Source organism: Triturus cristatus, chromosome 12 (assembly GCF_964204655.1).
Source record: "Triturus cristatus chromosome 12, aTriCri1.1, whole genome shotgun sequence".
Taxonomy (NCBI): Eukaryota; Metazoa; Chordata; class Amphibia; order Caudata; family Salamandridae; genus Triturus; species Triturus cristatus.
The window spans coordinates 171,151,691-171,295,869 of record NC_140595.1 but is presented as its reverse complement, the minus strand read 5'-3'; the positions used below and the strand labels follow the sequence as shown (position 1 = coordinate 171,295,869).

General features: G+C 43.3%; 1 protein-coding gene across 7 annotated transcripts; it reads right to left on the bottom strand.

Moving 5' to 3' along the window:
• Nucleotides 1-47,475: 47,475 nt before the first annotated feature.
• On the bottom strand, nt 47,476-115,638 carry LOC146773004 (hemojuvelin-like). Of its 7 annotated transcripts, XM_085639208.1 has the most exons (6): nt 114,271-115,591; nt 84,036-84,140; nt 82,711-82,801; nt 67,839-68,034; nt 62,657-63,159; nt 47,476-54,682 (listed from the first exon to the last, which is right to left on the bottom strand). In XM_085639208.1, exons 4-6 carry the CDS (start codon nt 67,930-67,932, stop codon nt 54,023-54,025), a joined length of 1,257 nt encoding a protein of 418 aa, XP_085495334.1. In that variant the 5' UTR covers nt 67,933-68,034; nt 82,711-82,801; nt 84,036-84,140; nt 114,271-115,591; the 3' UTR covers nt 47,476-54,022. The 7 variants fall into 7 exon arrangements, with proteins under 7 accessions (XP_085495334.1, XP_085495330.1, XP_085495332.1 ...); XM_085639204.1 differs by lacking the exon at nt 82,711-82,801; XM_085639206.1 differs by lacking the exons at nt 82,711-82,801; nt 114,271-115,591 and adding an exon at nt 110,946-111,153.
• Between the last annotated feature and the right edge of the window lie 28,541 nt (nt 115,639-144,179).

Genomic DNA, 144,179 nt, shown 5'->3' with positions numbered 1-144,179 from the left:
TCTCTGAGCGGCTGCCCCTCTATCTGTGTCCACTCCTTACAAATGCCCCCAAGCTTGCAAGTCTTTTGTTCTCACAGCAGGCAGTCAACATACTTTCTGCCAGTCTCAAAGATTCCTCAAACAGCAGACCCACATCTCTTCCCGTGTTCTTCCGCCTAAGAGGCCAACATATGCAGTCTCAACCACTACAAACCAGAGAGGCAGTCAGCCACTGCACTGTCCAGGTCTCTACTAGGGCATGTTTGGAACACAGTGTTCCTCTGTAGGCACTGACCTACCAAGCCTCTCCAAAGGTGCAGCAACCGTGAGCCATTCACCAACACTCTATTGCTCACCTTTGACAATGCCTCATTGCCTGTCACAAAATGTATCTTTTTAAATTTCTAGTGTTAACCTACTCAATCTGAGTGCCAGTGCTGTTGAAAACAACTCTAGAAAGCCTCTCGAACTCCCCAGAACCCCGCCTGTCTCCTCCAATGCTCCTGTTTGTCATTCTTTCTCTTTCACTCCCTTCTGTGTCCGTACCATCATGGTCGCACGTATTTCACCAGTCACCCTTATACTCAAGGTTCGACCTGGGGTTTTCAATCCTTGGGCTCCCTGATCACCGTGGCCTCTTATCCACACAGTCTTGCTTTTCCATTGCACTTCATAACGACAGCGGTCTCTGGTTCCTTGCAGCAGCCTCAAGGACTCTCTTCGGCCAACATGTTAGCACTCTCCTCTCCCTGTCCGCACGCCGCTTACTAAAGTCATCCTTGTGCTGCCTTTCGGTCAACCGCTTGGGCACCACCATGCATCTTACCCGCGTGCATGAGGTAGCCATTCTGCATGTGAGCTCGGTCTACCCACAAGACGTCTTCCCATCACCTGCACTTCCTTACAGCTTTTCCACATGAGGCTGCCACTAGCCTTTCCTGTCTACCCTGCTCGTTGGAAGCCTTTCGGTCAACCGCTTGGGCACCACCATGCATCTTACCCGCGTGCATGAGGTAGCCATTCTGCATGTGAGCTCGGTCTACCCACAAGACGTCTTCCCATCACCTGCACTTCCTTACAGCTTTTCCACATGAGGCTGCCACTAGCCTTTCCTGTCTACCCTGCTCGTTGGAAGCCTTTTGGTCAACCGCTTGGGCACCACCATGCATCTTACCCGCGTGCATGAGGTAGCCATTCTGCATGTGAGCTCGGTCTACCCACAACCACAAGACGTCTCACCATCACATGCAGTTCCTTACAGCTTTTCCACATGCGGCTGCCACTAGCCTTTTCTGTCTACCCTGCTCGTTGGAAGCTGCTGGGCAGGGGCGTAGCTTCGGGGGTTTCCTCTCTGTTTTCAAAGACTTAAAAAATGTTTGTTATTTAAAAGAATATTGTATTTTCTCTCAGTTACTACCACATAAATCCGCATTCATATCTCTTCCTACTGCCCCTTTAACCCCTCTCATGTGCCCTGCTTGTCGTATAACCTATTTTAACATTATGTGCGTGATTGTTGGAAAATCTGAACCTCCACACACAAGTGCTCCCTCGGCTCGACTCCTCCACGGATGTATTTTTACATTCCGCCAACTTTTTCACCCTGTAATGACCAAATACGTAAGGAAGACGCAGCAGCAATGCATAGGTTATTTGAATGCAATAAACTCCGAGATTTTAATTCTACTACGTCATGCAGTGCTGAGGGGTGAATTCACGATTTAAAAATAAAGTGGAGTTAAACCATGCTCTCTGTAACAAGGGCAGGTCAGACAGAACAATCCTTACATCCTGCAGCCACCCTGCTTTGGCATCCGCACAATTCTGATGCGAATGTGATTCTGTGAACACTCATCTGAACTGTTTTTTAGTTCTCTCGTACTCTTGACAAAGTGTCGGTGTCAGGGAGAGCTTGTATAACGTCCGCTCAACTGCAGCATGCAGCACACTCTTCCATGAAGTGAGTAGGATCTGCTGTCTGTTACCAGCAGCAACTACTGCTGCTGACAGAACACGTCACAAGGACAAGATGTGCCTTCTCCATTTATGGCAGAGGGAAGCCTTCAGCGCCTACAGTGAGGCAGACATGGCCGGGCCCGAGACTGCTCAAGACGGAGAACGCCTCTTCACACAGGAGAGAGGAATTGTCATTTATTTGCACTGGCTTCCAGTTTGTGCAAATCTGAAACTATATTAAAAAAAACAAAAAAACTAGGCCATGCAATGAGGGCAGAAAATTGGCAGAAGTAAACTCAAGATTGTTGCACAAAGAAGGTGGATGAAGTAATATTTATTTATTTATTTTTCCATTTTGTATAGTGTGAACAAGACCCAAAATGACGACAGAGTGCTTTACCTGTTAACAAAGATTTGCTGCAAGGAATCTTTGTGAATGCAAAAAGTACGTTCAGGCAAAGATGTAAATCTCTGCCCGCTGTGTTTTTTCCCCTCTTAAATAGGTCGCTTCGCTAGGCATTAATCGCCCGGCACCTTGGAGCCTCCGACAGCCCTGACCAGGTTCATCTGTTGCTAATGTCAAGGTGAATGAGGTAATTCCTGCAGGGTTCAGTGGAGTCTTGTCCTCCTTTATAGCAGATCCAGGTTAACTCATTGACAACCAATATTTCTGTCTTTCAAGATGATGCCATATCTTACTTAAGCAGTAGGTGAAACAGGTGCCAGCTTGGAGCAGACTCATTTTAAGTTCCATGCTGCGCCGGCTGTGCGGCCAAACATTGCACACACTCATTTATCTTAATCATTTTCGCTCATTTCATCTTAAGTCGTCCTTCATAGCTTACAAGGTACCACTTCTAAGAAGTCTGCAGGTTTTTAAAAAAGATTTTCTTTAATTAGATTTTGTCAAATAAGAGATAAATATGTATTATGTGTGTCTCACTGGGATTAAATTGTGCAGTTGGTAGACATATGTTGGACCGAGGTGCCGGACCATGAACAACTTTTATAACAAAATCTACCAACACTTTTCCACAGAATCAAAACTAGGGCAGCAAAAACATCAAACTCTTTCCAAGTACTTCAGTTTGCCAAATTAATGTTCATTTAATGCTTAGTGATAATATTGCAAAGTCAGACATATTATAGTTCGTGCCCTTTAAGTCCTGAAAATAATAAAAAATATTAATAAATGCTCCTTCCTTATCCGCGATAGTGAAGGCGACTTACTGGACAACATGTTGCCAGCATCATCTGGCCCGGTCTGGGTACCCCTCAGAGTGTTGTGTTGGGACTGTTGTATTCTTATTTTACTCAAGGTTCAGGTGGTTGAAACTAACTAAAGGTATTCAAACAAATACAAAAGGGACTGGACATAATCTGTAAGTGGTACAACTGTAATGCCAAGTAGCCAGTGGCACAACGAAACTTGAGGGGCCCTCATGCGAGGTACATGGAGGGGCCCCAGCTCCGGATTAAATCAGGAGCCCTCATGCCAGAGAACTGTGCTGAAGGGGCCCCCTACAGCTCGGGGGCCGCCCGCACCATGGGAGCCTGTGTTATGCCATTGCAAATGGCATGAGCTTTTTCACAAAATTATACACTAATGTACAGGGTCGGACTGGCCATAGCGGGAATCAGGCATTTTCCTGGTGGGTCGGAAGGGCGGGGGGGGGGGGGGGGTATATGACCCCTGGGGGGCCGGTTTTGTTGCTGGGGGCCAGTTTTGCAGCTGTGCTGGAAAATCTGCCCTCTGTAACAAAAGCAACAGTGGTGCTTCTCAGTGGCACCCCCCAGAGGATGTTCCAGGGCTGGTTTCTGTTCCCCGTCCGGCCATGCATGTAGGACATCAGTTTTGCCATGAGATGGGAATTTTGGGCCATCGTTATTCACATCAAAATGTTTGCCGCATAAAGAGCGTGTCCATAAACATTTTCAACTTGAGTAAGAGCACTTATGTTAGACCCGGTCTCTGAACCTAGCAAAATTGTAAGCAACTAGGAGATCATTGTGACCAGATTTTGCTGCACCTAGAAACACAGAAACAATGTATTACCGCACACTCACTAGATTGCCAGGTTGATCCTCTTTAGACTTATAGGTTGATAGTGAGGTCGAAAAGTCTCAGCTTTTTCCTGAAAATTGATTGTGGTGGGAAACATTAATATCATTGATCACATGCATCTCTTGCTATAAATCAATGTGCGGGCACTAATGTCTGTTAAGTAAAAGAAATAAGACTTGGGGCTTATTTAGAGTCTTGTGGACAGAATACTTAGTCAGAAAGACGGTGGATGTCCTGTGTGTCTTATTACAAGTGCTATATAACCTATGGGATGGGATATCCTCTTCGCTTTCGACAGCGAATCTGCTATTTGGGAATTCCCTGCTGGAGGTTCAACTCTCCAGTTCAGAATGCTTCTACTGGATACAGTTGATACCATACGGATATGGATATGGAACAGTGGTCATATACCATGTCTGTGAAAGTGTGCTCTTTGACATTACATGTTAGTTTAAGGAACCACTTCAAGAGGAAGTGGCCTAATGGCTAGAGTAGTCGACCTTGAAGCTGTGGAACCGGGTTTGAGTCTTGGCAGGGACGCTCAACATCCTGTGATTCTGGACAAATCACTTAATTTCACTGCGCCTAACAAATTAATGAGTCTGTCTGTAATGCAACTGGTGCTCATGTAAAGTGCTCTGATACCTTTGGGTCGAGTCGGCACTATATAAAACTCAAAACAAAAAGCCCTTTTTCTATGCAGATCCAGGTAAACAGAAAGGATGTGTGCAGATACCCACAAGCCTATCTTAAAAGGGGTCTTTGAATTACCCAAGACACAGGTGCAATTGGTCTACCACCGCATGTGCAGTGGAATAGCTGTCCCTCTCATGGGGTTACATTGCCTTAGAGCATGTTCTGCATTCACATGCGCCTTATGGCTCCCTTGCTCTAAACACCAATATACGCTGCCTTAACATATAGGCCGGTGTTTCTGTCTTTTTGTTTGTTCAGGTCCACAATCTGCTATAAGCATTGTCTCCCTTGACAGTCAAAAATCTTGAGAAGTGTATACCAAGCTATAAGAACAGTACACATTTTAAAGGTACAGATAATCACAGTGCACGTCTGACAAACTGTGTATTTTTTTTAAAATAAAAAGATACTGTAACACAACTGCTTGTAAATTTAGTAAATCTTTAAAAATCCTGGAAAAATTATTTTAGACCCTTGTCTACTTCCTTCTTCAGCAAGCATTGGCAAAAACAATCTGTCTGGCATTGGCTACGAGCCTTTAGGTCCACCCTGCTTGTTTTATCGTGGCTTTTGTAAAACTTTATTGTTGGGGAGCTGCCAAGCCAACATCAATATTGACAAAAGCATTAACTAAAACAAAACTCCTTTTTTTGTCTGTAAAATAACTAATTTCCATAGCAGCCTCTGACACGGAGGGAACTACTCTGTGTGCAAGCTGAATGCCTTCACTCATAGTGAATTTAGCAAGTGGCTGAAGTGGGCTCTCAAAGTGTCACGTGCTGCATGGTGCAGTGTGTGTAAGAAACACGCATTGGAAAAGGCAATAGGACTTGGCAACCCGAGAGCTATAGACGTTAATATTAATGTCTTTTAGCTATGTGTTATGGAGTGGAGCAGATGTATGTAGTGTGGAGTGGAATTATTTGGGTTGAAATGCAATTGTTTGTTGTGGAATTGTGTGGTGTTGAGTGGTGTTATGTGTAGTGGAAATATGTGGCATGGTGAGTATTGGAATTATGTGGCTAGTAATTATGTGGTGAGGAGATTATCTAGTGGTTGTTGATGATGGAGCAGCAAGATGCAGTGTCCACCTCAGCCCCAGCTGCTCCAGTCAGGGAAGGTAGTGGTGGAGGGGTGGTGAAGAGGAGCAAAGAATGTGGAGAGAGACCCGCACAGGCTGCTTTCGAAAGGCAGGAAGGTTTACTTTCCCACTAACATGTAACTTGCTGTATAATTATGGTTACATTCCCCACTCCCATATGATGCTGCCATATTATAATGGGTACCCGAGTAGTTCTCTGTTCCACTGGCAGAATACTTCATACAGTGTCTGGGATGTAGTCCTTGCCGTGGAGCAAACCGGGGTTTAGAATTGTTTTAGCATCTTTACGCCTCTTTGCCAAACCAAGTCCAGCCCTGCCTTGTCGTGTAACCATGGACATCCTTTAGAGGTCGCCATGGGTCACACTTGAGACCCCTGGCTTGTCTCCATTGGCCACCGGAACTTTGTTTGTGAACCATGGGCTCAGAGATGGTAAGGGCAGTATCACAGGCAGAAGGTAAACAAGGCTCTAGTAAGCCTTGTTAACTTGCTGTACCTCTCCGCCACATCACATGCACAAGAAGACATGAAAACTCTCAGCAGCAAGTGGATCTAAGCAAAGTAACACACTTTCAAAACTAATATTTAGTTTGCAAGTGGATCAAACCCCTGTAAAATACATCTCTGTACCTCCTATCCCTCCTGAGCATGTGAAGGAAGAAAGAAATATAGAGGGGGGAAGGATGGGGGATGCAGAGAGGGAGAAAGAGAGAGCGAGAGAGAGGTTAGAGTGAAAAGACTATGAAGGGAAAAATAACGCAAAGACGAGAGGAAAAGGACGCTACAGAGAGACAGGTGAGAAACAGAGAAAAAGACACAGGTGTGTGTGAGAGAGGGATTAAAGGCATCAGAGAGAGGGGACCGGTGTGAAAGAGATAGAGGCAGATGTGAAAGAGTGTGGCACACTTGAGAGGAATAGGCGACATACACATAGGCATGTAACAATGGTGAATGCCACTAAACACTCTGTGCCAGGGCTCAGGTGGCTAGCACAAGCCATAGTGGGCAGTGGATAGCCAGTTCTGTTCTTTTTCTCGCATGTTCATGGTGCAGGACTTCTGTTCTACACCGACACACATAAAGCTGCGACATGTTGCCAGTGGCAGCGTGGTAGTGCTCTGGTGCACATGATTGAAGAAAGCAGGGTTTCCTTTCAGGAGGCATAAAGGACCTGCTGGGGCAAGGAAAGACTGCAGGCGGTAACAGGTTGTCCCTGTTAAGACAAGAACACGCATGGTCGAGCTGAGTGAAGCAAGAGGAAGTTGTCGGCCTGTTGGCACTTCAAGAAACTGCCTATGGGAGGATTACCTAATCTGTTCGGGGGGGGATGCTTCAGTGTGCACTCATCGAAGGGTTGCACTTTACACCTAAATCCTTCAGAGCCGAGCCTGTTTCTGCCACCGGAAACGTGGCCTCATGGGCTGCGGTGCCTCCTCTGCTGCTTTTGAAAGGAAACAAGAGGGTGCAGAAGGGAGCTGGCCACGGCTCTCAAGCCCTCTGAGCTCAGCTGGCCAGTGCAAGGGGCAGCTTAGCTCCTGCGACTATTAATTAGTCTAGAGCAGAATCGACAGGACTTTTTGCATGAAGTCTGAGCAGAGGGAGGGTCACCAATGCGTGTTACCAATTCTTATGCATCAGTAGGATGAAGGGAGTCGGCGGGTTAGAAACAGGCTTGCACTCTTTCTGGGAGGAAGTGCAGCTGTCAATAAACACTCATAAGCAGAAGAACGTGACTGCAGCTTCAGATCAAAGGTAACCTGTAGCCGATGCTGCATTAGGATGGGAGCTGTGTGGAAGGGGGTTCGCGCTTTCTGCGTTCTGGCTGGAGATTTTAAAAAAGTATTCCCGAAAAAATTCCTACAATGACCACTGCATATGTTCAACAGTGGTTGGGGTGGTCGCTTGGGCAGGGCTAAAAACCGGAAGAGGCATGACTTATGCATGCCTTGCCCAATGGTGAGACCGCAAAATGGTTGCAGCCAATGGCAGACCTATGGGCGGGCTGAAGCCACTGATGTAGATACACCATGTCTCGGTTCGAGACCTCGCATGCGCGCCGTCTTAGAGCAGAGACCTAAAAATATGTATGACACCACAACAGACCAGCTGATAAGGAGAGCTGACAGCGAGGCCTTACAGGTAAGTATATCACATATAGAATGTTACTAAAATCAAAAGGTCTTGGCTTGGCTGTGTTATTGCTGGATGCTTTTTTTAGGTCTCCCCTACGCAGCGTGCAAGCGCTGTTTTGGAGTGACCTCTTGGAATCACTCCGGGCTTTATTGGAAACTTGTGCATGTTCCGCACTGTTTCCAATGAGCTCTCGTGCATGTAAGGTGTTTACCTTGCGGGAGCGAGCAACGGCGCCATCTGTTTGCAATTATCGCGCCCTCCAATGCTCGCTCCCGTAAGGTAAACGCTGCACGTTGCTTTAACTCTCGTGGCCGAGCTTGTCTTTCAGCGCTTGTTTCTCGTTGGAAACGTTTAGCCCTACAGTTACGCGGCGGGCAGCCTCACAATCGTTAAATTAAATCCTTGCTCTTTTAACTGTTTTTAGTTCTAGTTTGCGTAAACTTGTTTTAAGGGTCCTTATTATTCACGTCCTCGCTCTCCCTTCTTACATTTCCATGTTACAAGCCTGCACCTATGCTCCAAGGTCACCGAAGACGTAGTCATATATTACAAATGTCCTAAATGCCTAAACAGGCGTATAAATGTAGTGTCTTACTACAGATTGTATATCGTAAGTGTTCAATGCGCTGCGCTGCCCTTAACTTATCTGGACCATGCAGGGACATTTTTCTTGTGATTTCTTCCTGTATTTCCTGAGCGTAAGCGTTTTCTCTAAAGCCCTCACTAAGCAACGAGTGAGACTTGGAAAACAGATTCCGGACGTAACACCCCCCTTCCTGGGACGGTTCTAAAACAAGCGGTTCAAGAAAAACGCATCCCCATTCAATCTATTGTGCATCTGCTTTAAATAGGATACTAATCACACGCACCATCCTTGTGACGCATGCGCACAAAGGAAGTGCAGAAAAGAACATCCTCGAGGCTCTGTTCTTTTGTGGAAACACTTGCCAGGGAAATTCAGGGTTGAAAGGTTTTTACGTTGCAGCTGAGTGATTGCTTTCCCCCAAAAAGAGTGGTAATCTCAGAATATTTCTTTGTGACAGAAAAATAGTAACTAAACTAACTAGAAAAACAGATGGGAAGAACATGGTATATTGGCAACTGATAAAATGTATGTTTCTGGTTAGTGAAATAAGGATTATTTATCAAATCTCGGTTGGTTTCTGCAGGACATGTACCTTTAGGTGCCATATTGTTAGTTTCTTAAGCTTTATGAACGTCCTTTTCTTAGAATACTATTTCATGAGACTGAATTGAAACGGCGCCATTCCCACATGTTTATGTTTATGAGATATATAGAGCGCTCAAATACCCGTAGGTGTCTCGGCGCTAAGGACGGCAGCATGAAACCTATACCAGAAGACTTATTGGACATGGATACTACTTTGAATACACAGAGTGGAACAAATGAAGTTCAGTCTACTATTACTCCTGTTTCCAACCTACTTGCAGGAATATTCAATAGATTATTCTTATTACACTGTTGTTTCTCCGTCTTAGAAATTTACAGACAATGAGTTAGTACTAAAATGCCGTAATACTCATTGAACTGCGACTCCCTGCGCCGATGAGCCGCGTTCTTCTGTGAGAATGCTGCTCAGTCATTCGTCGACAGATTTCCGGTTCCTGTCCTGCACAGTGTTAACTCTGATAGAAGCTTCAGGTACCTGTTTTCCGAATGAAACGGATAGATGTGGTACACGTCTTACGAATATTCAATACTTTGGTACATCTACCAGAGAATTAAAACAGCAAAAATAAATTATTTCAGAACATAATTTTGTTAAATCACATAATTTTATAAGATTGAAAGAGCACCTCCGAACAAGCAGATTGTGTCTCATGTAGACTACCATCTTTCAGTGCAGCCTGAGCAATTTGCTTAGCCCTCATGAAGATTAACCCTCCTTGGACAAGGAACCTAACAAGCATTTACAATGCAATAGGGTCTTGCATTTGCGAGAGTTTATGCTATTGGCATTGTAAATGACAATGACTTTTATTTATTTGTTTATAAAACCAACACATCAATAAAAGGCATTGTAATCTGCAATGGCAATAGCTCAAACTCTAGTAAATGCGAGACCTATTGCATTGCAAATGCTTGTCTCGTTTCTAAACGCAATATAATGATAAAGCAGTTGTGCTTTGTTAACAGAAGGGGTATATATATATATATATATATATATATATATATATATATATATATATATATATATATATATATATATTGAATTTGGAATCCGGAGCATGACCCACTTGACGCTGCATACTTAACCAGGGAATGCTAATATAGCGAAGTTGCAGCGAAAAAGGAAGGGATTGAGAATGAGGAACTCCCCGTTCTGATCGTGTCGGAGCAAGGCATTGTCACAGGCTACTGGAAACACCAAGCATCTACGAAGGTAACAACGATCACTTGACTGAGAACCAAAAGCCATTTCAACTTTGCCTTCACTTTTGAAACGAACTTTGTATTTCTTTTTTTATAATTATATTTTTATTAGCAATTCCAATAAATACAGATGAGCAAGTCGATCGTACAATAAATATAGCAGCAATGTAAACACATTAATACACACTCTATGATGACAATAAAAATACATAGCGGAAGAATAAAAAGCAGTATGGAGGGAACAGTTCGAGCTGGGAAAAATTCATAGACTACTTAATATTGCCGAACTCCATTCGCCCAAGCTGTAATCGGTGCCCAGATTTTTTCCCCCAAAATTCTAGACCGCAATGCTCTAGTAGCAAATATGGCTTTCTCTTGATTATACACCCCCAAAAATCTGGCTAACCACATCTGAAAGCTGGGCGGATGCGGATCTTTCCATTGTGCTGCTAGTATGATTCTAAAAACAGCCGTCCCTATAAAAAGACATGCTTCTTCTTCACGACTAAAACCTAGGGTATTATCATATCCGAGAATATAAAGTGTGCTAGAAAACACCATCTTATGACCAAATACCTCCTCCCAGAATCTTAACACCATATTTTTAATTGGTATTAGTGCAAGGCAGTCCGAAAACATGTGAGGGAGAGTAGCCGGTCCTAATCCGCATCTTGGGCAGGAGTCGTCTGTTCTTTTTCCCCATAAAAACAGCTTGGCAGGGGTAAAATACAGATTAAAAATTGTCTTGTATAATTGTGCCTTCAGATTTGAGGATAAGAATAGTTGAGATATTAAAACCAGGCTCATGTCAATATCGATATCGGGGTTATGTAGTTTTTCGACCCATGAGGCTTCAACACTATCTAGATCGCTTGGAAGCTTCTCCTGGAGAGTATTATATATAGTTCCTATCCGAATAGAATCTCTAACAATGACATCCATAAATGGTACAGTTTCAAGCGAAATCGTATTGGACCCTAAAATAGAGTTAATTTGAATAAACTTAAAGTAATCATTATTCGAAATTCCAAAAGTGCTTTGTAAATTTAAAAATCTATGGCCTGTCCCAGCCCCCAAGAAGTCACCAACTGTATGTATCCCTGCTCTATCCCATTTTTTTGCAGTTACATCATTAACATGTGATGGTAGTATCGAGGATTGCCACAGAGGTGTGTATCTATTAAGTTTCGGGATTTCCATCAGCTTAGCGGCCTGCCTCCAAATCTTCCATGCACTAATAATAATCCTCAGCTTGTTTTTTTTATAATATCTTACTTCGGTTTGTCTTAAAAGAAGTCCCTGAGCTTCTTTCCCCAATGCTATTTCATAGATAGAGGGAATCACAGTATCTTGATTATCTACATTCATCACAAGGAGGGGTGCCATTTGTTGAAGAAGGGCTGCCCAATGGTATAGCCTCAGATTCGGAGCAGCCAGCCCTCCTCTATTTTGAGGAAGAGATAAATATTTCATTGACCTCCTGATTTTCCCATACTGCCATATAAAACTAGACATTTGGGACTCCAGCACTTTCATGATTTTTTCCTCTAAAAACAGGGGAATAGCCCGAAATAAATACAGTATTTTAGGGAGAGTATTCATTTTTAAATAGTTACATCTACCAATAATGGATAGATGTAAGTTATTTACCCTTAGAAGATCTTTAGTAATACTCTTAATTAGAGGATCATAATTCAGGTTGTTAATGTTTTCTATTTTTGCAGTGATGCACACTCCTAGATAGGTCGCATTTATTGCAGTCCGGGGGTCAGTAAATATAATATTTTCCGTACAGAGAATAACCGTCTTGTCTCTATTTAGAGAATATCCAGAATATTGTCCAAATTGACGTGTAATTCTTTCAATTTCGACTATAGCCTCAGCGGGGTCTGATGTTAAAACTGCCACATCATCGGCGTATGCAAGAATTTTAGTCTCGTGTTCCCCAACGATAACTGGCTTTATTTTCTGGCTGTATAATAGTCTAATGATCAGGGGGTTTATATATAGCGCAAACAATATCGGGGAGCAAGGACACCCCTGTCGGGTACCTCTTGAGATATTAATAGGTCTCGATTCACATCCCATCATTTGTAACTTGGCCCTGGGTTGTTGATACATGGCCTTAATGGAATTAATAAGTCCCGGCCCAAGATTACGTTTTTCTAAAACTCCCCACAGAAATCTCCAAGACACCCGATCAAACGCCTTTTCAGCATCGAGGAGGATCATTGACATCGGGTCCCCCGTTTTTGACATAACATCAAACAAGGTAATAGCCCTGCGGGTATGATCTGTTGTGCCTTTGCCCCAGAGGCGTAGCTAGAGCTTGTGGCGCCCGGGGCTATCCCTCAGGATGCCGCCCCTAGGGGAGGAGGGGTGCTGGGGAAAAATGCAGGCGAGCACTTGAAAGAGGTCCGAGAGATACGTAGTATCGCCGCTAATACTTACCTTGATCATGCAAGTTACATGCACATACATGACACGGTCCAAGGCTACACAGTTGAATATACCGGTGACCAGCAGTACAAAGGAGAACACACAGACTGCATGATCTATCTGGGACTCAGAAAAACCGCATGTGACATCCATCAGAGAGCTGTGTGAACGATTACCTGGTAATTCCATCAGCACAATGCAAACATGCACATACATGACACTGTTTGGGGATCCATCATCTACAGCTGACATTAAATGACCAAACATCATGGTTCCCCCATTAAAGCAGTGGGGACATGCACAAACGCGATGTGCTCTGACTTGAGGTACAATAATGCAATGACGAACTCGGAACAGCATGAACTACTGAGGGGAGGTGGGGGCGAGGTGGTACACATAAAGCCTGGCCTTAGAACAGAGTCACACCAGTCTCAACAGTCAGACCCACGCCATTGCAGCCAGAGAGTTTCTGCCAAACTCCTAGTGCCTACTGTTTGGTGCCAATCTAAGTTGGAGTGTGTGCAACAGCTAAGTTCAATTCAAGTCAAGGGAGATTTCTAAGATCTCACTGTCTTGTCACCAACCTAGCACCAGCCTGCATTAATTGAGAGTCGCACTGGTGGCCCACCACAGCAGCAAGCCACTATAGCAACAACAAGGTACGACCCTGCATCACCATCCACCAAAGCATCCATGCCTATCAACAGTGCCAGCTTCTTAACTGATGTCTTCTCATTCCTTGGGAATCCCAGGCCCCGCCAACTTGCCTTACCAGCACTGCCTCATTGCTACATGACCTCAGCAGTATGGCCTTACCACAGAAGGGCCTTATCAGTGTTGAGGTACGCATGATCTTCCTCCACTAATGCCTTATCAGTGCTTTCAGATTCCAGGTATTATTAGCTTTCTCCAACAATGCATTATCAATGCCACAATAAATGCTTTGCTACTAAAATCTCCACACTGTTGCTTCCCCAAAATTTTCAGATTTTACACTCATAACAGTGACATGTCTTATAAATAAAAGGATGTTTGTGGGATTACCGATTCATATCATGGTAAATCTCGAAAATGCTTTAATGGTAAAGAAAACTAGAAAATAGCATACTGGGACCCATGTTAATGGATGCTTGTATCCTTTCAGGCGCCAACCTTCACTTGTGGTATTGAGGGGCAAAACTGCCATTTGCATAATTTTCAACACGCTTGCCGCGTGAGCATACCTGTCTGCTCCTCTCCTTTCTTTCCTGTCTTCAGACGTTCCAAACAAACAACTGTGGAGATACCTGTGATGCACTGTAGAAGTTCCTCTTGGGTTGGCTCTGGTCCTCCACTTGCCCCTGGGAGGTACCCATAAGCAACCACAACAAACACGGTACGTCGGGGCGGCAACAATCAGAGAACAATTCAAAGCGTACTGTAGCAATACATACCCTTGCACGCCTACATCAGTGTTGCCAGATTTTTTCACAACTTTCAAGCCCAAAAGCAACAAAAAAGTAGCCTAAAATAGCCCAATGTTGCCACTCCATTAACTTACGTGTAGCCTGTCTACAACATTTAAAAAATATACTTCTATTTCAAGGATATGTTTAGTACCCACATTAATCAGATTACCTATATTTTGTACACTAAAATCAAAGTTGGTCTGTCAGGAAAACTGTCACTCACTTGATATCGCATGGTGTGGAGAAAGCTGCCCAAAAATGTTCTTGGTCCAACTTTGAGAACTGCAACTGCGGAAACGTTCTTCTTGGGAAAGGTGCTCTTCAGCATGAAGCTCCTTTTGCATACTCAAGTCAGGCCCCTCAGAGTAATGGCAATATAGGCCAATGCTCCATGTTTTTTCACACTTGTTTGAATGCTCCAAGAGCAATGCTGAACATCTCTTTATATAGGCAAATTACATATGTTACGTACTTTTTGGTACTCATCTGAAGAGAGCAGTCCATGGCATGGGGTGCAGAGCTTGCTGCTTGATGTTCCCATGAGCTAATACCCGATAAAGTGCAAGTGCATTCTGAAGACTCAGAAGAATCTCCATCTCCTGTTCTTTGCAAGGTATCAGTATGGTGGATCCTTGTTCAGCCAGTGGAAAGGTAAATGTTTACTGCCTTAAAGACGTATACTATCATTAATGCAGTAGGTGCAGTGCCAACGGGGTCCGTGGGTGTGAGAGGCCTACTTCCCTCCAATTAGGGGTGAGAAGCCTTTCCTCCATTAGTGCGCCCATCTCAACGGCCACAGTGGTTGCAAGAACCTACCTACCGTATGACCCTTCTACTTACAGGAAAGGGTGTTTTAACCCACAAACTCACCACAATGTGAAAGGAACACGATTTTTAAAGTGTGCCAAGCTTAATACAAAACATAAACCTCAAATGAAGGTCTGCGTGCATTACAAACCTGCCAAATAAGCTAGGAACTACAAAGACACCAACAATGAAGTATGGACGAATTACACTTGGACATTCACATTGCCAATAGCACCAGCTCCAACAAATATGAGAACAATTGAATTCCAATGCTTATTTCACACAGCTAGCACGTTTCTGTGTGCGAGGCAACATGAAGTATTGTGGCCTGATCAAAGAAAAATGGTAGGAAGGCAAAGAAAAATGGTACGAAGGTGCCTGCAGGCGATTCATAGCTGCCAAGGTTTCAGATTGCTTCAGTGTGACATTTTCACATTTTTTGTGTAATTATGAGTGACATTCAACGACTACGAGTGACATTTTCTCAGGAACAAAAATCAAGTAAAGAAGATGAGGGAAACATATAAACATCAGAAATTACAGCTATTCCAGCAACAAGAAACTCTATGAATTTCTTAAAACTATTTCAAAGCACCAGAAATAGAAGGACACTATCCGATATGGAAAATAAACTGCATAGTTGCCACGTTTTAAGAGTGCTTAGGTGAGCCATTTTCAAAGTTTCAGAGTACTTATGAATGACATTCAACTACTAATGGTATGACACTAAGAGTGACAAGGCAAAATCAAGAAATTAAGTACATGGAAACAGATAAAACAAAAGAAATTACACTGATTTGAGCAAGGCCAAACTATAAAAAGAACTGCTGCAGAGCACCTGATCCTACTGTAAAATGATCGTATGCCCACAATCTACTCACATTGTACATGATTTTACTCTTGTGATCACTACTACTGCTTGCGAAACCACAGACAAATTGCACGAACACTGTGACAGGAAGCTAGTCGAGTATTTCATATGATTTTGCCTTGACCCTGCCAGCGTAGCAGCAATGTGTTTATGGGGGGCCAGCAGGATTTGTTTAAAAGAAAAACCTGATCTGTCTGGTGCTAGTCACACGCTGACCAGTGACAGAACCAGGCAGGCTGCTGAGGCATGAGTGCATTAAAAGGAGCCTGCCCTGCCAATAAACGAGTATTTCATACCGTGTGGGGTGCCTAAGTCTGCTTTTTATAATCATCAATGTTATTGTTAAGTGTGACTGATGTGCACACATCTGTCACCCCAGCATCCTTCTGTACTTATACCCTCCTTGCCCTGTATTTTAATCACAACTTCCTGTGTTCCACTCTGTGTGCTCAGCTGCCCCCTCACCCCTCTAGTCATCGCTCTTTTTGCACTGTGTTTTCATCATCCTTTCCTGCCCCAGTGTTGCACTGTGTGCTCATCTGCCACTCCTCGCCCCGCCTATTACCCTCTGTCCTCATCCTTTTCCTTGTCTGGTGTTATCTCGCCCTTTTTTGCCCCCTGTGCTCCACTTCCCAGTGCACAAATCTGACACCCTCTGTTCTCACCCCCTCCTTGACCGGTGTTTTCATCACCCCTTCCTGTCCCCGGTTTTCCACTCTGCGCTCATCTGCCACTCCTCGCTGCCCCCTGCACCCCTCTGCTCTCATCTCTCTCCTTGTTCAGTGTTTTCATCACCACTTCCCGACTCTTGTTTTCCACTCAGCGCTCATCTGCCACTCCGCACTGCCCTCTGCACCCCTCTGTTCTCACCGCTCTCCTTGCCCTGTGTTTTCATCACCCCTTCCTGTCCCGGTTTTCCACTCTGCGCTCATCTGCCACTCCTCACTGCCCCCTGCACCCCTCTGCTCTCATCTCTCTCCTTGCCCTGTGTTTTCATCACCCCTTCCTGTCCCCGGTTTTCCACTCTGCGCTCATCTGCCACTCCTCGCTGCCCCCTGCACCCCTCTGCTCTCATCGCTCTCCTTGCCCTGTGTTTTCATCACCCCTTCCTGTCCCGGTTTTCCACTCTGCGCTCATCTGCCACTCCTCACTGCCCCCTGCACCCCTCTGCTCTCATCTCTCTCCTTGCCCTGTGTTTTCATCACCCCTTCCTGTCCCCGGTTTTCCACTCTGCGCTCATCTGCCACTCCTCGCTGCCCCCTGCACCCCTCTGCTCTCATCTCTCTCCTTGCCCTGTGTTTTCATCACCCCTTCCTGTCCCGGTTTTCCACTCTGCGCTCATCTGCCACTCCTCACTGCCCCCTGCACCCCTCTGCTCTCATCTCTCTCCTTGCCCTGTGTTTTCATCACCCCTTCCTGTCCCCGGTTTTCCACTCTGCGCTCATCTGCCACTCCTCGCTGCCCCCTGCACCCCTCTGCTCTCATCTCTCTCCTTGCTCTATGTTTTCATCACCCCTTCCTGTCCCCGGTTTCCCACTCTGCGCTCATCTGCCACTCCTCGCTGCCCCCTGCACCCCTCTGCTCTCATCTCTCTCCTTGCCCTGTGTTTTCATCACCCCTTCCTGTCCCCGGTTTCCCACTCTGCGCTCATCTGCCACTCCTCGCTGCCCTCTGCACCCCGTTCTCACCGCTCTCCTTGCCATGTATTGTCATCACCCCTTCCTGCCCCCTGTTCCACTCCCTTTGCTCTTCTGACGCCCCAGTCATTCCTCTTATTGCCCAGTGTGTTCATCACCCCTCTGCCCTCTTTCCCAACTACACTAAGCCCTACAGCTGGAACCTCCGACGTCACCATACCTGCTGCTGCTGCATGCGAATTGAGGCGGGCCGTAATGTGCCTGACACGCCGATCATTGAACTGATCTGACCCTGGATTAGGTCAAACAACTCCAAGGCCGGTCGGAACATTACTGGGGGCAGGTCAAAGGTCACTGCAGATCTTGCAGGACCCTAAATGGAAAGAAACTTCCCGCCCGCATAGATTTATTGCCCTGGCGGTGTTACTTGTGGGTAGGGGCCGCATGGCATAGAGCCACAGACGCACCTAATTTAGGAAAGAGGTGTGGGATGCAAGGCATCCATGTGCTGCAGCGCGGCGGCGCCATAGGCGCCGCACAAAGCTTTGAATCCGCCGCAGCCCAAATTCCAGTAGCCCGCCCAACACGATTTTTCCTCGCACAATCGGGCAAAATAACGCCCAATTGTGCATGCGAGAAGTAGCCCAATCTCTCTGCCAGCCCTGGCCTCTGTTCGATTGCCTGCACACTACGAAGGGGAGGGCTCGTCAGCTGGATCTCTGAGCTGAGACAGCTCATTGGCTGATTGGAGTCTTTCCCCTCTGACCTCGGTTCGGTCGCGCACCACACCACCACGCTAGGTGGTGATGTGTGCGCTGCAGGAAGCAATTGCACTTGCAGTTGCAATCAGGGGCACTTGTGCTTCAAACGGAGCCGCATGCGCTGCACTGCTGGTCCTTTGCGGCAGCCTTTATAATTTACTTGGGAACTCTGACACTACTGTAATGACTGACAGTAGTGTCAGTAAGTGTCACCAAATAAATTATAAAGGCCTCCGCAATGGGCCACTAGTGCCGCGCGGCCGCCGCCCCGAAAATGGTGCCGCCTGGGGCGGACCGCCCCCACCGCCCCCCCCTAGCTACGCCAGTGCTTTGCCCGGGACAAATCCATGTTGCCACGGGGATACCAGATGTTCAATAACCCTCCCGAGTCGATTAGCCATCATTTTTGCATATAATTTAGAGTCCGAATTAATGAGGGAGATCGGCCTGTACGATGTAGGTAAATCTGCTGGCTTGCCTTTCTTTGGGAAGACGATTATGTTAGTATCTCTCCAGGATTCAGGGGGGTTCCCGCTTGATTGTATACCGATAAACAGGTCAACTAAATATGGTAAAATTTGAGTACCTAAAACTTTATAAAGTTCGAGGGGGATCTTGTCGGGACCAGCTGCTTTCCCTGAAGCTAAGCCTGATAGAGCTAATTGAAGCTCTGCAATGTCAATTTCTCTATCCAGATCCTCCCTAGTGTCATTATCAATTATTTTGAATCCTTCCGTATTTCTCATAAATTCCCTAATAAAAGTTTCTATTTCATCTGAGTTGTCAGATTTATCCAAAACATCTGAACCCTCTGGGATATCGTTTTGATATAGCTTTTGGTAATACTGTTGGAAAATGTCAACGATATCCTCAGAGTTCGTATATTCCTGGCTGTTAGCTTTAATTGTAGTTATAGTGTTGTATGTGGATTTCTGTCTAGTACGCATCGCCAATTGCTTCCCCACTCTATCTCCATTTTCATATAGCTTAGCTCGATGTGCTTGAAACGTCTCTGCCGCTTTCTGATTCAGCCAGCTGTTAAGTTCTGTTTTGAGAACAAGTATACGACACATACTGGGCCCCGCCTCCCCACCATTTGATATTAACGACGTATGTTTCTCTTCAGCTGTTATAAGTTCCTGCATCAGTACTTGCTGTTCACTATTTTGTTTTTTCCGATGCCTTGCCACATAACTAATCGTTTCGCCTCTGAGGGCAGCTTTAAAACAGTCCCATACCGTTCCCCTCGGTGCGCTATAGCGATTCATATCAAAAAATTGTTGTGTCCAGTTTTTAATATATATAATGTAGTCCTGATTAGATAATAATTTCCTATTGAATGTCCAGGTAGTGCGAGGTCTAGTGAAATTATCTAATTGAAGCGACAGAATCAAGGGATTGTGGTCGGATAGTAGTTTCGGAAGTTTAGTGATCTCAGCATGATCAGCCAGGTCCGTTGTTGTTAGTATATAATCTATTCGTACGTATTTGCTGTGGGGGTGCGAGAAATAGGTATACCCAGGATCTGAATGTTTTTTTTTTTTACCCATATGTCCACTAAGCAATGGATATCCATAAGTTGACAAATTGCTTTATATACTTTCGGTTTTCTTCCCACATACCCTAAACAGTTTAAACTTTTATCTGGTAATCTCATAGATATATTAAAATCTCCACAAAAAACCATCGATTTAGGCCAGAACACAAGTTCTGATTCAAGATCTTTAAATATTTGAGGGTCATCTAGGTTCGAGCCATAAACTGAACAGATAGTTACGCCGGAGGTTAGTTCTATAATTGCCCATCTCCCAAGGGCATCAGCTTTTTTGCGCGATGTTATTTGAATAGATGATTTTACTAGTATAGTTACACCCAGAGTGTTAGATGTTTGTGTTGTACTAACAGCTATATCATATCCTCCAAATTTAAGCAGATCTTTTTTTTCCCAGGGTAGATGCGTCTCCTGTAAACAAACTATGTCGAAAGATTCTTGCTTAATTATTTGTCCTAGTCGATTTCTTTTATTTCTGTCGTTCAGCCCCGCCACATTCCAAGAACAAATTGTTAGTCTACCCATTTTGAGATATTAATTAATCTCCCAGAGATTATCATCTTGGATATACCAAATGAGTAAAAGAGCCTATATGTAAGTCTTACATTACTCATCAAAAAATGAACCAAAACCATCCTCATAGTTATTTGTTTTGCCACTGTTTTCGAATTATTTATTGGAATTGCTTTTTTCCCCATTTTTCCACCCACACCCTCCCACACACCCTTCCTGTACATGACAGGCCCCCCCTCCCACCCAACACCCAGAGTGAGGCATACAGACACCAAGGTCTGTTGTGATGGTCGTGCTCGGTACAACCAGAGCATGTGCCGATTAAGTTTCACATTCACTGTGCAAAGTTCAATTAATCCCTTGTATTATTAAAGCAATAACATCAGCGGAAGAGTAAACCGTCTCATCAAAAGAAAAAGAGCAAAACAAAAAACCAGAAAACAAACGCAAGTGCAAGCTACTCTCTAACGGTTGGATCCTAGTTTTATAATTATGATTATATTTCCCTCCATGTCCTTTCCCTTTCTTTTCCCTTTTTTTCCCTTTCTTTTCCTCTTTTTTTTTTTCTTCCCCCCCTTCCCCTCTCCCCTTCTCTTTCCCCTCCCTTCCCTCCTTTCCTTCTCCTTCCCTCTCTCCTTCACTCCTTCCCTCTTTCCACTCCCCTTCCCTGCTCTCCCTTTTTTTTTCTTTTTCTTTCCTCTCCCCTTTTTAAATAAAGAATTCCGTTTTCTATTCCATTCTATTCCTTTGGTTCTTTTATTCTTTTTTTTTTTCCTACCTCCCTTTCCCTATTGTATCTACTTCAACTCTTCTAAATACTCCTTTGCTTTTATTTCTGAGGTAAAGAACTTAACTTCTCCTCCCCAGATCACCTTTAGCCGTGCAGGATTATTTAGGTAGGCTTGAGCTTTTTTATCCTGAAAAGGTTTAATTAGCTGGCGCAGCCTCCAGCGCCTTTCAACAGTCGAGTGGCAAAAATCTGGGCGAACGAAGAACGAAATTTCATTCCTCGTTCGCCTAGACTCCGGCCTGGCCTTTTCAAAAACAGCCTGACGAAGCAGGAAATTGCCAAAAAAGATAAGGATTGCACGAGGGTAAGTCCCAGTTTTCTGCGGTTGTCTCAAGGTAAATGGCATACGGTGAGCCCGTTGAATTTCTTTGGCCCAATCCCAGCTAGCAAGCTCGGGCATAGTATCACGAAACAGATCTATTACAAAAGAGCACCTCCGAACAAGCAGATTGTGTCTCATGTAGACTACCATCTTTCAGTGCAGCCTGAGCAATTTGCTTAGCCCTCATGAAGATTAACCCTCCTTGGACAAGGAACCTAACAAGCATTTACAATGCAATAGGGTCTTGCATTTGCGAGAGTTTATGCTATTGGCATTGTAAATGACAATGCCTTTTATTTATTTGTTTATAAAACCAACACATCAATAAAAGGCATTGTAATCTGCAATGGCAATAGCTCAAACTCTAGTAAATGCGAGACCTATTGCATTGCAACTGCTTGTCTCGTTTCTAAACGCAATATAATGATAAAGCAGTTGTGCTTTGTTAACAGAAGGGGTATATATATATATATATATATATATATATATATATATATATATATATATATATATATATATATATATATATATATATATTGAATTTGGAATCCGGAGTATGACCCACTTGACGCTGCATACCTAACCAGGGAATGCTAATATAGCGAAGTTGCAGCGAAAAAGGAAGGGATTCAGAATGAGGAACTCCCCGTTCTGATCGTGCCGGAGCAAGGCATTGTCACAGGCTACTGGAAACACCAAGCATCTGCGAAGGTAACAACGATCACTTGACTGAGAACAAAAAGCCATTTCAACTTTGCCTTCACTTTTGAAACGAACTTTGTATTTCAAGTTGAACTAGGAACCATTATGATTCCAGTAGTGAAATTTTGATTACAAGTGCGAGGCATTGTGGGAACTGTATTCAAAAATGCCAGTCACGTGACTTTTTGAGTTTTAAAAGGTGCGCATTCACGCATGGGACATTGTTTGTTTCTCCTCCTGTGACCAAGGCATCATTGCTGAAACGCGTAAGGATTATGGAGAATACTTAGCGCTACCTTACCTTTGATTAAACGCTTTTCACTCCGATAATGGGCCTCGCTGTTGTTTTCTGAGGTTAATGGATGGGCGTCTCCGTGCCCATTGTTACGAGGCCGCCCTGTAGGATTGGGGGCTCCTGTGATCGGAGGTTTGCTTGTGAATATATATATATATATATCACCAATACTCGCCCACAATCCGTATACTTTCTGGAAAGACGAGGCGAACCCAGGTTCTGTGTTTCAAAGATTTAATCTGTAGCTGTTGTAAATAATGACTCTAATGGCCCTTCCACGCCAGGCCGTTGATGTTTCGCTATTGTGGCTGGGGCGTTGGGGACTTGAGGGATCCCTTAACACTGCTATTGTTTGGATGACGCCTGCCACTACATGCCCCCCCCTGGACACGGTATTTCCAGCGCTCATTGGAGTTATATTTATCCTGCTTTGGTACTTACCTGGATGTTACATTCTGGGAATTGTAGTCTTAGACATGACTGCAGCTGCTCCCAATGTAAATGTAAATGTAAATGTTGTAGACTTGTAAAGCGCACAGCTGCCCCAGCAACAGGGCGTCCCGGCGCTGTAGACCGCTGGGGAACCCGTCCTGGCTATCCCTGTGAGATGGTCCCTTTCTGGGTATCTCCAAGGTGAAACCAGGCATCTCCGGCGTCTGTGGGGGGCCGTTGTAGAGATGAGGCAAGCTTAATGCCCAGAGTTGCCGAGTGTGTTCCTGGTTAGAGTAGGTACCGAGGCGAGAATTATCGAGTCCGTTTTGACCCTGGTCCACGACCCTGCCGCGTCTGGAATTGAACCCTGGTCCCTGGCCGATTCTCTGCTTACGGGTCTGCCGCCTCTAACCAGTGAGCCACACCTCTCCATCAAGCAGGATCAGCTGAACACCGTAGAAATATCTAGAAGAGAAACGGCATCACTCAGTTGCAAGCAGCGTCTGAGGAAGGCTGTCATAGCCGAAATGCATTATGCTGCACAACGTTTGTGAATATAGGGCTTCTTCAATAATCACCGCTGTGTCCTTGGGTCACTTTTCATGAGTGGTCTTTCCTCGTGTATATATATATATATCTATATCTGTAGCTGTTGTAAATAATGACTCTAACGGCCCTTCCACGCCAGGCCGGTGAGATTTCAGCCCTGGTACAGATCAGTGGCTACGGAAATCTGCGTGGATAGGGACCTGATGACTTCCCCGCTTGCCATGCCTGATGGAAGGCGGCCACGTGCCCAGCTTCTGGTATGGTGAGTGATTTCTGTTGCTGAATGAAAGCTCAAGTGAGGACAGGGCCTCCTGCAGAACCCAGACCGTCTGAGAATGTATGTGGTTAGCAGGCGCCCTGAAATCAGGCTCAGCTCTGAGGCACGAATAGAAAAGGCAGGTTGACTACTTTATTTGTTTGAGATGCGGGCGTCTGTGTGAATAAAAATGCCTGTGATTGTGCAATCACTGAAGGACGGGGTGAACCAAGGGCAGGGCCGCTGGAATTACACAATTCTGCGTCTCCGGCGTTTTTACTTGTATAATCTTTCTGCTGCATTTGCCACATAATTCATCATCTGCTGCATTATTTGCAGATTTTAACTGTTTCCAACTCGAACAGATCAAAAGTTACTAAAAACCCAGCAGCACGTGATCCTGCGCATTAGAGGGCCATTCACAAAGGTTGACTGGTCATCTATAGCTGCTACTGTTGTATTTGATTATTTGTGTAACAAACAAGGTGAAATGTTTATCCAGACAGTGTTAACAAAGTGTAAAAATGGCACAAATTATGATCAAATACCATCACAAAATATGCCGCATAATTTATCGTTTCTTGCCGCATAATTTAGTCAACCCAGCCGCCTAATTTTGGTCCTCCTCTTCGGCATAATTCTGCTGGCTCTGACAGGGGCAACGGGTCGGCAGAGGAAGAAGATGACTCCCCTGTTCTCCTGTTGGATACATCGAAGGCCTCTTTTCACCGTCACACTTGCAGATCTCAGCAGCGCTCAGTGCCCCTGCTGTATTATTCACCTCTTCGCCATTTTCGGATTGAGACTTAAGCGTAGTTTGGCACTCATCTGCTCTTTGCAAGGGCGTTTTGCAGGTTTACTTTTTTTGTTATTGACTGCTTTTGGATAAATCATCGCCTCATAAACAGGCGTCCCACGCAATGGCTCCAGATGGAAATGGTCGCCTGCCAGCGTAAACTTGGACAGGAATATGGAACATCTTAGTTTGAAGCCATGGCGCGATAGACCTTTGACCACAGTTGGACGCTGCCCACAACTACTTTCGAGCTGCAGCAGATTTTCTTAGCCGGTACTGGAGCGCCATCTAGGGGAAACTCTAGGCAATAACATTATGTTCCGAATGAATCTTAACCGAAAGGCAGTTTTTTGCACACCAACCAAGCATCCAAGATTTTAATATTTTCCCAAATGTTAGAAATACTAAATGGACTACGAAAGTGGAAAACCAGAGTGTTCCAGAGTTCGTATGTCAGCACAGAGAATGACGGCCCCTGGGGGAAGTGAAGGTCGCAGACCGGTCTTCCCCCGGGGCTATTCGCGTGATGTCCGGAAGGACAAGGTGTGGGAGGGTTAGATGATTGGGGAAGGGGTGGGAGTTAGGAACGCATATAAGGTGTCCGGAGAGGAGGATTCGGCCTCTTCCTGACACCTTAGCACAACCGGGGGGATTAGACAGTGAAGTTTGTCCACCCACCCACCCTACAGGTTACATGGAGGGCTTGGGATTGGATCTGTTTTAGCGTGTCAGTATAGGGCAGGTTGCAGAGTAGCAGCGTTACGGTACTTTGAGGGGGTGGTGAGTCTCATACGGGCGGATCCACCCCTCGGGGGGGGGGGGGGGGGACGGTACACGGGTGACTGATAGCGGGGCGTGGAAGCAATGAAGGAGATTCAACAGAGGATGGTTGGTGGGCAAGTGAAGGTGAGAATGGGTAGAGGAAGGATGTTACCGAGTGAACGGGGAAGAGTCAAACTGGTGAGATGGTTTTGAGATGGTTTAAATGATTGCAACCTTGTCCTAATAAAATGGCTTTAAGTAACAGCGTGGAGTGTAGTTATTGCGCGAAGGGCCTCCACTCAAAGTAGGTCGCTTAAATATGGGAACATTCCACCTGCAAGCCCTTTCTAATCCTAAAATATGCATTGGTTTATAAAAGGACAGTCTCCCTCGAAGGGGGCTTAGCTTGCCTCCATATAGTGTTTTAAGGACCAAGTATAAGGCTTTAAACTCTATCCTATGGGAAATTGGCAGCCAATTTAGTCTTGCCAAACTAGGAGAGGTGGATTCTGGTTTCTTGATGTGTAAAATTAATCTGGCCACTGCTTTCTGGAATAAATACAACCTGCTCCATGCCCATCTGTGGTGCACATTGGCCTAGGGGTGGACAGATGTATTACAGGGACACAACATAGGATTCCTATGAAGTGAGTTTTAACCTCAGCTACAGAGGTCCAGCTGCACCCCTTTAGGGCATCAATATGAAGTCCAAAATTTAAGTCTGCAATTTTGTGAGGTGGCACCCTGGAGGAAAAGAAGGGGCCAGCTGATCTGAGACAAAATCAATGTGGCCAGGCTTTATAAGACTCCATGGTACAATCTACCCCATTAACTGGAAGCATCGAATCGGGTTAAGAGTGAAAATCCTTTTATTTTCTAAAAGGGATTAAATTCGAAAAAAGGAAATGTTTTCAGTGTTCTCTCAAGATAAATCATATCATTGAAAGATTTTGTTGTTCATTGCTTAATTCCTGGTACAGTTGTGAGTCTCGAGTTCAATCCAACTTCAGAATCCTACTGATTTCATACTTATAAACATCAATCTTGTTCTTTGTCCTGCTTGACGTTGTGCATGCTAATCTACTGTAGAATTTTAAGTGGACTTTGCTCTGCTGCAAAAACAGAGCCAGTTCGTTTTTTGCGTGTTCTGCCTGGTGGATAATGCAGAATGGCGCAAAAACATGTTCCACCTCTCCTTGTTACGCTAACATTTGTGTTCGAGAATAATTTACAGGAAATTGATCATGAAACTGAGACATGTATGTTTCATGTAAATGTTTTTACATGCATATGGTTTGTTAAAAAAAGAAATTCTGCTCATTGGTAACCCCTATCAAATTAAAAAAACACCAATTTAACTTATCTTGGTGCTTTTATGAGAAATAAAAAATAATGTTGTTTTTGAAAAAATATAGACAATTCTTTAATATTAAAAAGAAAAGATGATCTATAGGCTTCATTTCATATTATATCATTGCAGTATAAAAATGTGATAACTGTTTGCTGCATTGTTTTCTTTCTTTTATTTTCTCTGTATAGAAAACAGCAGTCGCTAAAAAGCGAAAACCAACATACCCCATTTTTAGGTCAAGCATTCAAGACCTCTTGTATATACTTTAGTATATACTTATAAGTGTGTGTACTTTGTGGGCTCTGGAGATCAGCCTTAGGACTTGTCTGCTTCCGTTTAGGGACTTTTTTCTGTTCAACTGCCTCTTTTTAACTGTCTTGATAGAAAACGACCAGTAGAGGTCAGTAAAATACCAGAATTGCTTTCTGCTGAGGGACTTTCTTTTTTAGGTCGAGCATTCAAGACCTGTTGTAATTTCTCATGTTGACTTAAAGCCACCCCCCTGCTTTTGATTTGCTTGTTTCAGTGTCCTTTAGAAATCCTTGCTTGCTAGTGGTCAGCCCTGCCTCTTTGTTCCTCCTTTTTCCCTTCTGTTCCTCCCATGCAGCAGGGGCGAAGTACTGTCTCATTTCGCTAGGGCTCTTTATGTGTTCTTGTGTGGATTATTTTTTCTCTTTGTTTCCTGGTCTGTTACTGTTTGCCTGTGTTCAGCTTTGAAGGCAAAGCTGCTTACATGTAAATATATAATTCCTCCCTCCCATCTCCTCTTAATGCCACAATTGTGTCAGTACTGCCTTCCTCTCTGTTCCTCCCGCTCTGTTGATTGTATTTATTCAGCCTTTTTCCACTTTTCGATGTCTACGGCAGTTGGGCTCGTTCTTGGTAGGATATTTGGTTCATTTTGGGCTTCCTTTTATAGAAGATTGGGCTTGTTTAAGTCGTTTGTGAAAAGGCATGAGTCATTGCAGCCGCTCCCACTCCTCCATGTGCTATTTCCCATTGCATTCAGAGGGTTCCTTGCAGCATGGGGAAGGCAATAGCTTCAGCCTCGATTTAAAATGTATCCATCACGGCACCCCAGCAGGAATAATGGCGGCGGCACCTTTCTTATGGTTAGTTGCATTGGCAAACACGGGTGCATGCCTTTTTTTCTCTTTATTTATTTTGGTTTCAGTCGCCGCACTAGCACTTTAACTATAAACACCTTAAGCTAAAGCGCGGTGCCATGATTGCTTCAAAAGTAAAGAAATAGAAAAACACTTTTTTTTAATCTGCTATAGACCTCCCCCATGCAAAACAAAATCTCCCCGGTTTTAGCACAGACAAAATTCTGGCTCCTACACAAAACGTACTGGACCCCGGCTCGCGTGGCGACCCTGGGCCTGAGGGATAATGACCAGTGCTGGAATTGCGACAAGGAAAAGGGGGACCTGGCACACCTTATCTACTACTGTCCCACAGTTAAAAAATTCTGGGAGAAGATTTTCACCTTCATAAATAAAATGTTAGGATGTACACTAAAAGCGGAATTTGCAACCCTAACCACTGCATTTATGACAACAGAGTTAGACTCACAACAGGACAGAGACCTACTGGATCTCCTACTAACAGCGGCAGTTAAAATAGTACTCACCAAATGGAAAGACACTTCCAAGGCAACCTTCAAGGGCTGGCTCAATTGGGTGACGTACCTTAGAGGCATTGACACAACTGCCCTACGAAACTCACCATGGAGACAACCCTGCAGGGGAATGTGGGCGTCCTTGGACAAGTTCCTAGACCCATACGATCCGCCTTGAATAGTACTAACAGAACGAAACATTCGGCTCGAAAAGCACACCCCCACTGGGTCAAGACACTATCGAGGAAAAAAATAAACTTCTGGTATGCTATCTCTTTTTCTCTCTACCTTAATTCCTATCCTTTCCCCTTTCACTCTCTCCTTTTCCCTTACTGTGACAGTGGATAGGGGGCAGTCAAGAATATATAATCTGAAACTGTACTACAGCTAACACAGCCAGTTCGGGCTGCCACCCTGTAACGACAAAGCGTTGACGATTACATGTTATATGTTGTAAAAACACAATAAAAAAAAATATTGAAATAAAAGTGCGGAGATTGTAACCAAAGTAAATAAAGAGAAAAAAAGTGCGTCCGCCATTTTTTTCTCTTTATTTAAATTGGTTTCAATCGCGGTACTCGTGCTTTGGCTGTGCACATCTCAAGCTAAAGCGCGGTTGCCTCGATTGCTTCAATTTCTTTACTTTTGAAGCAATCAGGGCACCCACGCTTTAGCTTAAGATGTTTACAGCTAGAGCACGAGTGCCATGACTGCATTGCAATTGCTTGTTTGTTTTACATCACTCTTCCTCAAGTAGTGCTCGAGCTAAATGTACGATGTATGTAGTAAATTGACAGAATATTAAAAAAACAAGAATGTTGCCTAACGAGCATGGTTTCTGTTAATTGGATCAAGACGGAAATATTTTTAAATTCTTGAAAGGTTGTGTCCTGGGATCTTGCACGCACACACAAAGGCAATCTACCTTTCAGTGACAAGAGAGGGAATCCCCGGCGAAGAAGTTACTGCACCCTGTCGTTTTCCCCCTCTGTGATTGTATCTCCCTATTCCAAGCTTTGCAGGGATAACTTGTGTCTTTGGTTTCACGATGTGGTCAAACTAGGTGCTGTTGCTCTTTCTGGGCATTTTTCCCCAGTGCAAATCCCTCCTGGTAATATTTGAAAGAATTTCAATAAAGAAAATTTCAGATCCACACTGCACTCCAAATGTCAGATTGGGTGCAAACACCATGCAAGATTTGAGAAATACATACCTTGAGAGAATGAGGTTGTAAGTTATAAAATACCACTGTATTTTGTGTTATAATTTACGGAATTAAGTACGTTAGGCGTTATATAAATGCAATTACAATACAATACATTGAAAGCCTCCTACGAATGATGACTATGCGGAATAAACGCGGACATTAGCATGTGGTTATGCACTACAGAGGCACAGACCGCTCTCTCTACAATGTAAGGGCTCTGAAATAGAGTTAAATCCTAAAAGCATGCTTCATGCAATTTGGATTAGCAGCAGGAAATCCTGGCGGGAACCCTGAGAACTGGCAGATGCTGATGACAGCAGAGATTGTGCTGTTTGTGCAGGGTCTATCCATTCCATTCGCAGTAGGGGCTATGCATTCTTTAAAACAAGAAAGGATAGAAGCATCTTCGAGCCCCTCTTTCTGGAGCTGTGCCAACTGATTGCTGTGGAATTATCTTCCGCCAAGCTCAGGACAACTGTGAAGCCAGAAAAAACAGGGGAAGTTGTTCTATAAACACAAGACGAGGGCAGAAATGATCTCAGCTGGATACCCCAGGCTCTTTATAGAATCTATGCACGCAAAACACACCCATTTGCTTCAGGTGAAATTCTAGAGTAACTGAGGTTGGAAAGTTTTTCATAGTATTCTGAGATCTGACAGATTCAGATCCCACTTTGAGAACCCGCCCCGAAAGTGGAGTAAAGACAAGCTTGAGTTGACACATAGTAGAAGCAGAAGCAACTGGTGAGCCATCACCAGGTGTTAGAATGGGTCAACACGGTGCATTATAAATACCCAGAAACTGAAATCCCTGGTGCCTCCTTTCCCTGGGAGTCTTCAGGGACATCTAAGACTGCACAGTGTGTCCCTGCACTAACAATACTGTGGAGAAGTGACGGCATGACGTCATGCCAGGTGAGCGCTGTAGGGGAAGAGAAATCCTTTAAAGAGAGTCATTTTCTCCCTGGATTTCCCTTGTCTTTTTGGAACTCAGGAGCAGCAACATTGTCGTGGTGTCACCAGGGCTTTAAGTGGAAGCTTTTTCAATATTATATACAAGCCATACTTGCTGCTTATTTATCTTATGCAACTGACAATCATTGACAAAGCCAATAGTCCTGAGTTGTTGTAGGTATGATGTTACTTGTATCATATATCTGGATGCAATGACAGAAACAGCAAAAAACAATTCGGGGGCACACAATGCTGAGGACAGATTTTTAGTTTACGTGTTTTTAAGCCACGCCTTTAATTACATTGGCCACGCCCCTTTGAGAGACCCCCCCCCCCCAGTTTTTTCATCCCACTTAAAGCCCTGGTTGGCAGAGTGGGACGAAAGGTTTGTGTATTAAATAGGGAGCTGTTATATTTTAGTGTGATTGTGGCCTTTCAAGTGGGCTCTCAACGATACGGACCAAGGTTCTCAACACATTGTGAGCGTGCAGGCAGCAAGAGATCTGACGCAAACCACGGAACATGCAGGCAGCAAGAGATCTGACGCAAACCACGGAACATAGCTAGGATCGGGTCCCTAGGAACAAGTGGTAGTTTGTATTGTTTTAAGAAAATGTGTCATAAATTCAAGCCCTAAACACGAGGCAGCAGCTGCTTACAGATTCCTTCATGTAGATCAGCAGCAGAAAAGTGGCTTCTAAAGCATTGCACCTGTGAAGCCTTGTATGAAGATCGTCAATCGGAAAAATAACTGCAGAACATAATAGTAAATCTGACAAAAAATGAAAAAAAGGAGACATCGAAGACTCATGAACTTATCTGCTGTTGTGAACCCTGGAAAAACGTGCAGTTTTTATAGGAAGCATGTAGGGGTCAAGAGGGGTATTCGTTGAAGGTCACATTTCATCAGTTGCGCCAAATAAATACCAGACCCTTCTCTGGGTCATCCATAAGAAGGGTTTTAGCGGTTAAGGGATACGTTTAAACCAAATTATACAGGTGGCATTTGTCACAGCATGGTAGGAGCTTGGAGGGGGCTGGGTGGTTACCCCAAAGGGTGTTCTATAAATCTAGATGAAAGCAGTCCATTAACATGGTCCAAAATATCCTAAAAACACTTTACAGGAGGGGGTATATTTTGGGAGGAACCATAGAAAATAGTGCATTTTATCACACAATAATCTGAAAGCTTCATAAACGAGCATTTGCAATGCAATAGGTTTCACATTTGTGAGAGGTTAAGCTATTGACATTTCGAATAACAGTGCCTTTTATTTATCTGTTTTGAAATCCAACACATAAATAAAAGGCATTGTCATTTACAATGCCAATAGCTCAAACTCTCGCAAATGCGAGACCTATTGTATTACAAATGCTTGTTTTATTTTTCTGGCAACTGCCTCCATTTAATTTTTTTGATAGAAAACGACCAGCAGAGGTCATTAAAATACCAGAGTCACTTTAACATTCTCTAGATTGCAGGCACAGGGTCAAGACTGATTTGCATATAGCAGGGTCTGAACTGAGGTGGCGAAGTGAGCTAAAGAATGATGATGGATTCAACCCAGATCTGTGAATGGGGGTGAGTGTCTGAAAAGTTTCAGCCCTCCGTCCATCATCTCCTTGTGTTTGCTTTGTTCTCCCTAAGTTGGCAGGGTATGCCCAGGCATGGGTCCTTTGCTCACTTTGCCACTGGATTCAAGCTAGCCTGGCTGATGAAGGGTGTTGCCCAGACACCGGTCCCAGGATGCTGGATTCAAGCTAGCCTGGCTGATGAAGGGTGTTGCCCAGACACCGGTCCCAGGATGCTTGTTTCCGGTTCAGGGAAGACCTGGCTTGGCAGTTCAGGCTGGACTGTTCTCATGAGGCACAGGGTCAAGACTGATTTGCATATAGCTGGGTCTGAACTGAGGTGGCGAAGTGAGCTAAAGAATGATGATGGATTCAACCCAGATCTGTGACTGGGGGTGAGTGTCTGAAAAGTTTCAGCGCTCCGTCCATCATCTCCTTGTGTTTCCATAGAAATTGTCTTCCACAACCACACGTTGACAAGAATATTTTTTTCAAATCTTGTATTTTCAGTGATATGACCACTGAAGGCCCTGATTTTATATTAAAAACAGAGCTTTGGACTACACCATTTCCTGCTGAAAGGCAATATTTCTCTCCATGTGTTCCCATACCTTGCGTGTCACGCAATTTGGTGCTTAATTTCTCTCCATGTTAAAGGACAGTAGAAGTTTCAGCACCCAGGCTAATGTGCTGCATAGCTAAATACATATAAGGTCCCAAAGGCGAGACCGAATGCATTGCAAATGCTTGTTATTATTGAGATCAAGCCCCGTGTGCCTAGCTCTTGAAACTGAATTTGAAAGGTGTATCGGGTCTGGTGCCCCTTTTTAAACTTTTTGCCAAAGCCTAGGCAGTTATTCACAGGGCGTGCATTAATGAAACAAATGTTGGTACTACTGTCTCACTGAAGAATTGCAGTCCCACCGACAATATTGTTATTCTTTTTTAATTTACGTAAGCCACTATTTATAAGGATAAACCAAATTAAAGTAAGGATTTCTTGTTGTATGCTGCCATCCAGTGACCAGCTGAAGAGTTGCAATGCCCCTTGACGCTACATATCTAGCATAGGTGCTGGAAGTAGCAGTGCCGGGGTGCTGATTCAGCCCCTAAATAGCCATAATAGAGTTAAGAAAGTGAATGAGAAATAAAGATGCCTTTAAAATTTGTTTTAATTTGATCTGCGTTCAAGGGCAGATGTCAAATGTCAGGATATATCTTCTGCCAAATTGCAGCTTATTCTTTTAACACAAGATTGGTATTTAATTTTCTTTCTTAAAGTTAGAGGATTTTTTAAGTGAACTTTCTGACGTTCTTGCTGGGGTACACTAAGTGGGAAAGGGAAAGGTGTAGGATGTCACAGAAAGATTCAGGTACCTGTAAATGAACTGTACAAAATATTCAACGTGTAAAAACAGGTTTGAAAGCACAAATGCAGCACATTTGTTTGGTAGTTCTGAGGTATGATGAAATTAAAATTTTAGTCGGGTGGAAACAAATCAAGGATCTTTATTTGCTGATGCCCAAATGATAAATATTCGAGAAACCCAATTTCCGCATATCAGTGCTTGTGCACTGTATAGTTTAATCAGTACAACTGCATTTCTATGCAAACACGGTGGCAATTTCAGTGGTAAATGTGCTGCCTGTAAATGACAGAGTTCTACCACATCATGGTTTAGTAATGTATATGCGCAGTGTGCTCCACAGTACTCCACAGGCTACACACCACAACCCCCTACCACTTTCTTGCTAAAAGGGCGCAGCTCATGTGCTACAGTTTTTCTTGGTCTGACGCTTGGGTTTTTCACAATCCCTCTGACTTCAGTGATGTAACAATGACGGCAGCACCCTACTCTGTAAATTGTTCCAACACCACTGAGCTGCACCATTGGGTGACCAGGTTTTCAAACTCAAAAACTGGGATATTCAACAAACATCGAAACAGGACTACGATTTTGCATTGACCAAGTGAAACCGAATGACTGAACTGACATTGTTCACCAACACGTAAACCAGAGACACTGAGGGGCTAAGGGATAATTCGCTGCAGCCTTTGAAGACGGTATCATCAGTGTCAATTAAATTAGGTGCTTATAAGGGCTGCTACCTAATCTTGCAGCAGAACACATCAAAGAATGCCTCCTTCTGCTTTTCATCAACTCTCTCTGAAAACCGGAACATGTGCTAAATTTACTAAATTTTGCCATGACATATGGTGACAAGCTAGGACTTAAGCAACAAATGCCGGACATCTCATCACACTATGCCTTGATCAGTTACTGGTAATCTCCATTACGCCAATTGCTCCTCCTCCTTGTAAGTTTCTACAGAGGAGTTGTTCTACCCAAAAGAAGGTCAAATAGTAAATTAAAAAGCCCCCCCCAAAAACAATTATACTGGTTCCACCTTTGAGAAGCACGTCCTAGAAAAGTCTGTGCCTGCTGCAAGCATGCCCTGAAACAACAAGCTCCAACTATTGACCGCAATGATGCAGTCCACCATGGAGCATCGTAACGATGCATGACCAAGGAAAAGTGGGAATTGGTGTTTGGGAGACTATCTTTAAGTAGGTATGAATCCCCTGTCTCTCTTCATCTCCACAATATTAAAGCAAGAGTGTGTAGCGAGCCCAGTATGGATGCTGAAAGTAAATAGGGCAGTGTAATGCCCTCCTCCTACTGCCCCAACCAAGTTAGTCTATCAGAGGCAGGTTTCCATCAAAAGAGCCAGTGGGGGCTCCATAAATGGAAAGCTGGCTCTCTTCCCAACCCTAAATAGGGGCGGTGCAACATTAGTTTGGCAGAGGGGGTAATCTTATACGTTTGTGATGGAGTACCTGTCCATCAAACTATAAATCACCCCGGACTCTTGACAGTTCTTGCCAAGACCAATAGAGAAGGAGTTTGAAGACCTTGCATAGATTGTCACTATTGAACCACCAGCAAAGTGAGTGTGCTAAGTATTTGGGGGTCACAATGGGTAGGCTACAGTATGGACAGTCCAGTCTAGTGGGTTGCCATGTTCCCAGGGTTTGAAGTGCTACTTGGAATATGGAGAAATGCATAGGTGGACATGCCCCCATGTGAATGTAGTGAGTGCATGCGGAGTCCACACGCTGACTAAGAAGAACCCTCCTGCATCTCAATAATTTAACTGTCCTGGGAGTATGGTCAAAAGCATCCCCACACCACTGTCAAAAAGAACTCGAATGATTTTCTTGTTTTAGCTTGGGAATAATTTAGCTCCTTTGAGTTCAGTTTTGATCTGAAAGAAGAAAGGATGGGACAGACCTGGCTGATATGCAACTGAGACAGCTGGACAGATTAAGAGTGAGTCAGCCAGGCATCCAGGCACGGTGAACTATCCTGCACACCACCACCAGGAATCTGTGAGAGACACTAGATGACCCAGAACTTTTGTAAAGAAAGTAGAATTCCATCTCATCTCCTAGGGCAGGACCTGGAATGAGTATTATCCGGCGGTGACTGTGAATTTATGATTCCTCAGCTGTAGAGGCAGAAATGATCTTGGAAAGTAGGCATCCTCCCGGCCTCAGGACGAGATTTAGGGCCTGATTTGGCAGAAAAGATACTATGGCACAGCAGCGATGGAGTATCATGTCCCCTGTACTAAGGGTCCGCGTGCCTCACTTAGAGTCGAGTGGGCCTTCAGCATGTCAGTGGTGGAGACTTCTCCATCTCTCTGCTGCTGGCATACACCTCCAGCAGCCTGGCGGATTAAGGAGGTTCGGCCATTTAAATGGCCGCCCAATTTAGAATGGATGGTCAAATGGCCAGTACTTAAGGTCTTTCACCGTCAGGTAAAACTTGGTGGTAAGGGGCAATGAAAACATGTAAATGACCCCATGGCATGGGAGAAGACTTCCAGGGTGAGGTCTTAAGTTTTTTTTCTCTAAAGATTTTGTTTTTGAAAAAGAAAAAAAATGAAAGCAGGCCGTATGGCTCCACAATGTTGACAGCCGTACGTCCAACTTTCAATGCATTGACATAAGCTGCAATGACCGAGGTTCCTGTTAATGTAAGAGATATCTGCTGGACAGGTGGATATCTCTAAATACGGCAGCCAGGTACTACATCATGGAGTTGGACTATTTTAATGCATCACTGTGGTAAAGTAAAGTCTGTCTGCTGCACTCTAAATCAGCCCTGAAATCTCTAGAGTTCACTATAAAAACAAGCATTTGCAATGCAATAGGTCTCGCAATCGTTAGAGCTATTGGCTTTGTCAGGCGAGGGGAGATTGTCGATCCCCGCAGCTACGGCGTGGACAGAGCGGACTCAGCGGGCGGCGCTTCCTACACCCATCTACACTGCCGCTCTTGGTTGGCGTCTCGGATAGACAAGTAAGGATGGCGGCAAGAGCGGGGTGGGTAGCTAAGAACAAAAATCCCTTGATGCCCGCCGTTGACAGCACAAATCTAGGAATATCTTGTCAGAAGAAACTAGACTCTTCAGTAATGAAAGGCAAATCCGGGGCACAGAAGGGGGAGAATGTTGAAGATACTAACAAAGGCCCTGGAGAAAGTGGGAATGTAAATACAGTAAATACTGGGGCCGTTAAAAAGAAAATAACTACTAATTCCCATAAAGAAATCGATTGCTCTCAGCCATTGATAACTAGTAGCTTTCTGACCACGAATATCACAACTGGGGAGGGAGATGACTTTTTACATCCAGAGGAACTCCCTAGTGCAGCTACCTCCGTTATTTCAGTGCCGGGACATATAGAACTTGAATGTGAGAGTGAAGTACTCCCTTTGGACACCCCCCACCCCGCAGCCAATGGTAAGGGTAACTTAACAACTGATCTGGTTTCTTCTGTACTGCGGGGGGACGCAATTCCCTTCGAGGGATCAAAGGGTCGTGCAGAGGGGCGTTCAAACGCTGTCCTTTCTCCTCAAGCCACACATAATATATGGAAGGATTGTTTGCTGAAAACACCTGATAATCAGGATCAATTTTTCTCCCTAACTGAAGAATCTGAGCTGTCGGACATTAGTATCTCTCTATCTAGCGGTGAAGAGCAGAGCAAGTGGTATAGCAGCTCAAATACTGATCCGCAGAAAATTAAACTGGCTGCTAAAAAGCTTCAGAAGAAGAGAAACAGAGACCGTTGTAAAAAGCATGATGGAATGGAGGCAACAGGTGAAATCAGTGGTACTGATTTGAAATGGGATTACAACGACACTTCACTTACCGTTATCTCTAATGTCGCGACCGCATCGGGGGGCGATCAAACAATTACGGACTCTACCACTGGCCAAGTGAGAGTACATGTCCCCCAAAAAGCTGAACCGGCTTTAATAGATATTTTGCAGTCTATTAAGGGCTTCCAGGCAGAAGTTAAAGCCGATAGTCGTAGATCCCGCCAGGCAGCAAAGAAACTCCAAGGGGCAGTCAGGAAAGTGGGCAAAACCTGTGCTGAAATTGCTGATCGTATGGCCTCAGTTGAAGTTAGAACGGATCAACTCAAGCAGGATGTCTCTTCATTGAAGACTAAGTCGAAGGAGCACGAGGGGATCGTTAAGGATTTGATGTGGAAGCTGAAAGAACAGGAAAACCGTCAGAGACGGAATAACCTCAGTTTTCTCGGGATTCCGGAGGGGGCCGAAAAAAAGGATCCCAGGAAATTCATGATCTCACTTCTCAAAGGCTCGTTTCCTGAACTACAATCCTGGGATTGGGACAAGGAAATCCAAAGAGCCCACCGGTTTCCTTTGACTCTTGGGAAACGTACTTCGGCACCCCAACAGCATCCTCGAGCTATGCTGCTATTCTTTGGAAATTTTCTGCTGCGGCAAGCACTCTACGACCTGGCCAGACCTACAAGCAAACGGACATATGATGGAATAACTTTCTTTACGAGGCCGGATTTTGCTCATGCCACCGTGGAGCGCAGATGGAGAATGCGGCAGCTTATCGACCCCTTCTTAAAACTCGGGGCCATGGTATACCTTCAAAATCCAGCCAGATTGAAAGTTGTCCATTTAGGGACTACCCATAGTTTTGTATCGGAAATACAGGCGAAAGAGTATCTAGAGGAAATCTCGGGACACAAGTAAAAAAAAAATAAGTCAAAAAGTAAAAAGTTTAAAAAGTGTGTAGTATCCAGAAAAAAAAGGAAATTGAGTAATAGAGATGCTCTGTTTCTCTGGTATTATACCTACTCTGATACGATAAATCGGTTGCGACACGGTATGTTGAGGCTATAAACAATATGTAAGGGATTTTCTGTGAAAGTAAGCCCTGTGTTAGGGTACCTGTTGTTTTCTTGGTTTTTGATTTTTGCATATTTAAAGGTTATTTGATAATGGGGAAAAATCAGCGGGCACTCAGGGGGCTGTGTTCGTCGGATGTCACATCCCTGGCCACGTGATGGCCAGGTAACCTCCATTAATGGTAGAGCTATTGGCTTTGTAAATGAGTTTTTTTTATCTGTTTGTTTTGGTTTAGAGTGTAGTGGATGTATGAATAGAGACAGAGCTGCAGTAGTGCATAGAGGACTTAGAATGAGGAATTACTACTGGGACCAGAGAAGCAGCTGCTGCACTGTTTAGCGGATTTACAATGAGGAATTGCTAATGAGACCAAAAAAGCAGGTAGCAGCACTGTGTAGAGGAGTTAGAATGAGGAATTACCGACAGGACCAGAGAAGCAGCTAAAACTAATGAATAACAGAAAAGCTCACCCTTAGACCAGAAATCCAGCTGTTAAGACCTCGACCACTGGCAGATAGTGGAAAACACTGAAACAAACTACTAAAGGCACAGAGAAGCAGGCCCAGTGATTATATTGCATTTGTTAATGAGGAGTTATCTGTGATGAGGTTAAGAAACCTGTCTTACTTTATGACAAACACCCTTAGTTTATATGCAGCTGGGCCAGGGCTGGAGGCTCGTCACCTACAACAGGTAGAGAGAGGTCTGGGATGCTGAGACCGGGGAGGGAGAAAAGAAGAGCGCAGACTAAAGAGGTGGGGGAGGGGTAACAGGCAGGAGCAAGAAGAGGGAGCAGGGAGATAAGAGGCAGTTGTGTTGAGTGCATTCGCAGGGGGTAGAAGTGTGTGTATAGGAGAGATGTATCAGCTGGGGTAGAGAGGCTGCAGGAAACATGGGGCTGTGTCGCCTAAGAGGCAGGGAGGACTTGAAGAAAGAAAGAGACAAAAACAAAGGGCCACCAGGGGGAGAGAGGCTGCGGAAACATGGGGCTGTGGAACGGTAGGCAGGGGGGATTTGAGAAGACAGCAAGGGGCCATGTAGCCGCCTGGGGGGGAAAGAGGCTTCAGGGGCTGAGAGAGCGGAAGAGGATGGCAAGGGGCCATGAGGGGTAGAGTAGGCTACAAGACGGAGGACAAGTTGATGTGGAGGTTGGTTGGATGAGAGAAAGAAAAACACACAAACGGCGAGCCTGCAAATAAGACACCAAACATTGTAGAAGTGGAAGTGAGGGTGGAGGTTACTATGTTAGAGATTAAAGATGAGAGCAGCCAGGTTAGATATTGAGACAGGGACGAAACATGTTTTAAACTACAGAGAATAAGTTAAACACAAGAGGCGTTATGTGCTTACCTCCAGACATGTGTAACAATAGATTTATGTGGGCCAGGGCTTAATGATTCAAGTGTTTTAGGTAATGATGGCGTGGAGGGACAGGTTTTTGAATCAATTTTGACATAAATGAGCAAACCTTATAGTTTATTCAGCAGCTGAAGATTGATATATATTTTTGTGTTACTGCTTTAAATCTGGTGCTCAACATAATAGCAGAACAAGTAGTGTGGCAACACACACAAACAAATACAATTAAAAATAATGGCAAAAATACAATGGAGTATGTATACAAGGAAAAAGCAATTACGTAAAGCGATGCAATTTGCATTATGCTTTAGACTAAATCCGGCACTACCTTAGTGTTTGCACTCGCAGCATTTGCGTTTGAGGGCAGAAGCAGCAACGGACATGACCTCTGTTTAAAGAAAAAGCTGCTTTTTTGACGGAGGGTGGTGGGAGGGCGGAAGTAAATACGGGAGCAAAGCCATTAAAAAAAAGTCTCCTTACTCATCTCCCTAATGCTGCCACCTGTTTTAAACACCCACTGCTTTCCTTTCATAAGTTCGTGCGGAGCCTGCATTTGTGTTGGAGGGTGGTAGCAACGACGAGAGCAAAGCCTACATTTATTTTTTTTAAAGTCACCAAACTGCGCTCCATAGTGTAGCCACCTCCATTAAACACCCGGTGCTCACCTTTAATACATTTCTTCTTGGCCTGCCTTTGTGTCTAGACTGCAAAAGCAACATTGGTAGCAAATTAACCAATTTGTTTTTAAAAAAACGTCACTGCACTCAGCTCCGTAGTGCAGCCACCTACATGAATCACCCGCTGCTCCCCTTTAATAAGTTTCTGCGGAGCCTGCGTCTGTGTCGGAGGGTGGTGGGAGGGTGGCAGGAAAGAAGAGAATAGAGCAACAATTTTTTTTTTTAAGTCAGCACACTCCGCTCTAAAGTACATCCACCTACCTGAAACACTCGCTGCTTGCCTGCTATAAGTCTCTGCAGAGCTTCAAACAAGCCAATCAGTTTGTTTTCTAGAGATCACGGACTGCGGGCAGTCTACACTGTAATATGTAAAGGAAATCGGCGATGCTTCAAAATGCAGCTGCCTCAAAAGGACGGGCCATCAGGACCTTTCCACTTGGGATTCATATCTTAGCATCACCTGACAAGCTATATGGCGAGGAATAAAACGACTAATGTGTATTCTGTGTGCAAAACGTTGCACATTGTGGTGATAGTCTTTACCGTGAAAACATATGCGTAAACTGTAAAGCTTCCTTTTCCTGAAATGGGACAGACACATCCAACGACACGCTGCTTCGTACAGAACTTCATGAACATTTTTTAACCTGGAGGTGTCACAGCAACAGTGAAGTGAAAACAGGCAAAGCCAACACCACTGCACTAACTTGTAGAAACTGTTTGAAGAACATGACACTCCTGCTGGTAATTTAACATGGGCGCGTAAAGATGGTGATGCAAAAAAAAAAAGAAAACTGTTACATTTGCCGAAAAAAAAGAAAACTGTTACATTTGCCGAATTCATAATAAGTTGGCATGAAGGGCTAATGGTGATGACAAAGCAGGCTTACCTTCATCTGGTCGCTGCCTCTAGCGCGAGACAAGCGCTATTCCCGCTCGCAGATTTTGGTGATAAGGCGCTCCAGAGTCACGTGCTTTCTGAAAATCGACATTGCTGAGTGGAACCCGCTGCATGTGCACTCCCAGGACACAGCACCAAACGCAAGCTCGTCTAAGGTTCAGTTATGGATGACGAGTGCAGCGGAGACTGCGCGTGACTGCATGAAACTCTGTCCCCATCTGGCACGTGCGCCCCTTCTCCCCTCAGGAAACGCGTCTCTGCCCCTATCTTTAGGTCAGGCGGCCTCACCTTCGCTCTGCTCTTATCTGGGTTACTTTTCCAAACAAGCGTCTGCTACACTTCTCAGGTAGGAACAGACTGCAACAGTCTTTCGCGCACTGAAAGGTGGAATAAAAATAAATCCTTCAAACCTGAGGCACGAGTCATCAGCTGGGAAGAACTGTTTATCTGCGGCAGCCAGCAGTGTATTTCAGGAAGCACAATTACATGTATCATAACAATGCTGCTGGCAGGGAAAAGAGAGCTTGTCCGTTCCCTGGCGCCCAGGCCTGCGGGGTCGCGCTGCAGCTCGTCAGCAGAAAGCGTGCCCATATACAAGTCCGAATGGGCGGGGCCTAAAGGAGAAAGGGAGGGAGTCAAAAAGCCTCACAACAAATCAAATGCGAGCGTTTCATATAAAGTATGACGCGCGTGAATGAAAAGCAGAGGCGGAGCTTCCACCCCACTTCCAAAGCAACCCGACAACAACAGATCTCGCAGAGCGAGCAGCGCATGCGCTGCGATGCTAGGCGAGACCTAATGATTTCCGACAGACACCCAATCCAGAAGGAGGTGGTCACATGGCATGGCTTGAACCCTTTTCAGACTATGATTGGATAAAAGGTTCCCCTTATCTTGAGATCCAGAAAAAGGCCTGAAAAGAGACACAAGTCACATGGTTGCATTACTCTTTGGTCGGTACACAATCCGGTGCTGCAATGTTAGCCTTTCCTTCAGATCCCTGGCCAATAAGTTTGGCACAGACTTGAATCCAGAAAGATATGGGCGAATTCTAGGCTAGGATATAAGTGGCTTGGACTATTCCTAAAACCCAATTGATGGAAAAAACCTTTTTGCCAGAACCGAGAAAAAGCACGTTATCACTCCAAGGTTATTTAGTATCGCCTGCATGAAGGACCATCTCCGCAAGTCATAAAGGCACATTTCTCTTCTCCTGAACACTACTAGATTGATAAGAGCTTACTCTGTGCCCCCTGACTAGAGGAAGCAAGATGTAGAGTGAACCTGGGACCAGGAGATTTTGGGAGGGAGCTACAGAAAACTTTGAACCTTCTGCGGCCTGCTTCACTAATTTAGCCATCTCTCTCCCAAGAGCTTCCCATAACATAAATTCTCAGACAAAGAGTTTTTCTGCAATGTATCCGCCTTCTAGGACCTCTTTAGTACTATCTCTCTTTGTCAACTTGAGAGCCCACTAGGAAGGCAACTGATTTAAATCCATCAAAAGCCCCATCACTGTCACTCCCAATTGCCTATCCATCACCTTTACAATAGGACCCCGCCTTCCCCTATAGCAGTGGAAGTGGTACCAGGAAATCATGAGGCAAGTACTGTGTCATATAGTCAGGATGAGTCCCAACTCATCAAAAATTAAACGTTGAGTATTTATACATCTGTTGCCTGTTTTAGGCGTTTATTGCCCACCTTCGTAAAAGATTGCTCCCATGTAACATGGGCCATCCCTGGGTCAGAACACAGTTGCTCAGAATTCCAAACGTCTATGAATTCCAAATGTGTTCATTTCAAGGGAAGGATCTTCCATGGTGACTCACTATAGCTTGCGGTGTATGCGGTGTATGCGGTAAGCTTAAAGTGAGCTTCATCTTTAGGGATGCAAACATCAGAATGAGGATGGGATCTTCACTAATGAGGAGTTCTAGAATGGGCATGTGTGGAAGGGAACCTAGAGCGCGGGACCAGTCAGAGATGAAACGGATGGCTGAGGCTTTATGTGATGAATGAACTCGTTTCCTAATTCAAACCTGCCTACAGTCCTTTTTTTGGATGGCAAGCTACTAATAGTATCACTCTGATGTTTCTCTGATAGCACATTCTGAAACAGTTTTGCAATTCCCTAAAGCTTTAGGATATCCTTCTATCTCCACCAAGCCTCTAGGATACTCATCATAAACCATTGAGGCACCCTAGTACTCTCTAAAGTCTGCCATTTTTCAATATTTTATCTGGAAAAAATCATTCCCCATGACTTGCAACTGTCTATGAGATGTACAAGTCATTTTCCTTCCTCTTGGTCTATCTTTGTCATTCTAAGGTCATCCACAGATAGGACCCTCCTGCTCCTGTTATGTTTCTCTACTAACTCACTGTATCTTCAAGCTGCAATAAACGCCTGTGAAAGTAATGCTGTAAATAACCATTGCTTCAAAACTGATTTGATAATAGAGCCTAACACATCACACATCCTGTTGAGAGTATGTCGATTGCCCGTTGGTTAGTTGAGTTTGTTTCTTACCCGGCCTTATCCCTGTGTGCCACTAAATAGGACTATGAGTGGGATCAGGCACCACTCCAAGGTCGATGACATACTGCTGTAAGACGACTCCTGATCCGAGCGTGCCAATAACCACTTTCTAACTAAATGACTGATTCAGAGTTTGGAGGAGAGGGTACTCCACCACAAACCTGTCTGTCAAACCATTGATCCGCCCACTCTATTATGAGTCCGGTGGACTGTCCTCTTAACCATCCGTCATCAGAACCATTACTTCAACATACTGTCAAAGTAAAGATATCATAATACCCGTCCGATTTAGAGAGGGTGGTCTGATGTATTCTTTTTGCATGTCTGACACTGCCAGGAAAACTCCCGGGGTCGTTCGGAGGTCATTAGGTTTTTGTTTTTCAGTAACAAACTTCTGCTTTGAGAGTTTGTCTTTGAAAAACAAAAAGCTTTGGTGCACAGCTGTTTTACGGGAGGAACAGAGGTCACCACTGGACCAGAGTTGATCTCCAAATATGGTGGATATCTATCTATCAGGGTGGTGAATGTAATGTCCTCTTCCACCCTGACGGACAGAGTACAGATCGCCAATGTCTAGATCACTCTTCTTAAGTGAGTGCTTTGTGTACACACCCAAAGATGTGGCCATCTTCTTGAAAATGTTGTCCCAACCTCAGTTATGAACCTTTGTGCCTCTGCTGTGGTATACCGCCCCAAGATCCCTAGCCTTTGGTAAAACTTGCCATGTGCCACCACTTCATCCCTAAAGGTTCTGCGAGTCTTCACTTGAGGGCGTGCTCCCCCAGATCTTGTGTCAGCCACTTTATTGTTGACGACTTCTGCATGCCCTGCTTGAAATTCAATGTTCCCTTGCAAGCATCCTTGATCCAATTTCTCTAACAAACTCAGTAAAACAGAGCATTTTGAACCTTGCGTATTGATTGCATGGGTATGTACCACGTTAAAACAAAAAAATGATTTTTTTGCCTGCACTTTGGGCCAGCTGCTAGAGTGCCAACAACATGGGGAACATTTAGAGAATGTTATGTTTGCCCTTAGGCAGTGCCTAGTCCATGCTCCATCCACAAAGCTGTTGCACTTTTTCATGACAAAAATCTTGATCATGCTGGCTAATTGGTTCACAAACTACAGATGGTTTAGAAATTTATAACCAGACTTTGTCTTTGTCTTCAACATAGAAACCTTTTAAGCCTGCACTTTCATGACTTCATTCATTGCCATTTAAGGAGTGCATAGTTCTCATATCAATGTGTTTGATTCACAAAGCCATGTTCAATCCTAGATCTACGTATTTTAGTCGTTGGTTTCATTGGATGCAACTCTGCCGGGTTCTGAGATCTAAAGATTAATTTCTTCTTGAAGTTCCAAGAGTTTGATTGAAAACATTGGAGGCTCGGCCTTCTCAGTGGCTGCTGCCACAAGATGGAACAGGTTACCTCTGTTCCTCCGGCAGGAATCAAACTTTACCTAAATTCCACGAACTTTTGAAAGCTTGGTTGTTCTACTTGATCTAATTTACTTTTCTCTTTCCATTCTTTCTGCTTCTGGCTCTCCATTGGATGGCTCCGGTAATTGTTTTTTAAGCGCCAAAATTCCTCATTTGGGTGAATGTTTCCACTCTATCAGTAAGACGTATGTAATTAAATAAATAATAAATTATAATAAATTACCGCCAAGTCTTTCCTACCTCAAGCATTTAGGAATAGCTAGAACCGCACATTCCAACACAAGCTGATTATGCAAATGAGGGAGCCTCTGATGTTATACAAAAATGTCAAGCTCATTATCAGGTTTGCCTTTAAAATAAACAACAGACAAAAGAGGCTTCTGGGGATGCACACCCTTTTTTAACCAAATGAGCAATTCATTATTATTAATTAATATTAATCCTTTAAGTCCTTGGGCCATTTCTAAAATGTTGCAACATGCGCTGAGCAGCCTCCTTCAATGCCACCTAGCGCTGCCAGTATCCATCTTCATATAGTCCAATAACATTAGAAAAAACATTTATTTGACTATAATCGGAGTATGATTTATTCCATGAAAAATCGCACATCATCCATGACAGTTCACAATCACTTCTTTGAGATATTTAACCCAGTGCTTTAAATGGAACTATGGAAGTGCAGGTACTCACTTTTTAGAGTACCTGCTTGCTCCAAGGGCCTCCCCCATTAAATGTATTGCAGCACTGCTGAGTAGTGCCGGTACTCTCCTTTTCAGATTATAGAAGTGCAGATACTCAGTACCCTACATTACCTGCCAATTTGAAGTCCTGGTTAACCTCATTTTTTTGTACAAACATTGTATGTACAATATTGTTCTCTGAATGCGTTTCGGACCTTACCGTGTCCATCTTCAGGTGATATAGTAATTTAGTGTAGTGTTATTAATTGGGTGCACAAGCACACTAGATATACTGTACAATGTTATTTGTGCTGGGTGTTTTTGAGACTGCTAAAAGGTTTTGGATCAGAACTATCCTGTGAGAGCATCTTTGTGTGATCTGGTAAAATTGAGTCTGACAAAAAGGGGTGTTTGCGCCAGAATCGGAATTGCAACACTTGCAAAATGTATGCCTACACAAATGTCATAAAACCTGGTGGAATTTGTGCAGGGAAAACTTAAGATTCCAAGTTTTGCAGTTGTAATGAAGAAAACATATCCTATGACCATATTATGACATTCTGAAATTGTAACTAAGAATAAGGGGCTGATGCCGCAACAGTATAAAACTGACCCTCCGGTAGCTTATTGCGGCCCCAAGAGATGTAGTCTACAGAATGAAGGCCAGGGGCCTCGATTACGAGTGGTGAGTACAATTGCAGTCCTGTGCTAGACTTTGTTTGCTCAGGAGTGCAGCGGAGTTTTCTGACCACTGTGAGTTTTCTGCAGTAAACAATGGCGTAGCTCCAGGAGGGGTGTTTGGGATGTTACACCCCTTAAAAATATGTTCTGTAGTAATTAGTTGGGTAGACGTGCTTTCAGTCAGGTACTCTAAACTGTTGGATTCCACCTGGAATTTTTACATTTCCACACTGACAAAAACACACACACTTTCTGTGTATATGTTTTGAACCCCTCACAAAATGTTGATTAGTTTGAAAGATATTGCATTTTAAGCATCCCTAATAATCCGCACTCCTCTCTCTTTCCAGTGTCCCTTAATCCCCTCCTCGTGTCCTGCTTCACATTTAATGTTTTTTCACAAGATGCCCTAGCGTGATTGTTGGGAAATCTGCCCCCCCCCCCCCAAATCATACTGCCCAACCTACACCCCTGGCAGTAAATATCATCAGGTCAAACTTGCTACTGTTTACTGGTGTAAAAGGTTCCCAAAATATTGGGACAGGCAGATTTCGCGGCTGTGAGCACCATGTTATTCCCCATTATCTTAGGAAAAATCAAATAATTAACAATATTTAATGCATCTTATAAATAAAGATCCCAAGGTTATAGTTATTTGTCGCGTGCGATAATATCACATCAATGCTGAACCCCTTATTATCGAAGCCGCAGTCACGCGGGTGACGGTAGCCGACGTACTACTCAAAGATGGTCTTCCAAGACAGGAAGGTTGGCAGTCTATTTCGAAGAGATGCATTGGGTTCACTCCTTCTCAGCTTGTGGTTGCTTTGTGTGGACATCTGTAGTTTTGTGGTTATAGGGCCACTGAACTAACTGCAGCAAGACAGTAATAGCTGCACCAATACACTTATTGTTATAGTTCTTGTAAATAGATTCACCACTGTTGCTGTTGAGACGCAAAATGAATGAGCCAGGCCTGACGTGCAAGAGCACTCATGTTATATTCTTTTATTTCACCTGGGTGATTCATTCCCTTCCTGGGGCATAGTGGCCTTGTGCAATGAAGTCATACATGATAACAAATCAGGAATTACAAATAGTATGCAGTCATGGGACCAATCACATATATGGGGTTGGTTAAGGGGTCATCCTGTGATGGCCGCTACATTTAGAAACATCGAAGTAGAAGCAAGTGGAACAGAAATGGCATGTGTGTCATGAAATAGCATCTAAAACATCGACTCCTGTAAGTGTGATGATGCCGCTGAATCCTCCTTAAAATGGTGTAATAGGTTACCTTTAAAGGACAACTGCAGGGCTGACATCACTGACTGTTGCTATTTTCTCCACACACTCACACACACGCACGCACACTCACACGCACATGCACACACTCACTCACACGCACACACTCACCCTCACTCACTCACTTTCATATTTGACTCAACTTCAGAAGGGTTTGGGGTGTACATATCAACTACTGATAACCTCTAAACATGTACCCACTCTTTCCTTTACAATTGCCATAGTTCCCCTGTGTCTACAGTACAGAGCCCAGTCCCTTCTTCCACTTTATCATTAATAATCATAACACACATTCTTTTTCTGTCTCAAAAACGTGTCTGTCTTACAAAAATGAACCCTCAGCCATTTGACAGACCAATGCCATCTTGATACACCAAACAAGATGCACAATCGCATCCTCACATTCTCCAATAGCCTCCTTCTTATCTGCACTTTACAATACTAATAACAAAATTCTGACTCGTATTTATTCAGGCGCACTGTCAATATATCGAAATAAGTCTTTCTTCCATCTCAAGTACAAGCATGATACAGACTTTCATTTACCTTCCAAATATATTGCACCCCTTCCATTGCTCACATTCTGCAGACAACTCTTTCTCATCTGCATTTCCATCTTTACAACACTAGTACCATTTTTCCAAATTCCTTTTGCAAAACTCCTATTCATTCAGTTTCAATGTCAAAACATTCAGAGGAAAAGTTTCTCCCATCTCAAGTACAAACATAATGCGGACATTGACTTACCTTCCAAATGCACCCCACCGTTTCACAGTCTCAAACGTTTTCCTAATAAATTACTGGTGGGTAAATCTCAGTTCAGACTCCAGTTGTATCACATCTACCTAAAGCCTAATTCTGGTTCCCAACCAATAAATAGTACAAGTTAGTTTAATGTCGGGGCTATTGTCTGTTTATCTTTCAATACCATTACTTCCGTTTTCAGCCACACCTTCCTACCATCCAGTCACAGCTCACAGATATGTGAAAAAGTGGAATCAGGAATTATGTTTCACGTGGGATCTATGGCAACACCCAATCAGATATGTGAGTACGGCTGCCTGTTTCACCTTCATTCTACATCCACCCATGGCCCTCTGCTAACCGAACCATTGCTTTCCACCCATGCATACTGAAAATACTCTTTAACATTTTACCTTTTGCCACAATTTTCTGTCTTTTCATTCTCCTTTCAATCACAGCGGGGTTTTAGTACTGATATTTGTACCCCCACCCTATCCCTCTAGAAAATAAATAAATAAATAATCTTTTCCAGGCTTATTCTACGAAAATATACACAAGTTTTTGAAATTGCTCTAGCAGTAGGAGATCTGCAGGGGTACAGATTCATACATTCGCATATAGAATGGCTATTAACTTGGATGCTTGCAGATGTTTGGTTGGTGAATCTCTTGTACATTTTGCATGGTACTAAAATGCAGCTCGGCTACAACGCAAAGTCAAAAGTACGAGGCACTACCATAGTCATCTCTCCGCAAACTAACTGAGCACATCTTTATTGATAAGCACCTTTTCAAAGATTTTCCCTGTACATATCTGGAAGCACCCACTGGTTTCTATAAATAAAGACTTTTCTTTCTCATGTCATTGAGCCATGGCGTCACCACTTGAAAAGGACTGGACTGGTTGTATCGGTCACTGGGCATTTTCTAACCCTGGGCGTGAACTCTGCTCGGCTCGCGGAGTTTGCAGAGTTTTCCACACGCCGCGTTATGCGGAGATCGCAGAGTTACCAAAAACACTGCTTCGCGTTGCGGAGCAAAGTTTTTTTCCTCACCCGTGATCGTCAACATCACGTTTGGGAGCGCGAGCGTGGAAAATCAACCCCCCGGCGAGATTTCTGAACGCGGGGGTCAGATTTCTCATTGCGAGTGGTCGCGTATGCTCTCGACCGCTCACGTTGAGAAACTGTCCATTCACATTGAGACAGCTGCAGCGCGAGTAAAAATCTACTTGAGCAGCAGAAAGGAAAGCATCACCCGCTTGCACTGTGCATGGTGGCGTTTGCAACGATTGCATAGTGCGGAAAAGCATCCGGCACCGCAAATCACTGCGAACTGCATTTTTCCATCGCACTCCGGCACTTGCGGAGCTCCGCATAGCGCGGCAGTTTTTTTTCCACTTCGCAGAGTTCCGATATGCAGAACTCCGCGAACTCTGCCCAGGGTTAGCATTTTCCCAGTGAACCGTAAGGGTGGGAGCTGGATTTTGAGTGGTGGGGGCATTTTTGTTACAGGGGGGGCGGTTTTGCAGCAGTGCTACAATACCGGCCCCCTGTAACAAATGCAGCAGGAGTGCGTCTCACTAGCAGCCCCACGGGGCCGGTCAAACTGAATTTCCAGGGATGGTTTGTGTTCCTAGTCTGGCCCTGCACTTGAAGCACATAGATGTATACTACAAATGCAGAGTATTGCACTTTAGGTGTGCATAAAATGTATACTCTGTGAGGCATAAATAGTATGTACCATAGGCTAATATTTATATTCATAGCTCAAATTTACCCATACATTATCTATGTGCAGATTTTAACATGCCTAGATTTATACACATCAGCATCTAGGTGACCGCCTAAACATTGTGCATTATAAATTGGCATGTCCCTCATAGCAAGAAAGGGGGTCAAGCACATTGTGAGGGAATACCTTGTAGGAATAATTTAAGTCTGAGAAGGTGCTGAAGATATATCAGAAACGTGCATTTAAAAGCAAAAAAACATGGACACACAGGAGGTCAAAACAGGAGCCTGTTCCAGTCGGTTACTGTTGTGATGTGGAGAATATACATGATATTGATAATCAGCAAATGTATGGAAAATATATTTGTAACTCTCATCTGAACCTAAGGTGTACCGCTTAAAAATGCATTGTTCATATATGGATCAATGTAAAACATCTTGAATATATGTATTATACTTTTAAGCATGTGAAATTATACTATATGAAAAGTTTCATGCAAGCGGAACATAGATATGTATAAGTAGAGACTAGTAACCAAAAACTCCTTATGTCAGGACCACTGGAATTATGCGGTTGCAGAGAATTAAATTATGCAACATGGTTGACTAAATTATGTGACGATGAAAAGGAAAATTATGCAGAGTAATACGACCTAATTTTTTGATAGTGTAATTTCATTATTTTGTAGTTTTTACACATGCTAATCCCGTATGGGCAAAGGTTTCTGCTGGTAAGGACCAGTTAATACCCAAATATATAGCAGTAAGCAAGTGAAAGTCGACGAGTCAAGCTTTGTGACGGGTCTTCTAATGTGGCAACACAAGTATCTGTCTTTTTAGTAACTTTTGATCTGCTTGGGTCGGAAACACTTTTTTTCTTGAAATCTGCAAATTATGAAGCAGATGATGCATTATGTGTCAAATGCCACCAATCTTTAATTAATGCCGAAAATGTTGTTGTGGCAGAATCTCATAATCCCAGTAGCTCCTGCCTTTTATACACATATCCTAAATGTTTACAACCAGGAAATATGTAAGTAAATTGTGAATATGTAGGTTTATTGGATGTTGCATAAGCATGGCTTCAAAGCTTGTCCTTGAGATAATTGGGGGGGAGGCACCCAGTAGGGTAAAGAAGACTGGAGTTGTTTGTTTATGGTTGGGAGGTAGTGATGTATTGTAACAAGAGTATTGCTGGAAGACCCAGAGTGCTGTCAGTGTCTTGTCTCTTTCTGTGTTGGTAGACCTCAAAATCCTAGATTAACCATTTGAATATTCCCTGTGGAAAGTGGCGGCTCCTATGCTAAGGCGGATGAGTGTTGCCCTACTGCATTTTGAACAGAGATAAAGGAAAAATAAAATAATAATAAAACTATGTTAATATTGAATTTTTATGGTTTACAGGGTGGGCAGGGCTTGGCTGTGTCACAGCCAGCAAGGGGAGAAGTGGTGGGCACTTAAGTGCGAATGACTGTTTGGCCTGCGTCTTGGGCTGGCCGAACATTCATGCGCACTTTGCATGTTCCCCACCAGGTTGTAATACACAGCCTGGTGAGAAACATGCACAGGCTCCCACTCACTGCCTGTCTGAACGCCAAACCACGACACTCCGACCAATCACAATGATGCATTGCAGCGTTGTGATTGGCTAGGGGAGCTTTTTTGTGCTCCCTGCTTCAAGCAGGAACAGAGGAGGATTACGGGAGTCAAGGCGGCGGTCCGGCAGCAAGATAAGTAATTAATAAAAAATGTTTTATCCCCCCCACCCACCATTGCTACTCAGTGGCAGCCCCCACTGCCTTTGGATCTCTTAATTAACAAAGGCTGATGGGACTTATTGTGCTTTGGTGATTAGTGGCTGGTTCATATCCCAACGCCCACAGGTCACAGCTTTAATTTGTCCCTGGAAGCAAACGGTGCATGGGTAAACACAGGAAAAATTTATGTTTGTCGTAATGGGCAAAATAGGAAATATTTTTGCAGTCAACCACAACATCATAAAAAATAGGGCGGCTTGGATAGGGATGTCGGAACTCAGCATCTGTAATTGAGCCGGATTGAGACCAACATCCTCCCTTAATGTGTCTTGTTATGTGTCAGAACCGCCAAATAGCTTTATACTTTGCGCCTACACCAGGAAGAACACTTTAACGCCTTTTACTTTTGATGCTTTGGTAAAATTTCTGTTCATTCGACATGTAAGGATACACTTCTCCCTTGTGCTGTGACTGACTGAGTTTACTGGCAAACACGCTGAAATTTTGTCAGCATCATTAATTGGCTTTTCGTGGCTTGGTGTGTTCTTTGAATCTTATAGTTAGAGTTAAACAATCTCTCCTTCTAGGGGGAGGGCATTGAGCTGTTTCGGCAACCATGTTTTTGCTTCCAATTTATGCCTTGCTCTAATGGGATCAGGGACCACTCCAGGAAACGCAATGCTTTGTATTGTTTTCGAATGCCAGGTGACAGCAATGAAAGTGCCAATGGTCCTGCTTACTCCCGCAATGACAAGATATCCATCTTACAATCCCTTAATACATGTATTTGCTGGTAAATAGTTGGGCACAGCTTCTTTCTGTCGGATAGGGTGAGGTGTCTGTCGGAATTTACCCCTAATTTTTACATACACGTAGCCTCTCTCCCTCTCTTTTGAAAGTCTTCAAAGATGTTTGTTATTTAACAAAACATTGTGTTTTCTCTCACTTAGTAACCCTACCAATCCATGTTTTGCTCCCTTTCAGAGCCCTTTAAGCCCCCTTCATGCACCCTGCTTGTTCTGTAATGTATTTTAACATGATATGCCAATGTGATTGTTGGAAACTCTGACACTCACCCCTCCCAATTTTACTGACCAAGCTACGCCCCTGTCTATAACGTATGCATTGCCGCTTCTCAGAGCAAACTTATGAATTGCACCAGTAGGAGGAGTCTTGCATATTGAGGGAGCACATAGTTCCCCAGATTGCTAAATGGCAATGTGTGGGACATGAATTGAGTCTGGAAGTAGTATTCAAGGTCAGTTGAAGACAAGATGTGGGTGTGCCAAGGATATCAGACACGAGTTTCAACAACTTTTCAGGTTTGATAAGAAATAATATTTTCCAACAACGGAGGGATATTGTACAGCTGCTGAGAGTGAGCACACCACACCCTCCTAAATACGGACACATTATTCACAAACCTACCATGTGATGTGTTTTCTAAGCCTGCCAAATAAAGGGACACTGAGATCCTCAAGCCTTAGACAAAGGGGTGACTTTATGCAGTTCTGCTATGCTGAGTCTTGACACTTCGATATCTAACAATCCCATCTTGCAGTGTTACTCCAAGTCCATGTGGGCACAGCTCTTGGATACTTCTTATGGAGGTGAAGCCTTACCCTGCCAAACAGGGAGATTTTACTGTTCGATATATGTCAAGTCCGAGTACCCTGTTTCTCACTCAAGCGACAGAGAGGATAAGGCCATCACAGCTTCCAGAGAATTGGTGATGTATGCCCATCCTGCCTGTGGACCCTAGAGAGGGTCTGTATGTAGTCTTAGCCTGTTGGGAAACGATATGATTCATCCACGCCTGTTGGCATAGAGTGTTCCATTCTCATGTCTCGAAGTGAGTTAGTCTGTTCTTTTGATCACAATGGTCACAATTAGAGCATTGGTGGGTTATATACTGGCTACTGCATCCCTTTAACCTCTTGTTGAGAACCACATATCTTTTGAGTCAGTTATGCATACCATTGTCATGACATTATTATTTCACTATTTGCAGAATTACAAAAATAGTAGAAAACAGTACAGATGGTGGAGAAACATGACTGCTGTCAGACGTGCTGCTGAATATGTGAATTTTTTCAGCATCTGGGTGAAAGGCTCTGGCATCTGCCAGTGCCCATTGGGCAGCCGCGGTAAAGTTTGCATCTCCTGACATGATGACATCAAACACACAAGACTGGAAGTACGCATCCTCCACTGGCAGCTTCTCCTTGCACATAGTCCTGGCAGCATCAAGGTCTGCTGCCGATGGTCGGCTGGGGTATGTAGTCCTGGAGATTTGCTGGCGTGACGGGCAGCCCCCAACACAGAGCTGCAAGTCTTGTTCCTCTGTGGAGGACCGGGCTACCTCTTCTGTAGTGCGAATAGAGAAAGATAGCTGCAGTCCGAGCTGCCGGATGGCGATGGTTGTGCCGATGTAGGTGGCCTGGATCTCAACATGATGTCCAGACTCTAACTCACGGATGGTCAAGCTGCCTCCACCGGGCCTGTCACCTCCGTTCACAGACCCATCATCGAAGGCAGCTGGCACATTGTCTATTTCCGCCTGGTACACCTTTTGGTCAATGCATGCATCCAACTCTGGCTGGTATTCTTTTTGGTCGATGTAAGTCTTCATATTCTTGAAAATAATAGTCAGCTGAAAAAAGAAAAGCATTTAATCAGTGGCATAGTCATAATGTAAGAATCATGCAGTGGAAGAACACTTCCCCATGGAAAGTACCTAAAATATTTTTTTAACTGAATGGTTTTCAGTCTACTGCACAGAGATCCTGCTTGTTTGAGTCTCTGTTTAATTTTTGTAAATGCATTGTTCCATTATAAAATTTTCTTTTTCAAAATTTTTATTTACTGCCCATATTTCTACTCCACTCCTGTGTCTTTGTTAGATTTCATTTTCATCAGTTCTCATTTCATTAGATCTCTTTGTTAGACCCCAATTCCACTTTGACTTGTAATCTCTTATGTCAATATATCATTCAATTCATCCTTCTACTTACCTTGCTGCCTGTTAGAATCTTTGAGCAGATGTTTGAACTGATGTCATTGTCCCAAGGCCTGCAGTTCACAAAATAACAGGCTTGGCTGCTGCAAATTCAGGAAGAGGAACACACTAAAGGTAATTTAAGAGTTGGAAAGTATTTTTCAAGGGTTGTCACGATAGTAGAATCAAACTATGGCACAACTTTAGCCATACAGTTGATGCTAAGGATCCAATCTAAATCACCCAAATACGCTGTATGTGTCATAAGCGATGAACATACAGCAAGCCGTCTGAGCAAGAAAATACACCATAAAGATTTAGTAGCTGTGCATTGAGCAATCATACATGTAGTCACAACACTTTGAAGGGAATCCGCTAAAACAGGGCTAAGGCTAAAGTTTAGTCTCCATTTGAGGGCAGAGTACATTAAATGTCTGGCTAGTAGAGCCATATATTTGGTCATGACTGATGTAATATGATATTGTTTTCCAAAGGATAACTTTCAACTTCCCAGGTCTCTAGACAATATTGATTAAGTATAATAATGAACTGTGAGAAGATGTGAAAGAGAATGCAGTGGAAGATGAAAACTTTTTACCCTCTTGGATGATCTATGGTGTTGCTTTTACCCTCTCAAATTAAGCTATAGGGCGGAGCGTCCTACAGACTTAGGCACTCATTAGAGGAACTTCAGGAAAACTGGTTTGAAATCCGTCACCCGTTGGTTACTGATAACATAGGGGCACATGCATCAAGCAATTTTGCCTTCGCAAACGGGCCGATGTAGCAAACCCTATTTTGCGATTCGGTAACCTGTTACCGAATCAAAAAATGTGTTTAGGGTTCGATATTCGGAACGGGCGTGTTTAAAGCGTCCCGTCCTAATACCGAATCACATCAGTATGTAGGAATGTTTTCTGACCGAAATGCGGTCGCAAAACATTCGCATTTTACCACCTACTTTAGGGACCCCTTCCCCTTTGTGAATTTTGCAAAAGCATTTTATAAGAGCAAGCAGTGGTCCCACGGACACTGCCTGCTTTAAAAAAAAGAAAGGAAAACTTTTCATTTTTTTTGTAAAGCATCCCATTTTACTTGAAGGGAAACGGGATGCTTTACAAAAAAAAAAAGATTGCTTTATTTGAAAGCAATCACAGATATGGTGGTCTGCTGACCCCAGCAGGCCACCATCCCTGAGATTTTTGCAATTCCTAGGGGGCTGCAAATTGCGACATACCTCATCAATATTCATGAGGTAGGTCAATTATAATCCACTAGGAATCGAAGAAAGTGTTCAGAACACTTTCATGCATGCCGTTTTGCAATTTCTTAATTGCGAATCGCAAGGATTCGCAATTAGGAAATCACAAAATGGGGCCTTCATACATGTGGCCCATAGAGTGTGGTCATTATTGGATTTGGGAGTCCCTACCAATTATAGGTTTTGATTCTCAAAATGAGGGATAACCATGGAAATTATTGTTTGCGCACTCATTTTCACCTTTTTTCCCCTCATTATGTGCACTTTTCCAAGTATTGAATGTGCCAGTTTTCTGACAAAACTCCCAAACCCGATTAATCAGAAACTCAAGTTTAGAAACAGATTGGCCTAGCAATGCGGCTTACAATTAGCCTCTACGGGCTTTGTCACCAGTAGCGGTTTAAGAAAAAAAGTAGGACTCTTGAACAGGAGTTTCAAGGCAGTGTAGAAGATGAGATACAACATAGATATTTAATATTATTATATGTAATTTCATAGAAAAAACATATCATGGAATACCACTACTGAGTAACCATTTCATGTAAACTGTTTAATGGAAATTTCCGAATGAATGGCATTTACTTTTTCGTAGTAAGCGATTCATAGAATGTCTTTTTGTCGAAATTGGCTTCTTTTTTAATGTAATGCAATAGTTGCAGATCTTACTTTCAGGACCAGTTTTTTCGGAGATATTTATTTCTGTGCTTTACTTCATAGGACATTATTTTATATTTATATATTTTACCTTGTCAAACAATTACTTGAGATGCTTTTAAATTCCTGACCAATCGCCACCCATAAACACCATTCATCTCTGGCCCTTCACAAACCTTAAACACCATCAATCCCTCCCTTCTGAAGCCCCTCACCACACCTCAGCAATACTCATCCCTGAAGCCTAATAGCCCTACGTACCCCAGAAATCCACAATCTCTGAACCATTAAATCAATCACTACCACTAACTCCACCATTCCTACTGTGCCTAAACTCCACCTATCCCATACCCCTTAAAACACCTCAGTACACCCAAACTCCACCCATCCCTAAATCCTAAAAAACCTTCACCGTCCCTAAACACTAGCCATCCTTGACCCATAAGAACTCCTCATCACCCTAAATTACTTATCAGAAAACCCTAAAACCCCCTTTGTACATCTAAACTCCGCTCATCCTTGAATCCTTAAAAACTCTCACCACCCTAAACTCCACCCCATCCTGAGCCCTTAAAACTCATCACCACCATAGCCGCTCCCCATAATTGAACCTTAAAAACACTCAACTTACTCTTCATCTATTCCTGAAACCTAAAAACACCTCACACACCTAAACACCACTCATCCATGAATCCTAAAAAACCCTCATCACGCTTAAACTCCACCCATTACTTAACTTTTTAAACCCGAACTCCAATTATTGCTGACCCCTAAAAAACCCTCATCACCCTAAACATTACCTATCCCTGAACCCAAAAACCACATAGTAGTCCTAAACATCACCCAAGTTTAATGTAATTTTGAATGTTTCCTAAAATTATCTTTCCTTTAAATTGTGATTTTCTTTGTATTTCCTTAAAAGTATCTTTCCTTGAGTTTGTTTTCCATGATTTGGTTTCCTCCAATGTGGTTTCTCAGCTTTCGTTTTCCATTAGTTCACACACATCAGTTTAATATATGCTGAATTCAGATTATGGATGGACAGTTTGGACAGATAGACCAACCTGTATCCTTTTCTGCTCCAGCACCAAATATACACGGCCGGACTGGGAACTGAAACCAGCTCTGGCATTCAGCTTGACCGGCCCCCTCAAGGGGCGGAGGGGGGTGTGAGTGGGAAGCACCACTCCCACTGCTGATTTTGTTACAGGCGGACGATATTACAGCACTGCTGCAAAACCAGCCACTTGTAGCAAAACCGTCCACATGTAACAAAACCGTCCCCCACCCTTCCGACCCACTGCGGAAACGCCCGGTGCCCACTACAGCCAGTCCGGGTCTGGAAATATAATGAGTGCACCAATGCTGAAACATGCTTGAATGTCTTTTAAATAAACAGTTTTCTTCCTGCCAAATTCTGACTACATTGCAATTCTCAAATGTAGTATTGTGGAAGACTCAGGTCCATTATGTTACCAAAGAGAAAAAAATCTTCTCAGTGAAGAGAATCTCAAATTAGATGTAGTTGAATTCAAATAAGTTGACTGCCCTTAGTCGCTGAAAAAGTGCTGATTTAAGGTTTGTTTATGATACACGGTCCTATTTCTACATTGAAGGCCATTTGGGCATCATGAGTGCGCATGATAAATTATACTTTATAAGAATGGATCATAGGTGTGCGGTTGAAGACACCATTTAAATTGGAGAGGCAAAAAATCTTTGCTTTGATGTACTCTCCATCTGAAAGGTCTGAGAATGTTGACTCATAGGAAATTAATGCGACAACCTGTGTGAGAAAAGATTTTGATGACTTTACCACTTGAGTTATAGAAATGGCCAACATTGGTATAGGAGTGAGCAGTTAAGATTATTAAATGTGGTAGCGAGATCTAGCAGGATGAGAGCTATGACCCTACTACAGTCAAACTCTTATCTGAGATCATCTTTAACGGAGGGCTCCAAACTTTTCCATTGAAAATGCCGCTTTTTCCCGCATACCATTAGCCCGCATGTTGTCACAACGCGGTCGTTACAACGACCGCGTTGTAGCAACGCATTCCCTTATACCGCAAGTCATAACAAGGACTTGCGGAGGGGGGGTGCTGGATGTTGGAATAGTAAAATTTACTATTCCAACTCCAGTCTGTGCGGACTGTAGGGAAGGCATTGGATTTTAAATCCAACACCTTCTCCCTCCTCCGCAAGTCGTTGTAACAACTTGCGGGGTAATGGTATGCGTTGTCACAACGCGGGCGTTGTTGCGACTGCGTTGTAACAGCATGCGGGGTTACGGATGCGGGGTGGCACTTGTTTACCCTTTCCGTTCCCTTTGGAGTTGGAATCATGTTTTAAAATGGAAAAAAAATATTTGTTTGTTTAAAGATTGCAAAAGAATGGTGACTGTTTAAGAATTTCACTGTAATACTGTAAGAGATTGGTCTAACATTTACTGGGTCCAGAAAGAGTTTTTAAGCTAGGGCGTCAATAGAAAGAATTTATAACCAGGGGAATAAACATTTGGCCAAACATTTAATAGGTAGTAAAGAAAGGGACCCATTGCGATCTCTGAAGCTTTCAATACTTGCTGTGCGAGGACCATCTGAAAAAGAGGGAGGATTTGCTGGAAGTAATTGTTTCTGAACTGGTAATTCATGAAAATGATGTCTCATGTTACCAAATTTCTTATCTCACGGTCAACACCTTATAAGTCAGATACGCATTTAGCTGAGAGGCTAGACTGTGTCAACACAGATGAATGAATGAATGAGGAGTTTTGTAAAGTGCAGCAGCTACTACAAGAGTGTCTAGGCGGGCCCCTACATTCTACTGCTTAAACAGATGAGTTTTCAGGAGCTTGCGAAAAGCTTTCTTCTTGGAGATGCAGCTAAGAGGAAGCTCGTTCCAGTTTTTGGCAGCAAGAATCAAGCTGGTAGACCCGCCCTATCTCTTTCGTTTGGTGCGGGGAATCATGAACAGCCTTGCTGACTGAGAATGTAGGGTTCTTTTAGGATAGTATTCCACTATTCTATTGGACAAATATTTGGGTGTGGCCTTGAATTTACTGGCAAGAGCAGGTGCAAGCTTCGCACATGTAAAAGAGAGAAGAAGGGCACGACATCATACTTTCCGGGCATCTCTTGAAAATACCATTGTCTGATTGTTAACTAGAAGAGTACTTGCCAGTGTCCGATATTTCCTTATTTTTGCCTGAATATTAATTGTCACCTGGACAGTCAGGGGCTTTTCTTCTTTTTCAACTGTAATATAAACATGTAAGGAGGAAATGCACCATCAATAGTCCTGGGCAACGTCTACCAAGGGTCCAGACTGGGAATGGAGGAAAGCTTGTTAGCATTGTAACGAAAAGGAGTAGCAACCAGTAGCAGGGTTCACTTAACTTTGTTGTTACCCATCTGTATCCGTTTCTTGTCACAGCCATAAGCAAGAAGGATACGGAGCGCCTTATCAAACTGTGACGTGAGGTTTAAAATAGGACATCAATAAACAGAATTTATTGTGTAACAAAAGACCAAAGACACAGAGGGTTGGAGCAATGTGCTAGGTTTCAAGCCACATGGAGCGCTAAATAGGCCTTTATAATGCAATAGGATGCCTACATGGCCACTCTATAAATGTTTAACACGTAGACACTATGCATTTCAGTCAAAGAGACTGCTATTCCTCTACTGGGGTGTGCTAGGCAGTGAGCTCAAATGAATGTTAATTTTAACCTCCCAAGCCCTAGGAGACTTTATTCCTATTTTGAAGAACCCAAAGGGATTGAATAGTTTATACAACTGTCTGAAGGATGCTGACCCAAATAAAGACATTTGTGGCCAGACCACAAACCTATTTTGACTGGTGCCATTTCATGGCCTTGGTGGTAAGTTAAAGTAGTTCAGGATGCAAATACTATTTACCACTATATCATGAAATTAGGTTTCTGAAGGTGATAATGTGGGATAAGAATATTTGTGCATATTTGAGGTGTGGTGTTTTACGGTTCTGTTGTTTTGCATACTGCAGTGTTTAAATCTAAATCCTGTATTTATAAAGTGAGTACTAGCTTCGAACTGAGCTTCTTTCACAAAGAAAGTAGAGGTTAGCTTGTTTCTCGTGCTTTCTCTTAGTTTACCATATTGGTATAGGGCTTTTTTAAACATGCAGCACCGACAGAAAGGTTAAAGAAATCTGTTTTAATCTAATAATTGCGGACACAACTGCTACGATGGCACACTTGCACAGTGGGAAAAAAATAGTGGCGCTTTGAGGCTAGAAGCAGGTAAAATAAAAAGTACATGTAAAACAAGCGATCGCCATTGTGGGTAGGCAGGGGGCCATCTGTTTTCACTCAGCCGTGTTTGTATTTGCATCGCGCTTTCACTTTCACTTTAAGTGAAAGTGTGATGCAAAGATAAACACGCGGCTGAGTGAAAAAAGATGGCCCGACAAAGATAAGAAAATGCTTTGCGACAGCCGCAAAGCAGATGAGACAGTCCGGATGGGCCGGACAAAAAGGCGAAAGGATAGAAACAAAATTACCTCATTTCCAATGGCAGGCCACCGTTTAGCATAAACGATGACGCCAGCCAATGGAAATGAGGGGCGGGGCTTCAAGTCCTCTTCTGAAATCTGCTCTCTTACAATATCTCTCGCCCAGCGAGCAGCGCTTTGCGCTGCAACGCCAGGCGAGACCCAATGAATGTGTCCATCTGTAACTCAACTGGTGCTCGTGTAAAGCGCTCTGATACCTGATATCTTCGGGTCTAGTTCGCGCTATATAAAACTCTAAAAATATAAAATACTCACCCCTAAGGGTCTCAAGGTGCTGGGGGCCGTCAGGGAGATTAAGTGAGCTATTGCCCAGAGTCACATGGTGCTGAGCTGGGCTGCCAATGGCGCTGAGGATTGAACCGTGAGCCCTGCAATCTGGAGTCAGCCACCCTGGCCGCTGCGCCACACTTCTCCCTATATAGCGCACTAGTATTGCAGTGTGATGATGTGGTGTTGCTTTTTGGTTCTTTTGCTGTGTTCTGTTTCAACTGTTTTGATGTGGGTGCAGTTATTTTTGTGTTGTGTTGTTTGGGTATGTTTTTGAGTTATGTTCTGTTGTTTACTTCAGATATGTCAATGCCCCTTTAGTGCAAGCCTTTCAAGATCCAGTGCTAAGCAACTGTATAACACTGTCTATGATGGTAAAAGTGCAGTGCTGTGAGACAACACAACAGTCAGTCCAAAACTGTAGCAGAGTCTATGTCTTAACCTGTACTCCCAGTCCTCACTTTCGGCCTGATTCTCACTGCGGAGATTCCGCCCCGAGTGCGGGGACTCCCACACGACTGCGGGGTCTCCGCCACAAGTGCAGATGACCTTTGTGAATCAGGCCCTATATGTGTATCTGTCTCATCCTTGTGATACTGATAAGAGTATGCCAATGGGTTGGATAATAACAGCACTTACAGAAATTTCTCTTGTGGAGAGTACAATTTAAGTATACTAATTATTTAGTCCTGCTATACTATAACATTGCAAAAATACAACCAGTGATTCATGGGATAACCCCTAATGTAAACAGATGCATCCTATCTATCTGCAGCCACACTACTCCTGAAGCCCAACATTATAAACCAGATCATTTTGCTGTGGTTGGCAGGCAGTAGTTTGTGAAGTATTGCATTGCTTCTTAGCATCATTCGGCATGAGTGGGGTGTTACCTTTCCAGTCACTGTAGCATTGAAGGCGTTCATTACTGGGTAGTTGGTTGCCTGCACAAATAAATATTTGTTGTCCAACAGTGGCCAGGAGCCCCTCACTCTGCATGTGTGGAAATCATCACTGAAGGTCCGAACATGTGGGTCTCCAAAGACCCCGCAATGTAGGTACTTGGGGGGCATGCCATGTTTGTAGCGATAGGTCTTCTCGTAGTTGCAGACGTCAGGCATGCCTGGAGCTTCTTGGTTAGGCAGCGGTGGCCGTGGTCTAGGTGGAGATGTGGGGCCATCCTTGGAGCAGTTATACTGGATCATCAGGTCTTCGATGCCGTGGACTGCAGAGTGATAGACCAAGTCACCCCTGCAGGTACGCGCAGTCTTTCGAGTGCACTGCGAGAACGAGCGCAAGGCGTTACAATAGGGCGTGCTTTTAGTCGAGCCTTGCAGTTTCATGGTAGCAGCTACATAATCCGAGTTACATCTCAGGATCTTACACTGGGAGGACACTGTAACAGAAATCAAAAGAAATTGGTCATTTCAGTAAACTTTAAAGTATACTTAAAGGCAACTGTACATCCTGAAAACCATACAATTTTTTTTAGATATTATAAGGTATAATATGGAGAAAAGATCCACTGTATAGATCATTAATCTCAATAAGTACCAAAATAATATACCCTAGCTGTTTAACAGATCAAGATATATAAGTTATATAACTCTCTGTTATCAAAAAAGATAAATATCCTATGCCAATTTGCAAACTAAGGCCCTAACCATGTTACAAATTGTGGTGAATTGTTCTTGCTACTACACACCTGTTTAAATAGTATCCCTTGTGTCACACATTTGAGTAAATATGCCACTTGTATTATTGACTGAAATATATCCATTTGACAATTACAAACCTACTGGCATTGTACTCTGGAAATCTGCAAAAAACATGTCTCTTCATCAGTTACAGATGTAAAATAATATGTTCCTTCCTCTATAGCAGGCTTCTCCAATGAGTAGTTTGGGAGCTACTGGTAGCTCTCCAGCTAATTGTAAGTGGCTCTCTTGAGTGCAGCCCATCCTACTAAGTTGGAACCTTTTGCTTTTTAACATTATAATATATATGTATGCCACAATTGTGTATTCAAGACAAAAATGAGTGTATTTTAAGAACTCGGATCCAAAATATATTAAAAGCAGATTTTTAGACTTATTACTAAAATTATTACTTCCGTGCCAGGGGCACCGCCAGCAGTGGCTGACCAAATCCTTTTTCTTCATTACTGCTAGCAACCCTGCCTAATGCACTCGGGGGATCTCTGCTGGTAAACTTGCATATAATGGCCATTAATGTAATATTCGAAGTGGTCACTATTACAACACCAATAATATTAGTAGCTTGCAATGATGTCCACTGAACATATGTTGCTCATATTACAGAGAATCAATTTGTGTAAGCATGACCTTTTGTTGTTTTTTAAAATCCATATAAGAATGTCTCAGCTCATATCTGAATGGTTTTCTCTGTGCTCCTCGTGTCTTTACTTTATATAGCACTTCCTGTCACCAACTGTTACTTTTGTGCTGTAAATGAAACTTTACTCTTACCATACTATGACCTCAAACAGGTACAACCAGCAGATGGCACACCGATTTGAGCATTGATGTGCAATAAATAGAGCTAACTTTAGGCTTTCTACTTAGAAATGTCAATTTTCCCCTTAAACAATTGCATTCTGTACTGGTTTTTTATACACAAACAGTACTGCCCCTATAAACTTGTACAATGTTAATATTACATAAAGCATTTGGGCATTTTGCTCAACCTGCAGTGGATGAAAGGCAGAGACTGCCTCACTGGGTATTGAAACTAGTGATCTGCAGGTCTCTATGAGAGTTCTAAGCTCACCTCGCCAAATTACCAGATTGGTAGTATATACTTAACTTGAAGACCGTGGAGAGGGACAAGACAAGATGTTCTGTTTTGGCAATCTGGGAAGTGGCATAGCAATGTGCGTGTGAAAGTTGGATACTTCTGCTTTACTAGAGCTATAAAAGGGAACCCTCCTAAACAGGGTATAAAATATCACATCTTGGCTAATGTTACTGTGTCCAAAGTGCTTATAAGTTCAACATTTGCTTACAATTCTTAGTAAATGGGGACAATCCAATGATTCCTATGTAGAGTGGAATTTAACTAATTTCAAGGTTTGTTAAATGTTATTGACTTCTACAAAGCGATCTTTAAATGCCATTAGGTTTACCACGTTCTTGCTGGCCTATCATCTTTACATCCCCCCCTTCTGCCCCCATTCACTTCCAAAGTATTTCCATGTAGGAAACTCCCTCTCCAATCCTCAAAAGCTGTTCAACTATAGTAGTGTGCCAATCCACTCATGATTGTCCCAGTTTTAATATACTTGTTCAAGGGAATTTAAAATGCACTATTTTATTCCGTTTGTCTAAATATGTTTTTGAAAACAATCTATAAAAACCTTTCCATTGGTCTTTAATATCATCATTCTGTGGGCAATTTTGCTAACTCAATGTGCCTTTTAAAAAATGATAACAACAACCTTTAAATAGTGAGCTTTATGAAAATTGGTTACATTTCCATGAATATTTTCCTCTAATTTTTTCTTTGGAAAAATGTTACCTTAATTTCCAAGACGAGAACACCTATAGCCAAATGTAAAGCAATATTTAAATCCTATAATGTCTTAGTCAATGATATTGGTCAACATTATGGTAAATCATGAAATGTTTGCCAAGGTTTGGAAACAATACACCTGGTTAGGATAAATGATTATGGCAGCACACTACGGGCATATCTGTGATGGGGTATGGAGATGATGACCCGTGTTTATGTTATATTTGTAATACAACATACAGGCTTTGAAAATCGCATTTTGGCCCCATCTTATCCTCGGGCCCTTAGAAATCACTAGTTTATTCTACATGCACGCTTATTGACCCAAGACTTGAAGACACTTCTTAAAGAACTGCATAAGATTATCATTGTGTATATTACAAATAGTGTTAACATATATTGCATTATCAATGGTATACATGTTGTTAGTTTAAAAATTTGATGAATGTCTTGCATAGCTTACAGTTGTGTTAACTTGTAAGTGCATTGACTTGAGCAAATAAAGAAGCTATTAAATAAACTTGACATGGCTTAAGAGTCCTGTTTATTATAAGAGTTGTGTTATTATTTGTAACCAAGATCGAAAGTGCTTGTCAGATGCATCTGGGATGTTACATTATTTTCACATTATTTTTAAAGAATCTCTATCCCAAAGTGACCTGGACCCTCTTACTTGGTAAGTCGCATATGCATTCTTCGATTTAGGAATATTTGAATGATGACAGCTCAACATCATAAATAATAAATTGCTCTTGATGGCATTAACTAATTCAGCAGATGCAATCAGTTATTAATGATCCTGGAAACTGCAACATCTAGCTCTGCAATGGCATAGGCTTTATTGCTTATTTGTTTCATTTATATATATCTGCTGTTTTTAGATATTTTTATTTAATATCCAATGCTATTTGCAGAATTGGAATGCATATATCTGATATTGTTCAATTCTTGCTTTGTTACTAATTTGTTATGGCATATGCATGTCTGTGTTTCATTAACACCCACTACTAAATATATAGGTATAATGCCGCGCTCCGATGCCAGAACTGACCTGGGCACAGTACACCCAGATTAGCAGCTGCTGAATACCACACCAAGAGCATTGGTACTGCTTTGATAAATCACTTACATACTTACATAAACTAAGATAATGGTGAATGGACTCATCCTTTGGAAGTAGATTTTACCACTTTAATATAAATGATACATCCACTGAAATGTTACAAAATTATTTAAAGTAAAAAGTGTTTTCATTAATATTCAGAAGTTATTTATAAAATATTTTGCTTGGACTTGCTCTTGCAGTACACCTGAACTCTAGAAGAAAGCCAAGAGTATTAACAAAGTAAGCCACACCTACTCTTTGCAAACTCCTTGTGACTCCGGTCCACATATGAAGCCAAAAAGACAAGCTTTCATTTCAAAAGCGTAAAATATGCAACCAAGTTCATCAACATTAAGACCAAAAAGAGATCGAAGTAAAGCTAGAAAAATGCCAAGGCGTGTTTTTTTGGTTAGCAAAACACACAAGATGATGGACGGAATGTTGCAACATTCCGTCCATCATCTTGTGTGTTTTGCTGTTCACCCTATGTGGGAAGGGTATGCCCAGACGTGGATTCCGTGCTTGCTACGCCACTGGAGTCAAGCTATCCTGGCTCTAGGATGCTTGATTCCGGTCCAGGGAAGACCTGGCTTGGCAGTTCGGGCTGGACTGTTCCCATGAGGCACAGGGTCAAGACTGATTTGCATATGGCCATGTCTGAACTGGGGTGGCATGGTGAGCAAAATAACGATGGATTAAACCCAGATCTGTGACTGGGGGTGAATGCTTTGCCAATGTGCAACATTCCGTCCATCATCTTGTGTGTTTTGGTGTTTGTTTGGTTCAAATAATTCTGCACTTTAATTTTGGGTTTCTCAATAGTGATCTTCTTTAGCCCACTATTCAGACCTCCCATACACATCCCTGTAAGTGCAGGATTGCAGCCTTGAAAGACAGAGATCTGAATGCCATATGTATTGTTGTGGACCAAACAAGATGCTTTAACTAAAAAACAAAATCTTCAATATTGAGATGGCATAACATCTCAATATTACCCAGAAATTAGACTATTATCAAAATGAGACAACCACCTAGTTAGTAAGATATATGAGGTCTGCAGAGCTGGCCCTGTCGACTCACATGCTTGACACCTGAGACTCAGGTGGTGCCATAATATCATTGTCAGAATATTGTCTGACATAAAATCATGTTCTAAGTATAGTCTGCAAATATATCGCCCCTCTGGAGTTAATAATAGAAATCTACCCCCAAAAGGGTAAGATTTTTGTGAACAATTTTTAGAGCCATATTTTAATGTCAGACAATATTTTAATGTATGATATTTCGACATAAAGCTTGCAAGCGAAATACATGATGGTCACCAGGTGATGAAAATGCTGCTATATATCATGTTATGTTGTCAATAATTCTCCTGCAATCGCTTACGCAACAGAAAACTCAAAATCTTATGGACAGTCGTGCGATCTGGATTGTCTTACCCTGTTTGCAGAAGAATATTAATAGAAGGACACTAAGGACTAGGTGAACACACTGTGGTGATCGTAGAAGGCTTCGGAAGGCTGACTTCCCCATTCCAGTCCATTCAGGTTTGGCAGGGATTTCCTTCTTCTCTCTACTTCACTTTTTTATTGATAGCTTATTGGCTGCTCTTCCAGGCCAGAGACCCACCGATTTCTGAAAAAAAGCAATACTTTTTAGTTAGTGGTAAAGCAAATCAGGCCAAAAAATTACAAGGAATATGCCTGAGTCACTGTGATTATATATTTGTGCTAATATTTGTCTTACCCATGGATGCACACCTAAGGTTTTCAATAACAGGATCGAGAACAGATGTAAGAATCTCATTTCTAGAAGTGGTAAGTGAAGTTGTGAAATTTGTGTCTTGCATAATCATTTGAATGACTCTTAAGTAGCATCCACTTGGTAGTGATAACCGCCACAAACAAAAAGTGGTGGGGCGGGTGGAGCACGGGGGGGGTTAATAATACTTTTTTTAAAGGAATTTACGTGAAGCTGCTGGCCGCCTCCTGCGTAAAGTTGCGCCTCGGTGTTCTTCCGGGTCCCAGCAGACACTGGGACAGCATCACAAACTCCCTGTGCAATCCCCACACTGCTCTCATGCTATGATTGGCCCGAGCGGGCTGGTTTGATGCTGCTATTTCTCCAACCCAGCTGTTCAATACAGCTGGGTTGGAGAAACCTAAGTGCACATGTGTGTTTGGCCGGACTAAGATGGCCGGCCAAACACACATGCGCACTTAAAGAAGTGCCCCAACCAATCCTCCTCCCCACTCCCACGGACCCAGCCCCACCCCTCCCTACGCACTCTGGCTCAGCCAGCAGGTGAAAAATAAAATTATGATATAATATAGTTTTATTATTCAGCTGCTGGCTGTGAGCCAGTGGGGTGACGCTCCCCCGTCATTGCGGAGGAGCCACCGCTGCAACTTGGTGAGCTGGTTATGGTTTAGGTACACATTTGTCCTTAGAGGTGCTTATAAGGAAAGATTCTATCAGGTAGACGTGCCTTCAAGAGATTTTCTGGTCAAGCTTAGACTCCTGCAGAGGATGCATTAGTCCACTGCACCACCAGATCCGTAGGATATAGCCTGCTGTCCGTAAATCACTCCTCCACATATAGGTTCCGGTGGCTCCATGAAGTAAGGCATCCAATGCAGGCCTCTGTGTTTGACTCCTGTACATGGGTTAGAATCAGGCCCGCCCAGCATTTAATTTTCCATGAGGTGGATAAAATTTGTGTCATTGAGTCAGCTAACAATAAACAACTGTTATTCAGCACCCGGTGCTCCTGGGTGAACGTGCAGTTTACAAACACAAGCTATGCTATGTTATTGTAAGTCTTGCTGTGATATTGAGGCAACTTACTGTGAAGTCAATCACTGTGGCAGCCATGTCCAGTATATCTTGACCAAGATGAGTGCCAGGACTTGGCAGTCAACAGATTAAGGAGTCTTCCTCCTCAAACCCTAACACCTCTACCCTCCAAGAAGTCAGAAAACCTAGGGAAACGAAGGGAAGTACACCTATCAGTGGCTGCTCTACCTACTACATCTTCTCTCCGGCTTGTAGGTGTGTGAATTTTTAACGGAAGTCACAGGTATCACGGTGAGGGTAAGCCCCCTACTTGTATATTTTGGAATATGTCAAGATAATGCTACCTGCATTAGTAGGCTGGATGTAAGATTTCTTTTTTATGTGATTCTCCTAGGAAGACAGGAGATTTGTAAATCATGGAAATCGGGTGTTCCACCGCCTTTTCCGGAGTGCAAAAAGAACTTTGTAATTATAAGTAAACAGGACATAGCATGTGATCCCAGCAGTCGAGGAAAAGTATGGGTTAAGTTGGTGGACTGTATTAAAAAACCTGGGGTCCAATGATTAAGCCAATGATTAGCTGTCGGTCCTGTTCCCTTCTGTGTTACGGGCACACCAGCGAAGGGTGGAAGGGGAAACAGCTTTTACTCTTGAGTGGAATGACTCCAACCCGGCCTGGTTTACCAGAGATGGGAAGAGAGTATAGCCAACAAGTGAATTGGCAGAATGAGGGCAAAAGACAAAAAAAAAGGATGTATATATCTTATCTTGTTACACCGCACTCTAAATGTCCCTTCTTCAAATTTTACTATAAATTTCCAAACCAGCCACTGATCAATATCAATATTGTACAGAAACAGTGATAAAACCAAATATAAATAACTGGGCTGGTTCTTACTATTGTGAAACCCTACATGAGCCTTTGCCAATAGGTGAGGTATGTATTCCACTGACCACCTGCACATCTTGCCTGTAAATTTATCAGAAGCTTCTATTGGAACAGAAAGGGTCACCTGAGTGGATCTAAAGAGGGTTCACCCCTACCTTGCTTTCCCTTTAGTATTACGCTGTTCTTTTTCTTGTTTTTCAATTAAACAGAAACAACAATCCAGTGCATGCCGTGGGATCCGTGTGATACTGAATGTGACCCAGAGCGAGCATGGCTCTTTGACCAGTAGGGGCAAACTATGTGTCCCCTCCTTTCTGAAACATGGCAACCAACAGCTCATTGGGTGGTAATGCACTGGCTGTGATGACAACAAAAGCCTACTGCAAAGAGCCCACCTTGAGTCAGTGACCCTACCCTGATGCAAAATGCCTCTTTCGGTGCTTCAGTTCTTTTAGGTAAGTCCGCTGAATGCGGGCATACCTTCTCAGTTCTGAGTAACAGGACAGGCGCTATTATATGTCGCCTGCAAAAGAGAGTTTCCTACTGGCACTCCTGTGTTTTAAATTTACCCCCCCCCCCCCTGCACTGGGTCCTTCACTCCATCCATGTAGGATATGGATGACAATCATGAGTGCAACCAGTGTATGCCTAGTAGGCTCTGTTGTATTGTGCATGTTACATGTGGCCACGGTGGAATCCATTTTGATTTCCTGCACTGTAGTGGATCCTCTGGCAGAGGGTTAGAGAGAGCTCCAAGCTGTGATATTATTTGCAGGACTTCTCCACAGCACTTCGGATGTTCACTGTAGTCAACTAGACCCTAGGGTGTGGTGGGAAGAAGACCAAGGGTCTCTTTGTAGAGCGGTAAGACCCCTGGTCCCCCATGCTTCTTTCTTTGCCAGAAGTGTTTTCCACGCCAGGTTAAGTGGTAATTAAGTGAGGAGGTCTTTCCCTTTTTGTGCCTTTGTTGTAGGTCTCCACTGTCAGGCGCCTCCAAACCCCACACACCTTCCTACAGACACCAGAACAACTGTGACTGGACCAGTCTCATAGGAGTACGTAAGAGGCAGAACCGGCCTGAAACTGTCCTAGAGTTGCACTTGTAAAATAACTAAAATCTGTTTTTAAACTTCGAATAAGTAAGGGGAAGAAACGGGCAGCCAGTGAGCCTTGATTGGTATACCGGAAGCCAGTGTTCTGTCACAGTGGAGAAGCGTTAAGGCGCTTACTGAGTCATCCCATAGTATCTGGTTTTAAGTCCGTACTAGAACCACTCCCTAAATTCAGTGACACGTTTCAGAGACCTATGCTAGAAGACAGTACCACTTACAGCAGAAATACCAAGGATCTCTTACATTAGAGTTGGGATATCACGTTTGACCCCTCTAGAAATTTCTTGATTGGATTAGATATAGACAGTCTTTATACTAGTTTGCCCCAAACAGAGACAATGTGGGTAATTGAAGAATTGTTATTTTCCTATCCCTGACCTTACAACACCCCTAGACATTTTGCCTTACAATCCATTGCTCTTGCCCTCACTAGGAATTACTTTTAATATGATGGGACATCATACCTAGATCACACAGGAGTACATTTGTCCCTAGTATACCATGCCTCTATGCACACTATCTAGAGGAAAACAGAATCCTGTGTGACCAGAATCCATAGAGAGATAACATAAAGTTGGGGAAGAGGTACATTGATGGCGTACTAATCATCAGGGAATGGAACTTTGAATTTCATGACCTGGCTTAATATTCAGAATGACTATTTAAAATCCACACACAGTGTTGAGTGAGAAGTTCTCCTCTTTCCAGACTTCATCATCATCAATGAGAACGGGGACTTTATAGCTGACACAAACCAACAGACAGGAATAGCCTCCTGAAATGCAAGAGTTTTCACCCCCATGCATTATTGAAGAACCTGCAATAATGGCATATTTTGAGACTTCAGAGGAACTGTACTAAGATATGAGATTTCAAATGACAAGCTGATGACCTGTGTATAAAACTCAGGGAACGGAAGTATCCATAGCATATCACCTAGAAGTCACTGGAACGTGCTCGCAACAACAACAGCAGCACCCTCATAGAGCATGTCAACAACAAAAATGTAACTGGACAACTTGTTGTAATAAAAGAGCCACTCGTGTGATTTTGACACCCTATGATGACCCTCAACCACCACCATTTTAACTGACTTTAGTGTATTATTTTACCCTAGCCTTAATGTAGGATGGTCCTGCATATACCTGCTTCTCTTCTGTCCTGTAATCTTGCTGCCTTTCAGTGGGAGCTGTCACGGAGTGGAACAGTCTTGCCAAGAGCAGAGCATGTGGGATGTGCATTTGAAGGCTTGAGAGGGAGAGAGAGGTGTGAAATGTACTTTTTGGTCTCGAAGTGCAGTGTTGTGGGTGGTGGTGCACACATGTGCTCGGTGTTGTACATTTAGGGATAAAGTACGTGATGCTATAAGCAGATGTGCAGAAATGTGTATTGTATTGTGCATTGATGAGAATAATGAGTTCTTACTATTGGCTTTGACATTGCCTCATGTCATCCTGCTTTCTGACTTTACCTTGCTTCAAACTTTTCTGTGTGCTCAGTGGTGCGTGTAAGTTGTGTGGATGAGAATTATAGGTGCTTACTATTGGCTTTGACATGGCCTCATGTCATCTTATTGTCTGATTCTGCCTTGTTGCTGCGTGCACAGCAGTGCTTGCAAGTTGTTTGGGTTATTCACATTCAAGGTCTTTCTGTTTTTCTAGCGATTGATTTTGTTTAATGTACTCTGGAAGGCCTTGTGGGAGCTTCATTAAGATAGAGGCCGGAAGATGTGAGAATGGAGGAAGGGACGTGAGAGCTCCTTACTGGGATACTTGCTTGGAACTTGGCTAGTTCTGGTATAATTCCTCTGGTGCTGGGAGGAGGTCTTTCGCGAATCTTCTAGTGTGTTTAAAGCTGAGGGTTGCAGACTGAGAAATTGGGAGTTTGGAATCCGAGCGAGGGCAGACGTGTCTATCTTGGAGTGAACCCTAGTTGCTGAGCTCCGAACCCAGGCTGTGAAGACTCCCCCTGGCCAGAAGTGGGCTAAGATGCAGATGCAGTGTTTGCACCAGGTGATGTATTGAGTTTTGGTTATTGCCATTGTGATGTTTCGCCAGTGGCTTTGATCATTGAGTTTTAGTTATTGCCATTGTGTTGTTTGGCCAGTGGCTTTGATCATTTGAGGTGTTTTCTTTGTGGTGTGGGAGGTGCACAAACAGAGTAATCCAAACATTTCCGATGATTCGTCACATGACGCCAAAGTTATTGAGAAAACAAAAAATGCTTTTCCTGTGGAAAATAGTTTCTAACTATAACTACCTACTGGCGACTGCAGTAGGTAATATATATTAATCCAAGTAGCTTTTTCGAGTAATCCCAAAAATCAGCAAAGCGGCACACCAAAGGACAACACAATTCCTTTATTGTGTGTACGAACGACGCGTTTCGGCGAAGCCTTTTTCAAGTTGATGACCTGCGCCCTACCCCCCTAGTTCGAATCAATTATATTGCGATCATGCTTACACTACTATGATTGAATTATGTATATCACTGTTGGACATTAAGGTACATTACCTAGGATATGAATTTCATAGTCTACATGTTTTCATTATTGAATGGTTATACGGTGCTCTTTATTTATATATGATAAAGTCTTGCCCGAATTACATATGCCACTACCAGTAACGTAGACAGTACATTACCGATCTACACAGTACATCTGTTAATATGCATATATTTGCCTTTGATACCCTAACCTGAATGATCATTATGACTATGGATTGATTGGTGAAAGTGTCTGCCTAAACAACATATGACTGAGGAATAGCGTGGTGACATTACCGCTTATGACTGAAATGCATTATGACTACGAATGAATTTATCCAAAATGTCTGAAATTGTAAATTCCGAAATTAGATTTATGGACATGTTTAATGTTGGCGCAAACATGTGTAGTATATTAATTCAAGGTCCAATGAATTTTCATGAATTTGTTAATTGTTTTCACCAAAGCGCATTAGAACACTGTATTTTTCCCTGTATGTTAACCGCGACCTGTATTTTAAGGGGAGTAGGTCGCAGGTCATCAACTTGAAAAAGGCTCAGCCGAAACGCATTGTTTGTACACACCATAAAGGAATTGTGTTGTCCTTTGGTGTGCCGCGTTGCTGATTTTTGGGATTACTCGAAAAAGCTATTCGGATTAATGAATAGCGGCTGTCGCTGCTGCCGCAGGCACCAGTGTCAAAAGGAGGGGATCGATTGAAAGCGGCACTGTGGTTGAATAAATATATATATATATATATATATATATATATATATATATTTCTGATCTCTTGCAAGATGTCCAGTGTGTCTTATCTTATAGCAGTTGCTGCTTATTTATTAATCAGTATTATTCATACATTTAATGAATATTAATCCGTATTATTCATACATTTAGATTATAGTTTGCTACATATATTTGAATCTTATGCATTTGGCATCTGAGACGGCCTTTGTTTAGAGAGCATTATGTAATAAACCCCAAGCCTTATTCTAAAAGAGAGAGAGTCTTTGCATTCTATTAAATGAAACCCCTTTTCAAAAGGTGCTGTTTGTTTTGTGTTGAAGTCTTTGTTGCTCCAGGGGTGGTAAGACATTCATTACATGCTCAAAAGTGTATATTATTTATGGGTGCAGTGGTAAAAAGTACCCCGCCTTGGGTGAGTGCTGGGTCTTGCCTCAGCCGGAGGGGGTGTTGCAGTTACGATCTGTCCTTTTTGCGAAAAGCAGATTCATTACACTTGTGTATGTGATTACAGGAACTAGTCTATCCTCAACACTGAGGCACTACAATTGGGTAACCGTCTATTTGCGAATAAACGCAGCAGAAATGTACATGATCCCTTAGTACACACTTGCAAAAGAATTCCAGTCACTGTAAGGAACACACATACAACTTTGTGGCACCTCCCACCTGTCATGCAAAATCACCCATGCGTGAGGTGTAGTGTTTGCCATTTGACAAAGAAGAGCACAGAATTGGAATTGGGACTAACACAAAAGTGGCTACAGAAGGGACACACCAATTGAAACACCATGAATGTAGTGTATTTGATTACATGCCTGTGTAATGATAAATATGTGCGCATGACCACAAGGAAGGTAAAGTTGAGGATCGGTGCACATAGGAGTAGTCTGCGATGTAGAAGAGCAACCACCAAGATGGCCACAAATTACTTAATCAAAAACCACACTGTCAATGTTTTCGTTGGACCGTTATAGACACATATAGCTTTATCAAACCAATACTGACTTGAGCAAACTATTTCTAGAAAAAGAACAACGTGGATTTACAGGTTGGACACATATAGTCACTGTCTGAATGACAACATTCCATGGACCTAGTTGAACTAATATGTATTGGTTTATATGTAAGGAGTCACAAAATAATTGTCCTCAGGCTCAAATTATGGCATACTGATAGGTAATGATTCATAGTGTTCACACACAGAGCGCTGGGGGGGGACATATCTTAGACACATGGACATTCCATTGGCACATAGGCTTACAATCTAGATTTTACTTTTTTGTTTTTCCTGGGGACACATTGAGTTAGCATCCCCCTTATTAGCCTATTTCCATCTATTTTAGATGACAGGAATGTAATATAAATCTTATAAATGACTACTATTCTGCTTCCAAAAATTAAATTGAAGATACTGCACCAAGCAGTATTAGTTGCCTCTCCTAAAATTTCAAGATGGCCGCCACATTCCGGGTGTTTATTTACCTCAGTTTTCTAGCCCAACACACACCTATTCAGGTCAGCTGAGAATTTCAAGCTTTCCCACTCACTAGGGTAGTCCAGCGAATACAATAGTCTAGCCTCGGCACGAGCCGTCTTGTTTATGTATATACATATGGCTTACTACTCTGCATTTTGGGAATCCCTATTAGTGATTCTGTATCTGGGTCAAGATTGGATAATGAGTTTTATCTATCAGTAGCAATTAATGCTGAGCCTGGACGTAGGGATAGGGATATAAAAATTAGTACCTTTAGCAGTTTAACCTATTATAAGATGGCTGCCACTATCCACGTCAGTAAGGAGCTCTTTCTCTCAAGTGATTCCATGCAAAACCGATCATCAGAGCACACATTGCACTATTTAAGGACAAGCTTGAGTTGTCTCTCCACCACATTTGAGAGATGTGGCCCACAGAGCTAGCTTGGGAAGTCTCCACTGAGCATTAGTGCAGTAAGTAATGCCCCTGACTCATTGGTCATTTTTTGGTATATTTAAGGCTATCACTCCCATGTTTTTACAGTGTGTGACCTTTGATCCCAGCAAACCCCCGCATTTGCTCCTATGAACACTGGATAATCTCTGTTGCCATGTATGCCACCCTCATCCAGAAAAACACTAGTAGTCGGATGGATTACATTTAAGTATTTACTCTTCTCTTTGTTTGTGGATATGTGATGCACAGTGTGAGTTCACTTGGATAATTAGATGACTGCATGATTTTTTTAACACTAGCTGTTACAGGTAATTTAAATCACACCAGCTCACTTATCCTGGTTTATGGTTGAGGGTATCTCTAAGGTTAGAGAACTCACTGTTTGAGAGTGTGAAGCATGGATTTCATTGTTTAAACTACCCATATTCTAATGCAGACATGATTCTGTTTCTGTGTTTCTTCTCCATTTGTAGGATTAGTGAGGTGGAGACTCTCTATTTTGTAATCGATTCACCAGGTGTAGTAGGGTTGGGTAGCTATCTCTTGATCTTGCATTGAAAAATACTTAGCTGGAACATCGCAGGGCTGAGAAATAAAATGGAGGACGTTATATGGAATAATTTCTTAAAGGACTGTGAAATTATTGGGCTCCAAGAATCTTGGGAAGTGGATAATACCTTCTGGCTGGATGGCTACACTACCTACTTTGTACCTGCAAAAAACATCTGCAGTGGGAAGACCAAAAGGGGGTTTAATCACTTTAATCTCCCTCAAGGTCACAGTACTCATCGAAAACTGGAAACAGGGCTAGTAAATGGTTTAGCTGTAGAAATTAAACCCGCCAACTCAACTAAAGTTTTAATTGTTAATTTTTATAATTCATTTGATAGAACCACAGTCATTGAACATTTGTCTAGTCTTAAAACCTATTTGGAGGGTTATAAGGAGAAACAAGTCACTTCTTTGGTTATTATTTTAGGAGATTTTAATATACATCTTTGTTCCAAGAGCTTCTATGTCACTGATAGTTTAGGGCCTGGTACGTATTCAGATGCACATTTCGAATACACACTGTGAGGGGAATCTTTAGAGCAAACCCTTGCAGATTTGGGTCTTTTATATTCGAATGATTTATGCGGAACGATTGATATTCCATCCTTTAAAGGTAGGGGAATGCATACGACCATTGATTATATTTTTATAAAGACTGCCCTGGAAACATTTGTTAAACACTATACAGCTGTGTGGTCACAATTTAGTGACCACAACCCCATACACCTGATATTGGGAGGGGGTATTGTGCTCAATCTGAAAACCGATAAATGGGTACCTACAGACATTATTAAGAATAAAGACAAGGGCCGTAGATTAAAAAGGTGTAGGGTCATCACTGAAGACTTTTGAAAATAACTTAGCTACCAAAGTGGGATCGGAAATAGAGCTATGTCTCAATGGTGGGGCAAGAGAAAATGGGATTTTAACTGCTTACGGTAAAATTTGTTTGCAGGTGGCAAAAGTCCTTACATATGACTGCAAGAATTATCCCAATAGAGGAGAAAGGTGGTTTGACCATAGGTGTGCAGTGGCGCATCAGAAGCTGATGGCCGCTTTAAAAAACAAACCACAAGATAAAGGTTTAATAGGTGCCCTTAGGAAAGAGTATAAATAAGCTATCAACACATGTAAGTTAGATATTAAAAATTAATGTCAATTGATGTAATAAAAAATAGTGCTGGAATGTTGTGAATAGACCATTCTTCTCGGATAACAAAGGCAGTTTGCTGGAGTGTAATATCCCTGAAGAGGATTGGTTCAACCATTTCAAAAATATATATGGGGATATGGATGAATTCGAATTTCTGAGTTCCCCATATGTAGGCAGGAAATATTCCCTAGTTTTTATGGAGAAGGAAATAGCAGTGGCTATTGATCAAATGTCAAGGAATAAAACCCCTGGTCCGGACGGTGTCCCAGCTGATCTATACAAAGCTGATATACCCGTATGGTCTAAATGACTAGCTAATGTTTTTAATAAAGCCTGTGAATTGGGATTACCCCAATCTTGGTCACAATCAGTTATAGTTCCGGTTTTTTAAAAAGGGGAACAGAGGTGACCTGTGATGCTATAGGCCAATCTCATTGATAGATTCAGCCGTGAAGGTTTTAGGCAGAGTGGTCTTAAGCAAACTCACTGAGTGGCTCAATGACGTTTACATCCTCTCAAACTTGCAGTACGGGTTTAGGAAAGGGAGAGAAACTACCACCCAGTGCCTAAATTTGCTTCGTTTATCTGGAAAATACACGATTGCGAAGAAAGGTTCACCTCATTTGGCATTTATGGATCTTTTTTCAGCCTTTGATTGTGTTAATAGATCCAAATTGTGGCACCTGTTGGTAAAACTAGGCCTAGATGAAAATTAGTACATTTTTGGGCGGATTTGCATCAGGACCTTACAGCCACGTGAGATTTGACCAAAAAGGTAACCTTACACGCAGTATACACATTATTAAAGGAGTGAGGCTGGGTTGCATCCTAGCCCCACTTTTATTTACTATATATATTAATAATCTTGATACGGTTTTAATGGGTGCAAGCTTGGACATTCCTCGTGTAGGTGAGCGGTTAATCCCGGCTCTCCTATACGCAGATGATGCTGCCCTTTTGGCTAGAACGGCGAATGGCCTACAGCATCTTTTAACATTGTTTGCCGATTTTATGAAATCCTTGGATTTGGATGTCAATTTTTCAAAGTCCCACACATTGGTTATGGGGGTAAATCCCAAGAAGTATAAAACCGACTACTGTGAAGGGAATATAATAACACGGGAGGTGTCGTTTTTATATTTAGCAGTGTTATTCGATGAGAAGGGTACATGGGTCCCACAAATGAAATCCAAAAGAAATGCAATGGCCAGATCTACCTTTGCTGTCCTAGATTTTGCACGTAGATTGGGATTGAAGCCAATGTATGCCATGTTAAACATCTATAGGGCTAAATGCCTGGCTATAGCAAACTATGGCTCAGATCTCTGGGGATACAGAGAAGCGGGCGATATCCAAATAGTGGAAAATACATTTTTAAGAGGTCTTCTATCCATGCCACAATCGACATCGACCTATATTATCCATCAAGAAACAGGTTTAGGTTTCATTACAGATACTATAGGTATGGCACCCTTACTCAAATGGATAAGTATTTGGACAAACCCGGAGCTCGGGATGAACCGCGATAGTTTAGCTCTTGACCGAGCAAATAGTATCCCTTGGTTAAGCCACGTGAAAAGGACTGCATCTTATTTGGGGAGACCAGAGCTATTTAGCTCCCCAGAGAAACTCCGAAAGGTGGACATGTGCTGGGCTAAAAGCATGTACCTGCAATTATCAGAAATGGATAGAGAGGCTGTAGAATTAACCAAGCCACCAGCTGTTATGCACCACACAAACAATTGAACCATATCTAAATATAGTTACTAACCACCATCATCGTTTCCTCCTGGTGAGATTTAGATTGAATCAACTATATTTATTTCTTGCAGAACCATTGGGATGGCAAAAGCCGGAGGACTTGAATCTTTCACATGTGATAAATTTTCCACTCAGGACTCTATGCATTTTGTCTTATTTTGTGACCACTTTTGGTACATTCGAAATCGGTTTATTTTACCCATCTTACAAGGCAAAGGTTTTATACAGGCTAGACCTGCTTTTATATATTTGCAAATGTTGACCAATGTTTGGGAAATCTTTAACATAGCTAGCTTTTTGACCGCAGCAGTAAGAATATGAAAGAAAAGAAGGACCGCTATTAATTAGTATGTTTTAAAACTTAATGAATTATTCTTGTGTATTTTGATGATCCGGAATCTGATTTACCTGCATTTTGTGATAATCGGGTTTTTGTAATATTTTTAAGGACAAATATTTATTTTTATTGTGATTTTAATGTAGTATGTATTTATGGTTTTAAATAAGCGAATAAAGTGAATTTGACTGACTGATCTTGCATGGAATGCGTGCAGATACATAACTCCTGCTAAGTATAGTTTAGGAGCACAAGGGTCTTAGAGGTCATGATGAAATCTGTACATTTTGCGTAGCAGAGGAAACATGTCGACCTAGAATAGACACACCTTCTCAGTACATGTCTCTTTGTGTCATGTTATGTTTTTAACCATATCACAGGGCCCCTCTAATTAAAGAATTGGGTTAGGGGTCACTGGAAATATTTGTAACCTTTTTTGTTCTAAGCTCCCACTAACAACATGGCGAATATCAAAGTGCTTCCTCCCACTACAAGGTTGAGCCCATCTGTGGTGAGTACCTCACTAGGCGAGGACCCAATAATGGAGCATGCCACATGATTGGCATGTGGGTGAGGCTTCTATAAGAACCCAGTTTAGGTGCCAGATGAGCACTTAGGAGCTGAGCATAGTGATTGCTTGTTTTCGGAGCCGCCCCTCCAATTTTGGTTTATGTATCTCCTTTCGGGGAAACGGAGGGACTTTCCGACATTACTGTCCCCCCCACCCCGTCACTGGTTTTTGTAAGGTGTGGACTGCCGACTCCACCTCAGCAGATTTGAGATCAGGAACCTTGGGAGTTCTGGAACTGGCCAAGGTACCTGCCTTGGAGGAAATAGTGAGATGGATTGTTGGGGAAGGGTTGTGGCGGTACCCATGCACGAGGAAGATGCAGCCTAGAAGATTGGGACAGTGAGAAGCTGTGACAGGAAAACTGGAGGCTGCTGCTGCAGACCAGAAAAAAAAACCTGCATCACTGGATTGGAGAGGGGCCTGGATCCATGGTGTCCTTGCAGTGTGCCCAGAAACAGATGTGCCCATGACTGTGTGACACTCACAGAAACTGCATACATATCTTGTGGGTTTCTCACAAAAGAAGAAGGGCACTTGTACCTATTCAGCACTGAGGAATTATAACCGATTTCAGCAGACTTATTTAAAGACCTTACCACTGGTAGAGGTGTTTTGCATCAGGCTAGGGTCGACTCTCAGTGACTGGGGGTACTTTGACCTACACTTCCTGATAACCTCTGTGTCCTGAGGTGGGTTCTTCACATCCTTTGGGTGGTGGAGGTGTGTTTGGGCCTGAGGAAGACCGCCCCAGTGAAGCAGAAGCAGATTTTGAGCAGCACAAACAGAGCACAACCTCTTTACCTGTGCTGGTGCTGCTGGTGGTCGTCAAGTAACAATGTGCCCAAGCACACCAGATGCAGATGTTGGCAATATCAACTGGACAGGGGTAGTGTCAGCTTAAACCCACTGCGCCTGCCTCCTACAAGCACTAGTAGGCCACGCATTGTGTGACCACGTGATACACGTCCTAGAAGAAGCATCCCAAGCTGTCCCCAATGCACGATAATTATTACCTGAGTAACTACACACCTTTCAAATGCCCTCTCAATTATGTACAACATTGTGTTGTGCGTCAGAAGTAAATTACTTTTTTCTGTTTAAGGTAAGGCATTGTTTGTACCCGCATTCATTGACTGATGTTGTTTCATTGAAAACCGAGTTTCGACCACACAGCATCTCCCAGAATAAGTCTTTGAAGGGTCGGAATCTACCCAGTGGCTTAGCATTAGCCTCCGCAGTGGTGTGGGGGGGGGCACGAGATCCAGGGGGCCCCCTGCAGCACTGTAAACGGTGGGCAGGGTGCTAGCCTGAGAGCGCCTGACTGGTTCCGGAGCGTGTGGTGCCTCCTCTGAGTACCATTTACGGTCAGGCCTGAGAGCTCCTGACTGGGTCCGAAAGGATGGGAGGGGCATCCATGTACTTTGCTGGGGCCCCCTCAAGTTTTGTTAACATTACAGTATCTTCCCTGAGGGTCAGGTGCCAGAGGGATGCACTTGGCGCTTGGTTCTGGTCTCAATAGTAAAGTAAACCTTCAGGACACAAGTGGCTCTGACAATGAGGACGTGCGACCAGTCACCCCTGTGTGCCCCGACACTCTTGAAGTCCTAAGAGCTTCTGTTGCTGCAGCATTGGCCCGTGGTCAGCTGTGTAGCGTTCCACTGTGATATCGCATGTGATGAGCACTTACGCAGAACCTATGTCTATGGCTGTGAGCCAATCACGTGAGACGTAGGCTATGGCTGTTATGGTACACTTTGACTGTCAAGATCCACTTGGGCGTATGGGGATCTTGGGCGGAATACCAAGGTCTCATGATCACTCCTAGGAATGACTGGGCTGAATCTCTCAATGCGGAGGCACGCACATATAAGGGATACCGACAAGGGCCACATCTGACTACCTGGAGTTCAGAAAAAACAGGAAGTGGATGATTTGGGGATACAAGGGGGAGTGGTGGGGGTTTGATGATACGCACCTTTGTTCCTTCGGTTTCCATTTTCTTTCTGGTTACAGTCATTGTAGCAACATTCACTGTGGATTCTTCCAGTAATAGAAATCTTAATAACCTGTGTTATAAAAAAAAAAGATCCATTTGGATGAAATAATGAAGCTCCAGATGCAAAAAATCAATCATGTAGGCTAAGAAAGGCCTAGGCGGTGAACTTCACTCCATTCATGGAGTTTGTGAAGTTTTCCGCACTCCGCGGAGTTCTGAAAAACTGGAGCGCAGTTTTTCCTTTGCTCGTGCTCGCCAACATTAAGTTGGCGAGCGGGAGCAAGAAAATTCTAACGCTACTCCACCTCCCAGCAAGATTCCTCACCGCGAGCGGCCCCAGATGGTCGTGACTGCTCGCGTTGAAAAAACATCCTTTCACGTTCAGAAAGCTGCCTCTCGAGTAGAAAATCTTCTCAAGCAGCATAAAGAAGCAACGCCCTCTTGCGCTGCGCCTGGTGCCATTCGTGCTGATTTTCCAGGGCAGGACAAACAGCTGATGCTAAAATTCTGCGCAAACAGCATGACCTTACGCACTCTGCTGTTTGCAGAACTCCATGTAGCATGGCGGAGTTTTTAACTTCGTCCAGGCCTGGCTAAGAACCTTTTACAGAATTTGCTATAAAAAATGAATTTTGCAGATTGCTAGACGAGCTCAGTCTCAAACTTCAGCTTTTGAAAACTCAGTCCCAAATAAGATGTCGGCTCCCTTTATGCATTGATGCTTGAAAGGAACTGAACCATTCGTCAAGCACCGGCAGAGGTGGAGCAAAATGCCTCCTATGAATAGGCACTTTAATGCACCACTTTTCTCCCGCTAGTGAAATCTTTTTTTATTCAGCATGCCCCCCTGTTCACGGTATTATCGGGTAAAGGTGACCCCGTAAAGTACAGTCGCAGGTGTTTCCTGAGCATCACGTAGTTATGTCTGGGCCAAGAGGTTCTCCTAAGTGACTGTCCTTGTACACCTGAGACTGCCCTCATGTTTCCTCGTTTGAAGGGTCGCAGGTTAATCCGGTGCACCGACAGGGAGCGGGGATCTCTGTTTGACCCTAGTGCGTGTGAAATTCGCATCACTTGCAATCGGATAAAGAACAGAAATTTCAGGAAAATTATCTGAAATTTCATGTAATTATGCAAAATCGCCCGTTTGCGCTGCATTTTAGCACAAAATGCGTCCTCTTGTCTGTTTTGGATGAAGGACACATTTCGTGGTAAAATAAATAGTGACAAAAGCACAATTGCTGTGAACAATGGTGGATGTGTTCAATCAATCAAACATAGCATTTGTAAAGCGCACTACATACCCGTGAGGGTCTCAAGGCGCTGGGGGGGCTGCTATTGTTCGAAGAGCCAGGTCTTGAGTGTTCCGGTCGTTTACATTGTTCTTCTGCTCCTGGGCTATACTTCTTCTGCAAAAGTGTGGTAAATACACGACGTGTAATAATAGCATATTATTGGACACTTTGTACAACAATATAATAAGAGCTTCCTGAAATTACTCGAATCACACCAGCGTATTTGAAATGTTGTACCTGGCCTGGTCCCCTTGAAGTAAGAGAGCCATGTGGAGAACAAGAAGAACGGTTCATATTACGGAGGAGGCGAAATCAGTTAATTCGGTTTACTTGAAACTGTACCCAAAACAGCTTATTTTGCGCCATAAATACTTCGTACGCACAATTTCCAAATTTTGCACACACGTCTGTCATTCAGATTTGACATTTTCAGAGAAAAAAGACTTGGCACATGTATGTGAACCGCATATTTTGTTAGTAGTTTGTGTGGGAATGTGCGCGTTGTACTATCGCATTATACACCTGTGTTGCTTCCAACCCTCATGCTGGCCATTGACCTCGCTCGTGCGGTATGGTGGACGGCACTTGAGTGCGTCTGTGGTTGCCTGACTTCCTGTTGCTGCCAACCATCTCTGTCTTGTCTCCCAGCTGTCTCTTCCGGTTGAGCTGCACGCGCACATTGTGTTGGTGCAGTGGAATGTGGTCCTACTGCTGATCCGCTGTGCTCGTGGCCAGCGTCTAGCCAGGCCGAGATTTACTGAGGATGAGAGGTAATAGAACATGAGATTTGAAAGTTTCTGGGCAGGGCACCATGCTAACAAATATAATTACTATTACTTTATCATCTATGTGCAATTGGTAAAGAAGCATGGGTTGCCAAAAGGAAATCTGAAGCTGCCCAAATTGACTGAATTATCTGAATTACCAGTAGGGCTGGGGCACTGTCACTTTCCATAGATGGAGATACGATTCAGAATTTGGATTTTGTTTCTTCTTTGATAGAATTAAATGGTTGCCTTTTTTTCCTTTCTTAAGACCCTAGACATGTTTGTGGAGTAAATGCATGTGTGTTAACAACACATTTGGCACAAAGGTAGAAAAGATACCATAAATGGGCAAGTACTGTGTTTTTTTAATCATGACTCTCACGGTGCCATGGAAGGAAAGTGTTGTCACGTATTAAGGTGTCAAGCTTTGACCTTTGGAGCTCATCTCTGCTATAAGAAAAAACGCATTTTTGAAATATGTCCTCACAGCTCTATTAATTACCGCTTTAAAAGCCCTGATGAAGTTCCACAAGGTTCAATTTGGGAACGAAACGCGTTGGCTGTTTTTATGAGCGCATATGGATTTTGAACTAAAGAAAGAATTTGAAGAAACCATAATGGACTAGATTTGCTTTCTTCTGTGTACCTTCTGTTGTTTAATTTACTGTGTTTTTTTAATGATGATGCTTGGTTTTATTGTAATATAGTGAAAAGTACTAGAGTTTGTAATACGTTTATTTTAATTGAATATTGGTCGAATGGAATACACAGAGACTGAAGAAAGCGTTAATTACTCCGTATTATAAAAGCAAACCAAAAATGGATGTTAGCACGGTGGAAATCGCTATTAAAACACACTTAATGCATGAATGTGCATCGTAGCTCCTGGAGGACTGGTTCACTTCAGGTTTTCATGACTGGTGCTTGCTGTGGAAATAAGACCCATGTCAATTCTTTGTATGTACATTTATCTTCAGTTCAGTATTCTGAAAATCTGGTATGGATCTGACCCTCTTGGAACTGTGTTGGACACTGGTGTTTAATGGGGAAAATTAAAATGATCATCCCAAACCTCCTCCTACTGCTATGATCTCCAAAAAAACACTTCCTAGACCCTTCCCTCTCCTATCCCTCCACCATCCTTCTCAATCCAACTAACAGATTCACATCTCCCCCCTTAAAATTAATTTCATATTTCACTATACTAATTCACCACTAATACTTTTTGGGTTCCAGAGTAACATGTTAATTGCCGAAAAACGCTTCACCACATCGTCAGGGGAAATATTTTTTGCGAATGTACCCCGATGTAAAAAGGGTGTGTGTGCCCAATGTAAGTCTGGCTGGGCCAACGAATGGAGGATTTTCTGCAAATTCACATATACAATCCATATAAGTAATTAATATAAATAGAACATATTTACTCAATCAGAGGTTATCCTGACAGTTTGACATAGATCCAGCCCTCCTGGACCTTCTATGGACACCCCAGCTTCCAGATAGGGAATGACCTAAACTGGCAAGGATGGGTTGGTGGAAACGTGGACACCTGGAAACATCTATGAGTTTTGTTGATTTCATGGTATACCGCTAGGAAATGTTGTTGCATGCAAATCTACCCATTTTTTAAAATTTTAAGACTCAAACACTGAATGCATATAGAGTTATGGAAATAGAGATATGTTCTCAGCACTTCCCTTCTTTCCACGAAGAGGAAGAGGAAGTGGGTAGCTGGGGTAGCCCATCGAAGATGACGGATGTTACTTCACTGTGTTTGGATGAAAGGTAGCATGTTTAACTCATAGATCAATGTTTTGGATCTCAGCAGGGCCATCTCTGCTTTTCATTTCCCTCAGGTCGATAAAACATCACTTTGAGATATGCGCAACACTTTCCAGTTTGTCAAGTGCACGTGTCACATTATGCAAACCACTGCTAAGTGGAAACTATGTGTATAAGAATCACAAGAAAGGCGCGTGCCGTTACCAGCACGCCACTGATTGGATCGTAATTGCCCTTGTAATAGTAGCGCTTAATACCCCTGCCGAAGCGTTGAGGCGCTCTACGAAGGGCATCTCGCTGATGACGCTCTCCACTCTCAGTGGGTTCTAAATTTCCCCTAACCTTATTCCAGTCGTTGTTCATTCCACACATGATATTTTATTTAACCCAACTACATGATTTATATGTACCCGGGGCGCGCCATATTCCTGATCCTAAAATGGCGGCGGTGAGAACGTGTGCCGTCGGTGGTTCCCATCGAGGCCGTGTTCTTGGCCCCGGGATGCGTGTCGGGCTTGAAGGGGGCGGCGGTGACTGGAAGGGATTACCCGAGCGGCGTGCACCAGAGCATAGCTCAAATACTTCCCTCCTCCCGTGCCCACTTTCGCTTCTACCCACCCCGGTGCCGCGGGACAAGGGGCGATTTATGGCCTCGGGCAGCTGGTTTGTGTCCAGCACTAAAGGGAGCGTAGCTCCTCGGTGCTAATGTCCACCAGGCCGCTGTCCTGCTGGACACCACCTGCTCTGCCGGGCTGAGGCAGGGCCAGGGAGCTGCAGCTGATGGGAACTCAGTTGATGTGGGAGGAATGTAAGACTTCTGGGCCGGTGTGGGGTGCCAGGCCTCCGCAGACTCAGGCCCGGCCAGGGTTCTCCTCCCTGCACACCCCTGCAGCCGTCAGTATCCTGAAATGGCATCTCCACCCTTGTTAGACTTGGTTGCACCCAGGGCCACTATAATTATGCGGCTGAGGACGACCATATGATGCGGCTGGGTTGACTAAATTATGCGTCAAGAAAAGGCACATTATACGGCACAATGAAGCACATTTAGCAATAGTATTAATTTATTCTTTTGTCATGTTTACACATACAAACACTGTCCGGATAAAGCTGTTGCCATTAATAGAAGTCAACACAAATACAGCAATAAGCAACCTTCGGGTGATCAACTTTTGCGAAAGGTCTACCACTTCGCGGCAACACGTGTTGTTGAGTTTTTATTAACTTTTGATCTATTTGAGCTAGAAACAGTCTTTGAAATCTGCAGATTATGTAGTAGATGATGGATTAAGTGGCAATTATATCAAATCCAAAAAGTGTGTGTAAATAGCCGCAGATGCAAAATCGCATAATTTCAGTGACCCCAGTGTGACCTCATTCATCTTTTTCCCATCCCCTATACTTATTGTCTCACAAATCTAGCTTTTAGGTTCTGTTACTGTTTTTCTACTTTTCCTTCCTCCTTTCTCCCTTTGTTTTCCTTGCTCTGGACCAAAACCTCCTCATGCAAACTAATCATGGCCTTTCAAAATGAGTGTCAGTGCGCCTCACCTGCAACCACCTGCAGACATTAAGCACTAGCTGAGGCCTCAAGCTCAGGCTGTACCGAACTGGCTGTGTTAAGGTTTGTGTTTAATGCTGGAAGTAATCTTAATTATGAAAACCAGCTCTCAAATCCATATCATTTCCACTCTACACCCATCTATGATGTTATGAAAGGGGCTGGGGTTTGCCTTTCGATGCATGAATACGTAATATGCTAGGGCTGTGATTCTATGTGCTGTTTGAATAGCCAATGTATGAGATTACGAGCGCAAGGAACGCCGCAGGCTCTGTTGTTGCCGCCCCCTACCTGCCTACGCCTACGCTGACCTCACGCTACAAGCTACACGCCGCACGGGACGCAGAGGACGCCGACGGCACAGAACTCCGGACGCCCCTGGAAGCCGCGAGCTGACCTACGGGACGCGGACGTAAACACGAGGAGAATAGACGCGCTGAGGCACCCGAGTTTGATTTCGGCAGACCCAACGAGAAATATCGAGTCTTGCCCGAAACTGCAGATAAGGACATGGCGGGAGAAGAGGAGCCGCGGGTGTAGTAAAAAAAGGTCCCCATAAGGAAAGGAAAGGTGTGGTTATTGCACCTACGTGGGGCTAACCTTACACCAATCACGCCCAGACGGCCAGAGGAAGCCAACGCGCAGGAGTAGGCGGATAGATTGCCCAGAAAAAGATTTTCAGAAGTGCCCCCCACTGCGGTAGGAAAGAGGCATAGGGGGGCAATCAGTTCACCGTTTTGGGAAATAAGGAAGGAGAAGCACAAAACCTCAAAGAGCAAATTGGCAGGTATGGCGGGATAAAGGCACAACAGAGGTATGTGTATGAATAACTGCACAAATGTTCGCTGTATCCCGATACCTGTCTTAGTATTTATCACCGGGCAGTTTCGGCTGATTAAGAGTCAAGGGAAGGGGAAAAGTAAAGAAAGTGCAAGGAAGATTTTTAAAGTTATAACGCATAGTAAAATTTGGAGTATACAAGAGCGCAATAAATACAGACTCGCTTCATCTAAGGGACAATGGCACCAAAAAGGAAGCAAAAAACCCGTAAGGAGCCTATGGAGGAAAGCCCCGGGAGGGGAGAACTCTCTGGGGAGGTAAGAACCCGAGAGGAGAGTCAGGAGAGCCCGGCCAGCCCCAGAGAAGGAACTAAGGGGGCGCTTCAAAAGAAGAAAAATAAAAAAGCCATTAAGAAGACCCTGCAAGAAACTAATGGAAGTACGTCAGCAACTAAATCTATAAAGGACTTTTTAGGTAAACATTACAAAAGATTAGATTTATCTACAAAGTCGATAGATGTAGATGCGGAGCTACAGAATGGGAATGGCATGGTAGAATCCCCTGAAGAACCCTTGGCGGCATCATTCCTAATAAATGACTCCCTTCTGAGTCAAAACGATCTAGTATTAGCACCGCGTCTGTCATCATCCCCTAAACTTTTCTCGATGCAAGCACAAGAATCAGAGACCTCAGCCCAAATGGAGAACAACTGCCAAAGGTCAAGAACTGACTGGGGAGCCTCACTAAATATATCGATATCACAATCAAAAGATGTAAGAAATCAAATTCAGCAGGAAACATCGAGAACTGAAAGAATAGCTGATCCCGAGAGAACTAGCCTACAAGACCTAGACATTTCTACGACCCCTCCCTCTTCAAAGATGGATTTATTATTGATGCTTCAAAAAACCCTGCAGGGGTTGTTGGAAGTTACAATGTTGAATAATGGGGTTCTGAAAACGCAAAAGCTTTATTTGAAAAAGATTGAGGAGGAGTTGCAAGTAATCAGAGGTCAAATGCCATATATGATGAGACCAGTAGTAGATACCCAGCCTATAGAACAGAAAGAAAGCACAGAAACAGTAGGAACATCACATAATGTATATATATCTAAGTGCCCGATGCTGATAAAAAGAAGATGGGAAAACCCAAGACATAGCTTCACGAACTTTAGGGGTCACCATAAAAGGAAGTTACGTAGAAAGAGAGAAACAAAGGTAGAAACAATGCGAAAAACAAAGGAAAAGGAGAAAGAGGTCAAATTAAATACTCCCACACTGGAAATGCTATCTGCCAAGACCCCAAACGCTGAGAGTAAGAGGAAGGGCCCCAAAAATCAGGTAAAGAAACAGAGTAGTAAAAGCCCTAGAAAGGATCAATTAAAAACTAATTCCACAAAAACAAAACCCATAGTAAACTCAAACTATGTGGGACACAATATAAATCATCAGAACCAAAATCAAGAGAAAGCTGTCCCACAACGAGGTAACTTAGAAGCAAAAGGTAAAATGGGGGAAAACACTGATCAGGTAGGTACAGAAGCCCCAAAGATAGGGGAAGAGGCGGGAAGCGACAAATGGCTGTACTTTGAACCTGAGCAAAACCAAAAAAAGGGAAAGAAAATAAGGAAGATTATACCTCTGAATAGGTCTCAAATCCTATTCTCATTCTCTAAATGCCCTAGCCTCAGGGGAATAGGAACAAAAGATTTGAGACAAGTGGGTTTCATAAAAAATACAAGTGGAAAGGAGATTACAAGAGTACTAGTCTACTCCGACCTAGTAAAAATGGCAATTTGGAAAGCGGCTAGCGAGATACTCCAGGAAGGTATACGGCTAATCCCAGAGAAAGAACTAAAGGGAAATAGACAATTAGGAAGTAGTTTTCTAAAATGTCATGCAGGACTAGGAAAGAGACAGGTGAGGTTACTAGAGGAAAATGAGACAGGAGGATGTACTCTGAATGTAGTAGTTAATAACTCAGTAATGGATAACTCCTGGGATAATTGGAGCCAAAGAAGCAGCCCTGCAGGACCCTCTCAGAGATATAAGGATGTAATGGATGAAGATGGAGGTTTAAGTGAGGTGGAATAGGATGAAGGGGGGTCGCATAGCCTTAAATTCTTATCATGGAATATAAATGGCCTTGGAGATGTAATAAAACAGGAATGTATAACTAAGCTAGCAAATGAAGTGGAAATTGTTTGCCTGCAAGAAACTTGGCTATGCGACGAAACCCCAACTTTCGATGGTTTCCTCCAACTCCATCGACCGGCCAAGAAAAAAAGATTCGGCCGCCCGGCAGGGGGGATCATGACTTTATTGTCTACAAAAGTAACAAACAACGTGATCCCGCTAAAAGTAAAATGTAAATGGCTCCTGGCATGTAGACTATCTCTGTTGATTGTAGACATAAAATATGAAAATATAATCATTATAAATGTGTATATGCAATGGAAGAATGCTACTGAGTATGGAACTGAGCTGTTATATTTTAAAGATGATATAGATTCTTTATGTGAAAAGTATGACTCTGACATATTCTTTATTTTGGGGGATTTTAATCATAAACTGTACCCAAAGGAGGTAGACCTTTGGCATAGGGATATACTGGATGCATATGAAGTAAAACAAGCAATTTTTCCAGCATGTGAACTCTTAAAACAGGATAAAGATTTGGGAAATTATCTAGGGGCGAAGGGCCTTTTCTGCTTGAATGGCAGATTTGAAACAGATTGCCCAGCAGAAAAAACATTCAAAATAGGCTCACAAAATTGCCCAATAGATTATGCCTTTATGTCTGCCTGGAACTTCTCTCTTATAAGGGAATTTAAGATAGTTCAGAAAGAAGGCAGCGATCACTATCCCTTGCAGATGAAGATTCAAGGAGGTGCCCCGAAAGCCCGAGATAAAGTAATCTCACAACAAGTTGAATACCCCAAGAGAGTAACAACTAGATTAACGGAAGAGTACATAGAAAAACTAAGATCATTCCAACAAAAGGTAGCCTTGGGAGATATAGGGGGTCAAAATTTGGATTGGTATGAGGGAAAAATAGAGCAAGTGGTGCAATGCCTTCGAACTGAACTAGCAAAAGTTAAAACAAATCAGCAGTTAATCTCTGTTAGACAACCAAAATGGTTCACTGCAGATTGCCAAAAGAAAAAAAGAGAGATAAGGAAAGTAAAAAGAAGCATTAGGAAAAAGTATGATCTGAAGAGACAAAATCATCTTAACAAATTAAAAAGTGAGTATAAAAAGCTAATTACAAATGCAAAAAGGGTGTATAAAGATAAATGCTGGGAAAATTTACTGGAATCTATCGAATCAAAAAATATAAGACAGTTTTGGAAGCTGGTGAAAGCAGCTGCCGATCACCCAGCGGGGAGAATGAACTGTGTGATAGTCGAGGCTGTATGGGAGAAGTACTTGAAGGAATTGTATAGTCCTCGTAGAGATCTAGAAGTGGAAGTGCCCCAGCCATGGCATAACTTAATGGAAGAATTAAAACCAGACTTCACAGAACAGAATGTAGAAAACACAATAATGAAGTTAAAATTAACAAGAGCAGCAGGTCCAGACAACCTTCCAGCGATAATAATAAAGTCTCAGATGAAGTGGTGGGCGAGATTTTTTTCTCATATGTTCCTGGAAATTTTAGCGGTAGGGAAAATACCAAAGAATTGGAAGGGAGCAATAATAAGGCCAGTTCATAAAAAAGGCAATATGAATGCACCACAAAACTATAGGCTGATCAATCTACTAGATATAGGAGAAAAAGTATTTTCAAAAATAATTCTGAATAGACTAAAGGACTGGGTAGAGGAGTTTTCAATTGTACCAGTTGAACAGGGTGGCTTTAAAGAAGGCCACTCTACGGTTGATCACTGCTTTGCCTTGTGGGCAGTAGCACGCAAGTCAATAGAACAAAATGGTAAGCTGTGCTGCTGTTTTGTTGATTTTCGAGCAGCATTTGACTCAGTTGATCGAGAATGCCTCTGGGAAACCCTTGTAAATAAAAATATCCCTAAAAGCTTACTTGCGATAATAAAAGAGCTACATTGCGGAAATTGGGCACAAGTAATTAGAGACACAGAAGGGGCATTGACGCCAAAAATAGCAATTGAGAATGGCCTTAGACAGGGCTGTGTGTTGGCCCCCATGCTATTTGCCATATTCCTAGCAGATCTACCAGCAACCCTAGAGGTTGAAAGAAGTGCTAGCCCGAGAATGGATGGAAATAAAGTGTCTTGTTTACTATACGCAGATGATCTGGTAATTTTGGACCAGACTGAAATAGGTCTCCAAAGAAAGCTAAATGCCTTTAGTGAATATTGTGAAAGGAAATTTCTAACGGTAAATATGGAAAAGACAAAAATTTTAAGCTTTGGGAAAAAGGATATTCGATTTAATTGGTTTTTAGGAGGCCTGAAACTAGAAACGGTGAACGAATACCGCTACCTCGGGATGTGGTTTGACAGGTCTCTAAAGTGGCACACTCATATAGAGGCCCAGAAGGCGAAGGCCTTTACATCGATCTGTGGCTTGAAAAAATTTAACCGAGATTATGGAAACATGTCGCACAGACCGCTGCTAAAGGCCTTCAGCGCAATGATACCCCCACAAGTACTCTATGGAGCGGAAGTTCTCCATCTGAGTGGTAAATGTGATTGGGATTTAGAGGAAGGGAAATGCCTAAAAACATTATTGTCATTACCACATTCGGCAATGATCCAAGCAATAAGAACCGAGTTAGGTACAACTGCTTGGAGGGTACAGGCACAAATGGCTTTAATTAGATTCTGGAAACGCCTGGATATAGAGATAGGCCAGAAAGTATCCCAATGGTGTAGAAAAGAAATTCAAAATAGTAATCTAAAATGGGCTAAAGAGAACAGGAAGAAAATACGATTGGCCTGTAAGAACTTAAAAGTGAAAATCTGTCAAGAATCCCTGTATGTAGAATTCATTAAAAGTGATCTTAGTAAGTATGGACAGGAAGTCTCTCGATGTGCAGATATGGAATATCTGGCAAAGAAAAAATCTGTGCAATTTATGAGAGATTCATGGTTAAATAAAAATTGGTTCCCTTACCTGGATATTCTACCAAACCATTGGTACAGACAGGAAATCCTAAGACTGAGAATTGGTATAAATCCCTGGTTGATAAATGAAGAATTAAAAATAAAAATGTTAGGCCATGAAGGTTATTGTAAATGTACTTTGGGAACAAAAGGTGATATATTACATATTTTGTTAGATTGTGCAACATTACTAGAGCAGCGTAAATTATGTCTCCGCCCATTGTTCCTAAAATATGGCATAAAGTTACGGACACAGGCGGTGGAGCTAATCACAGAAATGCCTAACCTCGAGATCGCGATTGCATTAGGGAACTATATGAATGTAATTAAACGTTATCTAAAAGAGATGTAGCTGTAAATTCCAGAAATTTTAAATTGTTTTAAAATCTAAACAAGGCTAATATTAATCTTTTTAAAAATGGATGAATTGCACAATATTTTAAATTGAGTTTTAAATTATGTATAATTTTTATAAATGCTCCAGCTGATTTGTATAGATAAGTTACTATTGCACTCCACTCCGAAAATGTATTAAGTCTTAACGCTGAGAAGGTATACATCTGTATTGTTGAACTGTCACTTTTAACTGTCAATTTTAACTGGTTATTACTGTTTAAAGACCAAGGTCTAAATAAACATTGTATTTATCATCAATGTATGAGAATTATAAACAAACATTATGCAATACAATTGACTTTTAGGGTATTCTAGCTTCAGATTGCAGGCAGCACACCAGGAATCATTATACTGCAGGCCGTATTTTGGAAGTCTTTACTTCACTGGTAAGTTTTGCTACACTTATATCAGACATCCCCCCTCTGTAGGTAAGAACTAGTAAATATATATATATTTTAATTCTGTGTCAGTGTGTGTGGATGACATTTACAGCACACAGACTAGGTAAAGTGAAAATATGTTCTACATTTAAAATAAGTTTAGTGAAAAATAGAAAAGTAAATTAAAATAATAGTAAACAATATTTAAATAATCTAATTGTACATATTTATGTATCTTTAGTATTGTTAATAATAGTACTAAGGAAAATGTAATTAATACATATTTATTAAAACATACTTTAAAATGAAATTTGAAATTAGGTCGTTGTAATACAGTAAATTAAAATGAGTAAAATATACCAGAAGTCTATAAAAAAAGGGAGGTAAAAGTACTCAGAGATGTAGTGACTCCATATGTAGTGGCTGGGATGCAATAGTTCCTGATGTACCTACCTGCTATTTTATGACCTAGAACCATTTCTGGTTCTTTGGTCCATGGCCCTGTTATTCCATCTGATTCCAAGTCTCAGGTTCGCATTCCACAGCCTCTCAGGATCCTGAATTTCTCAGCAGCCCTGGACTATGTTGATAATACCACATACCTGTGCACCCTGTTCTTGCTGATTGTCTCTTAGTCTGCACATGCGGGGTACACCCAGTCCTTAAATTGTAAACTATTAATTGCCAGGGCTCTCGTCAGGAGGCAACTGCAGCTTACACCACAGATTGCTCCTGCCAACGCTGTTAATTATGGTAACAACAAAACTACTAACCATCACACTCCTACAAGTGTGACAATTTATACTATTTCAGGCTCTCAAAGGTATAAGAATGACTTGGGCGGCAGTTAATAGGCATTTTTTATGTATATTGAATTAATGCTTAACTGGTGTTCTGGTCATCTCTAAATTAGCCAGACAGCACCACCTTGTGGCAGACTGTCGCAAGCACCGCTGCTGACAAATAAGTGCCAGTGCCGAGCACCGGAACCCACAGGCTCAAATTAAGCACTGGATGCCCCGTACATGTAGTAGTGATGTTTTGCAGATCCTCCTCCTCGCAGTCTCTGCGCTAGGCCTGCTCCTAGCCTCACTCTAAGCTAATAGTAACTGTTTTTATGTAGCGCTATTTATCAGCCTCCTCCCAAATCAGCACTGTAAGCAGCATGCTAATATTATACAATTTATGGTAGTCAATTCAATCCAGTGTTAAAAGGATGGAAGGCAGAGTCTGCTGGCCGAGGTTTAAACTCTTGAGTTCCATTACAACATATGTGTTTGCCTCGAATGCTCAGGGCTCTAAGCCATCGTCCCTGGAGAGTGAGGCTCCACCCCTGCGAGAGCATTGTCACTTCACCCGGGTTATCGTTACCACCTATATGCAATGATAGGAAGTTGTTCCTCCCCTATCCTCACTTCAACCAACATCCTAGCTACAAAAACAGAAGCCAAACCAGCTCTTGTATAACAGCTATTCAAGACTGTATGTCATTAAACAGCCTCATACTTAGTGCTTAATTTGTACAAAAAGAAGTGACCCTCCCCAGAATTTGTTTGAGGAGGCAGTGTCGGAGGAGTGGGGTGCAGCCTTTACCTACAGCTGCAGTGACAGTATTGCTTCATAGCCACAAATCAATTACCCCTGCTGGCCACCCCTTGGTTGCATAGTCAGCCTCATTGGGAGTAACGTGCACTGTGGGAGAGAGACAGAGAGCAAATGCATTCTATTTTCATCGTGGTTCATGGAAAGAGAAGAAGGGCTTCCAAAGCAATGAAAGGGAAAGGTATTGTCTATCGTTATATTTCTATGCCCATTGGCTATAATAGAAAGACTAATCATCTGCCATCTTAAATTTAGGCCACAGAGGAGTGGGACTGTGCAAGAGGTGGAAAATCCTCTTAGGGCCGTATAACAATAAGTGCCCTGGGGACGCAACAGGTAGATGCACCCACTTTGCGTGCCCCTGGAACACTTTGGTATTATAGTAGGGGGCACAGACACTTGTGCGTCCCCTTCATTAATACCGATAGCGCTGGTGCACTTTAAGCGGCAGCTTCAGGGGGTGTTCCCTTATTTGCATAGGAGCGCACCCTATACAAATGAGGTTATTCCTTTGCCCCTGCACCCACGCCATATTATAGACACAGGCTCAGAGGAAAAGAATCTCTCAGGGGGAGCACTCACAGTGCGGCCCCTGAGAGCAGCCCTCTGGAAGGGGAACAGAGGTCCTATGGACCCCCCCAGACATCCCCTTTGCAGGTGGGTGCAGTCATAGGGTGGGTGCAGTCTATGACTGCGCCCACCTCCAAGGGCATCTCGAATCCCCTGTAAAAGTTCAGGCAGGTGCCACTTGCACTGTGAAAACATGGTGCGCCTGCAAGCCGCCGCTCCGTGTTTTCACATGAATGTGCTGCCCTTGGGGCAGTGCAAGTTCACAGAGTTCGCAGCTGTCCTGGGGGCAGCACATTCACCGTAATAGGGGGCACGGTCATTGTTTGCACCGGGTGCACCTTTTAATAGGTGCACCCATTGCACACAATGAAAATGCATAATATTGCCCTAGGTCTTCTACAGTAAGTGCCTACCGTCTATCAGTGGCAAAAAAAATCCCTCTGCTGATAACATGCCAGAAATCAAAATCATATTCTGCTTGTCGTAGACTCGTTACCGGCCCCTCCATGCCTCTCTTCCACTAATCCTTTTTTTTTTATATCCTTCTACCAGAAACCTAGTCATTTGCATTGGGTGTCATCTGACAGTGCCTTTATTCATCTGCTGTACTAACCAATGCAGCAACTTGTATTTAGTTTATTGTACCCCATTGCCTCATGGGCCCAAATTTTAAAACAGCATCCACATCACATACGGTCCTGCTTCCATCTTCTCAGTATTTGCTGTATTTACTCCCACCTCTCTTTGCACCTGACCAAAGCTTTGATAGCCTCCTCTGTTCTTAGCCTGGAGATAGTCATGGACGTCTGTTCACCAAAATGCCAGGTGTAGCAGAAGTGACACCAAACACCCTTTGACCTTATTGACATCAAAGGGAGTGACATCCTTTGACCTCTGATCCTGAATCGTCCCAGGAAATGATGTGACTTTACCTTAACCCAGATGACATCACAATAATTTACATCACTGAAGTTACATTATAAAGAGGTCATTAATATAAAAATACAACAAAAATGTCTCTTTTGGCTCCACATCTATTACGGTGCTGGCATTACCTTTGAAAGCGGTGGGGTGCATATAATACAGAACATGCCCTAAATTGTACTGCGCATAGTGAATGAACCAGAGCGCTTTTGAATGGGATCGGGGTTAGTGGTTCTCCCCCAAAGATTTTTCTTTAAAAATGGGTCCAATAGTGCATTTTAAAACAAACGTTTCACATAAAAAACTGCTAAAAAGTCATGGGCTATGAAAGGGCACTCTTTAAATAAGTCCTTTTATGCTGTGCCAAGTCAGTAGATCATGGCATATATCAGAGGAGTTGACCCCCTTTGTTTCAAAATTTGTTTTGGGTATCCCCATAACCCAAAACTAACATCCAATGTGCCAAGGCATGCATCTTACCTTGGGTACCCTCCATCAGCCATGAGTGTCCCCTTATGCTATCAATTACATATAATATGCCTGTTATCCATGTACTATGAGTGACCCTTATGTAAATAATTACCTCCAGTATGATATGGCCTGCATTTTGTAGTGTTTTTCCTCCTCCTATATGCCACAGTTGTCTTCCTTTATGCCAACAATCATATCAGCATAGCTAAAGTATTTGCCGAATTCTATGAGGAGATCTATGCGCCCACCCGGACTCCGTTATCGGCAAAGATTTTGGAGACAATAGACCATCCAGTTCTCTCCGCACAGGACAGACAGCTGCTAGATTCGCAGATAACAACGGAGAAGGAACAGGCGATTAGTGAATTTCAGTCGGTAAAGGCTTTGGGTCCTAATGCAATCCCCCTACAGTTCTTTAAAGGGGTGGCGGGTAAGGTGGCCCCTCACCGCCTCAACATGCTTAAGAATTCTGGTCAGAGGGGAGTCCTTCCATTTGACCAGCGGCTGGCCTCAATAGGGCCAATTCTGAAGGAGGGCAAACCACTATGCTGATGTCATTTCTATTGGCCAAAGTCCCTTTTAAATGCTGAAGTTAGAATTCTGGTGAAATTGTTGGCCAACAGACTGAAACGGGTGATTCTCGACTTGGTCCATTCAGCCCAGTCGGGATTCATGCCCAACAGGAGGACTGGACTCAACTTGCGCTGATTACATGGCTGCATGACCTTCACAGAGCTTGCTATGGAACCAATGGTGGTGCTCTCCCTGGATGCAAAAATGGCCTTTGGCTCCCTGGAATGGCCCTTTCTGTTTGGGGTGCTGGAGCCCATGGGGTTGGCCCGGAATAGTGGAAATGGGTCCACCTGATGTACAGCCAATTAAAGGTGTGGGTCAAGATTAATAGAGAGTTGTGTGCAGCTTTTCAGCTACACAGAGGACGAGGCACGGCTGCCCACTCTCACCAGTGCTCTTTGCAGTGCTCCTGAGCTGCCACCGGCATGGATTCGGAAGGACGGATTGGTGTGTGGGTTCAGATGGGATGACTCATGGGATGACAGAATTTCGCTTTATGTGAGCGACGTCCTACTCTACGTCCACAATCCTGAGGCTCCTGCACATCTTCCATCTCTTTGGATTGTGTTTAGGCTATATCATTAATTGGGAGAAGTCGTACATCTAGCCGACATCTGGGCGCGGGGACAATAATAAGAGGCCTCTCTCTCCAGAGAGCCAAGGAGAGCTTCTGATATCTCGGCCTCCAAGTGATGAGAAACGAGGAACAGCACCTCAAGGACAATCTTTATAGCCTCCTAGACGAGTTCAGGAGAGACGTAAAGCACTGGAGGACTCTACCCTTTTCCCTGCTAGGTAGAGCAGCTCTATATACAATGCTTAAGTTTCCGAAACTGTTGTGTGTACTCCAGAATACACCCAACAAGATCCTGGACACCTTATTCTGGCAAGTGAACAGCAAGGTGACTCCTGCTATGACATGGGAAGGCACCCCACACAGTGCTGGTGAAATAAATGAAGGGGGTATATGATGAAGGAATAGCACTGCCAGATATCTAGAAGTACTACTGGGTGGCGCAACTAGTGGTGACAAATGACTGGGCTTATGCACCGCAGGCTGAACCCTCACTGAGAGTGGACAGAAATGTGATGGGCAATGGGGTACCTGGCAGCTTTGGACCGAAGTAAGCGGAAATATCACCTCCCCCTGCATACACGCAATGTCACAAGGGTCTGGACGCAGGCCACGGCCAACTTGGGCTGGGAGAAGAAGTTCACTGGGTATACCCCTCTGTGGGACAGGGGTGAATTGAGGGAGGTTGACAAGCTGGGGGCATTCAACTGTGGGCCACAGCAAGCATCTTCACACTGCGGGATGTCTTGGAGGACCAGGGGCTGAAGCTCGGGGTTATACTCCGAAAGGATCACAGCCTTCCTGAAACTGAAGTATTTCGCTACCTGAGGTGCGGCATGCTCTTGCGGTGCTTAGCCCCAGCCGGGATGATACTGACGACACCTTACTTCTAGAAGATAGGGTGTTGGGGGAACCATTATCAAGGAAAACTATCTCCCTCATATATAGTAAAATAATGAATAACTCGCCAGAGAGGCTGCCGAAGCTGAGGGAGGATTGGGAAGGAGATGTGGTCCCCTCGAAGATGTCGATGAAAGCTGCATTGAGTACAACTCCGACTGCTACATAGGGCATACTACACTAGGGAGACACTTTGTAAGATGGGGAGGATGGAGTCTCCATTGCACAGTCGAGGTGGCTGGCAGGTAAGAGATTTTCTACATACGATATGGTCCTGTGAGAGCGTACATACCTACTGGGTACTTGGTCAAGGTCTCTACACCACCACCGGGGTTAAGGTGACACAAAAGATAAAGGTCCTGTTACTGAACATATGAGGGGAGGGGGTGGTGCCCTGTTACACCAAAATGCCCCTAATAGTGGGACGAGCAGTTGCCAAGAATAATATCGCTAGAAAAAGGGGGACTTGGGAACCCCCAGATGTGCAAGAGTGGACTGGGGACATGGATTGTTGCATGATGACCGAGAAGCACGTATATGCTGGGCGGGGTGTCCCCAAAAAAATAGAGAACGTATGGACCCTCTGGAGAAGATACGGGGCCTAGAAGGGTAACTACAACTGACACAGGGCGGGAGCTGGAGGCAGAGCCAGATGGGAGGATAGGGGGAGGGTTGAGAGGGTGAAAGCAAAGTTGATTCAACTGTCAAGGATGAGCTATTTTCAATGTGTAGAACTAGAGGGGGGGCACAGTGGCTGTTACTGACCGTTTGTCGTATGTTAGAAACTCAATAAAAAGATTTTTTTGAAAAAAGAATCGCATCCAGCATGCTAGCATGGGCATTTCGCCATGGATTTGCCATACCAAGCATTGCCTCCAGTATGACTGTGCCAGCCTTTTGCCGTAGATGTTCCACATATGAAGTACTATCTTTAGTATGTCACGTGCCCATCTTTTAACAATTGTCTCCAGAATGCGAACACCAGTAATTTGCCGGGGCCAACAGCAGACTCACAAGCATACCACACTATCACTTATGCTAATTTCCTTTCTCTAACTCACACTCATTTTTGCCTACTCACTCCTACTCAACCATTCTCACTCAATGGCATTTATTTATTCCCACACTCTTGCACTCAGTCTTACACTGTTACTCATTCGTACACTGATCAACTCACAACTACTCACTCACACTGACTTGCATTCACTCTTACCCACACTCCATCATTCTCACTCACTCTGACTCAGCCCCCTTACTTACTGACATTTAATTGTATTTATTGCCAATCCTATCACTGACTTCAACTTTCACTCACACACATGCTCACAAACACTCCCTGTCTCGCACAAACACTCTCACCCACAAGCACGCACACAATATATATTTAAAACATTTTTACTTGCCCGGTGCTCAAGTTTTTATTTCACTAATAGTGAATACTATACAAGTATTTATAGCTAGCGTAATAAAAACATGACCTCAAAACAAGGAGAGGGAAGCCACACCTCTGTCTTTGTGGCTGTGATTTTGTGACCTCTAAGGCCAGCGGTTGCAAAGGCAGTGATAGGGGGTGCAGTGAGCAAGCCAGGGGTTGTCTAAATGACGTCCATGGAGATAGAGCCACTGGACCTAGGTGATTCTGCGTCTCTGACGTTTTCCGCACAAATATGACTTTACTTCACTTGCCACATTATTCTCCATCTGTTGCACTATTGTAAACACTCATATAACACTGCAACAACATTGTACAGCTTAATTGACCTTTTCATACCGCATAATTTAGTCAGCCTTGTGCATAATTTTGCTTACCAATCTGACATAAACCTGGGCTCCCTGCATATAGATCAGGAGTGGCCAAAATCGGTCTACAGGGGATAAAACATGCTGCATTGTCAGGTTTTCCATTTGGCATAGAAGTTATATACAAAAAACAGAAACGTGGCAAATTTACCGAAATGATGCTCATCGTTGACTTATGCAATGGATCAAGTGGTCGTAGACCAACGTTGGACCCCTCTGTGGCTGGCAGAATAGTATGCCAGCCTCTCTTTGTGCTAGTAAATTGTCATATGCCGCCACTAGGCTGGGCTCACACTGAGCTCTTGTGACAATAACACACAAGAAACAACCATAACGCAACACAAAACCAAGTACTAAAGAATGAAATGCATAATTAATGGAGAGAGGATGTGGCCTGACGGCTAGAGCGGTCGACCTCGAAGCTTCGAATCTCGGGAACGACGCTCATCCTGTGATTCTGGGCAAATCACTTAATCTCCCCGTGCCGAACAAAAATTAATGTGTCTTCATGTAACGTAACTGGTGCTATGTAAAGCGCTCTGATACCCGTTGTCTTGGGTCTAGTTCACGCTATATAAAAATAACAAATACACGTCAGTTGCTGAAATGCTGGCGTTGTTAATTAGCTTTCATCTCTTGAAAGCGTGCGACAGTTTCCCAAGTAGCATTTGGACATACTTACGTGGCGAGTGTATCTGCCCAGTAATTTTAACTTGACACACCTATGTGAGTTTCTTAGTCTGTTTAGGGTTTCACAACTGCTTATAACTCTTTCTTTAAAGGCGAATTGTGGTGAAAGTTAACAGGGAATTTGAAAAGTAAACAATAGTAAGTTAGTTCTGCCCAAGGGTTCAAGTTGGTAACATCCAATAACACAACAATATGTTGTATCAATACAAATTGATGAGTAGTGAAAAAACAATCTATACTTCACTTCTTACAGTGACACATATTCTAGTATTGAACTATAAATGTAAAAACCTTTGATGAAAATGGATTTACTACAGATCTTGTTGAAGTCACGAAACCAACATACCTGATAATAGATGAAAATACAGTGGATTTGAAATGATTTATGACATCGAGAAAAAGTACCCAATAACCAAGGCCTCTTCAGCACAAATGTCCTTGTTCAGGGCTTCCTGATACACACTGGGTTTTTGTTCATGTGTTTCACACTTACAATCCAACGTGACCCCCTCTCCCTCCAACCTGGACTAGTGTTAAATCGTTAAATGGTTGCAAAATATTTTTGGCCACCGACCCATTCGCAGAAGGGTGCAATGTCAACAGGGTCCGAGCTCAAAACGAATGCATTTCCAGAGCAGTATTTGCAGAGAGCAAACCTTTTGTTAATGGATAACAAACAGGACCCATCAACATTTCTTTTGAAGGCGCGCTCACAGCCCGTTATGTGCTTTTTTGGAAAATACTGTGTAATTATATGTTTGCTCTAATCTGACTACTTTGTCCACCCTTGACAGGTCTTCAGCACAACTTCCATCAGAAAGATGCCATGTCAGGGTATGGAATGTATGAAGGCCTTAATTGTTGCCGGTGGATGCAGGCGATGGGCGCCGGCACTCATTTCTGGGGAACCAGGACTTATTTTTCACCATTACACTTTGAGCTAGAGCAAGGGAGAGAACGGTAGAAAGGGAGACATAAGAAGGAATTTAAATATGGTAAAAGAGTGACAGAGGGAGAAAGGAGAGATGAAAAAGAGACTTGAAGAAACTGGAAGTGTTTGGAGGTGGAAGCAAGAGGTCTGAGGAGGAATCAAGCCTAGGCCGCCTTGCTATCCAGTAACCCTGGTATTGGCAACACCGGCTGTGGGCTCCTAACACTTTGAGTATTGCCCGCCATGAAGCATAACAGCACAGTCATAATAGTGTTTCTATGGTACTAGTGATAAAGAGTGTACTGTGAGATGGAAAAAAAAAAAATCAGATTTAAAAATAAAATTCTTGAGTAACTATGCTTAAACCATACATAATGTTTATAAACAGTTAAATCGTGGTGAGTAACTTTGCTCATTCAAAAAAAGGAAGATTTCAGAATTATTTATGTAAGGGAGCACAAGGGACAAAGTATTAGTTGGAATAACTGGCTCTACTGTGCTGCTATAAAATAATAATTCAAATACATTTTGTGCCAGGATTATAAAGAATTGACTGAACTGGAACTATTCTAAGCTCATTTTTCTGCCTGCTCATTTAAGGAAATGTTAGTATTTGTTTTACTACTCTAGTCTTACTAATCATATACAGATTTAGGCAGATGCGTGTTGTTGTTTTTCCCATTACCCTCAATGTATTTGCAAATCTGTGATACAATCTAACTCAATACAAGTTTAAAAGAAAATCCATGGTTTACACGCCAGTTCACAGGTATTTGAATTACATTTATTCTTGGTGTTCATAGTGAAATAAGTTTGTATTCTTTACCAGAAAAGAGATAAAGAAAGCTTCAGAAATCCGGGATTGAGAGAAAGTTGTATGGAGATGTACGAGCAGCTGATATGCCTTAGTTCGTCAAACCCTCTTCGCATAATATTCATTGTGACTATAATACCTACATTTCCTGAGTTGGAGGATTTTTTTTAATCTCGGACACTAATTTTCTATTTTGCATTCAGTTCAGTCCGGGAGTACACAAGGTGACTCGTTTACCCCAAAAAAGGATCTTTGACTGGACATGGTTTACCCAACAAAAAGATGCCATCTTCCCGCCCGATGGAGATGTCAAGTCGATGGAAGGTTATTTCCCCACAAGTGAATATTCCAGGTGTGTTGACGTTTAGATCAGGCCCAGATGAAAGAGAGAATGAGGACGTTTTGGTGGCGGATTCATCTAGAAAATCCTTTTTTTTTGTCAATAGAGGGCTTCCCAGTGCTTCACTGGTCTGCTGCGATTGGACGCACTGTCCCTGCTTGCGAGGACCTCAGAGTTGTCCCTGCATGGATCCTGGAGATGTCCAAGGGGGTTTTCGTGCTGTCTCTGCTGAAACCTGGAACAACCCACGTGGGACATTGACACTGTCCCAGAGGGGACCTCGGAGTCTGGTCCTACGTGAACTTTGGAGTTGCCAATGTGGGGGCCTTGGAGCTGTCCCTGATGGAACCGTGGAGCTTTGTCTACGGTGACCTAAGAGTTGTCCATGTGAAGACCAAGATGTTGTATCAGCAGGGCCCTTAGAGCCATGCCCGCGTTGACTCTGGAGTTGTCCATATGAGGACCTCTCAGGTGTTCCTGATGGGATCTTGGACCTTTGTCCGCGGGGATATTGGAATTGACTGAGGGAACCTTAGAACAGTCCTAGCGGTGACGTCAGAGCTGTCCCTTAGTGGACCTCAGAGTAGTCCCTGCTGAGATCCTTGGACCTGTCCTTGCAGAGTCATTCAAACTGTCCCTGTGTGGGCCTTGGAGCAGTCACTGTGGGGAAATAGGAGCTGTCCCAGCAGTGCTTAATTTGTAAAAGACTGAGTTCTGGTGCCCAAAGCGCTGCTCAGAAGCTCGTTGACGGTGCTAATCAATGACAGTCTGCTGAATTCTAAGGTTGCATAGTCCTGAATCCACCTGAGGTCTCTTTAACCCACTACCAGACACTCCCTGTCTATTTATCTCATTCTTGCAGGTTCCTGCTTTCTCTCTCTGTGACAGTTTTCTGTCTCTCTCTTCCTCTGTCTTTCCCCTTTGTGTGTTTGTCTTTCCCTTGCTCTTGGGAAATGTCAGATAAGGAAAAATAATTGCCGGTCCTCAAAGATGAGTGCCAGTGGCCACCATCAGCAACCACCAGCTCAAATTAAGCACTGCTGCAGGACAACTCTGGGAAGTCCTGGTGGTTAAACTCTAAGCTGTTCTTGTGAGGAAACTCTGTGCAGTCACTGCAGGAATCTCTGAGCTGTCGCTTTTGGGAAACTCTGACTGTAACCGTATGGAAACACTGAGCTACCCCAGCAGCGGAATTCTGAATAGTCCCTGCAAGGAAACTGAATTGTCACTACGGGAAACTCTGAGTTGTCCCTGATGGGAACCTCTGAGCTGTCTGTAGTCCCCGGCTCTACCAGTGGCTTTCCTAGCACTGACCTTCCCGTCAGTTTGCAGATTCATCAGGATACTACAAGCATAGGTAGGGTTCAAAATAGACTGGACTAAATTTAACCCACCCATAGGCCCAGCCAAGAAAAACAAGCACATGGCTCGCAGGGACAGATATAGACCCACTAACTGGGCAGCAGAGTGGGAATGGAGGGCAGTCAAAGTGCCAAGTTATGATCCTTTGAAAACAGCCTCACATCCCAGCCCGTTAATATCATTGTGCAGCCTGTGTGAATAGAAGAAGTCATCTCCCCCCCCTGGCAGTTTCTTCTTTCGTCTAAGGCAGTGTACATATTCCTTTAAGCGTCTGTCATCTTTTTTCCGAGATGGTGTCCTTTTTTCTCCAAGACATAGCCATCTTGCCCACTTTCCTCCAAGACTCTATTCTATTTCATCCAAGGCTTTAGTCCTCTTTCTTCTAAGGTATTAACATTGTCCCTCTAAGGCATGGTCCTCATTTCTCCTAAACATTTTTCTTTTTTTTTCAAGATATTGGTAGTACTCCAACGGAAGGGGGAATCACCAAACCCCCTTGATTGAGACCACACATGATCCCTCCTTTCTTCCAAGGCATTGTCTTCTTTAGTCCAAGGCTTTTCTCTATTTCCTCCTAGGATTTTTCCTCTTTCTTTCAAGGCTTGGCAGTTTTCCTCAAAGGCTTTGCCTTGTTCATTTAAGTCTTGAGTTTGTCAGTGTCTACCTTTAATTTCATGACCAAACCTGACTGCAGGTCTAAATATATTCTTGCAATTAATGTTTATGGTGGATTTATGGACATTTATCAAACTTCAATCTACTTGTTCTACCTAAATCTTATATTAACTTCCAAGATAGTGATCAACCTCCAAGGCCCCATTTCTCAGTATTGAGGCACCCACCATAAAATGTGGAGGACCTGGCCTGGCAGTTCAGGCCAGACATAGGGAGCAGGGTCAAGACTGATTTGCAGATGGCTGGGTCCAAACTGGGGTGGTTTGGTGAGTAAAAAACAATGGATTTAACCCATATCTGTGACTGGGGTGAATGTTTGATTTGTTCAGTATTCCATCCATCAGCTGTCCTTTTTGCATTTGAAGGCTTAAGTGAGAAGGGTATTCCCAGACGTGGGTCCTGTGCTCACTACACCACTTATGAGCAGAGATACCACAAAACTGGTCCCAGGATGCTTGTTTTCCAGTCCAGGGAGGACCTGGCCTGGCAGTTCGGGCTGGACTGTCCCCATGGAGAACATGGTCAACACTGATTTGCATTTGACTGAGTCCAAACCGGAGTGGTGTGGTGAGCAAATAAAACTATGGATTTAACCCAGATCTGTGACTGGGGGAGAATGTTTAATTTGTTCAGCATTCCGTCCATCATCTATTCTTTTTGCATTTGTCGTCCTAAGTGAGAAGGGTATGCCCAGAAGTGGGTGCTGTGCTCACTATGCCACTGGATTCAAGCTATCCTGGCTGATGAGGGGTGTGACCCCAAAACTGGTCCCGGGATGCTTGTTTTCCAGTCTAGGGTGGTGCTCAGAACACTATCCCCAAGTTTGTTCTCCATCCCGGTATGGGGTGATTCCTGTCTCACCCCATAGCCAATTAAATGAACTTCTAGCCGGAAATAGATGATAGAGCACCCAAGTAGCAATCCTTTTTACCCACTTACACAAATTGCCTGCTCCTGGTTGAAAACCATTTGATTTCAATGCTTAGTTATGTTTTGTTGGGGGTGCCTCGAGACAGACTAACACCCACTTAGTGTTCTAAACCAGTGGTTCTTATCCTGTGGACCCTGGAGGTCTGCAACCCCTGCCCAGGTGGCCCCTGACTGTTTACAGAAGTAAATAATGGTAGCAGGTTAACAGATTATAAATATATATAAAAAAAAATGGAAAATTTTAAAGCACTCTGCAAATGTGAAGGAAAATGAAACCTGAAGCTAAAGTTTGATAACTAGGATTAGCGCAAGTACAGCAGACAGTAGAACGGATGAATGATGGCCTCACTTGCAACACTAGTATGTGCAGACAACAAGAAAGGATGCCTTAGACTCATTAAGGGCACAGTGTCATCCTAGAGTATGGTATATCAGTTTGTCTTTTAGAAATAAAAAAATAATCCTGAAAAGATCCAACCTTCCCTTTAAAAATTTTGATTTTAATTTTTTTAATATTTTTTTGTTTATTAATTAAATACATTGTTTAATATTATGTGTACTTTAAAGGTATACTAGTTTCTGTAAATTTGTATATTTTTTTGAGGTTCAAATCATAGAAAAAGCCTAGGCAGGGGTCTTCTGGATTCCATGGGATTCCTTCTGATTTCATTAATTTTATATATATTTTAAATTCTTTGTTTTATAATATCCCACTGTACGCCTTCATTAATCCCAAACCCTCTTGCCATTTTCGAAAACCCACCCTTCCTTCGTAAACACATTTTTCAGCCATGATACACCAGTCCATATCTTTTTGAAGTGCAATAGGAACATATATGTTCGTTGCTTCATCACAAACACATAAGATCATTAGTGCATGTATCCTCAACAACCATCGATTTGGCGTGAGACCGTACCATGGATTCGGTGTTATAACTTTCCCTGTCTTCAGGATAAGTTCACGCAAGCACTAAGACCCGATATTAGTACCAACAGTGCTAAGAGCGAAGATGCCTATATCTGTTTTTCAGAATACAGATAGTAAAGTCCCCTTGCCCCTGTACCTAGCTCATAAGATCGTCTAAGAAACAGGCCCAACACACATACATTCATCGTGGGTGCATGTCCATCAGCACATGGTTCTACAAGAGGGCACATCTAGTCCATCAATGGTTCTTCCATTGGACACATCCTTTGCCATCTTTAATACCCTACAGCCAAGACATGGGGCAGAGCCAATCATCTTAGCTTAAAACAACTCTTGAAGGCTGGTTTCAAGCTGGCATTCAGCTAGATGACACATTTTGGGCTCTCAACTCAAAAACTATTTCTGCTGCCTTACACCGCTGTACACCCCAGTGCGCTGTAGTACCTTGTGGGACAATGCTTGGCTCTGTGCAAGATTTCCCAATAAAGCATTTAATAACTAAACCTAGAGGCCTACCATGACCTCTACTTCAGCATGGAAATTTTAAAGAGACACCGTAGGTTCTGGGTAGGGAAGTGAAAGCATAGAACCTTGAGATTGCTACCATATACTCTTAAGTATAGAGGCTAACCAACACATACTTTTGCCATAGTCACATTCAAAGTGCCCAAACATTTGTTCATGCAACCAATGCACACTGAGCTGAGCAAATACCCCCACCATCAACTTACCAAAACAGAGGGTATATCCAAAGTACATGTACCTTCAGACAGGGTATGGCAGCACCTGGGCACGACTTTGGCAGTCTGAATTCCTGTATAGACTTTATTGCTGTGCGCCTTCAACCTTAGCATGTTTGACTAAACCAACCCCCATATATTTAACATATATATATATATATATATATATATATATATATATATATATATATACAACTTACTGTAGTTTTTTAAATGGGTGCCTTCAGCACAAGATCACCTGGAAAAAGAGCTTCAATGAGTATATCTTCAGCATAAGACTTCCCAGACATAAAACTTCAACCCCAACACCTTTATCATCAAAGAAATTGTTCTTAGAGCTTCGGCAGAAGTATCTCCCGCCTTAGAAAACTCCATCTTAATGCCCCAGGGCTTATGCCATGCACATAAGAACAGATAAGCATACAGCATCATTCCCTCCAACCTTCAGCATTAAAATGGTCAGCTCTAATGCTTCAATGCCTAAACCTTTAGCCTGAAAAGACTATAGGACTTTAACGTCTATACTATCTGCATAATAACGCTCACTTTGGCATTAGAAGATAAAGGCACAAAGGTCAAATGCCTTTAAGATGAGCATAAGATCATTCGCACTTAGAGCTTCAATGCTTAGATCATTAACATAAGCAGAGTAAATGATAGAGTTCGGCATAAGACTTCAGCTTGGAGCTTCCTCGAATATGCCCTCAACCTTAGAGGACTCGGCCATAGAACGCCAATACTGTTGTCAACAACATAATAATAATTGTGAATGCAGAGCTGTACACATATGCATTCGTTTTAAGACCACTCACACATAAAATGTAAATGCCTAAGACTTTAGCTTAATTAAGGATGAGAATAGAACTAAAATGGTTATACCTTTGGTATAAGGAAACATGAGCTTAGAGCTTCAATGCCTGTACCTTCTGCATAAGAGCGTGTAGACATAGACCTTCAGTACCTAAACCTTAAACATATGAACAAGTGAGCATTCAGCTCATTGAGCCTACAACTTCAATGTAAGAACATTCAGGCATAAATGGTCCATGTCTAAACTTTTAGCATAAGCACACATGAGCCTAGAGCTTCCATGCCTTTCCATTACGCATTAGATCAAGTGGACATAGACCATCGATGCCTTTAGCTTTTGCATGAGAACGCGTACGCAGAGAGCTTCAATGCCTTTGATTTCCGCATGAGAATCTGTAAGCATAGATCATTCATGCCTTTAACTTTAAAGCATAAGAACACATCACCATAAAGCGTGCCTGCGCCTTCAGCATAAGAACACTCAGTCATAGCCTTGGAAGCACTTGTACCTTCAACATGAAATCCTTCTCACCTACCTCCTTTTGGACTCTGCATAAGCGCATAGAGTGGAATACACCGGTGCATAGGCACACTGGAGCTCTTGTGTGCCAAGGATGTTCATCAGTCAGTGCGGCAGTGCACAAGTGCTCGAGATAGACCCAGCAATGGTTCTCCCGCCTCTGGTGGTGATGCAAGCTGGTCTCTTTGCAGCGGGCATCTGCTGCCACCCATCAAAGGGCCTGCGCTATGCAAGCATTGGCAGCCATCTCTGCTGCAGGGCCAGAAGCGCTGCGGCACCTGTTTAACTGGAGCTGGGCATTTTTTTTTTACAATTCTCCAGCAGGCAACACTATCCTGTGACTGCCACCATGCTCTGAAAGGGGGTGGGTGGCAGAAGTCCGAAAATAGCCAAGTGGCAGCAGCCCATCTGGACTGTCAGGCTTACTGTTAGTGGATAGCCTGTAGGGCTGGGATGGAGTCAGACTTATGTTAGCCTCTGAAAATGAATTGCCTCTGCAACAGATCTGGGCGTTGGGTTGCCTCCCGACCAGCATTCTAGAGCCTGGTTGGGATTTTCTTGCCAAAACAGGTCAAATAAAAATCCTTAAAATCAGGAATGTTTTCACGTGACGTATAAAGATGTACACACATCCTAAGTATTTTGATGCAGTCAAGACCATTCCAAAATGGAGTTTAAAGCAAATCGAGGCAGAACTGGAATGTTTAAAAAATGGGTAGAGAGGATTTTGCTCAAACTGCAGATACAGTACCCGTCCCTGGCCCTTCCAGGAACCTCAAAACAGGCACAATGTCCTTTCTCTGAGAAATGTAGCAAGCCAACTGCCCCCCCCCAACCCAAAGTCCCAAGTGGGCACCCCACCTCCCAATTTTAGAGCTTCCAACAGAATGCAGGAAACGGTGCAGTTGAGGAACTCTGATATTGTCACAATTCCAGGAAGTGCGTCATTCTGTGGTTTGGTGGAACACAGAAATGCAAACACTTTGAGGTGCATTGAACCTTGAGCCACTGAGTAACTCAAGTTTAGTAAAAAGAGTAAATAATCATGACCGAAAGTCTAGGGTCATAAATTGGATGCTACTTTTGTGAGTTGGGCCTAGGAGTAAACCTCCACCAAGTACGGTTATCCGCGTTATGTCCTTTGACGCCGATTGATGAATAGAATCGATCATTCGCTAATTTTTGGCTTTAGGTCAATCCAGTACTTGAGTGATTGAGCCCAGCCCGGTCAGGAAGAAGAAACTCTTCCAATTGGAGTTACTCCAAAACTGGACTATTCAGGAGATAATTATATACAATATACCTCTCCAATCCAAACTCCCCTCCCCCACCAGGGCTGGTAAAGGTAATGGAAGAGGATGTGGCGCAGCAGCCATGGATGCCGACTAGGGAGTTGGGGATCTGGGTTCGAGTCCCAGCGTCGGTGCAACATCCTGTGATTCTGGGCAAATCACTTAATCTCCCTGTGGACAGCACCTGGATGCCCTCACGGGCGATAAACTGTGCTATATAACTCTACAAACTTTAACCGTGAGTTGCAACTTGCCAAGTGAAGTTCACCTTCTGTTTCCAGATGAGTCGATCAGAGGTCCTGAGGAAAGGGTGCTTTTCAACTGCAGGCCTCCATTGTCGGCTACTGTGGCTTCACAGGACAGCTGGTGGAGAAAATTGAACTGGCTACTCAGTAAGACGCAGAGGGCAATATTCTAGGCTCTTACAGCGTATAAGGACTTTAGGGGAGGGACAGAGAGGTGGATTTAGGTGTAGCTGGTCTTCTAGGAATCACTCCATTGGGCATTAACTGGCATTAGAGGCTGGATTCACTTCTCTGGGCATTAACTGGCATTAGAAGCTGGATTAATCACACCCTGTCACTATTAGACTATTCTGCCCCAAAAGGGTGTAATTTAAATGCCCAGAGCAGGGAGCCTGGGAAATCATGGTTTGCCTACTAAAGTTTACTCTAGCTAAAATGTTGATTGGCGTCATCCAAGCATTACTACAAGCACTTAGTAAGTAACAGCACTGACACCACAATATACTCACTTAAAGGCCACGCTTAAAGGCACAGTACTGGATGCACCGGGGACCCATGTCCCAGAAGGCTGTTCCTTGCAATATCCTCTTAAAGGGTTTTAGAAAAAACAGCAGCTAAGTGGATCCTGAGACAAAACACAGGTACTGCTGCGCCATCTGCCCCTATGCTTATGCATTAGTATTGGCAGCTAGTTCTGTTCTTATACAAGACTGGCACAGAAGGGTGCATGATCAGTGTCTCATATACTCCCTTAAACAACTCATCCTTTAAACGCCCAACCAGTGGCTTTCTGTGATTCTGTGCCGCAGCATTATCTGCATAATTATGGATTTACCACACTGGCCACATAATCGACCATCTGCTGCATAATTTGCAGAGCCCAATGGAAGCCAAGTAATTTAGAAAGTGCCATACTTGGTGCTGCAAAGTGGCAAATGATTAGCAAATATTGTCACCTTCTGGAAGACTTATTAATGCATTACATTGGTACTAACAAGGTAAACCTTTTGTCCAGACAGTATTATTATGTGCTAAAATGCCAAAATAGAGAAATAACACCACTACATGATGTGTTGCATAATACTACATAATTTACCTTTTCGTATTGGATAATTTAATCAAACCTCCTGCACGATTAGGGCTCCAGTGATGCATAACATTATTCATTCTGTTTAAAAGTTACTGTTCTTTTGCGAACAAAAAAGTTTCAAGTTTACATTTATTGGTAAAAACCTTTTTTACAAATCGCCTACAATAGGATTTGGACCTTTTTTCAAAGACTCATACATTTTGGCACTTAAAGCAATTACCCCATATGGATGTAAAGTATTTTGCCCATAATCACACAATGTTATCAAGTGGTGGAGCTGAGATTAGACCATGTCTCCTGAATCAGCAGCTACACACCATTATATTGATTTTACTCACCTTTAGATGATCATGAAAAATGTTCTGCAATAAAGTGTCTAAATCAGCCGATGTATATCTGATGATTTCTTTCTGATGGCAGAATGCTACCCTGGGAAGCAGAGAAAAGGGGGCAAGGCTGTACCAGTGTTCGAGTCACACTGAGTTGGTTTATTAAAAAAGGATAATTCAATTTATAGCGTGTGCTATATTTGACCATTAGTTTACGACAAAAAATTGGCCATTAATCTACGTCAAATTGACAAAAAGTTGAACACATCAGAATTCTAAGCTTAGATCTATGTGGCTTTTACCCACTTCAAAGCGGCACAATTTGGACCAACTACCTCTACAAAAGCAATTGCACGAAGCTCTGTGATATGAACGATTCACTTACGATCATGTTTTCCCCAAGTCAGTGATGTCTCTCAGCCAATTCGTCAATTTTCCTGGTACACCATCTGAAAATATTTGTGGTGCAAGCTGTTTACTAATTTACTCCTTCAAAGCAGTACACTTCCTTGAAGTGAGTTATTGTTAATGTTGACACTGCCCTTTGAGGTTGTAGTCAATTGCCGGGCAGTGTTGTTATCATCAATTTAAAAAGATATATTGTTGGTGTCGATGCTGCAACTTGAGGTTGTAGTTAACTACTGCAAGGTGTAGTAATTGTCGACTGCTCCAAGGTGTAGTTATTGTCGGTTGCTACTGTTGATGCTCCAATTTAAGGTTATAGTCAGTTCCCGCAAGGTGATGTTCTTGTTGATTACTAGTAAATGTACTTTCCAGTCAATGCTGCAACTTGAGGCAATTGTTGCTTGTCGCAAGGTTTGTCTTCGGTGACTCCAGCAGGTTTACCACTATCATCAATCATGTGAAGTATCGTTACTGTCAATGCCATGGGTTGACCTGCAAGGAGTTACTGTCGACTGACGCAAGGTGTATCCTTACTGTTGCCTTCATGGTTGTCAGGACTGAAATCTCAGCTAAACCAGCAGTATCCGTCGCCCCACAATTTAGTCCAAACACCAGTTGCAAAGCTGGGTATGCTTTCAGAAGACAGCAAGGGTGCGGGGAACCTCAAACTCCCCTAACTTGGTAGGATATGGCCAGCTCGAGGCCCATGCAGAGTGTGCGCCCACAATCTCAATCTTTGAGGGAGAACAGCCCTTGTCTTCCTCGTTTAGGCCCTGCTTGCACTCTGCCGGCTCCCCTCTCCGTTGCCAGATGGACTATAATCCCACTCTCAACTCTCCAGAGGTTCCCGGCAGATGTGCGGAGCAACTGCTCAGATCCAGAGTCCGCGCGCAGCGAGTGATGTCATTGGCGCCAGAACCAACGAGCTCACTTTCTGGAAGTCTCGGAGAACCCTCCGAGCGCGTCCATCGACCCTCTCTTGCAGATGTGGGTAGGGGGGTTAAGCGTAGCCGCTGGTGGACAAGCCGGCCCGACCAGCACCGCAGTCTGCGGCCAGGGAGGTCAATGCGCTCTGCTCGCCGAGTCCAAAGTTTTCCCGGAATTTGAAGAGCGCACTGCCCCGGTTTGTTGCAGTCGGATGCTGTCAGTCCATCTGTTCACCTCCTTTTTCCCACCCTCCGCTTTTCTGGAGAGTGGCTGCGTCTTTCTCGGTGGGGCGCGAGGACTGACACCGCCCAGATAAATCAACAGGGCGACGCACCTGCTCCGCAGTCAACAACTGCACGGGCTGCGCGGTGCACGCGGGGGACATGTGCGGCTGCAGGCAGTAACGGGCCCCGAGGAGTGGGCGTGTGAAGGGGAGGGGAGCGGAGAACGAACGGGGCTACAGGGGGCTAAAAAAAGACTCCACAGATGGACGAGGAGGCTCAGGGCTCAGAAGGGGGTCCCAATCCTGCACGAGAGCCGATGAGGTAGTTCAGCAGGTTCAGCTCTCACTGCAGAGACCCGCGTGCAACCTGCAAACCTCAGACTCCAACGCTTAATATATAGCGCGACACACACAATAAAGTTATACAATGCGGGGGTGCTAACATGTACTCATTCTCAATGGTGGTATTAACGGTGTTTAACCAATCGGAGGTGAAAGACAGTAAACATTTTTTCTTACATTGCTTGAACGGTTATTGATTTTCTGTAAAATGTTGCTTTTCCTTAGCCCCAAATTGTCCTTCTATAAAGAAAAAACACAAATGCACTGTGAGCATTCAGTAAAGCTCCACATTCTGACCGTCAGACATAATTCCGAACCTGAACAAAAACTCGTCAGTTTCTTTTCAGAGAGGACGCCTGTTTTCCTACGGCACCACCTCCCACCTTACAAGTGTGTTCAGAGGAAATTAGAGCGTACCACAACACTACATTTCGTAAAGTATTGTGTGGAGACACAAACAGTAGGTGGACCTCTATTTGTTACAATTTTCACTAGTTGTGTGTCATAAAATGATACAAATTCGATGCAAAGTGTTGTGGTGGAATTGTCTGTGGTGAAATCATGATTTTTGTGTGAAATACTCTTAAGACAAAGTATCACTATGCTGTGCACTACTGTGGGTCAAGGGGGTCATACCATGGGTGGTTTGGGGTGTACACAGGCAACCACCCATGGGTTTTGAAGTACATTTGTGTCTCCAATATTTGTAGAATGGATTTGCACCAAAAAGTTACGCCTCTTTGAGCAACTTTCAAAAGTCTCCACATTCGTCCGGCTCTGCACATGAGTTGCACTGCACACCACGCTACAAACCTAAAAAAGTGTTAACAGATAGTTTTTGTACTAGACGGCTCCCAATTTAGTGCAAAATTTGTCCCTGACAGAAGACACACACTCTTGCACTATGGTGCGAAGGTTTTTACATTGGTGCATGGGAGCCTGAAGTGTGTCAGCACAGGGCAAGAGAAGCATAGCTCTTCGCTCAGCCTTTGATGCAACACAGTGTTGGTTGCTAAGCTGCATTAGTCCCGAGCTTAGTAAATCATCTTTGTAGTGTGAAGATCTAAATAAAAATCACGCATTTATTAACATGTTTGTTTAACTTTGATGTCATGAACTGTGTGTCCTCCTGGCACTAAATATCAAGACATTTATTTGAATTTGATCCCTACATCTATTGAGACATTGTCGCTTTTGACTTTGCGTAGAATGTTTGGGTTTTGTGGCAACTTTGGTACCGTGCAATAAAGAACGTTACCAGATTGCACCACTCAGTGCTGCAGTTGTTAGTTTTTCTTTTATAATCATTGTTTTTTTGGGGAAGTCAACAGGATCTACTGCAGAGAAACTGCACTACAGCTCCCATAATGCATAAGGCTATTAAGTAAACACTCAGCACTCGAGCATTGGCACAAAATGTTAACCCACCCCATTTCTATTCGTTCAGTAATTGATGAACAAAACATTTTAATGGGAAGGTTGGTGCTGCATCTCTGTGACTAACTCTTAAATGGTTGGTTTTATTTTGCAGTACGAGGCTCCTGCTAGGGCCAGACTGGAAACCCAAAGCAGCCCTGGCAAATGTTTTCGGACCAGTCCTGATACACCAAGTGCACTGAGTGAGCCTGACTACTACAAATGGGGCTTTGAGAGGCTCTCACCCCCAAGAAATTTAGGAAACAATGATGCAGTCTAAAACACATTTATCATTATATATTGAATTGTATTAGCTTTTAACGAATAGTAAATGAAGACCTTACTATGCACCAGGATACGACAATCTTTGTTGGGGTTCTTCAATGGTTCCCTTATTATCACCCTCCAACAGTGCCTCTCATCACTCCATACCCCGGTTGTCACACGTATTTAATTTGTTTCATAGCATCTCTCATACCATTGTAGGATGTCAGAGCACTTTACATCACACACATATAGAGACAATGAATCATACGTGTAAATCAGTGTATAGAAAATGTTACATAAGGCAAACGGACTACAAGGTGTTTTATTCACATGTCATCTATACTGTAGGCATTTTTAAAGAGTGCTTGGTCTGGAGAAGCACACACTTGGGATTCAGAATATTACACAGTGGTTAGCATGGACTTTAACAATAAACATTTATTTCCACCCAAATAAACCTTTTTAGCAACATCAGGATAATGAAAGACTGGGAAAAAACATAAGATACTAACTTGTACCATGCAGTTTGTAAGCAGCTCTTAGATGAAACTTTATAGGTCACTGTGCTATATTACGGTTGTCACTTATGAACTGCACAGTAACAAAAGAATCTCTGACAAAAGCAGTAACCCACTCAGCTATGCACATAAAATTCTGTTTTCTAAAATTCATGGTACACGTTCTTTGCAGTAGGCATATTAACCCTCTGTGCTACATTAGATAACTCAAAGCTGCCACTGAACAAAGCTCTCATCTCTCTCCATCACTGGTATTATCTTGACACGTTTATTGTTGCTCGAAAACTGCTAATTATTGAAGGAACTTTGCAGTGCTTTTAAAACTGCTGCCTGCGTACCCCCTGGGACTGTGTCACGGAACCCAGGGGGTCTGCGGACCACAGTTTGGGAAACACTGTCTTAAGTCATAAATTATGCAAAGTTATCAATTATGAGATATGTTTAGAGTGTATATTGTCAAGGCCAGACTGGCCGTACCGGGTATCGGTCGTTTCTCGGTGAGGCTGGAAGGGCAAGGTGGGGGGGGGGGGCGCTTTTGTTACTGGGGGACGGTTTTGTAGAAGTGCAGCATTTTGAAAAGAACTGCAGAGTACCTTGTATAGCCAACAGTTTTCAGTAAACAATAAAAGTGCCAAGATAACTCTGGTGATTAATGTACCTGTTGGAGAGAGATCAGAGTTTTGTCTAGTGACAGTTTTGACTCACCTAAGGTAGCACCAGGGCTTTAGGTGGGATGACAAAACTGGGTGGTCTCTCAAAGAGGCGTGGCCAATGTAATTAAGGGTGTGGCTTAAAACACTTAAGCTAAAAATCTGTGCTTAGCATAGTGTGCCACCCGACTTGTATTTTGCTGTTTCTGTCATTGCATCCACGTATATGATACAACAAGTAACATCATACCTACAACAAGTCAGGACTATTGGCTTTGTCAATTGGTTTTAGTTGCATAAGATAATTAAGCAGCAACTGTGGCTTGTATATAATATTGAAAAAGCTTCCACTTAAAGCCCTGGTGACACCACGACAATGTTTCAACAAGAGAAGGGAAATCCAGAGAGAAAATTACCCTCTTTACAGGACTTCCCTTCCCCTACAATGCTCACCGGCATGACGTCATGCCATAACTTCTCCACTAGTGAGAAGTGAGCAGTGTGAGCACGCACACATCGATGTGTCTGCTGTCACTGGAGTCCGGGAAAAAACAGACCGCATGTGCCAGGCTACAAAACAGAGCCCTATAGAGACCCGTTTCGAGGCCCCCTTTAAAAATCTGCCGGTGCTCAGTACTGGAGAGACCCGGCCCACTTAAAGCCCTGGGTAGCACAGAGGGATGATATACCTGCTGAAAAGAGCGTGTACTATGCAGATCACAGAACAGTATTTTATATACATAGCTCAGTGCGTTACTGCTTTTATCACAGAGATCCTTTTGTTACTCTGCCGTTTATAAGTCACGATTGTAATCTAGGTTAGAAAGTTATGTTTTTTTTATCCCAGTCTTTCATTATCCTAATTTTGCTTAAGAGTTTGTTTGGGTATAAAAAAATTCTTATTAGTAAAGTCAATCCTAATTACTGTGCTACGTTCTGAATCCTAAGTTTGTGCTTCCCAGGACCAAGCACTCATAAAAAATGCCTACCAGTATGAATGACACGTGAATCCTACACCCCGTAGCCCCCTTTGTCTTATGTAACATTTTCTGTACACTTATTTACACATCTATGATTTATTGTCTGTATGTGTGTGAGGTAAAATACTCCAACACCCTATAATGGCATGAGAGGCGCTATAAAACAAATGAAATACATGTGAGAGACCGTCGTGCTTTGGAGATTTGAGAGGCACTGCTGGAGGGTGATAGTGAGGGAATCATTGAAGAGGCCCAATAAAGATTTCTGTATCATGGTGCACTGTAAGGTCATCATTTGCTAGGCATTAAAAACAAATATAATTGACTATATAAGGAAAAATGTGTTGTAGAATGCTCCATTTTTGATTATTGACCCAAATTTTCTTGGGGGGAGAAACCCCCCCGCCTACCCCTCTGTAGTGGTCAGGCACGCTCGCTGTGCTCACTCGCTATGCACCGTATGGGGGCTGGTCTGACAAATTTTGCCAGGACTGCTTTGGGTTCCCAGTCCGGCCCTGTATATTGTGGGTCCGATTGCAACTTTGGTGGTGCATCGCCAGGTCCGCCCCGCCAAAGCTGCAGTTGGGCCGCCCACCAGATTTGGAGTTTCCTACTGTCTGGCGGGCTTTTTTTGGCATTTCCACGGCCGTGCATCTAAAAACGGGCACCGCAATGGGAATGCCAAAAACAGTTCCTGCACAGCATGGACTTAAAACCCACCAGGAACACAACAGGAACTGGTGTGCATGCACACAGGGGAACTCATGCTGTACCTCTCCTGTGTGCATCCACAGGACACAGAGGCACCAGGGGGCCGTGTAGGACCCCCTTTGTTTCCTCTCCGCCACGCTTTTCATGGAGGAGAAACCACCATGAAAACCATTGTGGAGAGCAAACTCCCAATATGCTTGGCGGGACCGCTGCAATTGATGCCTCTACACCGTCTCAACACCTGTTGGCTGCAGCGAGGCTCTGGCGGTCCCACTGCCCAACTCATAATAGGGCGGTCAGGAGACCGCCACCACTGTGCCCCACGAGTCTGGCGGTCCGTGGACTGCCAGACTGGTAATCGGGGCCTGTGAGTTATTGTCTTGAGATGCGGCACCTCTGTCATTCAACATCTTTGAAAGTTTTCATACTTCGGCTCCCAATCACAAATGAAGAGGCTGCCATTAGGTTAGATCTGGTGCTTGCCAAGATATTTCAGTTTTACTAAAATGACAAAACAAAACAGCAGAAAAATGCCAAAATGCCAGAACCAGCAGCACTCCTATTGGCTTCTCCAGTGCTGGCTTCACTGGAAAGCAGTGTAGCTTTAAAGTGTGTGTTTGCAAGTGTTTGTGTGAACACCCACATTGTCTGCCTGTGCATTGCTTCTAGGGTTCAAACCCTTAGTGAAATGATGAATGGTGGATGTGAAACAGGTCTTTTAGGACTTCCTCAATCCAGAGCAGTCAGGCTTTAGTGCAGGGCACAGCACTGAATCAACCCCCCTCGGGGGTCACTGAACATCTGGGATGGCTCCTGGATGAGGGTGGGACAGGCGCACTGATCTTGTTAGATCTCAGCGCGGTCTTCAGCACTGTGGCACATATCATCTTCCTGGAAAGGCTGAGGACACTGGGGCTGTAGGGCAAAGCCTTGGCCTGGATGATGTTCCTGGACAGCCGCTCTTTCCAGGTCTTCTCTGCCAGCGCTAGGTCAAAGCCTTGTGCTCTTACCTGGGGTGTCCCTCAGGGCTCAGCCCTAAGCCCAATGCTTTTCAACGTATTTGTATGCCCTTTAGCGGACATTGTAGAAAGCTGCGGACTAACTATGTATGCTGATGACACACAAATTATTTTTTCACTGTTATCATCTTAGGGTACAGCAATGGAGCATTAAACCTATGCTTGAACAGGATTTTTTCGGGAATGTGGATCAGCATTCTCAAGCTTAATGGTGAAAGAAGCAAGATCATGGTTCTTGGAAAAATTCCTAAGCTATAGAGTCCTCTGCATTGTCCGGAAGCACGTGGAACCCTTCTGGTACAATCATCTAAGGTAAAGAACCTTCTCTTCTGGTTGGCTGACAAGTTATCAATTAAGCCACATGCAGCCAAGGTTGTTTCCACCTGCTTTGCGGTGCTGAGATGGGTTAAAAAGATCATTGGTGTAATACCGCCGCCTACCCAGAAAACAGTGGTTCCAGTTTTGATCTTCTCAAGAATTTATTGTGGAAACAGCTTATATCTGGGAGCAGATAAGGCAGTTAACCGACTTCTACAGGTAGTCCAGACGGCCGCAGCTAGGTTGGTCTATCGCTTGCCGAAGTGTGCTTTGGCCTCAAACATCTGCGATCTCCACTGGCTGCTTGTGGATGAACAAATACGATTCAAGCCCTTGTGCTATATGTACAAGGCCAGATCCAGGGCAAGCCCGAAAATCATCCAATATCTGTTGGTGCTGTACCAACCCATGCACATGCTCCAATCTGGCAGTCATTCACTTTGCCTAGAATTCATCTGGCTTTCACGTGAGACCGTTCAGTCGCTTATCTAGGCCCGAAGCTATGAAATGACCTCCCGGAAGATTTGCAAAGCTGTTCCTCTCTCACTGTGTTTCATACCTGGTTGTTTTAAACACGAGGGCCGATTTACCCCTACTGGATCTAATGCCAGGAAATCCTATGGTGTAGCTGCATAGTGTATAAGTTGCAATATTAATAATAATAGGATGAGTGGAGGATGTGAAACTGGGCTTTTACTGAGGACATTACAGGGAAAAACAATGTAGGCACTCATTCCGCGTGTCAATAAATCTGATGCAGTTCATTCGTACCCAAAATTACCGATACCAAAGGTATCTGTTATTTTAGAATGTGTTATTGCAGTGGGAGTTATAGTTGTGCTCTATGGAATAAGATAATTAAAATGAAACTAATCTATCACATTAATTCCTCAGGTAAAACCTTTTTATGGGGCCATTTTCCATGGACACATGTTCATAGAAAATGTCCTTGGAAACCATCCCGCATGCAATTTATTATTTTTTTAATATCTTTTTTTAAATTTCAATAAGACCTTTATTGACTGTTTGCAAAGTTGACACAGCAGGGTGCCCACATCCCAGCGGGCCAGCACTGCATGCAAAATTACTGCATTATTTGGAAATCCACATTCAACCTAAACTAGGATTTCAAATTACCTCTGAATATAGGCCTTAGTGATGTTCTCCAAGAAAGATTTAGTCATATTTCTAGTCGTGCGTAAGCATGCCGAGGAGGATTCTGGGGATTTGTCTCCTTCATTGCATTCAATATCACTTTTTGAGGCAGGATATTCAAGGTCTCATAATGGGCTGTCAGACTTTGAACTTCTTGCAGTAAAAGTTGAAGAGTGGAACTGGTACCTTGAGGAGTATTTGGTCTGAAGTCCATTTTATAGCATTTCAATACACACGTTGTTTGAAGAGGTAAACATGTTGTGGCCCTGGCATTTCTTGCACACTCCTAATTACAAATGCGGCAAGCTCTTAAGTGGACGGGTCAGTGTTTACTCTAGGACAAAAGATGGATCGAAGATCCAAGCAATACTTTATAAGTGCAGTGTTTTTACCCATCTTGTGTTTACAGGGATCGTTTACAAAATTAAGGGTAGAAAGATTCAAGAAATCCTTTATGCATGTGTTTAGGACCGTTAGCCGTAAAAAAAATTCATGATAGGGAACCTCACCCAATATCTACATGTGGGATTGGGGTCTGCTGGGCACCAAGAAGTGGGGACAGAGAGCAACTTGAAGGCAGTAGAATTGTGAAGAACCAGTCCATGGAGGAAGTGAACAGAGACTAAGGAAACATCTCATTTTATTTTTGGTCTGGCATTGCCTTTTTTCAACAAACCTCTTTCAGTCATTGGCTTAAGGCTTTGTCCATCTTGTCCTGACTCAGCCCACAGAAATATTCACCTTTTAAGGAATGCTATTGGCTGTTTAGGTTTATTCTTCTGCTGCCACTCAAGTTCTTCCACTTAACTACAAACTGCATTAGGAACTAGTTGACAACTGCAGCTGTTTCTGTCCCCTCCTTTTGGCTATCTCCCTTCATGATCAGACCTTAAGGTGTTCTGTCTAACACAGCAGCATGAGGTTTTGATATATTGGTCCTTAGGTGTGCCATTACCCAAAAAGTAAAACTTCCCTATTTTAATTGAGTTGGGTAGTTAACCTGGTAAACTCATCTCATCATTATCCTGTGTCACCTTTACATTTATTGTAACCTGTATTAAATAATATTGCAACAGAATTATTGACTCCAATGAAAAGGGTGTTGTCTATTTTTTGTTTGATTTGAAGGTTGTGATCTGATCTGGATTTACCGGATGCTCTGGCTATGGTAAAGTGAAAACTATGTGGGTCACAGATCATTTGGAAAGGGGTGTGATTCACTGATTACTTTACCTACTCTAGGTCCAGGAGATCTCAATTTTAATCCCAGATTCCCGTTGACAACATTATGTGATCATGTTTATCTCTATATGTCTCAATTTCCATGTCACACTGAAGTATACAACAAAGTGATGGATGGAATGCATGAATTAGTCTTAGCCACTGGTCCCTTGCTCACTTTGCCACTGAATTCAAGATAGCCTGGCTGATGAGGAGTGTTACCCAGAAACCGGTCCCAGGATGATTGTTGCCAGTCCAGGGAAGTCCTTGCTTGGCAGTTCAATCTGGACTGTTTCCATGAGGCACAGGGTCAAGACTGATTTGCATGTGGCTGTGTCTGAACTGGGTTGGCGAAGTGAGCTAAAGAATGATGGTGGAGTCAACCCAGATCTGTGACTGGGGGTGAATGTCTGAAAAGTTTCAGTGCTCGGTCCATCATCTCTTTGTGTTTGCTCTGATAATTACTAGGCCTGCATCTCCGTCCATCTTTATTTTGCACAAAATGCAACTGTGGTTAGGACCCAGCCATATGCAAATCAGTCTTGACCATGCTCCAATAGAAACAATCGAGCCTGAACTGCCAGGTCAGGTCCTATATGAAACCGAACATGAGCAACCCAAGACAAGTTTCACCCTTATTAGGAGTCATTAGTCAGGTTTAACCTGGATCCAGTGGCACAGTGAGCCAGGGGCCCACATTTGGGCATACCCATCCCGCTTAGGGTGTTGCACTGAAGTATACAAAAAACTGATGGATGGAATACTTGAATTCATTTCAGCAACAGGTAATTACTCCAGGGTGCATTTTATTCCATTCATTTTTAGAACTCCATGGCACCTCAATTTGGACCCAGCCATATGCAAATTAGTCTTGACCTGTTCCAATAAGAACAGTTGAGTCCAAACTGCCAGGCCAGATCCTCCCTAAATCGCAACTCAAGAATAGTTTTGCCCTTATTAGGGCTCATCAGTCGGGTACTGCTTGGTTCCACCGTCACTGTGTATACGGGACCCACATCTGGATATATCTTCCACTTAGGGCGCACACTGAAGCGTACTAAAACGTGATGGATGGAATGTCTACATTAATCTCAGCCACTGGTAATAACTCAGGCCACATCCCAGTATAACATGTTTTTGCTTTTTTGCTCACCATGCCACCTCAGTTTGGACTCAGCCATAGGCTAATCAGTATTGACCCTGCTCCAATGGCAACAGTCAAACCCGAACTGCCAGGCCGACTGACATAGCTAGTGCTAATTTTAGAGAAATAATAAACAGACTATATTTTGTCTCTGCTTCAGAAAGAGTACAACCATATTTTTTTGTGTAAAACACTACTCCTCTGTGCAGTAAAACACTCCATCATACTGGCTTGGGACACAACACAATGAAAAACAAAGACGCTGATACAAATCCAGGGTCTCCTGCTCTTTTCTCACTTTGTGTACGCATTTATGATTTGTATTTTTGGGTCCATTTAAAAATTATACGCTTGGAGAAATGAAAAGGAGGCTCAGAAATAATAAACTCTGTTTTTTCCTCTAAACCACTACCCCCCTTTGCAGGGACGTCTTAAGGATTTTGGGGGACCTAGGCCAAACGTACTTCGGGAGCCCCTGTTCAGAACAGCTTTGAATTTATGATCCAGTTTCAGCTCTTTCATGCCCTCTTTGGCCAGGTCACTGCCAGTGCACAGGCACACTGGTCCAAATTCTGAATGTGTTTAAATGTAATATCCAGGGATAGTGTTGTGTGTTTTCAATATTGTAACACAGCAGCAGCTCACTCATATTACTGCAAACAATCTCTGTGACCCCCTCCCATTTCTCATATGTGAGGTACTGTTTTGATCTTAAAGAAACTTTTTTATGGATGTTTCATAACACATAAACAACATTAATCTGAAAAATGTCTGTAATAGACTCTCCCACATTATCCACATTAAAAACAAATGAAAGGAAAACACTATTGTTTAAGAATTATTCTAACTCACCAGGGCAAGACTCTCTCAGAGGACCCCCTGTAAGGCTGGGGCCCTGGGCCAGAACCACTTCGCCCATGCCTTAAAAGTCTCTGCCCCTTTGCAGTAAGAGACTCCTTAGTACTGATTCGTGACACAAAACAGTGTAACACAGAGTGATACAATTCCAGGCCTCCACACTGTTTCCTCATTTTGTGTATGCATACATGATTTGTATTTTTGGAGCTATTTCAAAAGATATGTTTGGAGAAATAAATAAGTGGTGCAAAATGAAAATTAAGTTGAATTTATACATATATATTTAATTAACAACTTAGGCTATCAGGATGCAAAGGGCAGGTATGAGAGGTTAAATCGTAAAGATTAAAGTGTATAATATGCAACCTGGGAAGCAGCTAGAATGAGGAAGCTTGCTGTGCAGTTCCATGGTATGTAAACAAGATGGTTACACAAGGGATGAGAACAGAAGTGTGTAGTACCCTGTGTGTTCCGTGAACTACCCACCAATGCCAAGCATCCTCGCAGAAGGAAACCCGCATCCAACCTGATGAGAGGAGGAGGATCTAGAGCCTTCAGGCTGCTGTGTGGGCCTGTGGGGGGAAGACTTGCGCAGAACGGTTGAGTGGAGTAGGCGTCCTATCAAGGTAGACAGAGATGCTTTGGATGGTTATGTGAAGCAAGCCCTACCGGTAAATCTGCAGATAAGCTACAGAGAAGATGTGTAAAGGAACTGTCGATTTTCCACACCCTGGTGGTCAGAAAATCTAGATTTTATTAAAGACACGGAGGCTAAGATTATGCAAATCTCCTTTTATTGCCTGCTCACAGCTGCAACAATAGAAATAATTGATATCTTTAATGCGTTCCAGTCACGTATACAGCACAGTAACATGCAGCCATCTTCTTTCTTCCAGTGCTGCGAACAAGATGAATCCAAATGCCGAACTAAACTCCAAAGGTGAATGCTCCCCAAAGGTTACACAAGATATTAGAGTCCAAACTTCTATTAATCTGAAAGAAAAAAATATAAATGACATGAAGTTATTCCACCCGGGTGGGTATATTTGGTGGGATAATCTTAGCCTCTGTGTCTTTAATAAAATCCAGATTTTCGGCCCACCAGGCGGTGAAAAATCTACATTTTATGGCAGGACACAGGGGTTAACATTATGCATGTTTGAAGTGCAGCTAACACATTATCAATTGCATTTGTAAGTGGTCTGAAATAAGAAAGTTTAAACACATTCTCATTGGACCACTCTGCAGCTTTTAATATGTCAGATGCAAGCCACCTCCCAAGACAAAAGCCGTTGTGGCTGACACACCCCTAAGGGAATGCCCCCCAATTTTAGAGACCTCCACACCAGCCTCTCTCATCACATCTTTCACCCATCTTGCTAAGGTGGGGTGAGACACTGATCTATGAGGCCATCTGTGTGAAATTAACAACTGCGCAACACCATTCCTCACACTCTCAGTTCTTTTCTCATACCCTTTCAAACATTTAACCACACAAAGCCTTCTGTTCCCTTCGAAGTAAGGGTGAATAGTGGTAGACAATGTTTTTGTTCTTCTTTTAACATAAAAATAGACCCCTTCAAGTTGGTATGCTTTACTGGTAACATCCAAAACTCTTACATCTGACGTGCGCCTAAATGACACGAGACCTATAAAACACTCTTAACGTCCCACAATGAAGTGTACCTCGCTGTGGGTGGGTTTAGAACTTGCATGCTGCCCATGATTTTCCTCGTCAATACGTTCTGGCCAACAGTGTCCAGCTGAAATAGCTCACCTATAAATGTTTACTGTTCTGTCAGACATACCTGATCTAAATAACTCTGTTAAATAATTAATAATATGTACTAAATCAGCTGAAAGAGGATTGAAACCTTGTCGAAGACACCAACAACCCCATTTATTCCAAGCCAGTCTATAGGCTTTGCTTGTTCCAGAAGCACATTACTCTGATATGAGTCGGAAGCCCTGGGATTTCCCACTGCCTCCTGAAATCTGTGTGAAGATCCTCTTTCCACGAGAGGATGAAATTCGCCCTCTGGCCCTTATCGGGAACCAAGCTTGGGATCTTCTAAGTGGTATCACTACTATAGTTTCCCTGGATCAGCGTGTTTGCAGGAGAACTCTCTAGGTAGCATGGCAAATGCGGGAAGGCAAAGGTTGTTAAGCCCCTCCAATCCTGCAGAAAAACATCTACCCTCCCAAGCCTGTGGGTCTGATTTCCAGCTGAAGAACCTTGTCAACTGATCCATTCCAAAGGGGCCCCATCTCTTCTGAATACTGATAAAAACCTCTTTGTTCTGTGAGAACACCATTGCTTAACCGAGGAATATGTTCCGCTGCAACAGATATTCTTCTGCTCAGACAATAGTTCCAAAAGTCCCTTGCTAAGTCTGCTAGACCCTTAGAATGAGGTCCGACCATCTTGCTGACATACGTCACTGCTGATACATTGTCCATACAGAACATCAAACAGCATCTTATCATTCCTTGTGTAAAACTGCATGCTGCAAAGGAACCTGCTAACAATTCTAAGCAATTAATGTGTAATCTCATCTCTTGAGCTATCCAGTAACCCCAGTGGAATGGAAGAGTTCCCACATCGCGCTCCACATCCTTCTAAACTCGCAGCGGATTCTATCACCAGTTGGGTTCGTCCCCGAAAATGGCCCTCCCATTCCATGCTTCTGCGTTCCTCAGCCACCATAACAGCTCTTTCCTTGATTCCTGATCAAAAGACAGCATTTGTTAGTATGATTGATTGGTTCGTAAGCCCTTTATTTTGAGTCTTGGGAGGGTCCATTATTATAAGGGGCCATTGAGTGTTGCCTGAATCGTTGAAAAATAGCCAGCCCAAAATCCTTGCTAAGGTCCTTAGCGATATCTGCTTTTCCTTTGATAGCTTCCTCAACTCTTTGCGTAATTCTTTGAACTTTTCTTTTGGTAGTCTGAGTTCTGCTTGAACCAGGTCTACTATAAAGCCCAGAAACTGTGTTTCCTGACCTGGTATTAAGAAGGATTTGTTTCAGGCTTATTATAAAACCAAGTTTCGCTAGTAACTGAATTGTCCAATTTGTGTGTTCTAGTACAAGTTCTCTGGACTGCCCCATTATTAGAATATCATCCCGATAAATTATTAGTCTCACTCTCCTTGCCCAGAGCCAAGCTGCTACTGGGCGTAGGACTTTGGTGAAGCGCCAAGGTACTGAGGAAAGACCGAAGAAGAGACTTGAGGACTCCCAAAGCCTGCCTTTCAAAGTGAAGCGAAGGTACTTCTGATGTGGAGGCCAAATTGGAATTGTTACATATGCATTCTTGAGGTCTAATCTTGCTAGCCAGTCCCCTTTTTAAAAAAAATGTCCCTTAATAGGTAAATGTCTTCCATTTTGAAGTGGCAATAGACCACCCATTTGTTTAGCTCTCTGAGATTTCTGACAGGCCTCATTCCTTTGCCCTTCTTTTCGACTTGGAAAATATTGTTGATGAAATCTACCCCAGAGTTGTATGCCTCCCAGATGGCTCCTTTTTCCTGTAAATCTTCTACTTCTTGTGTCACTAATTTTGTATCCTCTTGAATGTTTTTTCCATGGGGGTTTTCATCAGGATCGGAGTATCTATAAACTCCAGTTTGTATCCCATGATGGTATCCAGGACCCAAGGGTCCTGTGTCACTATTGTCCAATTCCTACAAAATTGGCTTAACCTGCCCCCTACCCTTACAGGGGTATCTAAAAGGACTCTCATAGGACTTACCTGTTGAAATACCTCTCTGCTCCGAACTCCTCTGGAGGCTCTGTTGTGGAATCTCTTCCTCTGGGGGTAGAAATTCTGATAGTACCCAAAGCTAGACTGCTGGTTGAACTTGTTGCCACGTCCCATAAAGGGTCTAGAAGAGGCTGAACCTGGACGAGAAAAAGACTCCTCCTTCTCCCAGCTCTTCCAAAAACCCTATCTTGAAAACTTTTTAAATATCTTTTTGGGATTTTTGTATAGAGCTAAAGACCCCTACATACTTGGCCATGTCCTTTATAAAATCCTCCCCAAAGAGATGGCCCTGATTGGACGGGCCCCCTTCCTTACTTGCCAATTCAATAAGTTTGGGATCTAATTTAAGGAGGGTGCTATTTCTAATTTCATTAGAAGGGGCTGAGTTTGCATTTCTAAAGAGGCAGATAGCTCTCTGCATCCTCTGGTGCAATTCCTTGGGTTAACTAGAGCCTCACTTAGGTAGGCGACCGCTGCCATTTCAAATATCTTGGTCAGAAGTCCAATGATATCCATTAGGCGATCTTGGCAAGATTTTAGCCCCCTATCAAGCACTTTTCTTGGGTCCTTAGCCCCTTTATCAATAAAGGCTTCCACCTTGCTGTCCAACACAGGAGGTCAGGGTGATTTTGACAGGGAGGGATGGACAAGGGCACACTGATCTTAGGCGAGATCTCACCACTTTGGAGAGCTCCCTTCTTAACCAATAAGTAGTATTTTCCACAACGTGTTGTGTCGGTGCCCACTCAGGTGACAAGGGGTGTTTAATGAGAAGAGAATTTAACATATCCTCCCCCAGTGGGTCAACAATACCAATCTTAGTTCCTAAGACCTTTTATGCATCCTACAATGTCCCTTTTCTTTTGACCATGATCTCTTCTTGGTTAGAATCAACTTCAGATGAACAAGATAGTTCAATTTCGGGTTCATAAACCTTGTCATCAGTATCACTAAATATCTTGACAACTGGAACTCTTCCTTGCCCCTACACAGTGTTAGAAACACTGAATCTATCATGGCTCCTTCCAGTATCAAATCCTCATTTACTGCTTTTGATTTCTTAGTCTTTTTATGAGGATTGTCGTCTGCTGTTCTCTTCCTCTGGGTCTTATCCACCCATCCAGAGCTTTGGAGCTGATCAGAGATGTCCAAACCCTTTTCAGTAATACACTCGAATTTCCTATTGATGGTTTCATCCAGCGATCTAATCAATTTTCCTATTGCCCTCTTTACCATCTCCTTTACCTTCCCTTCAATACTGCCCTCTAGCTGTTCCTTAGACATATTGCTTCACAGAGGTACAATGGTTGAGGTAGCAAAAGAAGGGAAATACCTATAATATGCTAAATTGCAAAGGGTCACCAGGGGGGCAACTTTGCTTGAAACGTGGTGGCTTGACTATAGCATTTAAGCAGCCTACCGTCTTTCGATGCATTAGAAAAAAATGGCCCAAACCGTCAAAATGGTCATATAACAATGGGAAATTATGATTTCCCAAAGACCTAAGATGGCGGCCGATGCGTCTGTGCTGTGCGTCGTCGGCCGACGATGGCTTTTCCTCAAATGCCCCCTTGCACAGGGAGCATTCCTGCCTTGGTACAGTGCAAAGAGGATAGCGCCATACCGCCACAAACTCCTTGCTTTTAGAGGCGGTGCAGCTTCTTGCTGAAGAGCGCACTGCACCGGAGAGCGAGGAAGAGATTGTTTGTTTCCCCAATCTGGTCACATCAGATCCGCGACCAGACCGGATTCCTCACAAAACGTGCAGGGACGTGCAGCTATGAAGGAAAGCTTGCATGTGCCCCTGCTCCTGGATAGGGGGGCACGTGAAGGTTCACTACACCGAAGGAGCTGGGCGCTTGTGCTGAGGGCTACACACGGGCGAGGTCCACTCCGGGCGCATTGTTTGAATGCCCCAGTAACCGCCTCCCCTAACAAGGCTTACAATAAAGTAGGTAAGGCTGAAATAAATTAACTAACGCTAGAAAAAAGTTTGTACTGTGTAAGGATATTACCTGATAAATATTACCTGATAATTTTATGTTAACATCTTCGGTTAAATTTGCACAAAACATGAATGCTACATAACAAAGCTCACCTAACAACATTCCAAGCCACAATGAACATATAATTTATGCCCTCATAACCAAAGCTTTTCAATACTACGGTCTAAACAGCAAAATCTTAATCCAAGTGTAAGAGATAAAACACCTGTCCTTATCTTGTGAGCAGCAGCAAAAAAAGAGGGAAGATAGCTGCATGTTACTGTGCTATATACTTGGCTCAGTCCTGCCAAGTACCACGCATCCGGTGTTAGACTAACGCATTTCAGTGTGGTGCTCCGCATCACCGCACTGAAATGCTTTGTCACACATATGCATAGTGTCTCAGCTGTCACAAGCGCTGCCTAAAACTGTTTATTGGCGTGTGTGGCAGCTGGCAGCTAGTCGCCCGTAGCATGGTTGCACTGCTCTCGCAGGCTTGGGTCTCCCTCGGTGAATCCGGTTCAGTGAGTTTTGTTCACAATATTATATGTGTGCTTCACCTACGTACATTTAATTGTCTTATCACTGAAGCTCAATTTTCCAAATACACTTACATGTGGACCTCCCCTCCTTCACATTTGAATTATTTTACGCAAAGGAAAGCGGATGATGTGCCATAACAGCGACCGCTGCCGACTTTGAAGCTGGGGACAGTGTTTGAGTCTTGGCAGGAGGCTCAACATCCTGTGATTCAGGGCAAACCACTTAATTCCACCATGACTAAATATCAATCTGTGTGTCTATAATTCCACTGGTGCTCAATGGCGTAACACAGGCCCCCGCAGTCCCCGCAGTGCAGGGTGCCCCCAAACTCCAGGGCAGGGCCGGACTGGGAACCAAAACTGGCCCGTCAAAGTGCTTGGCCGCCCCCCCCCGGGGGGTTGGGGTAGCCGCCGAGCTCTTTGCCAGGGCTGGTTTCCGGCCGATTTTGTTGCAGGGCCGATTACGGCCCTGTAGCAAAAACGGCCCCCACCCGTGCGGCCCACCGGGTGATTGCCCGGTGCCCACTACGGCAGGTCCAGCCCTGCTCCAGGGGGCCCCCTCAGCACATTACTCTGGCCAGAGAGCTCCTGATTGAGTCCAATGTGCACCCGTCCAGGTACCTTGAAGGGGGGGCCCCTCAAGTTTCATCACGCCAGTGCTGGTGCTCATGTCATTCTGCCTGCAAGGCTGCAAACTTCAGTTCCTTAACTTTGTAAAAATATTAAGCGAACAAGAGTGGATAAGGTGGCTATCCTCACAGCTAAGCTGATGTACTCTTTGATATAGGAAAATAGCCTCGTATTCACCCTCTCCAGCATGCCTGACCCCTTCCTGTAGCGCCCAGAACCCTGCAACAGAAGTGTGAGTGCTTTATAGCGAGATAAGGCGCTAAGGGCCTAAAGGCTTCAAGCCACCCAATCGGTGCTCTTCCACAACCTGCTCCTCCCCTTTTTACCCCGCCAACTCCAAACGGACTGTGTTTTAAAAGTGTAATCTGATGCAACATGTTTATTGCTTTTTGTCACCTATCGCCTTTTTTTAAAATCCTTTATAACAACTTGCATTTAGATTAATTTATGTTTCATATGTATATTTACAGAGGCAGCCTGTGTCCAATCTTTACAGGCATTCCTTTTCTTTCTGGTTGCAAGGCAGGTGTGCTACATTTTTGTTGGTTTTACCATGTTACCACTGGACCTCCCTACTCTAATTTCATTTATTTACATATAAACGACACCTCCCTCACATTTTAAGCAAAGTAGAGGGGATGTGTCACAACAGATATTTGTTTATTTATTTATTTAATGTAGTTTTAGGTAGCGCGAACTGTACCCAAAGGTGTCAGAGCGCTTTACAAAAGAACCAGGTAAGTTACAAAAGGTACACAAGATAGACTAAACACGCTAATGAGTTACATATATACAGTTTGAACTCTAACAAGTTGCATATATACATTGTAAAAAATATAAGGTGCCAGCGTTAGGTTAAAACAGATCACCGCTACAGCGGCTGCTTAGAAGCTGGGGAATCAGGTTCGAGTCACAGTGTCAGCTCAACATCCTCTGATTCTGAGAAAATCACTTAATCTCTCCGTTTAAACAATAAATGTTTCCGTCTGTAATGCAACTATTAAAACAACGTGTTTTATATATATATTTTACTGCAATACTGATATTAGTGTAAAAAGAACCCACAAGTTTATCCTGCTTATGTTAATAAAAGAAGCATTTAGGTTTGGATTTTGTACAAAAAAGAAACAGATTTAACTTTGGGTATGGAAACATATGTGATGGCCAGAGGGAAACAGTGAGCCGTCTAACCATTATATAGTGCTAAAAACAGACCAAATATTTGTGACATGAATTTTACTTGACTATTCTGCTTAAAGGGGCGCTGAGACTTTCTTCCCTTACAGTTATTGGCCTCTCCGCTAAAGGCTTCTCTGATAAAAGAGACAACAGAAGTGCCAGTTCCAGAGCTCTCAAGTTATGCAAGAAGCTCTTATAGACCAGGAGTTTTCACCATGAGAGCTGTAGCCCTGTTTTATTCTCTATAAAATCGGGCCCAATAGTCCAGAATGCAGAGCTAAGACCGGGACTAGATGAGCCCCTCATACGTGGACCTGGGAAACGTGCGCTCTCTGCACTAGCGATGGTGTATGCATGGAAGCTGAGGGGGTTGAGAGGACGGGGCGGAGACTACTGTCAGCATTACGAGTCCTCGGCACACTGGTGTTGGGAAACATGAAACTTTTGGAAATTACATTGCGGCATTAAGCCTGATCTAAAATGGCAAGCTTTGGAAGGATAATAAGAAATGGGTAAGGTGGGGAGGGAGTAAATATGGGAGTGCTGGTGGTTCTGAATCCTACATCAATGAACGTCCAAAGAAATTAAGGGGTCTGTCAACTATGTCCTCTCTGCAGCATCTCTCCCTGTGGTCGGGTTGGAAACTATAACAGTTTAAGGGGATGACATTTTCTTTGCTTGTAGTAGGACCTATAGCAGCCTAAATAGGCCACAAAGCATTTCTGTTTTTTAGAGTTTTATATAGCGGGAACTAGACCCGAGAAATCAGGTATCAGAGCGCTTTACATGAGCACCAGTTTCGTTACAGAAGGACACATTCATTTTTGTTAGGCACGGGGAGATTACGTGATTTGCCCAGAATCACAGGATGTTGAGCTTCGTTGCCGAGACTCGAACAAGGTTTCCCATCTTCGAGGTCGACCGCTCTAGCCGCAAGGCTACATCCTCTCCCCTCTGTCCTTCTTTACGATTGTCCTGAAATATTACCTGTTATCTGTCTGAACCTCTGCCTACAACAGCCCCTGGAACTACAGGTACCGGGAGTCCGCTCTAATTTCAGGGGGCTGGTGCAATAACAGGCTTGTCAAATGGCAGTGAAAAGCAGTGCCTACAGGCCAACTACCAATAGTAGGCCCTGGAGTTCACACTGTCTCTGTGATGCTCTGCAGTTTTAAGATCTTCAAACAGTTTCTTGTTAACAAAATGGGTGTAATTTTTGAAATGTCACTCATAATTACACTGAAATTATGAAAATGTCACACATACCAATCTGAAACCTTGGCAGCCATGTTGACTGGAATGTTTTAAAGTGCTAAATTATTTTTATTGTCGTTGCTGTGAGCGGGCAATAACAGGAGATTTGCATAATGTTAGCCTCCATGTCCTGCCATAAACTCCTAATACATTTAAAGAATGAAGCTTTGTTGTTGTTCCACAGCGTGGTGGGTCGAGAGCTGCAGCATCATGTACTCTTGACAGGACTTAGTTTAAAATTGCTTTTACAAGAGAAAAGTGCAGTTGTCGGAAGAAAACCAGAGACGTGCTGGACTACCAGCACTGAGGAGGTGCTTTGGGAAAGTAGAAAAACAGCATGCAGAGAAAAGGTGCTGAAATAAGGAGTTTTGATGTCTACAAGTATAGTCTTATCAATGTCTTATTCTCAGGGATGCATATTCAGCTGATGGTTGGGAAGCTGAGCTATGCTTCATCAGTTTTAAATGATACTCACTCAAGCTCTGGAAAAAACATGTCACAGAGACATTCAAGCCAAGAAGTGTCCTTTGCCGGGAGCAGAGGGATCTCACACAACATGCCAACGGGAGAATGTATTGACGGAAAGGTTTCGGTCCCTTGAGTTATGATGCAGTCGCTCCAGCTGCAAGCAGTAACTACTCGCTGGTTCCTGACGGAAGCACCCTGAATGTGCAGCTTGGAAGCAAGATGCTAATGCTGTGTTGGGTACCAAAGTGGAGGAAGGTGCTGCAGCTGGGAGTAGTTGGTGTGCGCTCTAATCATCACCAGCAGACTGGACTATGGAAACGCGATCTACACCGGAATCAACAAAACACTCCTTCGCTAACTCCAGACCATCCAGAACGCCACAGCCAGACTCGTCCTCAGCATCTCACAACGTGACCACATCACCCAACATCTCCGCGACCTCCACTGGTTCCCCATCGAAAAAAGAATGACCTTCAAACTACTCACACAAGCCTACAAGGCCCTCTATAGCACCGGACCCGATACCTCAACGAAAGAATCTCCTACCACGCAACCAAGAGAAACCTCCGCTCCGCGGACCTAGATCTAGCCGCTGTCCCCTGTATCCACAGGGCCAGAACGGGTGGCAGATCCTTCTCCTACATCGCGGCCAAGACCTCAAGACATGGCTCTTCGGATGACCACGGAGCAGCCCGCACTAGCGCCTTGAGAACTTCTCGGGTAAGTAGTGCGCTCTATAAATCCCTGATTGATTGATCTAACTCAGACTCCTGCAGTGAATTTGACAGCGGCTTGTCGTGGTGAGATACATTGTGTTGCTGTTTCTACCATATTACAATCTTCGCATTGTTTGGGCTGGCGCTATGACACAGTATCAATCAATCAAAGATCTTTATTTAGTTTCAAACAGTTAAATCACAAAAGACAGTAAAAACAAGATAATAACATTATAATCTCAAGCATTTAAAAAGGATATCATTTAACATATTTTATACCCAATAAAGATTTTTGATTGATTGATTGGTTGATAAGGCACAGTATTATGTTTTGATTGTGGAATGCACACCAATGCCTGTTTTATGTTTTGAAACTAGATAGCCTGCACGTGCTGTGGAGGCTGCTCGAGGAGGGTCATGTTTCTGCTGATCTGGGTAGCATTCTTCTGTGGGCAGCCAAGGCCTGGAGCTGTCATCGTTGTCAGTGGTGGGCATCAGGCACAGCAGAAATCTAGTGAGGTCAGCTTCTCGCGAGATTTATTGAGGTTATTTTAATCTGTGATGCATATTTGAAATGCTATTTTTCTATCTATCTTTACTATATATATTCCTGAAAAAAATCGATATACAGATTTGAAGTAGGAAAATTTTATAGAACAACACTTTTTTATTTATGCCAGACTCTCCAGTGTGGGGAGTATCACTTGAAGCTGAGTAGTATTAGGGTTATTACATCGTTCATTCATAATATGTGTTTGTTGTCATACTATTGTATGTGCGTCCACCTATGTGTTCGTGCTATTAGGGAGGATTTCTTGATTTAAAATGGGGGGTTGGTTTCTGTACCCAAGCACTGAGATATATTGTGGGTTTGTGTTTGGTACAGTCCTATTTTTGTTCATATTCTTTGGTGTTAAGTTGTGTGTTGATATTGTTAATATTTTTCACATTGATGTGGTTGGCATGCTTGGTGTACGTCTCAGTGATGTCAACTAAAATGGTGTTAGTTTTCACTTTGCATATTTGTAATTCTGATCTGAATATTGTGAGCTTTGTGTGAGTGAATATGAAACAAGTTATTAATCAGCAAGTATGTGAGTACCTGGGGTTGCCATGCTAAACCTGGTTCCACTTGAGTTTTTTTGTCAAAGTGTATTATGCTGTCCAGGACTTTAAGTGGGGTGGAAATCTCTGGAAGGGGCGTGGCCTATGTAATAAATAAAGGCATGCCTTAAACAAACATGGCCTGATTTAGAGTTCGGCAGATGGGTTTCTCCTTTACAAAAGTGGTGAGTATTCCATCTGCTGCATTACAAGTTCATTATATTGAAAGGCTCTTTTAAGACGGCAGATAAGATATCCGTAATATTTGTGACAGAGTAACCCATCCACCAAACTCTTAGATTAAATTCTAGGATTTCCCTAGTTCATCAACTGGCTGGTGTTTTAGTGCCTCTCTGAGCTTTCTGTTATTTCATCCAGATGGAAACACAACAGCTGAAAACCATCCAGGAATATTGTCTTTGTCAGTGGTTGTTAGCTGTTTAAGATAAATGAGTACCAACGATTTTCTTCTAAATAATCAATATTAAAAATGTTTTAATTCTGAAAATATAAGACTGTGACTTGAGCATTACTGAGGCCGACGGAAGAGGTGGTGGTCTCCAGAGTGTCCCAGTCACACCTAATATGTTCACTCTGATAGACACGAACACCCTTTGTCTCTCCACATCTCGTCCACTTGTATATCTTACACCGCATCACTTTCCTCTTCAGAACCCTCTTTTCGCAATCTCCTGTACGCACTTCCTTGTATCTCTTGTATATCCAGATCTGTGCGTATGATGTGTTTGCACGTGTGCAAACATGACGTTTTTCAAGGATATGGTTCCGGAATATCGTAGTCCGGATATCGTCCCACTTTGATACACTATTATAAATTGTCAAAAATATATTGCTCCATTGGAGTTAATAGAACATCTTCACCCAATAGGACAGTATTTTTGCTGATGGTATTTAGGACACAGAAGTCATGTGAGACAATATTTCTGAATATGACACTGTGACATACAGCCATCTTTACAGTGTTGCTTGCCTCAAATGCTATGGTTAATTGCCATGCAGAGAGGACATCCTTTTGTGGATATGAGCCAAAACCCCGGACGGCCATGTTTGGACACACATGCAGATCAAGAATTTGCTGCAGCTGCAGAAATGTACAGCTGCTTTCCCAAGAGAAGCTGTAAGGATTTCTCTGCTATTGGAACCCAACCAGGATGACCCTCTCAATTCAGGTCATTACAGACACTGTCTCCAGTTCTCAACTTTTTTTCCCACACAAAATATTGTTTTCAGATGTATTAGTCTAACTAGTTAAATGAAAGCAAAGCAACACTACAATGCCCAGAATGCATTAGGTGATCACATGGAAGCTTGGGACTGGTAAGATTGTCTGTAATGAGCTGGCAGGAGGTGGTTACAATAAACCCAACAAATAGTTTTACTCACATAATTTACTCACTTCTCCAATAAGTGTTGGACTGGCCTGTCAGGCAGCCTGGTATTTCCAGATGGGCCAGCTTGCAGGAGCGGGTGTGTAGGCTGTTGTTTGGCCCCATTATGACCCACATGACCAAAAAAGGACAGCCTTTCAAGCTGGCCCATGTAGCAGTGCCATACTGCCAGGCTGCCGAAAGACCAGTCCAACACAGCCAGGTCTAAAGTGAGTGGGCGTAATTCTCCGTAACTGGTTTCGGTAGCAGCGGTGTAGCTAGTGTGACATGGGCCCAGTGGAAGGAAGGAAATGGGCCCCTGGTCGTTGTCTGAACTGTCCAATACAGCAATAATCAAGGTTCAGTGGGCCCCGGTGCAACTGCACCTGCTGCACAATGAACACTACGCCGCTGTTCGGTATACTGTCTGGCACAGGAAGAAGGAAAAATTCACCTGGGGAAATACACTTTGATATCATCCAAGGCGTATTTCTTAGGCCGTTCCTTTCAAAAGCTGGCAGGGCAGAGGGAGAGTCAGTCATATGTCAGAAAGTCAGCTGCATTACAAGGACTGCCTGAAACGTGGCTCATTCTCTCTGTCGAACTGGCCTCCCACAGGCCCCAGGATCTCTCCCCACAGTTACTGGCGGGGCCTGTCTATCTCTGCTCAACTCTCACACCCCTCTTGTTTTCTTTCCTTTTTTTGCTAACTGCATGAGCAGAAATGCGTGCTCAGGCCCCTGCGCGCGCTCAGCTGTTCCCTCCTCGCAAGGCCATCGCGTCGGGCCCTGATTGGTCAGCAAATAGTCACCGGGCGTATCTAGAGGTCCCTGTTTATGCAATGGCAGCTTCCCGTTAATTTAGATTTTTTTTTTTTTTACACCTGCCCCCACCCCTTCACCCACCCCAGCAGCTGCTGATCCTTGCCAACCCCCTCCCACGAGGACTTGTAAATATTTAACCTACTAAGATATAGTTAACCTGGGCCACTGCCCTCTGTCCTAAAAATGGAACATAGGCTGGCATGTGAGGAAAGCGTCCAAATCCCTTTTTAATGAACGCGTGTAGGAACGGACACATGTCCTGGAGTGCTTTTAGAGGCTGGACAGAGTAGCGAGAGAGTAATTGAGGTATTATTTACAAGTAACTGAGGGTAGCATTTTCTGTCACCTTACTCAGTAAAGTGCTCTCCAATCCCTTTGTTTTTACATCTTCGACTTCCAATATTTTTATATTATGTATGCCATTAGCTTTTGCAAGCTACAGACATACTTAATATCTTAGTAATATTTTATTCACCGGGTTTTTGTGCCCATTATCAATTACCAATCATTGTTTATTGACCTGATACAGGCAGGAGATTTCAGTTAATACATTTTGTAAACAAATGTTTTTATTAAATGCTGAAAGAATTATACACAGGATACCATCATACATCATTAAGCCATATGCGACCTCACATTTTCTTATAACAGACACATCCGAATTAAGGATTCAGCCCTGACCACCATTCCACCACCCTCAACCCTCTCCCTAGCTTTCTATTGCCCAACACGGCTAAATATTGTTTTAAAAGAAATAAGTATAGTAGGCAGCCATAAAGGGTCAGAGGTTGATGGATGTCACTTCCTATGGTGCCATCTGGAGTTTCTAAGGGCATGTGGTATCAGTTAGCTACACCACTGGCAACCATGCAGACCTTTGAGAACTTGTGCATTAGTTAAAGTGGCAGAGGTAACAAACGTTCTAAAATTTGGAACCAATGAACTATTTAATCTCATATTTAGTGGGTGGACCCTCTAGCCTGTTTATTGCACACCCTGCCTTGTAGTTCTTACTAATCCTTAGGATCTGTGCGTTTGGTGGACAACATAAACTAGGGGCTTGGTGTCTAGACTGATTCCGGACACCCCCGCGGGATATGTCACACTAGGGACTAGCTAGCTCACAGTGCCACCGTAAGCCCCCCTAGCCTTTTCCAGGAAGCAAATCATTTCTGGCAATGACTGAACATGAAAACCCTGACCCCCCAAGGATCATGGAAACAGTACAGAACCTTTCGCTCAGTCAATCGTGTTCACTTATTCTCAGAGGAGTATACAGAGAATACACAGTGGGACGTTTTTAATGGATTTATTGAACCAACGTTATTTTTGTATAGAATAAGTAGGCTTTCCTGTTTTCAGTTTCTATTTTTGGTAAATTCTGGTGGTGTTTTTTCAGTGTTTTCCAGTGAGTTCAATACCTCAAAAAACAGTGCTTTTAAGTAGTTACTCATTTTCACGCCATAAAAACCAACAAACAGTGTTTTACCTGTGTTTATGGAACACTTTGCTTTTATTATTGCTTGCTTTCTTCATTGATGCATGGTATATAGACAGTGTACGTACTGTGTATATGAGGTCCAAATACATTTTTACAAGTCAAACTTATTATAGTACACCATACAATATTTCTTCAGTGAGTCTTTGGTCATTCGTGCTCTCTCTTTCCTTCCCATGAAAACTTTTATTTGTGAAAAGGCCCTCTCGACATTGGCACTTGAGACTGGCAATGCCAAAACAGCCAGTACACAATTTGCCAACTCTGACCACTGACATAGCTTTCCATGCCAATACTGATGCACTGAAGGTTGACATCCTCTGGGACAGGTTCTGCAACATATGTGTTGAACTGGGTGCATATGCCCTCAGAGGTATTAAAGCGGTCAAAAATGAAGTTGTACTTTTCAAAGTCTGGAGAAAATTCCCCTTTATGGAAGGGATATAACACTTGTGCAAAGTACCACAGTGAGGCTTCATTGACTTCAAACGCCATGGTTGATGAATGGACATTTCTATGCATCATTGCTATCCATTTCTCATGCATTGTAAAATAAAATTTCCTGAATTGGTCCTCAACGCTTCTTTGCTTACCAAATGGCGAGCATTCTAACAGGGAACATGTTGCAGTGCCAAAGTCACTAAAAGTGTCGCCTAGCCTACTCTCGAGGAGATGTTTGACATCTACACCAATTATGCTGAACACTTGGTAGACAAGGGTGTTTTCAGACTCTAGTTGAGTGATTATGTCCACTACAGCAGTCAAGTTTTCCTGTAAAATTCTAAGAATGCAGTACAGTGTACTTTTTTCACATCACTATCAATATGCACCTGAGGATCCTCACATTTCTTGCCTTTTGCATCATCACCAAGCAAAAATTCTGTAAATGGCCGCCACATAGATAATATTGCATTCACGGCCTCTAGGACTGATAACCACCGAATAAATGACACAGTTGGGATGACTCTTTCTTTGCTGCCACACAAAACGAGAAATATATGTGTTTTAGTTCCCACGCATAACGAAACAGTGCACCCGAATGGACTACAAAATCAATAGCATTCTTCATTAACTCTGAAGATTGTAAAGATGCTTTCAGCATACCATCTAGCCAGTGGCAAGGATCTCTTACAGGGAAACACTTCAGCTCAGGTACTGCTTTTGACAGGTCATCACATAACCTTTTCATATACGTAGCTGAATCGCTGCAAATACAAACAATATCACTCCAATCTGTGTTAAACTTGGTAAGAACTCTCTGCAGCAGCATTCCAAGTGACACTGCGTTGCATGTTTCCCGTACATCTAGATCTGCCATGATGGTACGTCTGTACCATCCATTTTTTCCATCACAAAATGTGATTAGCACTGCTGGGTCGCCACACATCTCTGGAGTTTCATCAATGGTAACAGAGATCTTTACATCACCTTGGAGTAACTCTGAAAATTGTTCCATATCTGCAAGGAACACCTCTGGTAGGTATTTGTCATACATTTGTGTTGCTTTTGGTAATGTTTTGCATGCTGGTGCACGCTTACGGAACAGATTGCCAATTGGTCCATCGCCTTGGTGTAGGCTGGTTCCAGATTGCACTAGGGCACGTACAAATTCATGTACCACATCCATTTCTTCCTCACGTTTTCTTTTGAAGCGTGTCATTGTCTCAGCAAGAGACATTTGGCATAGGCTGGCACTATTAGGTGGCTCTTTCAGTTTCAAGTGGGTCTTGGTGACAAGATGTTCAGCAATTCGGCTTGCAGTCTTCCCAGTTCCTATTGAGACAGTCACTCTGTAAAACCTGCAAATTAACATCTTTTGCCCACGCGCTTCTTCAACCATGAAATCTTTGTTTTCCTGTGTAGGAGAGTAGGGTCTGCTTTCTATGTTCATCCCCACTTTTTGCTTTTGCTTTACTGGTTTTCGACTTAGATGTGGCTGTGGGCCTGCTAATCAGACCCACAGCCCTGCTGTTCTCTCTCTAAATTAATACTATGTACTTTAGGTGCATAACCCATTTGGATAGGATCACCTTATTGGCCCCTGTACAGTGTACCCTAGGTACCCAGGGCATAGGTGTACCCTAGCTGCAGCATGTATTATGCCACCCCTGGCCTGGCCTTCCATTCTGACACAACTGGCTGATCGCTCAGCTGGGGCAAGGTCGTGTAATCACCCCTTGCTTAGGTGTAGTATTCCTATACCTAACTTACATATAGACACATGTGTACCTATCAGTCACTCCTATGGCAGGCCTTAACAATCCTGGAGGCAGAGTGCTTGGTAACATGTGAGATGGTGCTCTAGCATGAGCTGAGCCTGTCTGCAGCTTTCGGAACCAAGTCCTTATAGCTGTTCTATGATATAGCCTACCATATACTCTTAAAGTGCCTTATAATCTTAGACGGTTATGGTAACTATGGTTTGGCTTTATCGAAACATGTCGTGTAAGGTGTCCAACACTGTGGAATAATACCCCCCATGCCATTTCTGGACATGAGGATATTATTCCCCCCTTCTAGAGGGAAAGACATGTTAAAATCATACTTCACTGTTAGCCTCTGACCAAAGCCTCAGCATCACAAAATGGATGCTGCTGCCACGACACAAGTCTGACCTCCTGCAGCTGGGAGTGATCCCAGCCAGGGAGGCCTGGACAATAGGTTTCCTGCTTGGGGAGGTGCTTGCACCTCCCCAGACAGCCTTTAGTGTATTGGGGCAGGGTGGGCTGAAAGGAATGAGACATGCCTGGGGCACACAAGGTGTTCCTTGCATAGTCCAGTTCAAAC

Excerpts from the sequence above, each read along its gene's own strand:
- LOC146773004 (XM_085639203.1), bottom strand. The coding sequence starts at position 67,932 with ATGGGGAAGTCAGCCTTCCGAAGCCTTCTACGATCACCACAGTGTGTT. Across the intron at positions 63,160-67,838 it reads AATATTCTTCTGCAAACAGG|TGTCCTCCCAGTGTAAGATC; the intron begins GTAAGACAATCC and ends TTTCTGTTACAG. Across the intron at positions 54,683-62,656 it reads ATGCTACAGTGACTGGAAAG|CTGACTATTATTTTCAAGAA; the intron begins GTAACACCCCAC and ends TTCTTTTTTCAG.